The sequence below is a fragment of the Carcharhinus amblyrhynchos genome, chromosome 15, assembly GCF_965287045.1.
Source record: "Carcharhinus amblyrhynchos chromosome 15, sCarAmb.v2.hapA, whole genome shotgun sequence".
Classification (NCBI taxonomy): Eukaryota; Metazoa; Chordata; class Chondrichthyes; order Carcharhiniformes; family Carcharhinidae; genus Carcharhinus; species Carcharhinus amblyrhynchos.
This window is the reverse complement of record NC_137338.1, coordinates 73,269,898-73,414,076: the sequence shown is the minus strand read 5'-3', so window position 1 is coordinate 73,414,076 and position 144,179 is coordinate 73,269,898. Positions and strand designations below refer to the sequence as shown.

General features: G+C 43.2%; 1 protein-coding gene across 1 annotated transcript; it reads left to right on the top strand.

Annotated features, from left to right (window-relative positions):
• The first annotated feature begins 52,218 nt into the window (after positions 1 to 52,218).
• Positions 52,219 to 142,394, top strand: htr2aa (5-hydroxytryptamine (serotonin) receptor 2A, genome duplicate a). Its single transcript, XM_080203325.1, has 3 exons — positions 52,219 to 52,856; positions 96,554 to 96,754; positions 141,547 to 142,394. Exons 1-3 carry the CDS (start codon positions 52,457 to 52,459, stop codon positions 142,392 to 142,394), a joined length of 1,449 nt encoding a protein of 482 aa, XP_080059451.1. The 5' UTR covers positions 52,219 to 52,456.
• The last annotated feature ends 1,785 nt before the right edge of the window (positions 142,395 to 144,179 follow it).

Here is a 144,179-nt window from a genome sequence, read left to right as displayed (position 1 = left end):
TGTTAAGGGGAAGTCGTGTCTGACAAATTTACTGGAGTTCTATGAGGATGTGTCTAGGGCGGTGGATAGAGGAGAGCCGGTGGATGTGGTCTTTCTTGATTTTCAGAAGGCGTTTGACAAGGTACCTCACAAGAGGTTATTGCAGAAGGTCAGGGGACATGGAATTGGGGGTAGGGTGTTAGCGTGGATAGAGGACTGGTTGTCAAATAGGAGGCAGAGAGTGGGGGTCAATGGGTGCTATTCGGATTGGCGGTTGGTGACTAGTGGAGTGCCCCAGGGGTCGGTGCTGGGGCCTCAGCTATTTACCATTTATATAGATGACCTGGAGGAGGGAACCGAGTGTATGGTGTCGAAATTTGCTGATGACACCAAGATTGGTGGAACAGCAAATTGCGTGGAGGGTGTGGAGAGTCTGCAGAAGGATCTAGATAGGCTGGGCGAATGGGCAGGAACTGGCAAATGGAATTTAATGTTGGCAAGTGCGAGGTGGTCCACTTTGGTAGGAATAATGGTAGGAAGGATTATTACTTACGAGGCGAAAAACTGCAGCAGGCGACGGTGCAGAGGGACCTCGGGGTCCTTGTGCATGAGTCGCAAAAACCCAGCCTGCAGGTACAGCAGGTGGTCAGGAAGGCAAATGGGATGCTGACCTTCATAGCGAGGGGGATTGAATATAAAAGTAGGGAGGTCTTGCTGTGGTTGTATAGGGCATTGGTGAGGCCGCAGCTGGAGTACTGTGTGCAGTTTTGGGCGCCGTACTTACGCAAGGATATTTTGGCCTTGGAGGGAGTGCAGAGGAGGTTTACTAGGCTGATGCTGGAGTTGAGGGGGTTGAGCTATGAGGAGAGGCTGAATAAACTAGGCTTGTACTCATTAGAGTTTAGAAGAATGAGGGGAGATCTCATTGAGACGTACAAGATGATGAATGGGATGGATAGGATAGAGGTGGAGAGGCTCTTCCCGCTCAGAAAGGACGGTAGCACTAGAGGGCACAGCCTCAAGATAAAGGGGGGGCGGTTCAGAACGGAGTTGAGGAGGAACTTCTTCACTCAAAGGGTGGTGAATCTCTGGAATTCTCTGCCCGTTGAGGTGGTGGAGGCTGCCTCGCTAAATATTTTTAAGACGCGGGTTGATGGGTTTTTGATAAGAGAGGGGATTAAGGGTTATGGGAAGAGGGCAGGAATGTGGAACTGAGCCACGACAGATCAGCCATGATCTTATTGAATGGCGGGGCAGGCTCGAAGGGCCAGATGGCCTACTCCTGCTCCTATTTCTTATGTTCTTACGTTCTTAAGGTTTTGTATCCAGTCCTTCTCACATCCCACTTCTCTCTAATGGCACAATCTCTACTTTAGAAGATGCAGTTGGTGTTTGCATGGATCTCTTACATTCCTCACCGCTATACACACTACAAATCTATCATTTTTGCTTCTGCTTTAAAATAGTCAAGAACTGATACCTGGCCAGGAACAGAAGTGGAAGAGGCAGGTGGTGAAGAAACGCTGTCACTCACTATCACAGCCACCAGTTCAAATAATAACACTGCACATATTTCAGAGGATGTTTTAGAGGCAAGATTGGCACGCAGTGAGACAGCCGGTATGATTAACCCTGCAGTCAGGTCAGGGAACAAGGGAAGCACAGTTGCCATCCTCCTGGTAGATATGATTGTCCATTAACAAAGAAAATTACAACACAGGAACAGGCCCTTCGGCCCTCCAAGCCTGCACCGACAATGCTGTCCATCTGAACTAAAACCCCCTACCCTTCCGGAGCCATATTTATCTATTCCCATCCTATTCATGTATTTGTCCATATGCCCCTTAAAAGTCACTATCGTATCTTCTTCCACTACCTCCCAGGCACCCACCACCCCCTGGGGAAAAAACTTGCCTCGTACATCTCCTTTAAATCTTTCCTCTTGCACCTTAATCCTGTGCCCCCTGGTAGCTACTCTTCCACCCTGGGTAAAAGCTTCTGATTTTGTCCATGTCTCTCATAACCTTGTCAACTTCTATCAAGTCGCCCCTCAACCTCTGTCGTTCCAGCAAGAACAAACTAAGTTTCTTCAAGCTCTGCTCATAGGTAATGCCCTCCATACCAGGCAACATCCTGGTAATCTTGAGGGGAATTGCTTGATAGAGCAGACGCAGCACGGTTTCGTTAAAGGGAAGTCGTGTCTGACAAATTTACTGGAGTTCAATGAGGATGTGTCCAGGGCGGTGAATAGAGGAGAGCTGGTGGATGTGGTCTTTCTTGATTTTCAGAAGGCGTTTGACAAGGTACCACACAAGAGCTTATTGCAGAAGGTCGGGGGACATGGAGTTGGGGGTAGGGCGTTATTGTGATAGAGGATTGGCTGTCAAATAGGAGGCAGAGAGTGGGGGTCAATGGGTGCTATTCAGATTGGCGGATGGTGACTAGTGGAGTGCCCCAGGGGTCGGTGCTGGGGCCTCAGCTATTTAGCATTTATATAGATGATCTGGAGGAGGGAACCGAGTGTATGGTGTCGAAATTTGCTGATGACACCAAGATTGGGGGAATGGCAAATTGTGTGGAGGGTGTGGAGAGTCTACAGAAGGATCTAGATAGGTTGGGTGAATGGGCCAGGAACTGGCAAATGGAATTTAATGTTGGCAAGTGCGAGGTGGTCCACTTTGGTAGGAATAATGGTAGGAAGGATTATTACTTATGTGGCGAAAAACTGCAGCAGGCGACGGTGCAGAGGGACCTCGGGGTCCTTGTGCATGAGTCGCAAAAACCCAGCTTGCAGGCGCAGCAGGTGGTCAGGAAGGCTAATGGGATGCTGACCTTCATAGCGAGGGGGATTGAATATAAAAGTAGGGAGGTCTTGCTGCGGTTGTATAGGGCATTGGTGAGGCCGCAGCTGGAGTACTGTGTGCAGTTTTGGGCGCCGTACTTACGCAAGGATATTTTGGCCTTGGAGGGAGTGCAGAGGAGGTTTACTAGGCTGATGCTGGAGTTGAGGGGGTTGAGCTATGAGGAGAGGCTGAATAAGAACATAAGAACATAAGAACATAAGAAATAGGAGCAGGAGTAGGCCATCTAGCCCTTCGAGCCTGCCCCGCCATTCAATAAGATCATGGCTGATCTGTCGTGGCTCAGTTCCACTTTCCCGCCCTCTCCCCATAACCCTCAATCCCTTCTCTTATCAAAAACCCATCAACCCGCTTCTTAAAAATATTTAGCGAGGCAGCCTCCACCACTTCAACGGGCAGAGAATTCCAGAGATTCACCACCCTTTGAGTGAAGAAGTTCCTCCTCAACTCCGTTCTAAACTGCCTCCCCTTTATCTTGAGGCTGTGCCCCCTAGTCCTACTGTCTTTTTTGAGCGGGAAGAGTCTCTCCACCTCTATCCTATCCATCCCATTCATCATCTTATACGTCTCAATGAGATCTCCCCTCATTCTTCTAAACTCTAACGAGTACAAGCCTAGTTTATTCAGCCTCTCCTCATAGCTCAATCCCCTCAACTCCGGTATCAGCCTAGTAAACCTCCTCTGCACTCCCTCCAGGGCCAAAATATCCTTGCGCAGGTGCGGCGCCCAAAACTGCACACAGTACTCCAGCTGCGGCCTCACCAATGCCCTATACAGCTGCAGCAAGACCTCCCTACTTTTATATTCAATCCCCCTCGCTATGAAGGCCAGCATCCCATTCGCCTTTACTCATTAGAGTTTAGAAGAATGAGGGGAGATCTCATTGAGACGTATAAGATGATGAATGGGATGGATAGCATAGAGGTGGAGAGACTCTTCCCGCTCAAAAAAGACAGTAGGACTAGGGGGCACAGCCTCAAGATAAAGGGGGCGCGGTTTAGAACGGAGTTGAGGAGGAACTTCTTCAGTCAAAGGGTGGTGAATCTCTGGAATTCTCTGCCCGTTGAAGTGGTGGAGGCTACCTCGCTAAATATTTTTAAGACGCGGGTTGATGGGTTTTTGATAAGAGAGGGGATTAAGGGTTATGGGGAGAGGGCGGGAATGTGGAACTGAGCCACGACAGATCAGCCATGATCTTATTGAATGGCGGGGCAGGCTCGAGGGGCTAGATGGCCTACTCCTGCTCCTATTTCTTATGTTCTTATGTTCTATATCTTTTCTGTACCCTTTCCAAAGCCTCCACATCCTTCTAATAGTGTGGTGACCAGAATTGATTATTATATTCAAGTGGGACCTAACTAAGGTTCGAGAAAACTGCATCATGACTTGCCAGTTTTTAAACTCAATTCCCTGGCTGATGAAAGTAAGCATGCCATGTTCTTCCAGATGCTGTATGTCTTCTTCACTACATTCCCAACCTGCATTGCCACTTTCAGTGGCCTGTGTACCTATACACCCAGATCCCTCTGCCGATCAATACTGTTAAGGGTTCTACCATTTAATATATATTTCCCATCTGTATTAAACCCCAAAATGCATTACCTCACATTTCTGCTACTGAGGACTTTGATGAGCAGTGTATGAGGAGAGACTGGTGGACCTGCAGAGAGAAATGCCATGCATGGACAAAAAACCTGAGCTTGTTGTCAAGGAATATAAAAGAGTCCAGCATCAACCTTGCGCAAGGGTTTGCATAAAGTTTGGAGCCATTCTTTCCAACGTGGGAGTGGTGTCCAATTCGATGAGAACTTGTGAACCCAGCCATGATACAGCATCTCAAGCTTCTTTGCCGTTCAAGCAGAAACCAGATATTGTCAGAGTGCTGCAGGGAAGCTCAGAGTGAAGTTATGCAAGCTCAGTTTGTTACCATCATTTTACTGCTATGCATGACCAGACTGCTGCCACCATGGCTGCAGATTCTTAAAGTTTCCGAGCAATCTGTACTCTAGAAGGTTCATGGGATTACTTAGATGCCACCATATGGTGATGGTGTTCCCAGTGTCTGCTACCGTTGTTCTTCCAGTGGTCAGGAAGGCGAATGGGATGCTGGCCTTCATAGCGAGGGGGATTGAATATAAAAGTAGGGAGGTCTTGCTGCTGTATAGGGCATTGGTGAGGCCGCAGCTGGAGTACTGTGTGCAGTTTTGGGCGCCGCACCTGCGCAAGGATATTTTGGCCCTGGAGGGAGTGCAGAGGAGGTTTACTAGGCTGATACCGGAGCTGAGGGGATTGAGCTATGAGGAGAGGCTGAATAAACTAGGCTTGTACTCGTTAGAGTTTAGAAGAATGAGGGGAGATCTCATTGAGACGTATAAGATGATGAATGGGATGGATAGGATAGAGGTGGAGAGACTCTTCCCGCTCAAAAAAGACAGTAGGACTAGGGGGCACAGCCTCAAGATAAAGGGGAGGCGGTTTAGAACGGAGTTGAGGAGGAACTTCTTCACTCAAAGGGTGGTGAATCTCTGGAATTCTCTGCCCGTTGAAGTGGTGGAGGCTGCCTCGCTAAATATTTTTAAGAAGCGGGTTGATGGGTTTTTGATAAGAGAAGGGATTGAGGGTTATGGGGAGAGGGCGGGAAAGTGGAACTGAGCCACGACAGATCAGCCATGATCTTATTGAATGGCGGGGCAGGCTCGAAGGGCTAGATGGCCTACTCCTGCTCCTATTTCTTATGTTCTTATGTTCTTATGAATGAGTGAATGTTTGTGGATGGGGTTCCAATCAAGTGTGCCGCTTTGTCTTGGGTTTTGTGAAGCTCCTTGGGTGTTGGAGCTGCACTCATCCAGGCAAGTGGAGAGTATTCCATCACACTGCTGACTTGTAAATAGTTGTGATATGGAGATGCCGGCGTTAGACTGGGTTAGCACAGTAAGACGTCTCACACCACCAGGTTAAAGTCCAACAGGTTTATTTGATAGCACAAACTTTCAGAGTCTTCCTTCTTCTTCAGGTGAGTGAGGAGTTGTGTTCACAAACAGGGCATATACAGACAAAAACTCAATTCACAAGGTAATGGTTGGAATGTGAGTCTTTACAGGTAATCAAGTCTTAAAGGTACAGACAGTGTGAGTGGAGAGAGGGCCAAGCAAAGGTTAAAGAGATGTGAATTGTCTCCAGCCAGGACAGTAGTGAGATTTTGCAAGCCCAGGCAAGTCATTGGTGTTACAGATAGTGTGACATGAACCCAGGATCCCAGTCGAGGCCGTCCTCATGTGTGTGGAACTTGGCTATCAGTTTCTGCTCAGTGATTCTGTGTGTTGTGTGTTGTGAAGGCTGCCTTGGAGAACACTTATCCAAAGATCAGAGGCTGAATGCCCACGACTGCTCGAGTGTTCCCCGACTGAAAGGGAACACTCCTGCCTGGTGATTGTTGAGCAGTGTTCGTTCATCCATTGTTATAGCGTCTGTATGCTTCAGGACATCCTTTCCTGAAGTGTATCAGGTAGACCACGTTGGGCAAGTCACAAAAGCATGTACCGTGTACCTGGTGGATGGTGTTCTCAAGTGAGATAATGGCATCCATGTTGTTGATCTGGCACATCTTGCAGAGGTTGCTGTGGCATGGTTGTGTGGTGTTGTGGTCACTGTTCTGAAGGCTGGGTAGTTTGCTGTGGACAGTGATCTGTTTGAGGTTATGCGGTTGTTTGAAGGCAAGATTGGAGGTTGGGGATGCCTTGGCAAGATGTTTGTTTTCATTAATGATATGTTGAAGACTCTGGAGAAGATGTCCGCACTGGGGATGTACTGGACGATGAAAGGTACTCTGTCTGCCGTGTCCCATGTTTGTCTTCTGAGGAGGTCGGTGCAGTTTTTCGCTGTGGTGCGTTGGAATTATTGATCAACGAATTGAGCGCCATACCGTATTCTTATGAGGGTGTCTTTCAGCATCTGTAGGTGTCTGTTGTGATCCTCCTCATTTGAGCAGATCCTGTGTATACGAAGGACTTGTCTATAGGGGATGACTTCTTTAATGTGTTTAGAGTGGAAGCTGGAGAAGTGGAGCATCATGAGGTTATCCATGGGCTTGCGGTACAATGAAGTGCTAAGGTGACTGTCCAAGAATGCAACCAATTTCAGAGAGTAATCCATGTCGTCTGATAGTGGGATGGAACTTGTGATGCCATCATATAGTTGTTTCAATGATTGTTCACCTTGAGTCCAAAGGAAGAAAATGTCATCAGTGTATCTAGTGTATAGCATCGGTTGTCTTTACCTTTGTACATTGTTTGTACATTTAAGACTTGATTACCTGTAAAGACTTGCATTCCATCCATTATCTTGTAAATTTAGTTTGTATCTGTATATGCCCTGTTTGTGAATGTAACTCCTCATCCACGGAGCGAGACTCCGAAAGTTTGTACTACCAAATAAACCTTTTGAACTTTAACATGGTGTTGTGAGACTTCTTATTTTGAATAGTGGACAGGCTTTGGGGCGTCAGGAGGTGAGTTACTTGTGCAGAATACCTGGCCTCTGACCTGCTCTTGCAGTCACTGAATTTATAAGGCTAGTCCAGTTCAGTTTCTAGTCAGCTAGTCCCCAGGATAATGATAGTGGGGATTCAGTAATGGTAATGCCACTGAATGTCATGGGTAGCCAGGAGACATAAGTAATTTGGCGCTTACCCATTGAGCTATAAACCACTCTGCTGTCCTCAGGTCTGTTCCCTCTCAGCCACTTTCTTCTAAATGAATACTCTCTGCTCCTTATATGGTGTTAATTTGTTTATACTGGCAAGGTGCTGCCTTATGATGATGTACCAGTCTTGTCTTTGAACATAAAAAGCCAGTCTGATCCATTGAATTCGAACTTAATGTCTTTTATTTTGCTGTCAATGACTTGTACAATGTAGACTCTATGCCTGCGCTATTTTTACTAATTACCACAATGTCCTTGCTAACATCCTGTCTCAGAACAGAATTTTACATTCTTACTTTATAAATCTGTAGCTTAAAAGTATTATGGCCTATTTAGCAAATGGAAGAACAACACATTATATCTCTGTCTATCGGAATCTTTAGCCTATTTAAAATGAATGGATTAACATCTGTGTCAAAAGAGTGAAGGGAGGTTACAAAAGCATAAATCCACCAATATTGCCATCAGTTATTTTCAGACTTCATGTCCACATGCACTGCTAAAATGTAGTAATAGTGCTGCCTTATATTTTTGTTTATGTATAATTTATGCAATCTCTTGTCAGGACTTGACTGCTAGCTGAGGAGTCACAGTGGATGGTTACAATATCTAATGTTGGCTAGAGTGACTTACATTTTGATGCAGAGGACTGGCAAATGCATTGGATATCTGCAGATTGGGTTTGAAATTATTAGCCTTGTTGAGTCTGCAGTGTGGTGGCGGTAGTAAACATAACTCAGAACATTAGCTGTCGAGATCCTCATATATAGATAGTGCAAGAGGACTGGAGAGTGGCGAATGGTGTTCCTCTGTTCAAGAAAGGAAATAGGAATGACACTGGTAATTATAGGCCGGTTAGACTTACTTTGGTTGCTAAGTTAATGGAAAAGGTCCCGAGGGACAGGATTTATGACCCTTTGGAAAGATGCAGCTTAATCCAGGATAGTCAGCACGGATTCGTGAAGTTTAAGTCTTGCCTCACAAAATTGATTGAATTCTTTGAGGAGGTAACTAAGTGTGTAGGTGAAGGTAGAGGTTCCCCATGGTAGGCTCATGAAGAAAGTAAGGAGGTATAGGATAGAGGGTGACTGGCTATCTCATAGAAGACAGAGAGTGGTAATGGTGGTCTGCAGACTGGAGACCAGTTACCAGTGGTGTACCACAGGGATCAGTGCTGGATCCTCTGCTATTTGTGATTTTTATCAATGACTTAGAGGGCTGAAGGGTGGGTCAGTAAATTTGCTGATGACATCAAGATTGGTGGAATAGTGGATGAGGTGGAGGGCTGTTGTAGACTGCAAAGAGACATTGATAGGATGCGGAGCTGGACCGAAAAATGTCAGATGGAGTTTAACCCTGATAAGTGCGAGGTGATTCATTTTGGTAGGACAAATTTGAATGCGCATTGCAGGGTCAACGGCAGGGTTCTGAGGAATGTGGAGGAACAGAGAGATCTTAGGGTTCATATCCACAGATCTCTGAAGGTTGCCACTCAAGTGGGTAGAGCCATGAAGAAAGCCTATAGTGTGTTAGTATTTATTAACAGTTTAAGAGCCATGGGATTATGCTGCAACTGTACAGGACCTTGGTGAGACCATGTCTGGAATATTGTGTGCAGAGGAGATTTACCAGGACGCTGCCTGATTTGAAGGGTTGGTCTTAAGAGGAAAGGTTGAGGGAGCTAGGGCTTTTCACTTTAGAGTGGAGGAGGACGTGAGGAGACTTAGTAGAGGTTTATAAGATGATGAGGGGGTAGATAGAGTGAACGTTCAGAGACTATTTCTCGTGTGAATGTAGCTGTTACTAGGGGGGCATAACTATAAGGTTCATGGTGGAAGATACAGGAGGGATGTCCAAGGTAGGTCCTTTACCCAGAGTGGTTGAGGTGTGGAATGGACTGCCTGCTGTGACAGTGGATTGGGACAGTTTAGGAACTTTCAAGTGGTTATTGGATAGGCATATGGAGCACACTTGAATGAAAGGGAGTGGGATAGCTTGATCTTGGTTTTAGACAAAGCTTGGCACAACACTGAGGGCCAAAGGGCCTTTACTGTGCTGTACTGTTCTATGTCCAAAGGCTGCAAAAATGATGCAAAACCTACTTTACCCAGAACTGTAGTCTTCAGGCAATACATTTTTCCCTTTCCGCCTCAGATTTTATTATCGATTTCTCTGATTCAGCACCATGAGAAATTCTATGATTATGTTAATATGACTTATATTCTGTTTGTTTTTTTTTCTTTTGGCCAATTGACCACAATGCAGTAAAAGGAAGGCCTATTTCTAACTGTCTGAATCACAGCCTCTAAACCTTTTGTACTCTAAAACCATGTAAAAGTTTACATTTGGACAACTGGCAAATGTTTATGACAATGTATCACCATGTAGAAAATATAGATCAAGTATACAACAAGGTCAGACTAGGTTACAATGTGACTGTTCTGCTTGACTCCCAAATGCAAATCCATTCTCGACCCATGATACATACCCTCTTGCCAATTGGCTGTTTCCCATTGGACGATCTGTAGGATCCTTACCAATCATGTTGTCTTCAGGAAACGCTCCACCCCTTAAAGGGCCTTGCCACTACAACTGTCAAGCATTGAAAGAAAGAAAAATCAAGACTTGTGTTTTAATATCTTTTTTCATGCTCCCATAACTTTCTAGTTCATTCAAAATGCCAATATAATATGATTAAAGTGGCATAATTATTATGATGTAGGAATTGCAGCACAATTTGTATGCAGCAAGCTCCCACAAATTGCATTGAGACAATGACCTAATTAAAGTCATTACTTTAGATATGGTGATGAGGGTTTGTGGTTCAAATTTTAGTTGTATTTTACATTGACTGAGTTAGGAATTGTCAAAACTGCAGTGGGTACACTTTCTTCTGCCTGCATCAAAAGGTCACAAATCTTACAAAGATAGAAGAAGAGAATCTAGCATTTTTCTTCTGTAGTGTGCTGTCCACTTGCAATAGGTCTGCTGTTACCTGCCTAAGTCTAACTCTGTATAGACAATTTTACTAAGTGCAGATCCCTGCACCATAGACATATTGCTTAAGTAGTTAGGAAGGAGGTATATTAGCCAAGTACGAATGAATGCAGTGTAGTTAATAAACCTTCTGATATTTTGTCCATGAAACTCAACAATCAACTGCATTAGAGCACATTGAAAATTGAAGAAATGAAATGTATCTAAAGGGTAGCTCTACCTTCATCGCCCAAGCGCTCCCAAACGTAAGAGAACTTATCAGTTTTGAACTGATCATTCTGAACTGCACAGCAGACATGTTTTGAAACAAGGTATTAATGCTTAAATTTGGCAATGCTAAAATAGAAATTCAATCAAGCTACACCTATTTTTTGGGTAGGTAGATTGTGTGCTGAGGGCAGATGAAATATAATGCAGGAAAGTACGAAGTTATGCACGTTGGTAGAAAGAATAAAAAAGCTGAACATTATCTAAATGGAGAGAGACTGCAGAAAGTTGTAGCACAAAGGGGTTTGGGTGCACAAAAAAAACAAAAAGCTAGCATGTAAGTTCAGCAGGTAATTGGGAAGATGAATCCCTACAGTGCAGGAGGAGGCCATTTGGCCTTCCAAGTTTGCATCAAATTTCCAACAGAGCATCTTACCCAGGCTGTCCCCTCCATCCTACTCCATGCATTTATCATAGCTAACCACCTAAACTACACATCTTTGGACACTAAGGAACAATTTATCAGGGTCAATCCACCTAACCAACATAAGTTTGGACTGTGAGAGGAACCAGAGGAAACCCACGCAGACATGAAGAGGACATGCAATCTCCACACAGGCAATCACCAAATACCAGAATCAAACCTGGGTCCATGGTACTGTGAGGTGCAGTGCTTGCCACTGTGGTTAGCTTTTGTTTCAAAGGGAATGGAGTATAAAAATAAGGAATCCTTGCTGAAACTCTACAAGGCGCTATTGGACCACACCTGGAATACTATGAACAGTTTTGGTCTCCTTATCAAAGGAAAGAAATACTGGCATTGGAGCCAGTCCAGAGAAGGTTCACGATATTTGATCTCGGGTATGGAGGGATTTTCTTATGAGAAGAGGTTAAGTAGTTTGGGTCTGTACTCATTGAAAGAATGAGAGGTGACCTCGTTCAGACATATAGGATTCTCAGGGAGCTTGATAGGATAGATGCTGTTGTTTCCTCTTGTGGGAGAGTCTAGGTCCAGAGGGCGTAATCTCAGTAAGGGATCGCCCATTTAAAACAGAGATGAGAAGGATTTTTTCTCTGAGGGTAGTGAACTTGTGGAATTCTTTACTGCAGAGAGCTGTAGCTGGGTTGTTAGGTATATTCAAGACTGAGATAGATTTATAATAAGTAACGAAATCGAGGGTAATGGGGATAAGGTGGTAAAATAGAGTTGAGGATTATTGCATCAAATCAGTCACAATCTCATTGAAAGACAGAGAAGACATGATGAGCTGAATGGCCTACTTCTGCTCCTACATTTTGCGATCTTTTGGTCATCTCATCATAGATCTTCCCTCTTGTTCTTTTTATCCTATCTTCCCCTTTCATTTGTTCAAAACTTATTACATTTCTAACATATGGACATCTTGTGGTGCAGTGGGCAGTGTCCCCACCTCTGAGCCAGAAGCTCTGGGCTGAAGTCCTATCCCAGGACTCAATGGCCAAAGCATGTACTTTTAAAATGTGGCCAAATGGGTTGATTATCAAATATGCCAATAGCAGGCAATCTATTCTGGAGAAGTCTCCTGGTCAACCATGTTCAGGATGGGTTAACAGCAACCTTCCAGTGTTTTTGCATGTTAATTGTTTAATAATACCGCAATATATAAAGGGGTTACAGGTGGCACTGGGGGTTGGGATGTGTGTATGTGGAGTTGTAAAAGAGAATAAAGTGAGTTTGTGAAGAAGCTGGACTTGTACCATCTTTTATTACTGGACTGCAGCTGAGAGGCTTAATAAACCAGAGTCACTTGGTCATTGCATTACAACAGCCTGCCTAGTTAAAGAGCTCCATGCACAAGCTGTTGTCATGGGCTCCATAGCAAGTGTCTTCACTTCAAGGGACTTTATGAGAGAGACATTACTAACATTTCCCTGTTTTGATGAAAGGCCATTGACTTTAACTCTGTATCAGTCTCCCTGATCTGCAGAGTATTTCCAGCATTTATGTTATAGTGTTTGCTATTCATAAGGTCAAGCCAGGTAAGATTTACTTGGTGCATTGTGGACTCCATTTTGATGTGGAACTTGATGCTGTTACCCTGCTACTTTGGCATCAAGCCTAGAAATTTTATAGAATTGTAGGTTGTAAAATCAACAATGTTCCCTTCAGAGAGCCACACTCAAAGAGAAAGTGGAATTGAAAGATTGTTGCTGCAGTTATATTGTTCTATCACTTAACAACACTCCCTTAAAGCACCCCTCCATCAAGGAGTTCAGAGTGCTAAATCTGTCCATGGATGAAATCATGACACAAGCCTTCTTCACCTTTGTGTGGTCAAAGTAAGAGATTTTGTGCTGAGCTTTTGAGTAAAATGAACAATAGGGCTTCTGGAAAATAAAAAATGTGACCTTGTTCCTTGGTATCTTTTTTAATTCCCAACTTTCACTAACTTTCAGCGTTATATTTGTTAGTTTAGGTTCAGTGCTATTTCTGCTGATTCAGGCAGTAAATTTGAATTATTTCAACTAACGTTCAGATGCTGTCAGACCTGCTGATATTTTCCAGCATTTTCTGTTTTTGTTTCAGATTCCAGCATCCACAGATTTTTGCTTTTAACATTCAGTTGTTGCTAAGTTCAGACAATGTAACAGAATGTTGCAGTCTATCCAGTTAGATGTTGAATATGTCGTTATAGAAAGTAAAATTATAGTCACTAGTAGGCTTATATTAACACTGCAACTAAGTTACTGTGAAAATCCCCCAGTTGCCACACTCCGGCGCCTGTTCAGGTACGCTGAGGGAGAATTTAACATGGCCAATCCATCTAAATAACACTATGGGAGGAAACCGGATCACCCAGAGGAAACCCATGCAAACGCGGGGAGAACGTGCATACTCTGCACAGACAGTGACCCAAGCCAGGAATCGAACGTTGATCCCTGATGCTGTGGCAGCAATGCTAACCACTGTGCCACCCTGAAGCAATCTATAGTTACAAATTTTTTAAAAATCTATTGCTCCAAGAATTCCTGTCCTTTTTTTTAGGAAATTTCCTCCAGTTGGTAACACTTCATTTCTTAAACTGTAACTGAACATGGAAAACAGACACTGATTTCATTTTTTTGGTCACCGCATAAATGCTTACTGTGGCTGGAGATTGCATCACTTCCCAGTTATAGAAATAACCTGAAAGACTTGAATAATTGGAGCATGGGCTAGGTTACAGATTTAGTACTTTAACTCTTGACCTAGTCATACTATAAGACTGCACTGTAGGGTTCTATGATAAGAGTTTCAGAGATTCATAGACCTGGATCATATGCGGAGAGTGGGCTCCCTGTATTGCAGTGTAAATGATATGGAGATGCCAGCATTGGTCTGGGGTAAACATAGTAAGAAGCCTCATAATGCCAGGTTAAAGTCCAATAGGTTTATTTGGTAGCAAAACCCACTAGCTTTCGGAGCTTTGCTCCTTCATTAGGTAAGTGGGAATTCTGTTCATAAAAAGGCATATAAAGACACAAACTCAATTTACAAAATAATGGTTGGTAGCCACGGGCACCAAATTCGCACCTCAATATGCCAACATTTTCATGCACAGGTTCAAACAAGACGTCTTCACCGCATAGGACCTTCAACCAATGCTATACACTGGATACATCGATGACATTTTCTTTCTTTGGACTCGCGATGAACAATCACTGAAACAACTATATGATGACATCAACAAAGTTCATCCCACCATCAGACTCACCATGGGCTATTCTCAGGAATCAGTTGCATTCTTGGACACACGCATCTCCATCAAGGATGGTCACCTCAGCACTTCCGTGTACCACAAGCCCACGGATACCTCACGATGCCCACTTCTACAGCTTCCACCGTAAACATGTTAAAGAAGCCATTCCATACGGACAAGCCCTCCGTACACACAGAATCTGCTCAGATAAGGAGGATTGCAACAGACACCTCCAGACGCTGAAAGATACTTTTATAAGAACAGGATATGGCCCTTGACTCATTGATCGACAATTCCAGCGAAAAACTGCACCAACCTCCTCAGAAGACAAACACGGGACATGGCAGACAGAGTATCCTTTGTTGTCCAGTACTTCCCCGGAGTGGACAAGTTACAACATTTTCTCCAGAGCCTTGAACATGTCATCAATGAAGACAAACATCTCACCGAGCCCATCCCCACACACCCCCACTTCATGCCTTCAAACAACCGCACAACCTCATAGACCGTTGTCCATGGCAAATTACCCAGCCTTCAGGAGAACAGTGACCACATCACCACACAACCCTGCCACAACAATCTCTGCAAGACGTGCCAGATCATCGACACAGATGCCATCATCTCACGTGAAAACACCATCCACCAGGTACACGGTACATACTCTTGCAACTCAGCCGATGTTGTCTACCTGATTTGCTGCAGGAAAGGATGTCCCGAGGCATGGTATATTGGGGAGACCATGCAGATGCTATGACAGTGAGTGAGTGAACACCGCTCGACAATCACCAAGCAATGCTGTTCTCTTCCTGGTGGGGAACACTTCAGTGGTTACGGGCATTTGGTTTCTGATCTTCGGGTAAGCGTTCTCCAAGGCAACCTTCACGACACACGACAGCGCAGAGTCTCTGAGACTGATAGCCAAGTTCTCCACACATGAGAACAGCCCCAACTGGGATCTTGAGTTCACGTCACACTATCTGTAACCCCCATGACTTGCCTGGGCTTGCAAAATCTCATTACCTGTCCTGTCAGGCAGCAATACACATCTCTTTAGCCTGTGCTTAACGCTCTCTCCACTCACATTGTCTGTACCTTTAAGACTTGTACCTTTTAAAATCATTATTTTGTGAATTGAGTTTGTGTCTTTATATGCCCTGTTTGTGAACAGAACGCCCACTTACCTGATAGAGGAGCAGCACTCTGAAAGCTAGTGGCTTTTGCTGCCAAATAAACCTTTTGGACTTTAACCTGATGTTGTGAGACTTGTTACTCCAGTATAAATGCCAGAAGCAAACCTGCTCACATTTGGCTCGTTTGTCCCACATTAGCTCTACGACTGATGGCTCTTTTATTATTGAGGCAAGACCTCCACACCTCTGCAAGGCGAAGTCAGTATATCGCTGGCAGCTCTGCAGTAGCAGCAGTGCCACCAGTGGTCTCCACTGGTACTGCAGGACTACTAAGAGCAAGACCATCCATAGATGCCCCAGAAGCCATATTGAGTAAGGAGTGGGGGGTGGGGGGGGGGAAGTAGACACAAGGAAAGAAAACTGGGGGTTCTGCTTGGTTCTCAGAGTTGGGAAAGGCGCAGATATCTGGGAAAACCACCACCCCTCCAAGCTACTCACCATCTTGATTTGGAAATATATTGGTGTTCCTTCACTGTTGCTGGGTCAAAATCCTGGAGTTCCCTACACTGTGAGTGTGTCTACAACACATGGATTGCAGCAGTTCAAATAGGTCATGCATCACTACCTTCTCAAGGGCAATTAGGAATGAAGAATAAATGCTGTCCTAGCCAGGGACACCCACTTCCCATGAATGAATAGAAATAAGTATAAATATCTGTTCTCTGGTTACCAGATGTTATGACCCTTCTGGAGACTAATAACTTTTAAGAAGTGTCATGAATTTCCCAGAGATCTACACATTACATGACAAGATTTCCAGTTTTAAGAATTTTACTGTGACAAAGAAACTGAAATCAACATTGACTAAACATCAGTTAGTAAGTAACTAATAGACTAAACTGCAGGAAGATATTTCCTGGCAACTTAACCCACTTGAAAACCCCACACCATGTTTATACATTACACCACACTCACCATAGATCTGTAGTCTTGATTTTAAAATCCAAAGCTTCACCTGTCTCCAGGAGGATCTCTTCCCACTGCTTCATAGGGGTGAATGCTCCAGTGTCCTTTCAAACAAAGTCTCCTTCATTCAAACCTTTGAGCATAATCAATTAGACTTCCCATTGCCAGAACCCCTGTGGTGATTCTGTGGTCTTAAACTCTTCATGGTCCTTGTTTCCTGGTACATAGATTCAGCCCTCACCAGCCATCCACTTGCTGGTGAATCCAGAAACAGTCCTTTCCTTCTGCTTGACAGCAATGCCTGTTGTGAGTCCCTTTATCCAAAATCTCTGCTTGGCTCACTGCCTCTGAGAGCTTGTGAATGTGCAAGCAATAAGAACAGTTTCTTTCTCCTTCATGCTTGATCTCATGGAAATTCTGTAGTTATATTTTTGCAGAAAATGCTATTTTACATTGAACTGATTATTATAAGCAAAACTACTTGTGCCTATACAATACATATTATTGTAAAAACATATTGCAAGGTACTTAAATAATTGGTATTTTACTGTAGATGCTAAGGTCATTTTGTCCATTTTAGTTTATTCATCCAGAAACACCCAACTCCTCTCTCCCATACTCTTTTACTCTATAGTGGCTCCTCAAATGATTCCAAAGTTTTTTTTTAACCTTTACTGCACCATTTGGAAATAGTGTTGATCAGTTTGAATAATGAACAATTTTCTGATATCAGTCCTAAATTTGACTTTTATCTTTGAATCATATCTATAACTGGGAGAACCAGGCTTTTCTATACCGTTTGTATCATGTCCCAGTCTTAACTGTTCTATTTGAGTAGATTTGCTGCAGCCTTCACCTAAATATTAGTCACATGAGACCTACTCCCTTTGGCAGTCTGCTCACAGCTGTCATCTTTCATAAAAGCTCTTAGTTTCTAATCTAATTTTACAACTCATATTGGAATGTATCGTCTTCACTTGGGATATGTGTTTCTTGTCAAATATTTTCTGATATTTAAGGAATTCGGCCACATAGCAACTATTTTTCAGGTATTGCATGGTTTACTAAGGTTGGAAAATGGTACGCAGATAGGTTAGAAGGCCTACCTCAGTTCACTGGGTACCCTAGTTCTCACCTTTCACCTCCACACACTTCCTTCTATATCCAAACCCTATTAATGGATTTAGCTCAGCAGAAGTTGTTGATATAGTTGACAAGGGAACTATGAACTTTGTTTTGATAGTTTTATGAGCAGCTAAGGTGTAACTGTTTCATAGCAAGGGGGATTGAATGTAAAAGTAGGGAGGTCTTGCTGCGGCTATATAGGGCATTGGTGAGGCCGCAGCTGGAGTACTGTGTGCAGTTTTGGTCGCCGTACTTACGCAAGGATATTTTGGCCTTGGAGGGAGTGCAGAGGAGGTTTACGAGGCTGATACCGGAGTTGAGGGGGTTGAGCTATGAGGAGAGGCTGAATAAACTAGGCTTGTACTTGTTAGAGTTTAGAAGAATGAGGGGAGATCTCATTGAGACATATAAGATGATGAATGGGATGGATAGGATAGAGGTGGAGAGACTCTTCCCGCTCAGAAAGGACAGTAGGACTAGGGGGCACAGCCTCAAGATAAAGGGGAGGCGGTTTAGAACGGAGTTGAGGAGGAACTTCTTCACTCAAAGGGTGGTGAATCTCTGGAATTCTCTGCCCGTTGAGGTGGTGGAGGCTGCCTCGCTAAATATTTTTAAGACGCGGGTTGATGGGTTTTTGATAAGAGAGGGGATTAAGGGTTATGGGGAGAGGGCCGGAAAGTGGAACTGAGCCACAACAGATCAGCCATGATCTTATTGAATGGCGGGGCAGGCTCGAAGGGCTGGATGGCCTACTCCTGCTCCTATTTCTTATGTTCTTATGTAACGATTTTTTTAAAGATGTTTTTTGAAATATTGTTTATTTATAGTTTTATAAGCACCTTAGTGGAATTACCATTTTTCTAGTGAAGTTTGAATGTTTGCTTGAATATTATGAATTCCTAAAAGATTAAAGCTCTTTGAAATATTTTTGAATGGCCATTTTGTTTATTTTGACAGTTTCATGAGCAACTGAAAGTCTTCCCAATGCTATTATTGAGCTCATAAGTTCTATTCGTTCAGGGTACATAATCAGTAGGCATGGGAGTAATGAAGTGAGTATGGAGTGGGTAGGGGTGAGAGCGTGAAGAATGAGGGCCAGGATGCCTAACACTCATTTAAAGAGCTGGGCCAATGTCTCAGTGAATGGAAGTGATTCTTCTAACCTGCCAATTCTGGTATCCATCAGGTCTCATTCAGAAGGCAGCAACCCATCTGAAGCCCCTTCTTGCCACCCCATCATGAAAAGTGCATGATCAGCACTGTTGAACAGGAGGCAGTATCACAACATTAGGAAACGGCCCTACTCCCGATTCCGTCCTCAAGGTTGAATATCTAGGCCCAGTTCACAGCCTCGTACTCGCTTTGAGCAGTGCTCAACACTGGGGCCCTGGGATTGTGAAACTCACCATGAAATATGCCTATTGCACAAAGAATGGCTGGCTTTTCTGATTGCAAACAGGCACATTTTAATCAATCAGAAAGTATTCTACCAATATCCACTTTGAGCCTCAAGGAATACCTTTAGCTGATTTTGATCAGTATTTCTAACTGTGAACCATACCTGGGACCAGGCTCCAGTAATTACAGTTGTGAGCCATGGCTTTTTTAATGAACATATCATAATGTAGATTAATCGTCTCTTTAATTCACTTTATTTAAATTTCCACACATTTGCATACCGGGATGAATCATGGTCATTAGATCATCCAGCACTTACTTACAGAGAAATACAGTTAGGTAACACAGAGCAACAAAAATGGTATTAAAGTTTCAACAGAGGAGAGGACAGGATGGCAGATTTAAGGAACATTACTTGATATGAGCAGCCTTGGTGGAGGTGGTTGGATGACTTTGATATTTCTTGCCATTGAAATTTTAATCTTCAGATTTGAGATTGCAGTGAAATTGTTGGCAGGAGAGAATCAGATAAAGTGAATAGGTAGAAAATTCTGTGGATGTTTTAGTAGCTTTCCTGCTAGACACTTACTCCATCTGAAGATGGAGTTCTCATTCCCTATTAGTAAGATTGTTTCTATAACCACCTATAAATCCTCCAAGTTTTATTGCAGCTTGGTGAGACCACACTTGGAGTATTGTATGCAGCTTCGGTCTCCTTATTTAAAAAAGGATATACTTGCCATAGAGGAAGTGCAGGGAAGGTTCACCAGAATGATTCCTGAAGTGGCAGAATTGTCATATGAGGAAAGATTGGGTTGACTGTGTCTATATTTAGAAGAATGAGAGGAGATCTCATTGAAACATATAACATTTTGACAGGGCTGGACACACTCATTGCAGGGATGTTGTTTCAGTTGTCTGAGAGGTCTAGAACAAACGGTCACAATCGCAGGATACGGGATAGGCCATTTTGGATTGTGATGAGCAGAAACGTCTTCACTATGAGGATAATAAACCTGAGGAATTCTCTATCCCAAAAGGTTGTGGAAGCCAAGTACTGAATATATTTAAGAAGGAAATTGATTTCTAGATGCTAAAGGCGTTAAGGGGTATGGAGAGAAAGTGGGTGTATAGAGCTAAAATAGAGGGTCAACCATGATCATGTTGAATGGTAAAGTAGGCTCAAAGGGCCAAATTTTTCAATGTTTCTAACTCTGCATTTCTCCAATTCTGTCTTGTTTTAATTGCTCCACCCATAAATCCTTCCCTAAACTTGTAAAATACTCCTTAGATCCTTTTGGCCATCTACTCTAATATCTCTTATGTGACTCATGCCAGATTTTATTTGTTAATACTTTGGGCTTTGAAGCACCTTTTTACAATGTTAAATGTACAAATTGTTGTTGTGGGCAAGTGGCACCATACTCAACACCCGCAAAGAGAACTTCACAGACCAACATACTAAGACAATCTCTGCTTACCAAACACGTGTATTGTCTTTACTCTCATTAAATCCTTTTTAAAATGTTGAAGATTCAAGTGCTACATAATCTAGTTTAGTACTTCATTACGTTCCTGAGAGAGTCTGATCATTTGAATGAACAAATGAACCTATGAACATACGAATTAGGACCTGGAATAGGCTACTCAGCCCTTCAAGACTGCTCCACCATTCGGTAACATCATGGCAGATATGATTGTAATCTCAACCCTACGTTCTTGCCAACCACCAGTAACCTTCCAATGCTTTGTTAATCAAGAGTCTATCTACCTCTGCCTGAAAAGTACTCATAGACTCTGCCTCTACTGTCTTTTGAGGAAGAGTTCCAAAGACTCTTAACCTTCTAGAGGAAGAATTTCTCCTTATCTCTGTTTTAAATAGGTAACCCTGTATTTTTAACCTGTGACCCCTAGTCGTGGATTCTTCCACAAGAGGAAACACCCTCTGGAACTTATGGGCACAGTCTTACGCAAAACATTCTAAGTGCCATACAAATCAGAAAATGGGAGAGAATCATGCCGGGTTTTTTTTGCATGCTGTTGCAAGTCGCAATCTTGTGGCGCTTAGTGCAAAAAATGAGCCAGGATGCAATTCTTGCCTGAATGTGTCTCTGCTCAAATACAAACAAGCAGCTCCCAGGGAAGGTACAATTCCTCTTACTTGGTGTCCCAGATCATTTAGGCACCAGAGCCTGAGCTTGCTGGTGAAACCGACTGCTGAGCTCTTGAGGTGCCATTGCACAGCTGCCCTAATCTCCCAGTGTACTGGGAGATCTCCTGCCACCAACCACTAGTCCCCCCCCCCCCACCCCCACTACCACACCCTTCACCTGCCACTTGCTTCATGGCCTCCAACAAACATATCCATCTTCTTTTGTGCTGTGTCTGACTCCAACCAGTAGAAGGTTTTCTCTGATTTCAATTTTGCTGGAGTTTCAGGTGCCACACTTGGCCACATACTACCAGGATGTCAACTCTTGAATTCAGATCTTCTGTCAATGTTTGAACCAAGGCTGCTATGATATCTGGAGCTAAATGCCCAGGCAGAATCCAAACTGAACATCAGGCAGGTCTTGCTGAGTAAGGTGATGTTCAATGACACTGTAAACAACACCTTCCATCACTTTGCTGATAATCGAGAGTGGACTGATAGGGCAGTAATTGGCCAGATTGGATTTGTCCTGATTTTTGTGGACAGAACATACTGAATAGTTTTTCATATTGTCCGGTAAATACCTGTATTGCAACAGAGACATGTTCAGGCAAGAGAGCCTTTAACAGCCAATCTTTTGTCAATGCTGTGAGTGGCAGTAAAATGAAAACCTTTTGGATTAAGCTATAAGATTACTGAATGAATAGTCTTCAGAAAGCTCTTCTTGAAGTTTATGATTATCTTCAGCTATCAGTGACCAGAAGGAGGAATGTAATCAGGGAAAGGCTGCACACCTCAACAACAAATGAGCTATTAACTGTGTTGTATTGAAGTGGGGAGATCTGGGATGAACCAATTACAGAGCGCTTCGTATCGGAGGATAAAAGCGAATAAAGAGTCTCTGTAAATGTAATCAGTGATGAACAAGGAAAAAGATTCATGAAGCACAAACTGAATGATAGCAATTGATCGAGTAGAAAAAAGGAAGAATGAATGTGAATCATCTGGAAGGATGAGCATGCTGCTCATCAGTTCAACTCTTTGCTGAACTGGAGATTAACCCAATGGACTTAAAATGAAGTGCTTCATCATCAGAGCGCAGCAATTTTGATTTAAACATATCACCAGGATGGATCATGTTGGAGAGGATATGTTGATCTCGGAGTTTCAAATGTATGAACGAAATTCAAACACACCTATGTGTCTTTGTCCCCCAGTGAAGGCCTCTTGTGGGGCTTTCCATCTCCCTCCCAGCCTGTCGAAAGTCACTGGGTACTTCAAGAACTCTTAGCGGAGGTTTACTGACATTCACTTCTACACGTAACATTTACAAGAGTGAATTTAGAGTAAATAAAGAGCAATATTTCATGGTAAAGGGTATTTTAAATATATCACTAAATGTAAAACCTGTACAACATGTGGCTGCTTGATCAGTGTAGGCTGAAGAAATGACACAGATGGAGGAGCAGAATAATTAGAATTATGATATCTTTATCAGAGTTACTAATGATGTATTAAAAAGAATTAATTGCATTTATATTAAATGGAGGAGGTGAGAATTGATAATTAACAATATCAGGCTAGACTGAACAGACTAGGGTTCTTTTTTTCTAGAAATGAAAAGGGGTGACCTGGATATGGATTTTTAAGACTTTGGAAGGATTTAGTAGGGTGGAAGTAGATATGACATTTCTACTTATGGAAGTTCCATGGCTAATTCATCTAACCTAACATCTTTGGACTGTAGAAAGAAGCCGGAGGAAACCCACGCAGATGTGGGGAGAATGTGCAAACTCCAGACAGACAACAAGGCCAGTATCAATCCCAGGTCCCTCTGACTGTGAGGCAGCATGCTAACCACACTGCTGTCCTGTGCCATTCTACTAACTCTTACTTCTAGAGGATTTAAGGCATCACTGCTCCTGTTGTTCTACAACAAATTCAACTCCCTGTCCTATTCGAGAGTAGGAGTTGTGCTGACGATAGTGTTTTGGTCTGTCTGGAATGGTGGGCCATGGTTGTCTGTTGTAAATAATCCATTTCTTTTTCACAAATGTACATGAAGGCTTGATACCAGTGGAATAAAGGATTACCATCTTAGAACTTTCATGCAGTCCATGTGTTTAAATTGTACGTTATAAATTCAATAGGGGACTCATGAGAAACCTTATTACTCAGAGTAGTTAGAATTTAGAATGCAGACCACAAGGAACATTGCAGAAAACACCACTTCAGGGAAAATTAGATGGGCACATGGGAAAAGGAATAGAAGATTATGCTGGTACGGTTAGATAAAGTGGGGTGGGAGGAAATTCATGTGAAACATAAATGTTGCTTCTGTTTCTGTACTTTAGACGCAAAGCAACTCGATGTAACAGCATTCATATCCTCAGGACATGTCAAAACATTTCACAGAAAATTGTAATGTAGTCACTGCTATATTGTAGGATGAGATAATTTCTACACAGCAAGCTCCCATAAACTGCAAAAGGTAGCTACCAGATAAATTCCTGACAGAACTTTCCTTCGAATGGTACAATAGGATCTTTAAGCTCACCTGAGAGAGCAAATTCAATTTAACATTGCAGTATGGTGGTGAGTCGTTGCATTTCAAGCAGTTGACAACATGGGTTCACTTCCCATGTAGTTTGTTGATTTTTGTTTTATTGAAACACACAGGGCCTTGTTCAGCTTATCATTCAGCAAAGTGGTAAAACACATGAGGCGGAATTTTATGGCCTCATTCAAGTGAGATTGAAAATTCCAACCCAAAGTCAACGGATATTTGCATTGTCCGCCCCTTGCCTGTTCCGATTCCATGGCTGGTGGGACGATAGAATTCCGGTGACAGGGCGCAAAGCCAATTTTAAATATTTATGATATGGTTTACTCATTAGCGAGTCCCAGATGCTATCGTCCAGACTCACTTGCGTTAACCCCCTTGCTGGTCAAGTTGCTAAACGGCGAGAATCATAGCTGGTCTCTATCAGCAGAGATCAGATGTGATGGCCTTACCAGGGAGATCAGAGGCTACTGAAGCTCTGGGTGGTCAGGATCAGGGCCAGACAACCCCACTCTGACATGACAATCTTTGACATATTTGCTGCTTCTGTTTTTTCTGGGCCCTCTTCTGAACAGCTGAATTTTTTGCTTCTCTTCTAATGCCCTTCCAATGTAAACCTCCTGAGAATATGGCCAGCAGCAACTATCTGCCAGTTGTCAGTGTCAGTGTGTTCCATTTTCATATCTCACTTGCAGGTATCATGATAGCAGAGTTATGGGTTCCCAGGAGGTCATAACTCAATGGGCAATTGATCATATTGAAGGTCTTTCAGTATATGGCCGTCATCCAGTTATGGACATGGCCAAGCCAGCGCAGACATTGTTGGCTCAGCACTGAGTGAATGCTGATGGAATTAGCACTCTTCAAGATTTCTGAGTTAATGACCTCATCCTCCCAAGAGATGTCTGAGTCAGCAAAGGTGGAAATGGTTCAGCTTTTTCTCCTGCCTAACATATGTTGTCCAGGTTTCACCACTGCAGAAGAGTACATTGAGGATGCAGACTCAGCAAACTTACAGTTTGATGTTTTCAGTCAGATTGTTGTTGATTCACACAGTTGCTTGGCTTGGACATAACAAACAGCTGCAGCTTTTACAATGTTGATTTCAACATCAAGTGACAAATTGTTGGTGATTGTGAAACCCAGATATGTGAAGCTAGCAACCACAAGCATCACATAACCAATCATACGATGATATGGAAGTAGAACAATATCCTTGGCCTAACCATCTTCAGCTGCTTCAACTATAACCTCCCCTCCAACATAAGGAGCAGAATCTTGTAGAGGTCACAGGATTCTCGGCCTGGGGAATTGGCCCAAGCACCTTTTTGCTTCTCCTTTTGGGAAGGCCTCGCCACATCTTGTTCCAGGTAGGCACTTGACAAGCCAGTGACGGGCCTTCCCTTGGGATGAAGGATCCTTTTGAACAGCAGTGCCACTGGAGAAGCATGGCAATTGCTAGAATGACACTGACCTGCAGCCTAGGTTCATTACTGGATCCCAGGCCAGAGGTGAATGATGCCACTAGGGAATTTCTCTGAGAAATCGTCATAGAATCGTACAGTACAAAAACTGAAAGCTGCTGAAGGTTTTTTTTATTGAAATCTGGGCATTTAAATCACTACAGAGTATTACACCAGCGATCCCAAGCAGTGTTTTCTTCAGTTTTAAGTGCACAATTCTAACCACAATGCAATGGGTTTTTGTTCTCATGGCTCATAATTAAATATTGGGGCTTTGAGGCCAACATTTGTTACACCAGTTCCATGAATCATATAATTCAGAGCTAATTTGTCAGGTGAAGCCAGAAAATGGAGAACAGGCTTGTCGACTTTTGAAGGAAACAATGCAAGTTGATTTCTGGATGGATTGTTTCATCAGGATTTTATATTTATTTATTTAGCTTTAAATCAGGAGTTATAAAGAGCACGATTAAATCTTAGCACATTGGAATTTTGTTCTTGGATCTCAAGTCAATTGAAATTCCACAGGAATTTCACAGCCTTCTGTAATAAAATTGTAAAAACAGGAGACTTGGGAGGAAATCCAGGGAACTGGATTAACTAATATCCTTAAAGTGCACTTTACCTTTTGAAAGCAGAAATATATTTAACAGTCTTCCTTCTACAGCTGAAAAATAATTAATTAACTATATTTTATGTTTTTATTTTTCCCCTTCTGATACTTTCCTTTTGTTTTTTTGCACATTTGTCTATACTATGGACAAAAGATACATTAAAGTGGCCAAAGTGAATTAGTTGCAAACTCTCCAGTCATACAGAGAGGCAACTGAACTCCCAGACACCAGGCCAAAATAGAGAAATTGCTGAATCCCTAAACATAATCCAAGCTAGACGGGATCTTATTGAAGCATACAAAATCCTGACAGAGCCAGACAGACTAACAACAAAGAAAAGTACAGCATAGGACCAGGCCCTTCAGCCCTCCAAGCCCATGCTGATCATGATGCCCTAACTAAAAACCTTCTGCACTTACATGATCCGTATCCCTCTATTTCTTCCCTATTCATGTACCCATCCATATGCCTCTTAAATGTTGCTAATGTACCTGCTTCCAGCACATCCTCTGGCAGCATGTTCCAGGCACCCACCACTCTCTGCATGAAAAACTTCAAACAACATGTCTCCCTTAAATAATGATTGAAAAAACCAGCAATGTGACACAAAACATGGGTGTGTGTTTTCTGGATCCATTGTCTTGTCTTAGCCCGAAGTGGCGTTCAACAGAAATCCCACCTTTCTCCCCCGTCCAGAACCCGTGAAGTTATATTTTGCAGCCGAGATCCCTCAGGGCAGCTTTTGCCAGATCCTTGCAGTTTTGGTGTGTGGCCTTAGCTTGCAGGATGAGTACCTCTGCTCCCATCTCCAGGATTAGCTGAGAGAAGTCAGGATTGCGTGCCATCAGGTTACGGAACAGCATGCAGGCCTGCTTCTGGACATTCACCTCAGCTGTGTGTGTCTTCATCACTTGAAGTGCCATCAGTACTCCGCCACCCTCCATGATCACGCAACAGTTTTTAGATTTCCATAGGGCAAACGTCCCCAAGGCAGCACATCCTTGTTCACAGATCTTAAACTTTGCTCCTCTCACCCTGAACGTGTGCCCCCTTGTAATTGACATTTCCATGCTTGGAAAAAGTCTCTGACTAGCCTCTCATAATTTTGGACCTCTATCAGGTCTGCCCTCAGCCTTCATCTTTCCAGTAAAAACAATCCTAGTTTATTCAACCTGTCCTCATAGCCAACACTCTTGAGACCAGGCAGCATCCTGGCAAATTTTCATTGCACTCTCCCCAAAGCTTCTATGTCTTTCTGAAAATGTGGTGACAAAAACTGCACTCAAAATTCCAAATGCGGCTTAACCAAGATTTTATATAGTCGCAACATGATTTCTCAACCCTATACTCAGTACCCTGGCTGATGAAGGCAAGCATGTCATGTGCCTTCTTAATCACCTTGGCTACCTGTGTTGCCACTTTTAGGGAACTATGGACCTGCATGCCCAGATCCCTCTGTATGTTAATGTTCCCAAGGGTTCTGTCATTTCCAGTATAATTCATACCTCAATTTGATCCTCCAAAATGCATCACCTCACATTTATCCAGATTAAATTCTATCTGCCATTTCTGTGCCCAGTCCATCACTCGAACCAGCCTCCCGTCCATTGACTCTATCTACACTTCCTGCTGCCTCAGGAAAGCAGCTAGCATAATCAAGGACCACTGTCTTCCACCTCCTTCTGTCGGGAAAAAGGTACAAAAGTCTGAGATCACGTACCAACCAACTCAAGAACAGTTTATTCCCTGCTGCCATCAGACTTTTGAATGGACCTACCTTGCATTAAGTTGATCTTACTGTACACCCTAGCTATTACAATAATACTATATTCTGTTCTCGCTCCTTTCCTTCTCTATGAATGGTATGCTTTGTCTGCATAGTGCACAAGAAACAATACTTTTCACTTATACTAATCTATGTGACAATGATAAATCAAGTCAAAAAACTTGATTGATCAGACCATCCACATTTTCCTCCAGATCGTTTATATATCCTACAAGCAATAGAGGTTCCAGCACCAAACCCTGCAGAACACCACTAGCTACAGATCTCCATTCTGTAAAATACTGGACGCAGGGATGTTGTTTCCTCTGGCTGGGGAGTCTGGAACAAGAGTTCACAGTCTTGAGATATGGGATAGACCATTTAGGACTGAGATGAGGAGAAATTTCTTCATTCAGAGGATGGTGAGCCAGAGGCTGTGGAGGCCAAGTCACTGAATATAGTTAAAAAGGAAATAGATTCCTAGGCCAGAGTTTTCCAGTGGTTGATGCCCCACCACCACTGCCAGTGAGGACAAAGAATTTAACACTCAGCCAAATCTCATTCACTGCACAAACCAGAAAACACTGCCAGAAAAATTTTCCCCTAGACTCTGAAGGCATGGAGGAGTATAGGAAGAGAGCAGCAGTATGGCATTAAGATAGAGGATCAGCCATAATATTGGGTGGGATTGCTCATCCCAAAACCGTAAAATCCTGCCAGAAGTCAACAGACCTCGCCACGGCCCACCCCTCACCCACTCCAATTCCTGTGGGTTTCAGATGGTAAAATTCCAGCCATTGAATGGTGAAGTAAGCTCAAAGGGCCAAATGGCCTACTCCTAAGTTTCTATGTCGCATTTCACGTTAAAATAACAAACTAGGCTATTGCTGGCCCACTGTCTTCTGCTCGTAATTATAGAGTCTTTGACCTTTTTAATATTAAAGAAGCTAAGCTTACAGCTTGGTTCCAGCACTCATCAGCAAGCACCATCAAGAATGGCCTGGGGGAGGATCGTGTAAACTTTAATCACGGGTGATTGTGAGTATTAAGCAATAATCAGCAAGGTGTAAAGCATGGGCAGATTCATTATCACCAGTTTCTGCCTCTCAATACAAGTTACAATGCTTCCCTTTGTCAGTAGGCAGCATGAGACCATTCTAGTTTAAACGAAGATCCATCTGTTCTCTGCTTTAGGCGAGTGAAGTCCTAAATAAAAGGACATTTCATAGCCCAATGTCATATCAGTCAGATCAGGACACTGAACCTTCGAATCAAAACAGTGAAGTTTTGTTCTCTGGCTCAGGGTGAAATTTGATCACTTCCAACATTGTTTCTCTGAGCATATTAATTATGATTTTGCCCAAAGTATTAATTATGAACAGGTTAAGCTGTGCAGTATTTCAACAAACTGTCTTTCACCTCTGGCATTTGTGTCTAGCCCAGATGATGGGCTGACACTTTCTTCTCTCTGGGTGCTGAGATTGGGTTTTAGGACCTGAATTGCGGGGAATAGTATTTCAGTTTCTAGCAGACACTCGATAGCTGCAAAACCTCTTATTGGCAATGTCATTTAGTGAGCCTTTTAGAAGGACGTGTGAGATCTGAACAAGTCCCATTGCTACAATATGAATTAGAGTTGTGAATTCAGGAGTAGAGGTTTTAACCTTGAAGGTAGCAATTATTTAATTGCATGAAGAATCGGGATTAGGAAAGAAGTGGGGTCAGAGTAGCATGCAAGGGAAGGGTTGCATAAGTGGGATCATTTGCACAGAGTCTCATGAAGGAGAAATGGTCTTGTGGCCTGTCCTAAAGGAACTGGAGAGCAATTGAAAGACGGTCATAATCCCATGGTGGGACAAAATGGTCAGGGGTCTAGCACAATGCTTAACACTGCAGCCACATAGCGCCAGGCATCTGGGTTCGATTCTAGCATTGGGTGACTGTGTGTCTGTGTGGAGTTTGCACATTCTTCCAGTGTTTGTGTGGGTTTCCTCTGGTTACTCCAATTTGCTCCCACAGTCCAAAGATGTGTAGGTCAGGCAGATTAGCCATGGTAAATACACAGGGTTATGGGATAGGATGGGTGGGACAGGTAAAAGGGCAGGGAGGGGGGGCTTGGATAAGATGCGCTGTCAGAGAGTTGGTGCAGACTTGATGGGCTGAATGGCTCCTTTTGCATTGTAGTAATTCTATGGATTCTATGGTTGGGAGATTAAAGGCACTCTGAGGACTCTTTGCAACACACAGTTGAGTTGGGAAATTGAGGTGGTCCTGGGCTGTTGCAGGCTAAACTACAAGGCTTTGCTTGACAGGCTCCAAGGAGGGCAAAGCTCATGTACTGGATAAGGATCAGACACAAGGAGGTGTGTATGACATGGTCATAGTCTCCACTCGGGGGTGCAGGAGGTTTCTGACTTAGCACTAGGCTGCAGATGGGATGGTCATGGTTGGGAGAGGCATCTGGAGACTGCAAATGGGGAAACTGTAATAAAGAGAGGAACCCAAATCTCTCATGTGGCAGAAGGGTTACGTCTGTTTGTCACCTGGCATAAAGCCTCAAGATGGGGAGGGGTGAAGTCCCCATGAGATGTGGGGACATCCACAGTGACAGGAGTGCAGGAATGTCCTCCACAATGACAATGGGACTCAGGGTTACTGGGTATTGGGATATAGCAGGCAGTAATTGCCAGGCTTCCCAAATCCCAAAGTGAAGCTCGGACAAGGATAATAATTCACTGGAAAACTGGTTTCCCATCACCAGCATTCTTTATTGTGTACCAAGAAAGAGACAACTCCCTCGGCTCACAGCTAGGTAGTGCAACACCTCAGCATCTACAACATTCATCTGAGTGAAGAAACAGGTTTAAAAGCCTTCACTAAATGCTGCCTGCTCAATAAAGGAGCTCAAACTCCACAACACCCATGGGGAGATCTATCAACAATCTCCCCTGGCCTTTTTGGCCATCATAACAGCAAACTATCACAAAAATTTGTATTTTATTATGAGAAGGTATTTGCACTGAATTCAGACCACTTCTAGAGATTTCAAATATTAAATATGAACACATTTTAAAAAATGAAAAAAAAATTAAACACAGAAGATTGCATTTACACAGTTTGCAGCAGTTCTACTAATATTTCCTGAAAGATTTCTTCGATAAACTCTGAGTTAAACATCCCTTTTAGGCAACAGCCCTCCTGGATATTCTCTATAAAAACTCCATGAACATCTGCTTTTGCTGCTGTTATAAAGCAGAGGTTGATCCCCCTTGTGAGAACTAACACAGAAATGCCCAAAGAGGAGTACCTTACCTTATAATCTGTAAAAAGTGTGTGTGAAGTGGTGCGGCCTGCTCTTCACCAACTTCCAGTGGTTAAGTAAAAATAAATCCCTGACATTCGCTCTAAAATCAATACATAATTTATTTATCTAACAGTGAACAAATTATCTAAACTATTAACGAATCAAATAAATCCCTTCTAACTATTAACTATTCCCGAATAAAACAAGAATTTAATGGTAGGCTGTTCCAATAAATACAATTCCCACCACTGACAAAAATAGGATCTAAATTATAACCAGGTTTTGTGTCTTCCGGAATATTCTGGTCTTTTCCTATTGATTCTTCTGTCTGGAACTTCTTTCTTCTTTGGTACCTTTTTATTATCTAGGTAGTGTTTTCTCTAAGACATACACGAAGCTGTAAGAGCCACTGATTGTCTTTCTCTCTCTCTCTCGAGGTGGGGTGGGAAGGCCTGGGTAAAATGCACTGTCAGAAAATTATTTTATACTCGTGAAATCCCAGGAATGGAATTAAAATTAAATAACATACATTTTTATAATGAGTCAGCTAGATATCACACGAATATGAGGCTGACGAAAGAAGGTGATCACAGACTGGGAGCTTGGATCATTAATAAAATAAGGGCAGATAGATATATGTGAATGATGCATTTGAATGACAAGAGCATTGTCAGGAGCAACAAGTGTATTTACAAAGGTGCATGATGTAAACAGTGAGTGAATACGTGAACCAGCATTGAAATCAATGTTTCTTAATCTTTCTAACCGTATGCTATGTCTTGATGCATCTCTGACATCCACAGCAGAGGTAGAGGCAACCTGCTGAATGCTAAACCCTGTTGCCTTTGATGGCTTTGGAAGACATCCTCTGGAGAGCTGAGACCTGGAGGACTCTGGCCTGCTTTGGGTCTCCTGCTGTAAGGCAGATCACCCTCCTCAACCCATGCAGCTGAAGGTGAGGTGGATGAGGAGAGAGATAGAGGAAGGGAAGGACTAAAATGAGAAGGTAATAATTCATTTCTCCAACTTTTCTCTGACCTAATTTAAAGTCAATGGTTTATAGGATCATTTTGCTGAGGGAGGCTTCCTGACTGGTGAAACCACCCCTCGGTATTAAAGTCATATGTCCAAGCAATGCTCCCGTCTAGCATGGTTCCACACTGAGCCACTGCCCTGCATGATTGTCCCTTATACATTGCCGTGGCTTTGTCCTTTGAGAATGCATGTAATAACCTGTCATCTGGAAACTATACCGTTCTAGTATATATTCTTTGATACTGTTGGAGTTGGCAGTGCTGTTCCTTGACTGTGTGGTGGTGACATTAGGGTTCCTATATCAAATTGGGCCCTTTAATATCTGATTGACACAAGCACTCTGCATTAAGGATTGGTTGCATGAGGACCCTCTCTGTAATTGGAAGACGTTGCCTCCTGATGCCCTTTGTAGTTCCTGAACCCTTTTTTCTGTGTTCGCAAGTGACAAGGTTAGCTCAACCGCTTTTTTTAAGTCCAAATTATATTCTGCCAACAGATTCTTTTGGATGGTTAGGTAATTTAATGCCAAATACCAATCCATCCCACAACATTTCATTAAGAGACAGTCCAAATTGGCAATGTTCAACTATTTTCCATAGCCTTGCCAAGAACGCAGTGACCTGATTCCCCAGAAGTCCTCCTAGTCATGTTGAAGTGATATCTCTGAACAAAGAACAACCCAGCACGGGAAACAGGCCCTTCGGCCCAACAAGCCCACGCCACCGCATCCTCCTACACCTACCCTGCCCTGTGTGTATGTGAGTGGAACCCCTAACTTAGCCAGATAGTGTCAATTTGGTATACCAATCAGCCTAAGAGCACATCTTTGGGGTGTGGGAGGAAACCGGAGCGCCCGGAGGAAACCCACGCAACCACAGGGAGAATGCGCAAACTCCCACAGACACAGGCCCAAATCTATGTATCTGCACAGCTAGCAGTGCTAGTCACTGAGCTGTTGCGGCGCCCGTCTACTGGTCCAGGATCAAGCACATACACCGACACAAAGTACTAGGCCACTCCCGGAACCTCCATGAGCAGCCCACGCACAACCCACCGTGTGCATGCCCCTTGTTTGACAACAAGGTGGACCGACACCTGCGGAATAAAAAGACAAAAACGTTAACATGTAAGTTTACATTTCCGGTGTTGTCCCGAGGCTCTGACCCTATTTAATACCCTCTACTATAACCCTCCATCCTTGTTTCGCTCATGTGTCTATCTAAGTAAACCTTAAACAAGTCCAACGTGCCTGCCTCCACCACCCTACTTGGTAGCGCGTTCCATACCCCCACGACCCTCTGCATGAAGAACCTTCCTCTCATATCCAAATTATACTTCTCCCCCCTCACCCTTAGATCATGACCTCTCGTAATTGTCCCCAATCTAGGGAACAACCTACCACTATTGACTCTATCTATTCCCTTCAGTATTTTATATACCTCTATCATGTCCCCCCTTAATCTCCGTCTTTCCAAGGAGAAGAGTCCCAGTTTCTCCAACCTTTCCTCGTAACTCAGTCCTTCCATGCCAGGCAACATCCTGGTAAACCTCCTCTGCACTCTCTCCAGAGTCTCCACGTCCTTCTGGTAGTAAGGTGACCAGAACTGGACGCAGTACTCCAAATGCGGTCTAACCAACGTTCTGTACAACTGAAGCATTAGACGGCAGATCCTATACTCTATACCCCTTCCTATGAAGGCTAGCATTCCATCAGCTTTCCTCACAACCTTCTCTACTTGTGTCGCCACCTTCATAGACTTGTGAACCTGCACTCCCAGGTCCCTCTGTATTTCTATACTCCTAATCGGTCTACCTTTTATCACGTAGCTCCTCTCTGCATTATTCCTTCCAAAATGCATCACCTCGCATTTGTCAGGATTAAATTCCATCTGCCACCTATCTGCCCAATGTACCAACCTATCTATATCCTGCTGTATCACCTGACATTCCTCCTCGGTATCCGCCAATCCTGCCATCTTGGTGTCATCAGCAAACTTGCTGATCACACCACGTACGCTCTCTTCCAAGTCGTTTATATATACTACAAAGAGGAGAGGTCCCAGTACTGAGCCCTGCGGCACACCACTGGTCACTGGCCTCCAGCCCGAAAAGGTCCCCTCGACAACTAGCCTCTGTCTCCTATTTCCCAGCCAGTTTTCAATCCACCTAGCTACCTGTCCTTGTATCCCATGTGCCTTAACCTTTTCTACCAGTCTACCGTGAGGGACTTTGTCAAATGCCTTACTGAAATCCATATAGATGACATCAACAGCTCGCCCATCGTCAACCGTTTTTGTCACTTCCTCGAAGAATTCTACCAGATTCGTAAGGCAAGACCTCCCCCTAACAAAGCCATGTTGCGTATCCCTAATCAGATCGCAACGCTCCAAATGCTCATACATCCTACCCCTAAGAATTTTTTCCAATAATTTTCCTACCACCGATGTCAAACTCACTGGTCTATAATTACCAGGGTTATCCCTACGCCCTTTTTTAAACAGCGGTACAACATTAGCTACCCTCCAGTCTTCTGGGACCCCACCTGTGTCCAAAGAAGAGACAAAGATTTGCGTCAGAGGCCCAGCAATTTCATCTTTCACCTCCCTAAGCAGCCTGGGATAAATACCATCAGGCCCTGGAGCTTTATCCGTCTTTATGCTACCTAAAAGCCTTAGCACTTCCTCCCTCGTAATGGATATTTCCTGCCACTGATCTACAGCTCCCTCCAAGACACCACACGACACCAAACCCCTCTCCTTCGTGAATACCAACACAAAGTATTCATTCAGGATTTCCCCCATTCCCTCCGACTCAATATATAACTCCCCTTCTTTGTCCCTAAGAGGACCAATTTTCCCTCTAACCACTCTCTTGCTCCTAATATAGGAGTAAAATGCCTTTGGATTTTCCTTAATCCTATCAGCCAAAGCCATTTCATGCCCTCTCTTCGCCCTTCTAACTCCCCTTTTTAGCTCCCTCCTACTTTCTCTATATTCCTCCAGCGCACTCTCCGTACCCAGTTGTTTTGACCTAACATATGCCTCCCTCTTCTTCCTGACCAAGTCTTCGATACCCCCTGTAATCCACGGCTCTCTAATCCTACCTTTCCCATCCTTCCGCTTAACCGGCACATGCCTGTGGAGAATTAGCAGGGGCTTATGGTTGTAGTGGGTTTTTGTTGGGTCTACCAGCTTATTAAAAGTTTTTGAGTCAGCAGCATCTGGATAGATCAGATTTCTTAGGCCTTGCATGCTGTTAGCAAGATCACTTTCTGCTTTTTGTCTCCTTCAAATGTTGTTATCACGGAGGAAGTGATGCCTCTGCTCAGTGTTTGGGCCCAGTTTCCCCAATGGTGTCATAGGATTTGGGTTTCTTGGGGAGAGGCGTAGTGGCTTTTTCTTACCAGAGAGATTCTTGATGTTCAGATGTTGTCTGGAGGGAAAGATGGAGGAATTTTTCTCCTCGCCAGCAATATAGTAATTCAGCCAAACATCACCATCACCAGCGCCTTTCATTGTGAACCAAAGGAAAAGGCCACTTTCATGGTTTATTGTCAATTAGCCTTCACCTCAGCACTGTAAAGCCGGCCTGGGTAAAGATACAAGTTCAAGAACCCCTCAGATGGCTTCCCACTGTGCGAGCCTCCATTAGCTCAACAAGGCAACACTTACTCTATGGGTAGATCTACTGATAATCCCCTGTGACTTTCATGGTCGTCATAACACTTTTATTTCATTCTATTTTTATTTGTTTTACTCTGAACGTTTCCTCTTGTGCGTGAGTCCAGAATTAAGGAGCACTGTTTTAAAATTAGGGGTCACCCTTTTAGGACAGAGATGAAGAGAATTTCATTCTGTCAGAGGGTTATACAACTTTGGGACTTTCTGCCTCAGAAGCTGGTGGAAGCGGGCCATTGAATTTTTTAAGGCAGAGGTAGATAGATTCTTGTTAGGCAAGGGAATCAAAGATTATTGAGTTAGATGAAGATGCAGAACTCGAAACACAAGCCATCAGCCATGATCTTATTGCATGGTGGAACAGACTTGAGGAGCTGAATGGCCTACTTCTGCTCCTATTTCATATGTTTGGACACATGTCTTTTGTCTATTTTAGCAATTAAAGGACTAGAAGATCCACAAAACTTATATTCCTTGTGCCAGCTACATTTTCTAAATCATCAGCTCTCACCCCATGGGCTCCAACATATTACAGGACAAAAACCAAGCGTTAGTCGTACTTTATTGCTATACTGTTAAATAAGTGACAAATTTAAGACTCCAATAATTTTGAATATTCGAGTAATTTGAAATGGAGATGGTGCCACTGTATTTTAATTTCGGAAGTGTTGGAAGCTGACATGTTGCTGCAGTGTTAAAGATTGAGGATGAAACACTGTGCTGTGCCTCTTACATCCAAGAAGAAGGAACATATCCCTAATAAAGGTTCAAAGCAGATTTAAAGATCTTCTGTTTTACAAAGGTGGTGTGCTAAAAGTCTAAAGATTATAAAGCCAGGGAAATTTTCATGCATGTAAAAGCAACTTGAGGATCTTAAAGACACTAGTGGAGGAAGTTTGCCAATGTTGTGCCAATAATCTGAACCTTTTGGATTTAACTTGACAAAGGTAAGTAGATTTGAAGGAGGAAACCTATGGAAATCTACAGTCCGACGACCCCAGTCCCTTTCACTGCATCCACTCTTATGTCAATTTAGTGTGGATTTTAACTCCTAGGCAAAACTATTAGTAAAGGGTGAGTGTCTCCAAATTGGGGCTGACAGATTATAATGGCCAGGTGTCAATAATATCTCAATGGCCAGTCACCCTGCCTTAAATAGATACCAAACTTCCAGCTACTAGTCATAAGATAAGTCACTGTGTGGGGAACAGTGTGGGAGGGTTTGGCAGGGTACTGCGAGTGGGAAGAAGAGCAGAGATCAGATCTCTGGTCTCGTGACTAGGGTGAGCAATCCATTCAGCCAGCCATTAACAGCATGCTAGCACGGTGGTTAGCACTGCTGCTTCACAGCTCCAGGGACCTGAGTTCGTTTCCCAGCTTGGGTCACTGTCTGTGAGGAGTTTGCACATTCTCCTCGTGTCTGCGTGGGTTTCCTCCAGGTGCTCCGGTTTCCTCCCACAGTCCAAAATGTGGGTTAGGTTGATTGGCCACGCTAAAAATTGCCCGTAGTGTCCTGAGATGCTTAAGCTAGTGAGATTAGTGGGTAAATCTGGAGGGGTATGGGGCCTGGGTGGGATTGTGGTTGGTGCAGACTTGATGGGCTGAATGGCCTCTTTCTGTGCTGTAGGGATTCTGTGATAACTTTACATTATGTCTTGCCAGAGAGACAAGACCCTGATTGGTGTTGAATGGGAATTAAATTCACGAATCAGGGACATGCCACTGTCTGGTCTAATACTCACCATGGAAATGTTAATTGAAGCAGGGGAAAGAGCCACTTAATTTTAATTCCCATTCTATTGGAATTAAAATCCTTCTATTTTTCCTTCAGCTCTCTAACGTCAGTAGGCCATTCAAGTTATTGATCATTCTTTGGATATAATTTTGATTTTGTGCAATAATGTGAAACTAGAGATGGTCAGAGCAACAACCTGTTAAACACCTCTCCTCATTCCCAGTCCTGTTGGTAACATGCCAGGCAGCTCTTCCCTAGCATTGTGACTACTGGTAACTGTGTCAATTGCAAGGTGTCTCTGATTCCAATGGATAAGGCTGACCTCAACTAAATATCCCAAATCAGACTGGCTGACTAATGGAAACAAAATCAAATTGTACCATTTGGAAAATTTCATTTGCAGAAAGGCATTGTATCATTTTAAATGGACAGCTGAATTATTACAAAATCTTCACTGGTATTGCACTTAAAAGTATCTTGTGTTTTATCCCATGTACTCTATGCAGTCACAAACAATTTTAAGGTCAAAACTTAATTAAAATTCCGAGAACAATATTTGCTCGTGTTATCCCAACCAAAATCAAATGGTGCCTTTGCCAAGTAGAAATGTTTCTATAGCAGGTATGCATAATATTTTCCTCTGAAGCATTAGAGAGCATGTGTCGTTCACTTGAAGGGAACAATTATTATTTTTTGACACACTGAGGACTCAATTTGCTTTAGGTGCCAATAATGTTAGTTGAATTGAAAAGAAAATGTGGATAAACTTTGTGACAAAGCCTTGGCACGTGGAGGTGAAGTGCATCAAGGCACGTCATTATGCCGTCAGTACATGACGCAAACCTGATGAAAATGATAAAAGACATCTGCCCCCTGACACAAATATAAACTGCCTGAATGTCTTCAATCCTTTCACAGTAAAACCTGGTGTCAAGAGTTTCTGTTCTCATTCGAAGCTCCAACAAGATACGATTAAAAAATAAATATTTTTCAAGATGGTCAGAGCAACAACCTGTTAAACACCTCTGCCCCCTCACAGAAATATAAACTGCCTAGCAAAGTTGGCATTTATTACTGATCACCAGTTATCCTGAGAAGGTGGCAGTGGTCCATCTCCAATTCAGTGCCATGTTTGGCCACTTCCATGGGGAATTAAGAGGTTGAGGGAGGCTGAGATCCCATATAAGCCAAGCAAAGTAAAGATAGCAAGTTTCCTTACCTAAAAGACCTTGGCAAAAGATTTTCTGTTTCTGATGCCAGGTTTTGTTTCATTTTCAGTTTGTATTTAAACAGAATTCAAATTCTCAAACTGCTAAGATGCATTAACCTGCATTCTCTGGAATTATTAGTCCAGGTGTTTGGATTATAACTATTACAGTTACATTCCCCTATTGTTGCTGTTTAAATATTTTTGTTAATGAAGTAAGTATGCCCACAAACAGCAAGACCAATGTCCAGTCTTCTGCTGATAAGTGCCAAATCATTTTTTTTTATTCTTTCAAATGATGCAAGCACTGCTGACAAGACCAAAATTTGATGCCAATTCCTAATTGTCATTTAGAAGGTTATGGTGAGCTGCCTTATTGAACTACTGCAGTCCATGTGATGTAGGTACACCCAGAGTGGTGTTAAAAAGAGCATTCCAGGTTTTTGGCCTGGCAATAGTAAAGGAATAACAATATATTTCCAAGACAGGACAGTGTTAAGATTTGGTGGTGATCCTATGCATCTGCTACCACAGAGGTCATGGGTTTCAAAGGTGCTGTCAAGAGAAATTTATTGAGTTGCTGCTTTGCATCTTGTATTTAATACACTCTGCTGCCACTGTGCACTGGTGGTGGAGAGAGGGAGTGATTATTTAAGGTGGGTGGATGGTTCTATTTCAAGGCGGCTATTTTGTGCTGGGTGGTGTGGATTTTCCTGAATATTGTTGGAGCTGCGCTCGTCCAGGCAAGTGGGAAATAAAAGTATCACACTCTTCAATTGCACCTTGTAAATGGTGGACAGGCTTTGGGGAATTGGGAGGTGAGTTACCCACTGCAGATTTCCTAGCCTCTGACCTGCTTTTGTAATAACAGTATATATATGACCATTCCAGTTCAATTTCTGGTCAATGGTAATTGCAGAATGTTGAAAGTGGGGAATTCAGCAATGGTAATGCCATTGAATGTCAAGGGGAAATGGTTGGATTCTCTTGTTGGAGATGGTCATTGCCTGGCACTTCTGTGGTACAAATGTAACTTGCCACTTCTTGCCCAAATCTCAATATTGTCCAGGTCTTGCTGCATTTGGACATAAGACTGTTTCAGAATCTGAGGAGTTGCAACTGCTGCTGAACATTGTGCCATCATCAGCAAACAACACCGCTTTGGGTATTATGAAGAAGAGATGGTCATTGTTGAAACAGCTGAAAATGGTTGGACCTAGGACACTACCTGAGGAACTCCTGCAGTGATGTCCTGGAACTAAGATGATTGACCTCCAACAACTAAAACCATCTTCCGTTGTCCCAGCTCTGACTTCGCCAGATTCCCCTAATTCCCATCAAGTTCAATTTTACTAGTGCTCCTTAATGGCACACTCAGTCAAATGCTGTCATGATGTCAAGGACAGTCACTTTCATCTCACCTCTGGAGTTCAGCACTTGCGTCCATGTTTGAACCAAGGCGGTAATGAGGTCAGGGGCTGAGTGGCCTTAGGCTGTTGGAACACAAATTGAGCGTGGTGAGCAGGTTACTCCAAAGTAAGTGCTGCTTGATAGCACTGTTAATGACACCTTCCATCATTTTGCTGATAATTAAGAGTAGATTGATGAGGTGGTAATTGGTCAGATTGGATTTCTTTCTTGGGATCATGTGGAGTAAATCAAATTGGCCAAAGACTGGCATCTGCGATGCTGGAAACCTCCAGAGGAGTCCAAGGTGGATTTCTGCGAGTGCTTTAACCTTGTTTTTGCTCATACTATGGGGAAATTTGTGGAGTCTTTATCTGCTGTTAATTGTCCACCATCATTCACGATTGGATGTGGCAAGACTGCAGAGTTTAGATCTGATCCTTTGATTTTGTGATCATTTACCACATGCTATTTCCACTAGTTTGCATGCTGCTATTCTGCATCTAATTTCATCACATGGCATCTAATTTTTAGGTATGCCTGTTGCAGTTCCTGGCATGCTCTTCTAAACTCCTCAATGAACCAGGTTGGCCCCATGATAGTAATGGTAGAGTGGGGGGGTATTTGGCTATGAAGTTACATATTATGGTGGGATACAATTTTGCTGCTGCTAGTGGCCCTCATTACCTCATGAATGTCCAGATATGAGCTATTAGGTTTTTATGAATCTATCCCAATTAACATGGTGGTGATGCCACACAACACAATGAACAATATCCTTAGTGAGAATTTGGAACTCTATCTCAATAAGAACAGTACAATGGCCATTGCTACCAGTACTATAAAGGATAGGTGCATTTGTAACAAGTAGATTGATGAGGATGAGATTGAGTAGGATTTACTCTCTTGTTTGTTTCCTCTTTACGAGCCACAGAATTAGGCAGATATGTCCTTTAGGACTTGGTCAGTAGTGGTGCACTTGAACCAGTCTTGGTGATGGGCTTTGAAATCTCCCGTGTAGAGTGCATTCTGTGCTCTTCCAGATGGTATTCAACATGGAGGAGGACTGATTCGCCAGTTGATACGTGCTAATTAGCCGGAGGGTTCCTTGCCTGTGTTTGACCCAATGGCATGAGACTTCATGAGGTCCAGTGTCAGTGTTGAGGATGCCAAGGCTACTCCTTGCCAGCTGTATACAACTATGCTGCCATTTTTGCTGTTGGTAATGGATGTGTCCAGTACATTAGTTGTAAGGTATAATTTGGAATGACTTCTAAACCTTTTCAGAAGACAGCTTTGGAGTCAGATGTAGGCCAGACCAGATGAAGACTACATATTTTCTTTGATCCTTAAAGGACATGATTGAACCAGGTGGTTTATTACAACAGTCCGATTGTTTCATGATTTGATTTGATTTATTATTGTCACATGTATTAACATACAGTGAAAAGTATTGTTTCTTGCCACTATACAGACAAAGCATACCATTCACAGAGAAGGAAATGAGTGAGTGCAGAATGTAGTGTTACAGAATTAGCTAGGGTGTAGAGAAAGATCAACTTAATGCAAAGTAAGTCCATTCAAAAGTCTGACAGCAGCAGGGAAGAAGCTGTTCTTGAGTTGGTTGGTACACAACCTCAGACTTTTGTACCTTTTTCCTGACGGAAGAAGGTGAAAGAAAGAATGTCCAGGGTGCATGAGGTCCTTAATTATAATGGTCACCATTGGGTTTAATTCCAGATTTATTAATCAATTGAATTTAAATTCTATCAGCTGGTGCAGTGGAATTGAATCTGTGCATCTCTCCACCCCCACTCAGGCATTAACCTGGGTTTCTGGATTATTAGCCTGTAACACTATTGCTACACCACCATGCCAAATGTACTGGCTCATTGTTTCAATTTACATGCTCCCCTTCACACAACAGCATGTTCACCCAAGTATAAAAACTCTATTTATGTAGCCTATGGAATACGGTTCAAATAGCTACTTGGGATATGACATTTCTGCTAAAAACCACTTCGTTTTAGCCTTTAAAGTGACGAAATCTTATCTGCCTTTCCGTATCAATACCAAAAACTGTTCATTCTAACATCACTCCAATCCCAATCATTGAAAACTGTAAGGTAGAGACTCTATTTTGCAAAGGATCTAGTTGTTATTAAGTGCCCCTAATCTATAATTATGTTACTTCAAGCATGTCTTGTACAGGATGACTGCAGGAATGGTATGAGATTTATCACAGCAAGATGTGTGACAGCAATTGCTGGAGTTGCAGATAGTGATGAACATTATCAGAGTATACAGCAGGATATAGATAGGCTGGAAAATTGGGCAGAGAAATGGCAGATGGAACTTAATCCAGATAAATGTGAAGTGATGCATTTTGGTAGATCTAATGTAGGGGGAGCTATACAATAAATGGCAGAACCATCAGGAGTATAGACACACAGAGGGACCTGGGTGTACAAGTCCACAGTTCCTTAAAGCTGGCAGCACAGGTGGAGAGAGTGGTGAAGAAGGCATATGGCATGCTTGCCTTTACTGGACAGGGCATAGAGTATAAAAGTTGGCATGTGATGTTGCAGCTATATAGAACATTGGTTAGGCCGCATTTGGAATACTGCGTCCAGTTCTGGTCGCCACACTACCAGAAGGATGTGAAAGCTTTGGAGAGAGTACTGAAAAGGCTTACCAGACTGTTGCCTGGTATGGAGGGTCTTAGCTATGAGGAGAGATTGGGTAAACTGGGGTTGTTCTCCCTGGAAAGACGGAGGATGAGGGGCGACCTAATAGAAGTGTATAAAATTATGAAGGGCATAGATAGGGTGAACAGTGGGAAGCTTTCTCCCAGGTCGGAGGTGACGAACACAAGGGGTCACAAGTTCAAGGTGAGGGGGGCAAGGTTCAACACAGATGTCAGGGGGACATATTTTACACAGAGGGTGGTGGGGGCCTCAAATGCACTGCCAAGCAAGGTGGTTGAGGCAGACACACTAAGGTCATTTAAGACTTATCTAGATAGCCACATGAACAGACTGGAAATAGAGGATACAAACGAATGATCTAGTTGGGCGCATGAGCGGCGCAGGCTTGGAGGGCCGAAGGGCCTGTTCTGGTGCTGTATTATTCTTTGTTCAATAACAACTTCTAGTTTTGGCCCCAAGTTTCTAATTGTTGTGATGGCATTATACCTACAATATATAAAATGGTGATTGTAAATTAAGGTGCACTTTCAGAATTGGCTAAATGATCTTCTTGCTTTTACTTCCCTAGCCATGTGTTTGCACTGTTGGTCATTTTCTCTTCTTAACTCTTCACTAGTTTTGAATGTCACAATTGGGATTGGATTCAGATTTGGAAGGTTTTCTGAATTGAAGACTGACTTTCAAATGATATGTTACATTAATGTAAAAGGCCACATTGATAGTTAAACTCTTTCAAAAATATAATCCGAAGGATGTGAATGTCACTGATAAAGTGACTCTGTGGTTTGGTACAACCGATGGCCTGCTGTATTACAACAGACAACAGTTTAGCGTCGTTCAAGAGTCATCATTGAATCTGGGACAAGGATTCACCAAAACTAATACAAGCACAATAACACTAAAGAAGAAAATAATGACATTGTGGATCCCAGAAGTACATGGCCTTTATTTTAGGGTTTTAAAGGAAGTAGGTGAGAACGTTACAGCTGCTCTAACTATAATCTTCTAGCGTTCCCTCAAGTCAGGAACTGTTCCTTTTGTTTGTAAATTGTGCCTATCACTCTGCTATTTAAGAAAGGTGAGGGACAAAAACCAGGGAATTATAGACCAGTTAGCTGAACATCCATTTTGGGAGATTGCTGGTCTACAATTAAAGATAGAATTAGGGTTAAGGTTGACAATTTTCAGCTGCTCACAGAGAGCAAGTATGGATTTTTTATAAAGAGTAAAAGAAACTTTTGAAGGGTCACTAAAGTAGGGATCAGGAATATGGACATTAGTTATATAGACTTCCAGAAGACATTTGATAAAGTCCCTCATAAGAGAATCTCAGCTAAAGTTAAAGGTAATGGATATGAAAGAAAATTATTGACTTGGTTAACACATTAGTCAAATGGCCAGTGAAAGAGAATAGGGATAGTGGGAAGCTACTCGAATTGTGACTAGTGGTGTCCTACAAGAATCTGTGTTGACCTCAACTATTTACTATATTTATTAACAACTTAAATGATGGGATAGAAAACCACATAACTGATTTTGCCGATGACACAAAAGTAGGCAAAATGTAAGCATTGCGGGGAAGCAGAAAATTACTGAGAGCTGTCAACAGATGAACTGAATGGCCAAGTGTAGCACATTGATTTCAATTTAGGCAAATGAGAATAAAGGAATAAACTGAAAAGGAATTAACTGTATTTGTGTGCCCCAGATTTTAGAAGATGAAGGGGTGATTTGAACAAAGTTTTGGAAATATTAAGGGAACAGATAGCTTCTTACTATCCACACTATCTCCACTGGTTGTCCAGTTTAACATGGAACCTTAATCTAAAAAATAAAGGCGGACTTTTCAGAAGTGAAATTAGGAAACAGTTCTATGCTTCTGCATTTGATGTTAGACCAATTGTTAATTTTAAATCTGAGATTAATAAGTATTAAAGAACATGGAGTTAGGTCACAAGTCAGCCATGATTTAATTGAATGGTACAGAAAAGTCTTGGGAATCTAAATGGCCTACCCCTGGGACCATGAAGTCACACATAGATTCCCTCCAGCTGAGCACACAAGAATATTTGTCAAATACAATACATAGGCCACACACGGAAATCAAGGTATAATACACAGAATCAGCCACTGCCACCCACAACATTTTCCTCGTACTGTCACTAAACTATCACAACACTGTATCACAACTCACCCGGCCAACTCATGCTAACGGTGTCACATTTGCAGCCTCCACAAAGTAGGTACCATTTAGCAATAAAACCTTGCACACACCATCCCACCCCACAAATATCTTTACACACAAATTACAGGCCTTCATTTGACAGCTTCACAGCTTTATTAAAAGAAGAAAGTTTATTGTTTAACATTTGTGTCTTTGCTGCTTAATTTGCTAACACTACGTGAAAGATCTTGTAAACAGGATATAAACTGTGTGTACGTATGCTTGAATCTAAGGTTTGCATTCAGGTTTGGACACCAAGGGGAGGATTTTCAGCCCATATTCACCACCAAAGTGAAAGGCAACACAGGCAGGAAATCCGGATAGATCGCATTTCCCGATTTTTCCCACCCATCGCTGTTGACATCACAAGGTTCATGTCCACAAAAAGTGGGCATCTCATTTAAATGGATTTTCATTCATTTAAATATTACTAACAGCCTCCCCCCTCCCCACTAAATATTCTGATTTGACGTCACATCGGTGAGGTTCACAATAGGTTTGGCCAAAAAGAGAAACAGTTGAGGGGATGCCTCTGGGGGCATAGAGGTAATTATAGCCCCTGAGAAGAGAAGGACATACCTAGACAGTGCCCTGATTCTATCGCCAGGCACAGGTTGGCACTGCAAGTGCCATTTATGTGTAGTGGGCGGGGAGTTTATTTTTTGTTCTGATTGGAGTGCCCTTTAAAGATGGTGCCTGATCTCAGTGGAGTGGGTCTTGCTGGCCCTGAGCCCCTGCCCTACCAGAGAGCCGGCACAGTCTAAGAGACAGAAGATCTGAAGAGAAAACTGGTCTGTGTGTAGAATGCTTCAGTCTGACACAATGAAAAATTCAGGTCTGATTCCCCCAAAGCTGAATTGGCCTGATTGGTCATCTTCAGACACATCGCAACCAGCCTCAAAATGACTAATAGTGTTGAGGTCCTCATCGATGACGATGGACGAGCAACATGTGTATGAGTATATGTATTTATGTGTATTGTAGATCATAAACTGTGTTCTTGTATAATCATGGACTGTGTTTATGTATATGAGTTGATCATAGTTGGTGGTTATGTATATGAGTAAATCATGCCTGTGTTCATGTTCATGAATAGATCATAGACAGGGTTTATGCTTATGCTTGAGTTAATCATGGACTGTGTTTTATATATATGAGTAGATCATGACCTCTGGTTACATATTTGAGCAGGTCCTGGACAGATCCAAAATCCATAGCTTTTGGATATGAATAGATCATAGACTGATTTTCTGTAATTGAGTAGATTTTGGACTGTGGTTCCACTTATGAGTGGTCCATGAACCCAGTTTATGTTTTGAAGTAGATAATGGTATGTATTTTGTATGTGGAAGATCTTGGGACTGTCAGAATGTATATGAGTTAATCATGGCTTCTGTTTATATATATGAGTGGGCTATGGCCTATGGTTATGTATATGAGTTAACCATGGATTGTTTTTACATATATATAGATCATGGACTTTGGTTGATATATACGTAGATCGCAGACTGTGGTAATGTACATGAGTGGATCATGGGCTGTAGTTATGTATATGAATTAATCATGTTCTGTGTTTATTCTTCAGGGTAGATCACGGACTGTAATAAGTAGGTCATGAACTTTGTTTATGTGTTTGACTAGATCATGTACTGTGGTTACGTATAGCCGATTATAGACTGGGTTTATGGTTATGAATAGATCATAGCATTATGGATATGTATGTGTAGGACATGGTCTGTGATTATGCATATCCCAAATCACGGACTCTGTTTTATATACGTGTAGATTATGGATTTTGTTTTCATATATGAATAGATGGTGGACTGTCACTATGTATATGATCATATTAAGGATGGCTTATATGTATATGAGTAGATCATGGGCTATAGCTATGTATACAAGTAGATCAATGAATCTGGTATGTATAAAAGTAGCTCTTGCACTGAGTTTATGTGTGTGAGTAAATTATGGTCTCAGGTTTTGTATATCTTAGAGCATGCCTGTGGTTATTTATGAGATCATGAACTATGCTTATGCTTATGAGTAGATCATAGACTGCATTTATCAATGTAAGTAGATTATGGATGATGTTTCAGCTTATGAGTCGATTATGAATTATGATATTTTTAGTAGATCATGGATGGTGGTTATGTATATGTGTAGATCATGGTCTTTGTTTATGCTTCGGAGTAGAGTCATAGAGGATTACAGCATGGAAACAGGCCCTTTGGCTCAACTTGACCACACCTCCCTTTTTTAAACCCCTAAGCTAGTCCCAATTGCTTGCATTTGGCCCATATCCCTCTGTACCCATCTTACCCATGTAACTGTCTAACCGCTTTTTAAAAGACAAAATTGTAACCACCTCTACTACTACCTCTGGCAGCTTGTTCCAGATACTCACCACCCCTCTGAACTCTTTTTGTGTCTCTCCCCTCTCACCTTAAACTTATGCCCTCTAGTTTTAAACGCCCTACCTTTGGGAAAAGATATTGACTATCCAGTTGATCTATGTCCCTCATTATTTTATAGACTTCTATAAGATTATCCCTCAGCCTCCCACACTCCAAAGAAAAAAAATCCCAGGCTGTCCAGCCTCTCCTTATAGCTCAAACCATCAAGTACCGGTAGCATCCTATTAAATCTTTTCTGCACTCTTTCTAATTTAATAATTTCCTTTCTATATTAGGGTGACCAGAACCGTGTACAGTATTCCAAGTGTGACCTTACCAATGTCTTCTACAACTTCAACAAGACCTCACAACTCCTGTATTCAATATTCTGACTAAGCATGCTTAATGCCTTTTTCACCATTCTGTCCATCTGTAACTCCACTTTCAAGGAGCTATGAACCTGTACCCCTAGATTTCTTTGTTCTGTAACTCTCCCCAACGCCCTACGATAAACTGAGTAAGTCCTGTCCTGGTTCAAGCTACCAAAATGCATCACCTCACATTTATCTAAATTAAATTCCATCTGCCATTCGTCAGCCCACTGGCCCAATTGATCAAGATCCCATTGTAATCCGAGATAACTTTCTTCACTGTCCACTATGGTGTCATCTGCAAACTTACTAATCATGCCTCCTATATTCTCATTCAAATCATTAATACAAATGACAAATAACAGTGGACCCAGCACTGATCCCTGAGGCACACCGGTGGTCACAGGCCTCCAGTTTGAAAAACAACCTTCTACAATTACCCTGTTCTGTCACCTAGCCAATTTTGTATTTATTTAGCAACCTCACCCTGAATCCCATGAGATTTAACTTTATGCAACAACCTACCGTGCGGTACCTTGTCAAAGGCCTTGCTAAAGTCCATGTAGACAACATCAACTACACTACCCTCATCTACCTTCTTGGTTACCCCTTCAAAAAACTCCTTCAAAAAAATACACACTGCTTCAAAAAACTCAAAGTAGGTCATGAACTGTATTCCTTTTTGTGAGTAGATTGTGGAGTGTGTTTATGTTAATGAGTGGGTCATGAACTGTGCTTATATATATATATGAGTAGATCATGGAATATGTTTATGTATTACAGTAGATCACAGACTGTGGTTATATATGTGAGTAGATCATGGATTGCATTCTTTTACATGAATAGATCATGGAATGCGCATATGTATTTCATTAGATCATGGATTTTGGCTTTGTTTTTAATACGTCACGGACTGTTATGTGTATGAGTAGATCATGGACTGTGTTTATGTATATGAGTAGATCATGGACTGTGGTTTTTTATATGAGTTCATTGTGGACTGTTCATGTATTAGAGTACTTTATGCTCTGTGATTTTACGTATATTTGATTTGATTTATTATTGTCACATGTATTAGTATACAGCGAAAAATATTGTTTCTTGCGTCTATACATATAAAGCATAACGTACATAGAGAAGGAAAGGAGAGTCATGGTAGGGTGTAGGGAAAGATTAACTTAATACGAGGTAGGTCCATTCAAAAGTCTGATGGCAGCAGGAAAGAAGCTGTTCTTGAGTCAATTGTGTCCTCAAACTTTTTTATTTTTTTCCTGATGGAAGAAGGGAAGAATGAATGTCTGGGGTCCTTGATTATGCTGGCTGTTTTTCCGAGGCAGTGGGAAATATTGACAGAGTCAGTGGATGGGAGGCTGGTTTGTGTGATGGTCCTTCATGACCCTTTGCAGTTTCTTGTGATCTTGGACAGAGCAGGAGTCACACCAAGCTGCAGTACAACCGGAAAGAATGCTTTCTATGGTGCATCAGTAAAGGTTGGTGAGAGTCATGTACATGAGTAGATCATGGAGTGTATTCCTTTATAGTAGTTCGTGGACTTGTTTATGCTTATGAGTCGACCATGAGTAGTATTTATGTGCATGAGCAAATCATGAACTATAAGTTTGTATATAGAAGATCGTGAACTGTGGTTACACATGTGAGTAAATCATGGATTATGTTTATGCTTCTGAGTAGATCATGAACTGTGGTTTGATATATATATTAATCATGGGCTTTTGTTGTGTGTGAGCAGATCATGCATGGACTGTTTATGCTTATAAGTATATCATGGATGATGTTTATCAGTATGAATAATCATGGAGTGTGTTAATACATAAGAGTACATCATGGACTGTGGTTTTGCATATGAGTAGATCATGAATTGTGTTTATGAATTTGAGTAAAAGGTGTTTCTGCTTAGAAGCAGTCATGGGCAGTGGTCATGTACATGAGTTAATCATGGACAGTGGTCATGTATATGAATTAATCAAGGATGGTGGTCTTGTAAGTGTGTAGATCATGCATTGTAGTTATGTACATGAATAGATCATGCATTGTAGTTATGTATATGAGTAGATCATGGATTATAGATATGTATATGGGTAGATCATGCATTGTAGTTATGTATATGAGTAGACCATGGACTTTGTTTATGGTTTGGAGTAGATTATGGATTTTAGTGATTTAATTGCATGGATCAGGAACTGTTTTTGTGCATATGAGTAACTCATGGAATGTATTTAAATATATGAGCAGATCATGGACTGTTGGGTATGTGTAAGAGTAAATTGTGAACTGTGTTCATGTATTAGAGCAGTTCATGCTCTGGTTTTATGTATCTGAGTAGATCATGAAATGTGTTTATGTATATGATTAGATCATGGTATTTGTTTTTTATAGTACATGGATATGAGTAGATCATGGACTGTGTTTATGAATGTGAGTAGAGCATGGTCTGTGTTTTTTGGATACGAGTGGAACATGAACTGTAGTTATGTATGTGAATAGAACATAGTCTGTGTTAGTTTATATGAGTCGATCGTGGACTGTGGTTATGTATATGAATAGATTATAGACTGTGGTTTATATATATGAGTAAATCAAGGACTATGTTTATGAGTAGATTTTAGACTATTTCTCTACACCAGCTAATCATGGACTGTGTTTATGAATATGAGTTCATCATGAACTGTAGTCATGCTCATGGATAGACCATGAGCTGTGTTAAGTATATAAGTAGATCATGGATTGTGAATGTGTATTTCTGTCGGTCAAGCACTGTGGTTGTGTATACAGTTGATCATGAACTATTTATTTAAATGAGTTGGTCCTATGCAGTGGTTACGCACCTCAGTAAATCATGGATTCTATTTATGCTTATAAATAGTTCATGGACTATATACAAAAGTGAGTATATGATGCACTATCTTTATTTGTATGGTTAGATCAAGGACAGTAAAAAGTCTGACAACACCAGGTTTTAGTCCAACCTATTTATTTGATAATATACTCACAAGCTTTATCAAATAAATAGGTTGGACTAAAACCTGGTGTTGTCAGACTTTTTACTGTGTTTACGCCAGTCCAACGCCGGCATACCCACATCATGACTACTATCTAGATCAAGGACTACAGTTATGTCTAGAGTAGAACATTGGCTGTATATGAGTCGATCATGGACTTGTGTTTATGTATATTGTTAATCACGGACTGTTTAGGCTTACGATTAGATCACAGACTGTGTTTACGTATTTAAGTTCATCATAGACTGTGGTAATGCTTTAATTTTGTGAGTTGATCATGGACTATATTTATAGATATTTGTATATATGTCTATATGAATAGGTCATGGGCTGTAATTTTGTACATGGTTAGATCATGAGCTTTGTTTATATACATAACTTTTATGTATATGAGTAGATTTTTCACTATGTTTATGTCCTTGAGTTAATCAGGTACTATATTTATGAACTTAGGTAGATCGTAGATGTGTTTATCTATGTGTTTGAGTAGATCTTGAACTATATGAGTCCATATGTGTCGATAATTTGACTGTGATTATCTGTACGGGTAGATCTTGGACAGTATTTATGTGCATGTGTTAATCATGAACTGCATTTACTGGGCAGATGATAAACTGTTTACATATGAGAGTAAATTATGGATTGTTTATAAGCATGCATAAGTCACAAATAGTGTGAAACTACATGCATGTATGTACTTGTTCCTTGACTATGATTTAATTTTACAAATTAATCCAAATCGGTTAAACTTGGATACATTTGTATTAAGCATCTCCATTGCCTTCTTTCATCAGTTGTACAGTCAATTATCTTTCTAACATGAATGTAGATGTTAAGTCAAAGTATTCATTGTGGAGTTTGTATGATAATTACAAATTGAGTGATAATATTATCTTCCAGGCATTAAATGAAGTGTTCTGTGTGGAAATTAATCTTTTTGATTAATGTGCATGAGTGTAATGACATCATCTCAGGTAGTTAAAAGCATTGCTCATATCCTATTTATCCTTTCAGTGTCTGATAGAGGAACACTGCAGACGGGTGCTGGTAGAAAAGCTAATGAAAGTGCTTTGCTGGAAGTCCCATACTTAGTGGTACAGCCCACCCACACTGAGCAGTCATTGCTGATTCCCTGCCAATGGGAGGTGAGAACAACTGACAGAAAGACAGCGAGCAAATGCACTGGAGGATGAATGAAAATACACAGACTACAGACTGATCTTCCTAACTGACAAACAAGCACGTCCACTCTGCAAGCCTTACTGCTGGGAAACTATCCATCTGAAGCCAGAGGAAAATAATCTTAGCTTTCAAAGGTATAACATTAGCAGCATTTTTTAATGAAGAATGAATAACAAGTCGGAGGTTAAGGACTGCTTTTACATGTGCCGTTTCAATCTGGGGTAAAGACTATTTTTCTTTGATCACGATGAAAGCATCTTCATTTTTAAAAGAAAACTGTCTTTGGAAGAAGTTACTGAAAGGAACCAGCAATGAACACACACAAGTGTGAATCATTGGGATGGTTCAATTGCTGCAGTTTCGTCCTGGAGTATGTGTTTTCTAGGAATGGGAACAGGACCAGAGTGAATGTGGTCTTTTAATGCTGTTCGAGAGAGACTAGGTGATTGAAAGCTTTCAGCACTTCTGTTCATTGCATTGGGTGCCAGGACCCACGTTCCTTACAACTACAATGGCGACATATTTCAAATGTGATCGATTTTGCTGATGTGTCATGAAAGCAGAGTTTCAGAGAATGAGTTCTTTAACCGAAGTAGAGAACTCTCTCAATTTGACCACGTACTCCTCTGCAGCTTTGTTGCTGAACCTCAGTGCATTCAGCAGCAGAACCCCGACAGGATTCACGAACAGATCTGTCTCTTGTAACCTTACCCTCGCCCCAGAAGCCTTACTGAACGAAGCCTGTAGTGACAGAAAGGGGAAAAACTGGCCAGCTCTGCTTATTATCATCATAATAATCTTAACAATTGGTGGAAACATTCTTGTTATCATGGCAGTGTCACTGGAGAAAAAACTGCAGAATGCCACCAACTACTTCCTAATGTCTCTAGCAATAGCAGACATGCTGGTTGGGATCCTTGTTATGCCGGTTTCACTGATCACTGTTCTGTATGGTAAGTAAGTACAGCATTTTTCTTAGACAACAAAAAAAATGTTAACTCTTAACGTGTTTCTTTTACATAATCCACTCTCCGTTTCCCCCTACCCTCTGTTGTGTGCAAAGCGAGTGAATTACTGCTGAATAAAGCAAATGTAGTCCTGGCAATTATGTGGATGAACTGATTAGAACAGTGTTCTGATTTGTCATGAGTAGCCAGCTCAGCTTTAATACATACCCATTATCTTTCTTAAATGTTAGATTTTGTTGCTTGCAGAGAAATGCAGAATGTGCAGGTACTCTCAGGTCACATATTTCCTGACTATTTCCTGATTCCCTCACTCTGCAGTATAAATATCTCCCTCTTTCTATGCCTTTTAGCTTTGACAAAGGGTCGTCTGGACTCAAAACGTCAGCTCTTTACTCTCCGTACAGATGCTGCCAGACCTACTGAGATTTTCCAGCATTTTCTCTTTTGGTTTCAGATTCCAACATCCGCAGTAATTTGCTTTTATCAAGTACTTTGTGAAATCAAAATAGAAATGCAGATCTCAACAGATGAGTCACTGGCTTTTTTACAGATTTTATATTAAGTTGCTTTGGCCAAACCTGAACAGTCTTCTGCATAGTTTTAATTGTGCACTACAAAAAAAAAGCACAAGGTGAACGGATGACATATTGAATATGGCATATAAAGCACATGTTTAGTTGAAAACTCATTGAGTGTCCAGCAGTACCTGTTAGTCTCCTAGTGCCACTGGGGTAGGTATTTTCAATATTATCCAAGCCATATGATAGGACACACAGCAATATTATCCTAACATTGTGCAATTTGACCACTGGGTTTTCCCAAATTGCTGAAAATACTTTCTGAAACCTTTATTATTCTTCATCCTTTCTTTGCAACAATTGAAAAGTTTAATGTACAAAATCAGGATTTAAATAAAGTTTAGGAAAACATAAAGGGTTCACAATAACGTAACTAAATTTATCAATTGATTTGCCTTTGCGGTTTTCACTGCCTCACTTGAAGTTTCATTTGAACTCTTCAACTTCTCCCAACAGCCTGGGCTTAGACCTCAAATCATGGGGTTTAGAATTGGATGAGTTGGAAATCGGCAGAGAGATCGCAATACAGAATTAACCTGCAACTGGTCTGTTAACTACAGGCCAGTCATTTTTTTCCTCAGTGGGGGGTAAGATTTAAAAAACAAAATTACTGATCATTTGGACAAATTTGGATTCATTAAGAAAAGCCAGTGTGATTTGTTAAAGACAACTTATCACAGGGTTTTTGTACAAAACGTTGTTTGGAGCTCATCCTTTTCAAGGTGGAAGCTGGGGTGATCTCCATGTAACCACCTGTGAAGCTGACTGTGATGAAGACCTGATGGCCATTGGTGGCCAGTACTTTTGTGCTCAACACAGGGGGAGATGGTGATGTAGTGTTAATGTCACTGGTTGATATTCCAAGTTAATGCTTTGGGGGTATGAGTTCAAATCCCACCAGGGCAGCTGGTGGAATTTGAATTCAGTTAATTAATCAGTAATAGTCACTGTGACAACTCTCATCTATTGTTGTGGAAAGTCCATCTGATTCATTAATGTCCTTTAGGAATGGAAATCTGCCATTCTTTCTCAGTCTAACCTACATGTGACTCCAGGCCCAAAGTAATGTGGTTGACTCTTAACTGCCTTGTGAAATGACCCAGCAAGCCATTGAGCCCAAGGGCAATTAGATAGAGGCAGTAAAAGCTGGCCTTGCTAGTAACACCCACATCCCATGAAAGAATGAACTAAATTAAGATCTTAATTTTGAAATTCTCATCCATGTTTTCAAATCATTTAATGGCATCACCACTTCCTATCTCTCGAACCTCCTCCATGCCTCAACCCTTCAGTGGATTTATACAATCCTCCGATTTTGACCTCTCTCGCTTCCCCGATTATAAATCGTTCTGCAATTGGTGGCTGTGCCTTCAGCTGTCAAGTTCCTAAGCTCTGGAATTCCCTGCTTTCACTTTCCCAACTTTCTACTTCTCCCTCCTCCAAGATGTTGCTTAAAACCAATCTTCATCTTCTGCTGCAATAACTGCTTTAGCTTGGAGTCAAATTTTGTTTCTTGATGCTCCCTTAGAGCACTTTGGGAGGTTATATTACATTCAAGGCACTATATAAATGCCATTTGATGTTATTGTTGATCATTGGCAAATCTTGAAATGCTTTAATATGCTTTTTCCTTTGTTAGTTTTTGCAGAAATATTTATGTATAGAATCATATTGTTAGTGCTCACAAAAGCAGATTAATTTTAAATATTGGCACAAAGAGTGCTGCATAGAGTAAAAAGATGAACTTTAATAGTCCAAACTGATGGGATCAGAGCACAAGTAGTAATTAACATGTCTGAAACATTCTCCAATTCCATACAATGGAGTTGGACAAAGGTGGGGTGTAGGCAACACAGTGTCAACCAATTTAATGAGATTTGCAGCCTCTTCTTGAACCAGCTTTCAAGTTTAAAAGTGGCCAGCAAGGTTTTCCAGGTCTATTGGAAACTGCACAGCTAAAGGGAGATGAGGACTTCTGCAGTGCTACTTGCGGCTCAAGGGAAGAAATGCTTCACCTCGCAGCCTCCCAAATTCCTTCTCATCAGAACTCCGGCTCTTGATGCCCCTACTAGGATTGGGGATCAGTCCTACCAGTTCCTGCAACCTGTAATGGAGCCCCCATGTCCTATTGGAAGCCAGGCCTGTCAATCAGGCAGACTTTCGGAGGGAGAACCCGTCAAAGCCAAAGGATGCCCACCATGGAGTTAAAACTTATTTGCATGGATTTTCGGGTTTCCTATCCAAAGCTCTACCCCCCACAGCAAGCCTCCCTGCACTTAGTAAGCTACCATTGTTAATATCCCAGTCTAGGTTTCACATGTAGTACTTACACCGCAGTAACAACCCAACAGGTCTCCACTAGTGTTTATGCTCCACTCGAGCCTTCTCCTAATCTTCATAATTCAGTCAATCAGTTATCCTTCTGTTCCTTTCTCTCTCATGTGTTTATTTAGCTTCCCTTTAATTGTATCTATGCCTGTTGCTCAACTACACCAGGTGGTTCTAAGTTCCACATTTTAACCACCCTTTGGATAAAGATGTTTTCCTGAATTCCCTATTTGATTAATTAGTGAGTATCTTTACAGAAAAACAGAATCATAGAGTTGTTACAGTGCAGAAGAAGGCTATTCAATTTATTGTGCCTGCTGCAGTTCTCCAGACGAGCCATTCTCCTTCTTCTCCCTGTAACCCTGAACATTCTTCCTTTACAGATAATAATCTAAGTTTCTCTTGGATACCTCGATTGAACCTCCCTCCACAACACTGCCAAACAGTGCAATCCGGACCTTAGCCCCTCACTGAATAAAATTGTTTTTCCTCATTGCATATTTGCTCCTCTTGCCAATTACTTTAAATCTGTGCCCTTTCATTCTAGAACCTTTCATGATTGGGATTTTCCCCCTATCTACTTGGTCCCTTGTGATTTTGAACACCTCTATCAAATCTCCTCTCAACCATCTTCACTCCAAGGAAAACAGTCCCAACTTCTCTAATCAATTTTCACAATAATTCTCTGGAACCATTCCCATAAATCTTTTCTGCCCTTTCTCTAATGTCTCCGTATCCTTCCTGAAGTGTGTCATCCAGAACTAGGTACAATATTCCAGCTGAGGTTGAACTAGTGTCTTATACCAGTTCAACATCTGAAGAGTCATACAAACCAAAACCTTAACTCTATTTCTCTCTATAGATGCTGCCAGACCTGCTGAGGTTTTCCAGCATTTCCTGTTTTTATTTGAGATTTCCAGCATCTGCAATATTTTGCTTTTATCCAACATAACCTCCTTGCTCTTGTATTCCATGGTCCTCTATGTATCTTTTGTAAGACATCTATCTTATATTTATGACTCCAATTCTGGTCTTCCTCACAAGTAGAAACATCTTCTTTACATTGAGTCTATTGAATCTTTTAATGATTATAATGACTTCTGTCAATTGATTTCTCAGATTTGTTTTACTCGAGAAGAGGGAGAGAGCCTGTTTAATCTTTTTGATGAGGATAATACCTCAGTTCTGGTATTATCCTACTAGGTCCTTTTTGCAGTGTCATGGTGTAGTTTTTATAATATGGAGACCAAAACTGTTTGCAGTTTACCAAATGTGACGGTTCCCTTCACATTTAACATAGTCTCTCTGCTTTTTAATTCTATTCCTTTAGAAGTGAACCCAGGGCTTTGGTGATATTTTTATGGCCTTATTAATCAGTAGTTGATTATCCATACCTCCTAATCCCTTTCTTTCTCCACCCAATCCTATTTAGACACTTAGTCTTAAACATTTGTCTGCCCCTTTTATTTTTGGACACAGTGGTTATGATTCAGGACCTGCCCATGCCAGTTCTGTTGGAATTAGCAGGATAGTAACATTGGGCCAAGCATCTCCCACACAACTGGCTTCTCTTCACACCACTAGCTGTCTCTGCGCTCAGTGACGTGGCTATGGTGTATGGTCTTCTTAAAGGTAGCCTGTCCCTCTTAAATGAAAGCTACACTGCGTTAGAATTTGAAATATGGAAAAGGCCAAGAGACAGAAAAGTTATTAGGGTGATGGATGGGCACTGGAGGCATTAACAGTGAAGGTGGACAGGAGAAGGGATTCCACAGGAAGGTCTAGAAGTTCTCAAGGGGCACGTCCATAAGGGAGTGAGAGCAGGTGGTCGGGGAAGTCAATTCTTTGAGACAGGACTTGAGGACCTGGCAGCAATGACACAAGAAGCTTGATGACATGATGTGGATGGTAACGTCAGTTAATGCATCTTCACATGATGGGCTGGATTTTCATGGAGTCAGGGAGAGTCCATGGAGTTGTATGAGGGCTGGGATCAGATTCCAGGATTCCCGATCCCATTCCTGGTGCTGCAGTGTTCAGTCCAGGTTAAGGATGTGGGCTGGTGTGAGTTGACAGCCTGCATCCAGCACTCCTTGCCTCCATTTAGGGATAACCATGTTCTAGCCCTCTGCATTTTTGTGGTGTTGGGCCAGCTTTTAATGAATTCATATTCACAGTACCTCAGAGGTGTCCTGAACCAAAATCTGGATGAAAGAACATTTCAAAAGGTAAATTCAAAAGGTCTTATCTATGCTCTCCATGTCAAACTATGCCTCTCCACCCGTACTACCATGGCCCTTTATGTCCTCCCTACCAAGTCATGACCCCCATCTACCTCCATGGCCCCTTATACACTCCATGCCAATCTCTGAGTGCTTCCATGTCCATTCACATCCTATATATTAAGCACAGAACGATTGGACATTATTTTGACAGTAGGATGTGTGCAAAATACTTTAAAAAGAGCAATCATTCATTTGTAACTTTCCATTTTCTTAAGAAAAGCTCTTTCCACTGCAGTCCTATAAAAGTGTCAATCATCCAGACCCTTTAAATTATCAGTAGCTGAAACTATAAGCACTTGTAACCTCTTTATTCTATGTAAATGTTCTGCAAATGGATAAAATAGATAAGAGAGCCAGAGCTGTCAATCAAACAATGTTTCCATGGGATGCAGCTATTTCAACACTAATGGATGTCTGGGCTCTCAGCCAAGAATACATAATGAAGCTTTTGCTGAGTCTTAACAATTATAATTGGTAGATAGAAAATCATGGGTTGAGGATTCACAGTTTGCTGATGTGTCATCATATGTAATCTAGAAATGCACAGTTTATTCCACCATTAATTAGTTTTCTGAATCTAATGATCTACAATAAACATAAACCTACAAGAACATTCAAAGGGTCGCCATTTGTGTTAAAAGTCTTAAACCTAAAAAGAGATCTTTCTTAACTGAATTACAATGTCAGAGATTGTGATTTTATCATAAGCTCCCATTCTAAATGGGACAAAGGAACTGATAACGGATAAAGCACACAGGAAGTGTATAGATACAAAAATGTTTTTCAATTGAATTACTTTTTGTGTCATTTAGTAAAGTTTACTTGAAGGCTACAGCCTCAGCCACATGCCTGGGCTATAGGAGCCCATTCACTCCATTGTGTCTGTGCCAGCTCTTTGAAAGAGCAACACAATTAGTCTCCTCTTTCCTCCATGGCCCTACAATTATTTTTCTTTTCAAGTATTTACCTGATTCCATTTTGAATGTTATTGTTGACTCTGCTTCCAGTAACCTTTTCAAGCAGTGCATTCCAGATCATAATAACTTGCTGCATGAAATTCTCCTTGAACCCTTCTGGTTCTTTAGCTATTATCTCAAATCCCATTCCTGTGGTTATTAACCTCCTGCCAATGGAAACTGTTTCTCCCTATCTATCTGATTGAAAATTTAGAAGATCTGAATTAAGTCTTCTCTGTTCTAAAGAGAACAATCCAAGCTAGTTCAGTCTCCCCACATAACTGAAGGCCCTCGTCCTGAGTACCATTCTAGGAAATTTTCTCTGCATATTCTCCAAATATTTGACATCCTTCTTAAAGGATAGTGCCCAGAACTGAGGTCAACCAGTAATTGAAATGATTTGACATAACCTCCTAGCTTTTGTACTCAAAGGCCTTAATTATCATACCAAGGATTCTATATTTTTCTGGCAAAATAATCAACTTGTTCTGTCACCTTCAAGGACCCCTAGGTCTCTCTATACCTGTACCCATTTCAATTGCACAGAATCATTGAATTATTGTATTAGAGAAGCAGGTCATTCAGCCCTCCATATCTGTGTCAACTCTTTGAATGAGTAATTCACCGAGTGCAATTCACCCACAGATATCATATTGTTGAATTTTAATTGCCTCTCCTTGTTGTTCCTTTCAAAATGCATCTCTTCACATTTCACTGCATTAAATCTCAAATGTCATGCGCTACCCATTTTATTAGTCAATAAGAACATAAGAACATAAGAAATAGGAGCAGGAGTAGGCCATCCAGCCCTTCGAGCCTGCCCCGCCATTCAATAAGATCATTGGCTGATCTGTCGCTGCTCAGTTCCACTTTCCCGCCCTCTCCCCATAACCCTTAATCCCCTCTCCTATCAAAAACCCATCAACCCGCGTCTTAAAAATATTTAGCGAGGCAGCCTCCACCACTTCAACGGGCAGAGAATTCCAGAGATTCACCACCCTTTGAGTGAAGAAGTTCCTCCTCAACTTCGTTCTAAACCGCCCCCCTTTTATCTTGAGGCTGTGCCCCCTAGTCCTACTGTCTGTTTTGAGCGAGAAGAGTCTCTCCACCTCTATCCTATCCATCCCATTCATCATCTTATACGTCTCAATGAGATCTCCCCTCATTCTTCTAAACTCTAACGAGTACAAGCCCAGTTTATTCAGCATCTCCTCATAGCTCAACCCCCTCAACTCCGGTATCAGCCTAGTAAACCTCCTCTGCACTCCCTCCAAGGCCAAAATATCTTTGCGCAGGTGCGGCGCCCAAAACTGCACACAGTACTCCAGCTGCGGCCTCACCAATGCCCTATACAGCTGCAGCAAGACCTCCCTACTTTTATATTCAATCCCCCTCGCTATGAAGGCCAGCATCCCATTCGCCTTCCTGACCACCTGCTGCACCTGCAAGCTGGGTTTTTGCGACTCATGCACAAGGACCCCGAGGTCCCTCTGCACTGTCGCCTGCTGCAGTTTTTCGCCCCGTAAGTAATAGTCCTTCCTACCATTCTTCCTACCAAAGTGGACCACCTCACACTTGCCAACATTAAATTCCATTTGCCATTTCCTGGCCCATTCGCCTAGCCTATCTAGATCCTTCTGCAGACTCTCCACACCCTCCGCACAATTTGCCGTTCCCCCAATCTTGGTGTCATCAGCAAATTTCGACACTCTACACTCGGTTCCCTCCTCCAGATCATCTATATAAATGGTAAAAAGCTGAGGCCCCAGCACCGACCCCTGGGGCACTCCACTAGTCACCATCCGCCAATCCGAATAGCACCCGTTGACCCCCACTCTCTGCCTCCTATTTGACAACCAATCCTCTATCCACGCTAACGCCCTACCCCCAATTCCATGTCCCTCGACCTTCTGCAATAACTTCTTCTGAGGCACTTTGTCAAACGCCTTCTGAAAATCTAGAAAGACCACATCCACTGGCTCTCCTCTATCCAGCGCCCTAATCACATCCTCATAGAACTCCAGTAAATTTGTCAGACACGACTTCCCTTTAATGAAACCGTGCTGCATCTGCTCTATCAAGCAATTCCCTTCAAGATGCCTTGCAATTTCCTCCTTAATGACAGATTCTAACATTTTACCTATCACAGACATTAAACTAACCGGCCTATAATTCCCCGCCTTTTGCCTGGCACCCTTCTTAAACAACGGCGTAACATTAGCCGTTTTCCAATCATCCGGCACTTCCCCGGAATCCAGCGACGTTTGGAAAATAACCACCAAGGCATCCACTATCACCTCCGCCATTTCTTTCAGAACCCTCGGATGCATTCCATCCGGTCCTGGGGACTTGTCCACAATCAGCCCCTCCAGTCTGTCGAGCACCGCCTCTCTAGTAACAGTAATGTCATTAAGACCCTCCAGTCCTACCACCTTTCCATCGCTAACACCCGGCAAATTATTCACGTCCTCCTCCATGAAGACAGAAACAAAAAAGTTATTCAATACCTTAGCCATATCCCCATCCCCTACCACTAGGTCCCCTTTCTCATCCTCTAAAGGACCAACATTCACCCTAGCCAGCCTCTTCCTTTTTATATATTTATAAAAACTCTTGCTATCCTTTTTTATATTAAGCGCTAGCCCAGCTTCATAGTTTCTCCTACCCTTCTTTATCAACTTCTTTGTCAATCTTTGTTGACATTTAAACCTCTCCCAATCCTCTTCTCGCCCACTACTCTTAGCTACTCTAAATTCCTCCGCTTTTAGTTTTTAATAATTTGGGTATTATTCAATGACCTCCTGTAATCTGTTACTGTCCTCATTGTTTACTGCATTTACAAGTTTTGTATTATCTATAACCTTTGAAATTTGGCCTTTATACCCAAGTCCAGATGATTCATATTCATCAACGAGGACAACAGTTTGACACTAAGGGCTGGGGAACCCTACGGTGTATATATGCTTCCTTCCTGCCTGAGAAACAACTATTCATCGCTACTCACTGCTTTCTATCCTTTAGTCAGATTTGTGCCCATGCACAGACTTTAACTTTCATGTTAATCCCATGAGCCTGAATTTTGCTAACAATTCCATTATGTACACTTCACTATATTTTTGTCCCTGACAATTCTGTGAGCTGAATTTAGATTGTACATGCTTAGATTGCACAATGTACGTAAAGGCTGCATCTGTATCATTCAGCAGACTCCTCTGATGGAATAGTTTACTTTCTCAAACTGTTTGTTTATTAGCATTTCTGTGAGAAATTTTGAAACAAAAAACACAAATTTCACATGTTTTACTGAGATAGTTTATCTAAATTGCTTTTTCAATCTATATGTGTGTGCATGCACACAAAGGGAAAATAATTGAACACTTTTATGTAGCTTTAGTTAGTTGTTGTTTATTTAATTGTATAGCTAAGCTAGAGAAGAGTCAGGGAAATGGATGAGAAACATAAGTTAGAGAGGTGGAAATAGAGATGAGTAGGAGAACAATGGATTTATTTCTATAATATCACTTCAATATTTATAAAGAATTGACTTGTAAAGTCATTTGCACTTGGCTGTTAAAGTAAATCTACTTGCTCACATCCATGAGACAGATCCTAATTTCTAACACCTATGAGTCAGGGGGAATAGAAGACAGAAAGAAAGACAAAAGTGGAGGGAAAAACAGACAGGCAGTTTATTCCTGTAGCTAATTGTGCTTTTCTGGGAAGGGAAAATTTAACTTCGAAAGAAAAAAAAGGTGAAGCATTGAGTACAACATCCTCCACCACTCTTCTGTCATCTAGTTGTTTGGGACTAATTTTCAAAATGACAGAGGGAGTCTCCCGCCTAGCTCCAAATCCAGAAGTCTCATTCTAGAACCAGCACCCACCATTATCGCCAGGGGTGGAAGGAAGGACGCAGGTCAAATTTTACACATCCGTGGTTCATGAAGGCAGCTGCACACGTTAAAGTGAAGTTATCTTCAAACAGATCCAAGTTTCATTTGTGGGATTCCCAAAAGACAACTTGTGGGCTTTATACTTTACAAATCTGGAGAGGCAGAGTACCCTTTTGGATGGGTCCAGTGACACTTGTTGGTCAAGTGCCATTTGGGAATTTTAAAAGTAAACATGAATTTGCATTAGGATGGATAATTAGAACTGTCAATGCATTAGAATTATCAAGCTATCATGGGAGCTGCCAAGGAATTTTAATCTCCTGTTCTTTAATTAGTTAATAAAAAGCTGTCTGCAATTTTTAAAAATTGCTTGCTATTTTTAAAAATATCAAGTGTTTAGGAAGGGGTATCAAGTGTTTAGGAAGGATAGGCAAGAGGAAAAAGGGGGGGGCGTAGCTCTGCTGATTAAGGATAGCATCAGGGTGGTAGCAAGGGATGATATTGGAGCCAAGGAGCAGAAAGTGGAATCGTTGTGGGTGGAGATTAGGAACAGCAAAGGGAGGAAGATGCTGGTGGGTGTCGTCTATAGGCCCCCAAATAATGATCTGGAGGTGGGGCGGGCTGTTAACGCGCAAATAAGTGCGGCGTGCAGGAATGGGATGGCCGTAATTATGGGGGATTTCAATCTACATATTGATTGGTCGACCCATGTTGGACGCGGTGGGCTCGAGGAGGAGTTCTTGGAATGCTGCCGGGATAGTTTCCTTGAACAGTGTGTGTTGGAGCCGACGAGGGAGTGAGCTATCTTGGATCTGGTGTTATGTAATGAGGTGGGCAGAATTAGGGACCTTGCGGTGAAGGATCCTCTTGGGGAGAGTGATCATTGTATGGTGGAGTTTCTGGTGCAGATGGAGGAGGAGAAAGTAGGTTCCCAGACACGCGTCCTTTGTTTGAACAGAGGGGAGTACGGTAGGATGAGAGAAGAATTGGCGAATGTGGACTGGGGGAGCGCGTTGGAAGGTAGGTCTGCTGAGGAGCAGTGGAGGATCTTTAAGGAGATCTTTCTTGGTGCTCAGCAGAAATTTATTCCGATGGTCAAAAAGGACCGTAGGAGGAGAGGTAATAAGCCGTGGATAACGAAGGAGGTGAAGGAAAGTGTTAAATTAAAAGCGGAGGCGTTTAGAGTAGCTAAGAGTAGTGGGCGAGAAGAGGATTGGGAGAGGTTTAAATGTCAACAAAGATTGACAAAGAATTTGATAAAGAAGGGTAGGAGAAACTATGAAGCTGGCCTAGCGCTTAATATAAAAAAGGATAGCAAGAGTTTTTATAAACATATAAAAAGGAAGAGGCTGGCTAGGGTGAATGTTGGACCCTTAGAGGATGAGAAGAGGGACTTAGTGGTAGGGGATGGGGAAATGGCTAAGGTCTTGAATAACTTTTTTGTTTCGGTCTTCACGGAGGAGGACGTGAATAATTTGCCGGGTGTTAGCGATGGCAAGGTGGTAGGACTGGAGGGTCTCAATGACATTATTGTTACTAGAGAGGCAGTGCTCGACAGACTGGAGGGGCTGATTGTGGACAAGTCCCAAGGACTGGATGGAATGCATCCGAGGGTTCTGAAAGAAATGGCGGAGGTGATAGTGGATGCCTTGGTGGTTATTTTCCAGACGTCGCTGGATTCCGGGGAAGTGCTGGAAGATTGGAAAGCGGCTAATGTTACGCCGTTGTTTAAGAAGGGTGCCAGGCAAAAGGCAGGGAATTATAGGCCGGTTAGTTTAACGTCTGTTGTAGGTAAAATGTTAGAATCCGTCATCAAGGAGGAAATAGCGAGGCATCTTGAGGGGAATTGCTTGATAGAGCAGACGCAGCACGGTTTTATTAAGGGGAAGTCGTGTCTGACAAATTTACTGGAGTTCTATGAGGATGTGTCTAGGGCGGTGGATAGAGGAGAGCCGGTGGATGTGGTCTTTCTTGATTTTCAGAAGGCGTTTGACAAGGTACCTCACAAGAGGTTATTGCAGAAGGTCGAGGGACATGGAGTTGGGGGTAGGGTGTTAGCGTGGATAGACGACTGGTTGTCAAATAGGAGGCAGAGAGTGGGAGTCAATGGGTGCTATTCGGATTGGCGGATGGTGACTAGTGGAGTGCCCCAGGGGTCGGTGCTGGGGCCTCAGCTATTTACCATTTATATAGATGACCTGGAGGAGGGAACCGAGTGTATGGTGTCGAAATTTGCTGATGACACCAAGATTGGTGGAACGGCAAATTGTGCGGAGGGTGTGGAGAGTCTGCAGAAGGATCTAGATAGGCTGGGCGAAAGGGCCAGGAACTGGCAAATGGAATTTAATGTTGGCAAGTGCGAGGTGGTCCACTTTGGTAGGAATAATGGTAGGAAGGACTATTACTTTAATGGTGAAAAACTGCAGCAGGCGATGGTGCAGAGGGATCTCGGGGTCCTTGTGCATGAGTCGCAAAAACCCAGCTTGCAGGTGCAGCAGGTGATCAGGAAGGCTAATGGGATGCTGGCCTTCATAGCGAGGGGGATTGAATATAAAAGTAAGGAGGTCTTGCTGCGGCTGTATAGGGCATTGGTGAGGCCGCAGCTAGAGTACTGTGTACAGTTTTGGGCGCGTACTTATGCAAGGATATTTTGGCCTTGGAGGGAGTGCAGAGGAGGTTTACTAGGCTGATGCCGGAGTTGAGGGGGTTGAACTATGAGGAAAGGCTGAATAAACTAGGCTTGTACTCGTTAGAGTTTAGAAGAATGAGGGGAGATCTCATTGAGACATATAAGATGATGAATGGGATGGATAGGATAGAGGTGGAGAGACTCTTCCCGCTCAGAAAGGACAGTAGGACTCGGGGGCACAGCCTCAAGATAAAGAGGGGGCGGTTTAGAACGGAGTTGAGGAGGAACTTCTTCACTCAAAGGGTGGTGAATTTCTGGAATTCTCTGCCCGTTGAAGTGGTGGAGGCTGCCTCGCTAAATATTTTTAAGATGCGGGTTGATGGGTTTTTGGTAAGAGAGGGGATTAAGGGTTATGGGGAGAGGGCGGGAATGTGGAACTGAGCCACGACAGATCAGCCATGATCTTATTGAATGGCGGGGCAGGCTTGAAGGGCTAGATGGCCTACTCCTGCTCCTATTTCTTATGTTCTTATTTCACTCTGATAATCCTTTGTCATTATAGGATTTGGGCTGCATGGCTAATTCCACAGTCTGTCATTATTACAGCAGAATTCCATCACTGTTTAGTTGACACTTTCATATGATTATGAAGTATGTGGGGCTATGGATACAAGTGTGTGTTTTTATAAGGTATTAAGCACTTGAGGAATGTAACTGTAGTGAATGGGATTTTCTGAACTAGATTTGTTTTTATAAATAGGAAAATCCTCAATGGACATCTAGAACTTTTATAACTTTATTTTATCTCGCATGGGGTCCTGAGATCTATCCATGGTGGATACTGGGTGAGTTAGCATGGAGGATATGAAAGAGTGGCGGCTGGGGGTCATGGGTTGGCATGAGTTGGCAGTCAGATGGTGTAGAGATCATAGGGTGATTACATTGGTATGGATGGCATGAGGGAACATAGACGGTGGGTTGAGGGGGTTAGGTTGGCATGAAGTGTAAGAGAGGCCATGGGAAGGTAGGTGAAGTTCCATGGATTGACATGGATGGGACATGGGGAATGTATGGGGGCTTGAGGGATGAGGACTGGAGGGCAGATCTTTTTTTATCAGCTGCAACAAAGTACAGTATCATCCAGATAGTCTTTTCACACAGCCCATCTCCATATCCAGAAACTCCTGTAGCTGCCTTCAAACTCTTTCCAGGCATGGACGTACTGACTTCCATTAACACCAACCACATTTGCATCCCAGATCAAAAATTCAACTATCCAAAGCAATTTCTCCTCAGTCCAGTTTGCAGAGCCAGGAATTTTCCTGACTCTGCACTCCCCACTTGGGAACAAATATTAGGCCCTAGTTTAGCTACCAGTCATTTTCAGAGTCTCTTTCCACTTTCAAACCATTGCCACTGGTGTTCCCCAAGGATTTATCCTTGCCCCCCACCCCCCATTCCTCTTCGATATTGCTGCTCCTTTGAAAAGACAACATTATGTTCTACACTGACAACACCTAGTGAGGACCTGGGGTCTTGGGCCTTGAGATTTGAGGAAACAACATCAATCCCTCAGCAATGAGAGGCATCCTTCCTACCCCCCATACTATGCAGGCATGAGATTTATCTGACCCAACCATGCACTCAGGCCTCTTTCCCTCTTAGAATCCTCCCCTTTTGGTCCCCTTCCTCCACTTAGATGCCTCTCCCCTCTCAGGCTTCCTCCCCCCCTTAAATCTCCTACTCGGGTTCCTTTTCTCTTCAGACCCCCCACTGAAGCCCCTTCAGGCCATACTATTTAGTAGTGCCAACTGTGCACTGCCCCTTGGCACCCTGGCACTAATGGCCTGGCACCTTGGGTCCTGTGGGGGATCAAGGAGGTAGGTCTAGTGGCCATTTTTCCCTCTGCCGCTGCTGCCATTTTTCCCTCTGCCGCTGCTTCTTGACAGAGAGGAGATGTCAATTTCCCCTGGGGGAGGGGGTGGGGGGTTCCAGACTGCCCAACTCTGCACTCAGCCCAATGTATGCACACAGCTTTAAGGTTTCTGAGGCTTCCCAGCAAGCTAAAGTCATAGAAACGCTTTCGATTGCACTTGAGGCTTTGATCAGTAACGTTCAATGTGCAGTGCCTCATAAAAGTTTCAGCTGTCAGGTCAAGGAATTTCTATCATCCTGTGTTTATTTTGATTTCCATTCACAGTTGACCGAACTCAAGTACCCCATTGATCCGGTCCACAATGTTGGCAGAGTCTAAGCCTGATTGATAGCTTAAAGTTTCATAGCATTTTGCTAACCGCTTCTGCTGTTTGAGGACTTCAGTGAGGTCTGCTCTCACTTGCAGCTTCTGACAGGGAGAAAGGAAGGTCTCTGCTGCAGAACATAGTGCTGCAATGATTTAAAATTAGGGAAGCATGGAGGTTAAAGTGACCTGGCCACTTCAGAATTTGCCCAGATGACAGGCAGGAGTGGCAAAATTGATTACAGAACTGCTTGAAATCACCATGCAAGGAAGATCTTCAGATCTTCCCAGGTTACAACACCCCAATCCCAGCGGAGAGTGATGAGGTCAACCCTTTGCACCCAGCTTGCACCCACCCAACCCCCAGGACCCATAAGGGACTATTCTTTTGTAGCCTGGCAGCAGCAGAAGGGCAAATGGCCACTGGACCTATCTCCGTGAGCCTGCATGGAACCCAAGGTGTCAATGCAAGGGTGCCAGGGGGCAATGAACTGTTGGCACTGCCAAGGTGCTTGGCCTGAAGGGAGTCTGAGTGGGTGGACTGAGGGTGAAGGGTCTTGATTGGGGGATTGGTGAAGTGGGCACAGAGATCGGGTCGCCATTTAAAAATGACAGCCTGTTCTTGGAACAGTGGGGCTGGCCTGCGGATTGTCCAATATAAATAAATTAGTGTCTATCAGGTGGCCTTCTCCCACCTGATAGACACTGCTAACAAGTGGGCACTTAATAGAAACATTGAAACTAGAAGCAAGAGGAGGCCATTCAGCCCATTGGGCCTGCTCTGCCATTATTTTTGATCATAGTTGATCATCAAATTCTCCCAAAACTGCTGAATTGACAGGAAAACTGTCCTAAATCCCAACTGTTTTCTCAGTTCAGCTTCTGACCCGAATTTCCGCACTTTGTGCACTGAAGATGTCCCTGTCGTAAATTTCATTTAAAAATCCAGGGCGTGGGGCCTATTTGCGCTGGAGTTTGACAGTTCTGGAAATCTGTGCATGCGCAGTGGTCCTGATCGGTCAGACTCCCCATTTGCTGACCAGCCCGATCGCTGGCCAGCCTGGGACCAGCCCCACCAGCTACTCCCATGGCACAATCGTGGCCTCCACAGCAATTCCCTGCCCCGCAGCACCCCTATGATAAGCCCACCCCCTCCCTCCCCAGCAGTGATGATCTTCTCACCCCAGCAGGCCCTCCCCCTCCTGCTGACCCCCCACACCCCAGGTTCAAACCCCATGCCCCTTCCGGAGGCAGGGCCCCCCACCCCATAGATCCACTCCCACAGCCCACCCCAATGGCTGTCCTCCCTCCATCCCAGACTGATCTTGTCTGCAGAGTGGCAGATGAACCCCCCACTCCCATTGATCACCCCTAGGCCCTGCCCACAGTAGACCCTGCCCCCTTGGCACTGCCTGATGCCCAGTGGGCAGTGCCAAGGTACCCCCTGAGCACAGGCACTTTGCCAATTGGACAGTGCCAGGGGGCCCACGCCTAGGGGGCATCACCTCTCATCACTCAACCCCCTGGAGGACCCCAGTTGCCCCCCTTCACTCCAGCGGTGTCTCCTGATAGTTCCCTGAACATGGGGAGCTACTCTAAAGCTTGCTGAAATGAAGTACTCCTGGCGGGGTGGGAGATTCAATTGGGACCTGAAAGTTCCTGATAATTAGATTGTAAATATATTTAAAGCATATTAAAAACATTTACCTGTCTCCCCGCCAGTTCCAGCATGGTCTGACCGGCGACTGTTTGCCGGCTCTGAGAGATGCGCATGCGTTCCCAGTGCATGCGCAAATCCTGGTATAAGGCCAGCGATACGCATCTCCCACCCCGACCCACCAGGAAAGTTGCAGGTCATGATGGAAGAATTGTGGCCTACGTCTCTGTAATGGCGACTAAATTATACTCATTCATGATGGTCTGTGTTATCAACTCATGGCGATGTATGTTTAAGGTAGTATACAGTTGCGCAGATCATGAAAGGGCGCAGTGTTAGTTCCAAAAGTAGTTTAAAAGGCATATGGGATCTTGGGCTTTATAAATAGAGGCACAGAGTACAAAGGAAGGGAGTCGATGAACTCTTATATCTCACAAAAACTGATTTAAGGCATAAGAACCATTAGCAAATCACAGAAATGTTTTTCACAGTGTGTGGCTGCGATCCAGAATTCACCTGAGTGTCTGGAGGGAAATCACGGCTTCTTCAGGGACTTGCATGAGCAGCTTAATAGAAATAAATTGCTTTGTTACAGGCAAAGGCCAGGGGAAAGGGATTAACTGAGTTGTTATTGCAGAAAGCTGGCACAGGCATGACATGCCGGGTGGCCTGCTCCTGTGCATTGTATGATTCCACTTGATGACTGGTGGCCATCTGCTGAGACTTTAAGATCTGGAATCTTCTCCTTTAACCTCTCTGCCTCTCTACCTCTCATTGGTCATTTAAGGTATTCCTTAAAACCTATTTCTTTGGCCAAACTTTTGGCCAAGTGCCCTAAGGTCTCCTTATGTATTTCAGTATTTTTTTTTATGACTCTCCTGTGTTGGGTATTTGGAGGTTTTCCTACATTGAAGCTTCTCTATCAATGGAATTGCTGTTTTAACATTCAACTGTTGTCTTAGTATAAAATGGCAGATTCTTTGCCCATGATACACTGAGGCCAAATTCTGTTATTAGAAAACAATGGATAGACAGTGTTTCTGGTAACCCCACTAATTTCAGAGATCAGCAATGTAAGATTAAAGGAGAATTCTGCAGTCAGGATGTGTATAATGCAATTCACCTATTTCAAAAGATCAATGAGCTTTTTTTGAATGGGATGGATAGGATAGAGGTGGAGAGACTCTTCCCGCTCAAAAAAGACAGTAGGACTAGGGGGCACAGCCTCAAGATAAAGGGGAGGTGGTTTAGAACGGAGTTGAGGAGGAACTTCTTCACTCAAAGGGTGGTGAATCTCTGGAATTCTCTGCCTGTTGAAGTGGTGGAGGCTGCCTCGCTAAATATTTTTAAGAAGCTGGTTGATGGGTTCTTGATAAGAGAGGGGATTAAGGGTTATGGGGAGAGGGCGGGAAAGTGGAACTGAGCCACGACAGATCAGCCATGATCTTATTGAATGGCGGGGCAGGCTCGAAGGGCTAGATGGCCTACTCCTGCTCCTATTTCTTATGTTCTTATGTTCTTTTTATAACACCGGACACAATGGACCAGATTTTACCAATCGGAGGCTAAGGGCTGGATCCGGACGTAAAACGGATCCAAGCCTGGAATCCCCGTTCCAGCACACCCATATGTTTTTTGCCGGTTCCTGTCCGGTCTGCACAGTGGGTGGGGCTTCAAAAAAAATCAGAAACAGCACGCCCGGGTGCAAGAAACAAAACAGAGAGATGGGGGGGGGGGGGCGCGGAATGAGCCACGATTGGAGCCCCTGGGAGGCATCCCATTCCACCCCTCATCAGACTCCCCTTGGGAGGCAGCCCCACCAAACCTCCCCCCCCCCCCCAGCACACCCCCAACCTACCTCGATTGCCACTCTCCCCCCAACCATCCTTCTGACCTGCAGTCATTGATGCGGAGATGCCAACATTGGACTGGGGTGACAACAGTAAGAAATCTCACAAAACCAGGTTAATGTCCTGTTGGAGTGGTGTTGTGGGACTTAACTCATTGGAGAGCCTGCAGCACCTTCCTGGCCTTCCGCTGGCATCTGCCAGAGGAGGGGGGTGAACTCAGATGGTTCTCTGGTTGGGGGGGTATTGTAGAGATTATCCCAAGTCCATCCTCCTGCTCCCCCCCCCCCCCCCCCGCCCCTGTCCTCCACCCCCTCCTCCCAACCAGAGATCCATCTGAGCCCATCCCCCTCTTTCGGCAGACGCCAGCAGAAGGCCAGGAAGTTGCTGCAGGCTCTCCAACAAGTGCAGTAAGAAGTCTCACAACTCCAGGATAAACTCCAACAGGACCTTAACCTGGTGTTGTGAGACTTCTTACTGTGTTCACCCCTGTCCAACACCAGCATCTCCACATCAATGAGTGCAGGTCAGAAGGATGGTGGAGGGACAGCAGCAATCGAGGTAGGTTGGGGGTGTTCTCTGCCGAGGGGGGGGGTGTGCAGAGCCTGCCGGGGGGAGGGGGTTCTGCCAAGGGTGGGGGGGGTCTGCCTCCCAGGGGGTTTCCGATCATCGGGGGGCGGGGGGGCATCTGCCTCCCAGGGGTTTCAGATTGCAGAGGGGCAGGTCTGCTGGAGTAGTTAGCGGAGGGATCTGCGAAGGGTGTTTGAGGAGGATGGGCTTCAGATGTTCTTTGGCAGATTAGGAATCCGCTTCGGATTTTTATTCTGCAGGTTGGTAACAGCGCAGATCCAGAACGGATCTGAAGACGGTAAAGTGGGGTTTGGCGGTAGAGTTGGGCACGTGGTTCATTAACTTGACTTAAACGCACGCTAATACATTTAAATTGTCGGGCCGTCCGATTGGGGTGCAGACTGGATCCACGCCCAAATCGGGTGTTGGTAAAGGCGCGATCTGCTCGGTTTCAGGTGCAGATCGCGTTGCAGGCCTGACGTCTGAATTTACCGCAATTTTGGGTGTGAATTTTTGGTAAAATTGGGCCCAACATCTTCTGGCAAGCATAGAACGTAGGAAAACTACTGCACAAACAGGCCACAAGTTGCGCCGATCATATCCCTACCTACTAGGCTTACCTATAACCCTCAATTCTATTGAGGGTTATAGGTAAGCCTGAGCTTCATGCCACGCAACAGTGTTTAAATGTTAAGAGACTTCATGTTAGCAAGAATTTTACAGCTCAGAGCCCTTTACTGTTTAATAGTCCCTCTGCCTTGCTATTTAATGCAGAAAATTTGAATTGCTTTTCTCCAGCTGAAACACAACGGGCTGCATCTTCCATTGGGCTCAGGAAAGCACCATTTTGTGCATGTTCATAGCTGGTAAACTGCACACCTGACTCGTGTTAGTTCACATGCCATTTTTTAAAATCTTTTCACACCAGGGTGTTTAAATCAGTAATAGTATATGGTGGAGGAATAGTACTGCAGCTTGTCTTTTACCTTCAGCAAGTTTATTCATCATAGAGCTCAGTAGAGTTACAAACTCTTTATTATTACCCCAACTGTTCCAGCTGTGCCCATTTCTTTTTCTTTCGGAGGCTGAGTCAATGATCATCACCTGTATTTAACAATGCAGTTAGCTTAAACATGTCATTGCCAAAGCATGCAATTGGTGATGCATTGACACATGGTCGGGTTTACAGTGTGGTTTGTAAGCTGCAAACCAGTGTGTGAGGAGTGTACGTGTGGAGCTGGATTGGTTAGAAGGTCCAATTCTCCAACACAGCACCCCAGCTCCGAAGACTATTTTTTAAAATATCCCTAAATTTCATATCCGCATCAATGTCAGCTCATGTCTCCTCTGATTACCCAGGCTGCCCTATGCCCTCATGTATCCTCCATGCCCTGTCAGATTCCCTGTGAAACCTCTATGCTCTGACTTGATGTCCATGCTCCTCAGATCACCCATGTAGCCTCTGCTGCACTATGTCCTGAGATTTCATGCAATGTCAATGGAAAATATTTTACATTCTCTGCATAGAAGGAAGATGAATCTTACCATCTAATAAAAGCCTGCATATAATTAAGCTGAAAGAAAGAAAATGCATTGTGTCATGTGGATAATGTTCCTTGTAATACTTATAAGCTTATTGGCTTGTGTGAACAATCCAAAATATGAAATCAAAGGCATAGCACTTTAATACAACCTCTTAAAACTGTCATGCATTCTCGAATGAATGAAACACCTACTCTGCTGAAATTTATTAGCACTTGAATCTCAGCTGAGCAATAAAAATGATCACCATTGTCCAAATGATAGACTGGTCTCTGAGAAGGAAAGAACAGCAGGTACAAAGCAGAGTGTCCGTCAATCAATGTATTGGAGTAAGTTAGATTTTTTCAAGTGTCAGTATCAGATTTTTTATATCAGCTGGAACTATGTAAATCATAGTGGAAAAGATGATGGTACAGTTTGATATGACATTTTACAACACTTTCCACTGCATCATGTTTATTTTTCCATTGGAAAACTACTGTGATGCGTGAGAACAAATACATGAAGCTGGTCAATGTAAGGGTCGGTTTATCTTTAGAGGTCAGATCCCTATGAATGACTGCATTGAAAACACAACTGGGTTCGATTCCCGGCTTGGGTCACTGACTGTGTGGAGTTTGCACATTCCTCTCGTGTCTGCTCCAGTTTCCTCCCACAGTCCAGAGATGTGCAGGTTAGGTTGATTGACCATGCTAAAATTGCCCTCAGTGTCCTGAGATGCGTAGGTTAGAGGGATTAGTGGGTAAATATGGAGGGATATGGGGGTATGGCCTGGGTGGGATTGTGGTCAGTGCAGACTCAATGAACCGAATGGCCTCTTTCTAAGTTTAAGTCATTCTAAGCCATTATCTGCTTTTGATTGCTTTGAACTACATTACAATACAGCACCTAATAGTGACATTTGAAAGTATGAAAATATTCAGAATGTTACCAACTCTTCATTTTCTTCACAAATCATCTGGCGTGCTTTTATTCCCTCACCAACAGACCAAAACCTTCATTGTCCATTTAAAATGAGGTGCCCGACCTCACTGGGAGTGGGTGTATGTTTTGCACTCTCGGCACTCCTGAGTCACAAAAAGGTCAGAGTGCAATCGCAGATTGTTTGGGAACACAGAGGGAAATTGTATTTGCTCCAAAACTGAAATGAAGTGTGCCACTTGCGCTCTGATACACTCCTTCGAAACCTGAATTTAGCTTCAACATGACTGGTACCCATTACAAATAGGAATTCAGAATGAATTAATTGACAGGAAATGCACGCAGATATACTATAAAAATTTTAATATGTTATAGATATGCCTGTGATTTGACAATGGGATTAGGAAAAAAAGAAAATATGCTTGTATGGTAAAACATTTAATTGTTACTTTGTTTGTGGTTCATTTATTGATGTTTGTCGGATGAGATTGAATAAGGAAGCTTTTGTGTTGAATGAAATTTCCGATTCATCATAAAAACACTGGGGGCTAAATGGTCCTCACTGAAAGTGTCAGCAAAGTTATAACTATACGAAACTGAGTTGATATCAATTTCTGAAATCATTACTGTGAATTGTGCTGATATGTCCCAACCAGGGAAGTGAGATTCATCTGCACTGAAGAACCTGAGTGGTGTCAGTTGTGGATCAGAAGACATGTTTTTTACTGGTCTCAGTGCTAGTATTTTGTTTGTGTTTAATGTTATATGAGAAAGCCTATGCGTAATATCTGTTAGGAAAACATTGGCGAGCATAAGCAAAAGTAGAGTTAGGAATGGCAGAACAAGCCTGAGGGAAAATTTTTAAAAAAGACATGCATTTATACAACATTTTTCACAACCAGTGGACATTTCAAAGCCAATGAAGTATTTTTGTAGTGTAGTGACTATTGTAGTTGAGAAAATGCTACAGCTAATCTGTAGACAGCGAACCCCCCCCCCAAAGAGCAATGTGTAATGACTGAGCAGTCTGATTTTTGTAATGTTGCTTGAAAGACTTATTGTTCAAGACTGTTCTTCTTCAGAAAGTTCTTCGGCATGTTCCCTATCTATATTATACAACTGTTTCTGTATGTCTCGCTTTATTTAGCATTAGGACCAATAGAAAACATGGTTTCTGAGGCACCCCTGACACCACTCAGGATGCTTCAGTGCAGATGAGTCTCATTTATCTGGGTAAAACCCACCATAACCCAGTGGGGCCTCAGTTTGACATCTCATCGGAAAGAAGCATCTCCAATAGTGCAGCACATCCTCATTGGATATTAGCATAGATTTTAGAGAGGCTAAGTGGTTCTTCTTCTTCCTAACCATCCTATTTTCCTAATATTTTACTTGTAAGATCTTTGTTCAGAGACCACATGTAAACGTCAGCTTCTCCCTGAACCTGTGTTAACTTTTGAGAGTTAAGCCTATAAGGATGTTGTTCAATTGGAACAGCATTTCCGACATCTACATCATGCATAACTAGTTTGGTACTCCTCAGCCTATTCCCACGTATTTCTCCATGTGATATTAATAACCATTTCAGATCATTTGGATTTTACTCCAGAAGGTAACTCAATAATTTATTTCAATTTCTAATAATTTCCTTATTATCCAATTTAATTGCGGAATGCCAAATTCAGAATCATCTGGATTTGGTTCTTCACTCTGAATTGTGACCATTAGCACATTCTCTTCCTGCTTTCCTTCCCTGTCAAAATACCATTTGAGCATATTCACATAACACACTCTGAATTTTCTTTCTATCTGGTACTCTTATCAAATAATTTACCATACTCTATTTCCTTTCAATTTGACACGGCCCACTAAACCTTGCTTTTGAAGGTTCACCTACCACTGGTAGTAATACTCAAACTTTATCCCCATTAGCAAACTTACAAATTTTTGTTTTCTTATCCACTTCCTGTTTCACCACAAGCTGTGCCACTTTTAAAGGTGGCCTAGCCAACTAATCAACTTTGTTCAATCTTTCCCTAAAATTTGATACATAGTCTAATAATGTAGTCTCAGGATGCTGACTCACCAATTTCTCCTTAATTAATTTAGGTGATCGTCTTATCTCATGACCAAAAAGTGGATGGAATTTAGTTGATTTATTAGGTGCAACCTAATTGCAAAAAGCACAAATGAAATTCCTTTATCCCAATCTTTGGGATAATCTTGATAATTAGCCCTCAACATGGTCTTTAAAGTTTGATGCCACCGCTCTAACACTCCCTGCAATTCTGGATGGTATGCAGTTGATTTAAATTGTTTTACTCCCAAGCGGTCCGTAACCACCTTGATTAACTTTGATGTAAAATTTGATCCTTGATCTGATTATATTCCTCTACAATCTTTTTAACTGTAATATTGCTAATAGAATGGACTCTGGAAATCTTGTGGACATATCCATTATGGTCAATAGATTTGATTCCCACTTTCCTTTTTAGAGAGTGGTCCTATGCAATCAATTAAAACCCCTGGGAAGTTGACTGTTTGAGGGTAGATTATTGCCCACCTCTCCTCCACTGCGTCCAGCAGACAGCCCAGCTCTGCATCACTGAACCATGGGATGATCCTTTTTGGTGCCATGTCCTTGGCGTGACTGCCTGTGTGTCCATCCTTAGCACATAAACGGAGCTCTCCCTTGTTAAGGGAATTCAGCTGCAGACAGTTTGGGCAAGTCATGGGCCTATTAGTTCCGGCGAGGATATTGGAAAAGATTGGAACTCTTGAGGGGTGATGATCAGGGAGGACGAAAGGGGGGAACGTTTAAGGGGTAGTGATCAGAGAGGGGGAAAGAGGTGATAGAGGATGGTGTTATGGGAAATTCTTTTAGGTGGCCTGATTAATTTAAAGACTACATCTTTTCATTTAACATTTCACTTCACAAAAGGCAAAAAAAGTTTATTCAGTTCAATCAAATTAAAATGTTGACATGTTAGAATCAAAAACATTACAAATTAACAATATTCAGACAAACATACAATTAAGACAGGACAAATGTCAATTTGGCCAAAATGGGAGATTAATGGTTCCATCTACCCAGCTAATACGCTAGCAGGCTTTCACAGAGGATCTCAGATTTCATGCCAAAGAGCAGAATTGGTTATAGTTTTCGTCATCAGATTAATTAGCCAATCACTTAATTAAAAGCAATTTCATTCATTCACTGTCCTGTGAATCTGACAATGGCATGTCCTTGAATCATATTTTGACACCTTCAAATATTTATCTGTCATTTGTCTGTCCGTTTTACAGAAAATCTCTCCCAAAAATGGCTTCTTGTGATTCAGCATTTCTCTAACTAGTTTAAACTAGCTTTAATATCAAAAGACATCTTTATCTTTTGGTATTATCACATGGCCTGGGTAATTTACTTTGTTGCATAATTTGTGCCTGACTTGTGCTGATATCTTTCATGAATACATCTTGCATTTTGCTGGCATGTTACAAACCATTTCTTAGAGACATTATTAAGATGTTACTTAAATGTTTTGTATTCTTCTCAAATCACATATTAAAACATTAGCTGCCAATTAACCTCATGTTGGGTATTTAGAATTAATCAGAATTTTCAACTACAGATGTGGTGAAGGGGGAAATCTGCAGGTGTGGTGATCGGGGAAGGGGGTTGAAGGGGGGAACTCTGTAGGGTTCGCGATTGAGAAGGGGGTGAAGGGGGAATCTCTGCAAGGATGGTGATCGGGGAGGGGGTGAAAAGGGAGCTTTGCAGAGTTTGCGATCGGCAGGGGGGTGGAGTACGATGTCTGTGGGGAGGGGGGTGGAGGGGAAATGCAATTGGGGATTGGGAGGGGTAATGTGTGGGGTGACAATGTCCGTGGGGGTGGGGCAGGAAATGTCTGTGGGGGAGTGGGTAGATCTCCCAGTATACTGTGAGATCGGAATGCCTGCATAATGGTGACCCAGGAGCTCAGCAGCTTCACTGGCCAGCTTAGGCTCAACCCACCCACTTCCTGGCGAGGATTACATGATAGCTCCTATTCTGCACAGAATCTTTACCTCACTGAAAAAGTCAGGGGAAAAATCTTATGTTTTCTCACCCATTCGACACTTAGAATTTTGGGGGGAAAATTCTGCCCCTAAACGTCCCTTAAATATGCTGCTAAGGAGTCCAACTATAATCTTGGAACTTTTTTAGGAAACTTATTGGTATTGAATGGCCCTAAAGGAACCACTAGAGACCTCCATTTACAAATGTGACAGACAACTGCAGGTCTCACTAAAATGAAACCCAGTGCCCAGTTTTGGATGAACTTGGGCCTCCAGGTTTAGACATCAATTGTAACCCCACATTATACTGTGCCACCATGGGGCAGCATGGTGACATAGTGGTTAGCACTGCTGCCTCATAGTGCCAGGGACCCAGGGTTCGATTCCCGGCTCAGGACACTGTGCGGAGTCTGCATGTTCTCACCATGCTCGCATGGGTTCCTTCAGGTGCTCTTGTTTCCTCCCACAATCTGAAAGATGTGCTGGTTAGGTGCATTGGCCATGCTAAATTTCCCTCAATGTACCCAAACAGGCCCCAGTATGGCAACTATGGGATTTTCACAGTAACTTCACTGCTGTGTTAATGTATGACTGCTTGTGACATTAATAAATAAATTTTAAAACCACAATCGATTAACACAATAGACAATATCAGTGAAAAACACACCAAAATTAGTTAACAATCTGACTGAGAGTGAGCATGGTAGGAATGCATTTGATATTCAGTTTAAGAGGAAAAGGGGAGTCACAAACCATTAAATTCAAATGGATGAGAAATAACTTGACAGCAGTAGAATGGACTGAGCTGTTGATGAACAAACCTATGGACAAAATGAGAAGCACAATGAAAAACCAGTGCACATCCCAAAAAAGAAAGGCTCCACTTAGCTGCTTAAATAACTGTCGTCAACAGAATCAAGCTGAAAGAAATGCAGGAAGAAAGAGGAATTCTAGAGGACTAAAAGAGCAATAGAAACAACCATAAGGTACAAAGAAAGTAACAAGGTGAAAAAGAATGTGATAAATCTGTGAGGGATATTAAATACCACAGTAGAAGTTTTTATAAATGTGGTAAGCACGAGTGGCAAGGAGGGATGTTGGCATATCAAATCAAGTACAGATGAGACTATAATGTCTAATAAGAATATGACAAACTTATTCATTTCTTCAATTAATAATTTGCATCTTTTTCACAGTGAAGGAAGAGAACAAAATGTCAGCAGTAGAATGGAACTTGAAAATAAGTTGGGGTAGAGGAAAAAGAGGCTTAATAAATGTTTAAAAGTGATATTGGAAAAAATAATGAGACTTAAGATTGACAAATCTTCAGGATCCAATGGTTTCCACTCCAGAATATTAAAAGAAATACATAAGGAAATTGCAGATGCATTAATCTCTAAATTTGAAAATTGTGTATGTCCCACCATTATTTAAGAAGGAAGGAAGGCAGAGAGTAAAACTGGGTAACTAAAGACCTGTCAGTTAAAATCAATTGTGAGGACGTTAGTAAAAGCTACAAATATCCATATGTAGGGACCTGCCCTCTGCAGCCAAAAGGAATATGTCCAGACATTGCACCATTTTTTGAATACACAAAAGAATGGGGGACAATAGCTCCCTGTGCGTTCACCATGGCAACATCTTGACCAATCAGTGCCAGGTTGTCAACTAATCAGCACCACTTTTCTCAAGAATACAAATTGTTGCCCCCTTTGCAATCTGATATTCTTGCAGCTGCCCTGATGAGTGCAAGATGAAAAAGTTTGACAACATGTCTCTTTTTTCAGCAATACACAAGATCTGTACTACCAAGTGACAACTTTTATGGTTTTAATTTTCATTGCATCATTTTCTTCAGTGTTTGGATTTTAATAAACCAAACACTTATTCATAGAATTGGAGGCCATCTCTTAAAAGAGGATTGTCTTCAATTTACTTGCTCCATGGTTATCTTTCAACTTAAGGTCCTTGAGGCACTGCTTCAAAGTTTTTCTTCTGCATCTTTTTAGTCAACTCAATTAGCTTCCCTAAACAATTAGATGTAACTCCATTTGGTTCCGCTCTTTGTGCATGTCATAGTTAATGGTGTGAGTAAGAGATGATCAAACTAAAACTTGGGAATGTATTCAACAGTGAAATTGGGAGCATTCAAAACACGCATTTGTGCAAAGGGGCCTTGGCAGAGGTCTTCTTCTTGTTGGTGTACTAACGTGTTGTGTTGTGAATTGTCCAGTTCCAACCTCATCAGAACTGGCATTTAATTGAGTTTCATTCCCCAGAGGGAGGGAGCTAACATTGTTAATCACGTTGGGCTGCTCTTTTGCATCTCCTTAAAGTTGATGCAGACAGAGAACTGTGAATATGGTTCACCTGGACTTTTTGTTGAGGAAATTGTATCTATTGTGAAAGGAAATAAAAAGAAGGAAAATAATCATTTAGAAGTAATTACACTTTTGTCTTAGTTAGATTTCTGACACTTTGGACCTATGACTATTCTTCCACACAAGAAGTCAGCATGGAGGTGCACCGAGTAATTGGAAGACAAATGGAATGCTGGCCATTATTGCAAAGGGAGATCAAATATAAGCGTAGGGAAGTCTTGCTACAAACGTAGAGGACACTGGTGAGGCTTCACCCAGGAAACTGTGTACAGCTTTGTTTTCCTTACTGAAAGAAAGATGTCCTGGCATTGGAAGCAATCCAGGGAAGGTTCACTGGGCTGATTCCTGGGATGAAGGGGCTGTCTTATGAGGAAAGGTTGAGCAGGTTGGGTCTGTACTTATTGAAGTTTAGAAGAATGAGAGATGATCTTACTGACATTAGATTCTGAGGGGACTTGACAGGATAGATGCTGAGAGAATGTTTTCTCTCCTGGAGGAGATAGATTTTAAAGATAAAGGGGTTTCCCCATTTCATACAGGAATGAGGAGGAATTTCTTCTCCCAGAGGATTATTAGTCTTTGGAATACTCTTCCCAGAGAGCAGTAGAGGCTGGGTCTTTAAATATATTCAAGTTGGAGATTTTTGATTGACAAGGGAGTCAAGGTTTATCAGAAGTAGCAGGAAAGTGGAATTGAGGCTGCAATCAGATCAGCTACAATCTTATTGAATGGCAAAGTTGGCTCAAGGGGCCTCGTGGCATACTCCTGCTTCTATTCCTTATGATCTTATGAAAAGGCATTTAACAGTTTCAGGACTTAATATATTTGAGCAGAGATGGGGATGGTGAGAAAATAGGGTTTTGTTTAGGACAGGGTGCATTCTAGTGCTTATTGTAGCTGTTTGATTTAACGCAATCCACTGAGATCATTAAACTGGTTGTCAAGGGGGATTTGCACTGCCTATCATCTGTTTTCCTGCCAAATTGTGCAGTGGTTGTCTGCCTCGAGCCTAATCTCAGAAGGTCCACACATTGCCAGAACCACTAGCATGGCTGCAACAGGCCAAAGTATGTTTCTGAAGTATTCCTTGGGGAGAGAGGAGGTGTTTCTTCGGCCCCACAAGAAATTGTTGAATCTCCCCATGCCACATCCATTCTCTTTCCCCTGACTAGCATCAGATCTATGAATAGCCCCCCATCCAGCACTCATGAAACTATTTTCTTGGGGTCACCAGCTGAATGCAGCACCTGCCCAGTTGCCACTGACACCTTGGCTTCAGATTGGAGACTGATTTTAAAATATGAACATGAAATCACAGGAGGTTAAACAGGCCATATTTAACACTGACCACATTGGACTTGCCTCGGCTGAACCTACCCTGATCATTGTTCAGATTACAATTCAATGCTGATTGACAAGTATGAGAAGGGAGGTGGTCAGTGCAGGACTGAGGGTATTGTATCTAAATGCACGCAGTATACGGGGCAAGGTAAATGAGCTTGTTGCGCACATTGAAATTGATAAGTACGATATTGTGGGCATCACAGAGACATGGCTGCAAGGGGATCAGGGCTGGGATCTAAATATCCATATAGATATGTGTCTATTGGAAGGACAGGCAGATGGGCAAAGGAGGCAGGGTTGCATTGTTAGTAAGGAATGAAGTTAAATCGATAGCGAGAAGTGATATAGGATCAGGAAGCATAGAATCTCTGTGGGTAGAGTTGAGGAATTGCAAAGGTAAAAAGACCCTGATGGGAGTTATGTACAGGCCCTCTAGCAATGGTCAGGATGTGGGGCAGAAAATAAATCAGGAGATAGAAAAGGCATATAAAAAAGGCAATATTACAATAATCATGCAGCCTTCAATATGCAGGTAAACTGGGAAAATCAGGTAGGTAGTGGATCCTAAGAAAATGAATTTGTGGAATGTCTAAGAGATGGTTTTTTAGAGCAGCTTGTGACAGAGCCTACTAGGGTACAGGCAGTTCTGAATTTGGTGATATGCAATGAGGCAGACTTGATTAGGGAACTTAAGGTGAAGGAACCCTTAGGGTGCAGTGACCGCAGTATAATAGAATTTACCTTGCAGTTTGAGAGGGAGAAACTGGAATCAGATGTAACAGTATTACAATTAAATAAAGATAACTACAAATACATGAGGGAGGAACTGGCCAGAGAGGGAAGATAGTGGAACAGCAATGGCAGGATTTTTTGAGAGTTTTTTGGGAAGCACAACAGAAATTCATCCCAAGGAGGAGGAAACATGCTAACGGGAGGACGAGGCATCCATAGCTGATGAGGGAAGTCAAGGATAGCATAAAAGCAAAAGAAAAAGCAAACAAAGAGGCAAGGATTACATAAGAACATAAGAAATAGGAACAGGAGTAGGCCATCTAGCCCTTCGAGCCTGCCCCGCCATTCAATAAGATCATGGCTGATCTGTCGCTGCTCAGTTCCACTTTCCCGCTTTCTCCCCATAACCCTTAATCCCCTCTCTTATCAAAAACCCATCAACCCGCGTCTTAAAAATATTTAGCGAGGCAGCCTCCACCACTTCAATGGGCAGAGAATTCCAGAGATTCACCACCCCTTGAGTGAAGAAGTTCCTCCTCAACTCCGTTCTAAACCGCCCCCCTTTTATCTTGAGGCTGTGCCCCCTAGTCCTACTGTCTTTTTTGAGCGGGAAGAGTCTCTCCACCTCTATCCTATCCATCCCATTCATCATCTTATACGTCTCAATGAGATCTCCCCTCATTCTTCTAAACCCTAACGAGTACAAGCCAGAGGATTGAGAAGCCTTAAAAGCAAGCAGAGGACAACTGAAAAAAGCAATAAGGGGGGAGAAGATGAAATATGAGTATAAGCTAGCTAGTAATATAAAAGAAGATAGGAAGAGTTTTTTTCAATATATGAAAGGTAAGAGAGAGACAAAAATAGCCATTGGACCACTGGAAAATGAGGCTGGAGAAGTAATAATAGGAAACAAAGCAATGGCAGAGCAACTGAATATTACTTTGCATCAGTTTTCACAGTGGGTGACACCAGTGGGATGCCAGAGCTCCAGGAGAGTCAGGGGGCACAGATGAGTGTAGTGGCCATCACTAAGGAGAAGGTTCTGGGGAAACTGAACGTGGATAAATCACTTGGACTGGATGGACTACAACCAGGGTTCTTAAACAGATAACTGAGGAAATTGTGGAGGCATGGGTGGTGATCTTTCAGGAAACACTGGAGGCAGGGATGGTGCCAGGGGGCTGGAAAGTAGTGAATGTAACACCGCTGTTTAAGAAGGGAGGGAGGCAGCAGACGGGAAATTATAGGCCGATTAGCCTGACTTCGGTCATTGACAAGATTTTAGAGTCCATTATTAAAGATGAGATCGCAGAGTACTTGGAAGTGCATGATGCCATAGGGCTGAGTCAGCATGGCTTTGTCAAGGGAAGGTCATGTCTGACAAATCTGTTAGAGCTCTTTGAGGAGGCAACGAGGAAATTGGGTAAAGGAGACCCAGTGGATGTAATTTATTTTGATTTCCAGAAGGTCTTTGACAAGGTGCTGCATATGGGACTGTTAAATAAGTTAACTGCCCATGGTGTTAAGAGTAAGATCCTGACGTGGATAGAGGATTGGCTGACTGGCAGAAGGCAGAGAATGGGGATAAATGGGTCTTTTTCAGGGTGGAAGCTGGTGACTAGTGGTGTGCCTCAGGGGTCAGTGCTGGGACCACAACTTTTCACAATATACATTAACAATTTGGAGGAAGGAACTGAAGGCACTTTTGCTCAGTTTGCAGATAATACAAAAATATGTAAAGCGGCAGGTAATATTGAGGAAGCAGGGGCTACAGAAGGACTTGGACAAGTTAGGAGAGTGAGCAAAGAAGTGGCGGGTGGAATACAATGTGGAAAAGTGTAAGGTTATGCACTTTGGAAGGAGGAATGGAGGCGTAGACTATTTTCTAAATGGGAAAATGCTTAGGAAATGAGAAACACAAAGGGATTTGGGAGTTATTGTTCAAGATTCTCTTCAGGTTAATGTGCAGCTTCAGTCGGCAGTTGGGAAGGCAAAAGCAATGTTAGCATTCATGTTGAGAAGGCAAGAATACAAGAGCAGGGATGTACTTCTGAGGCTATATAAGGCTCTGGTCAGACCCCATTTGGAGGATTGTGAGCAGTTCTGGGCCCCATATCTAAAGAAGGATGTGTTGGCCTTGGAAAGGATCCAGAGGAGGTTCCAAGAATGATCCATGAAATGAAGAGCTTGTCATGTGAGGAACGGTTGAGGACTCTGGGTCTGTACTCGTTGGCGTTTAGAAGGATGGGGAGGGGATCTTATTAAAACTTACAGGCCTGGATAGAATGGACGTGGAGAGGATGTTTCCACCAGCAGAAAAATCTAGAAACGGAGGGCCCAACCTCAGGCTAAAGGGATGATCCTTTAAAACAAACATGAAGAGGAATTTCTTCAGCCAGAGAGTGGTGAGTCTGTGGAACTCTTTGCTGCAGAAGGCTGTGGAGGCCAGGTCATTGAGTGTCTTTAAGACAGAGATAGATAGGTTCTTGATTAATGAGGGGATCAGGGGTTATGGGAAAAAGGAAGGAGAATGGGAATGAGAAAAATATCAGCCATGATTGAATGGCGGAGCAGACTCGATGGGCCGAGAGGCCTAATTCTGCTCCTATGTCTTATGGTCTTATGAAGCATTAGTATTTTTCCTTCATTAGCTCCCTCCTCTGTAGGAGACATGCTGTAAATAGTAAAATAATGACAGAACAAACAAGACTAAATTTTCCTAACAACTACAGCAATAATTTCAACAACATTCTTAAAGCAACAATAGTTTCTAACCCACAATATCAGCTGAGCCTTTGCTCAGGGTGAAAGAGGCAGTAGGGAGTTTACAATCTGGGAGTGTGTATTTGAAGACTTACAGATTCCTTTCAGACACTGTTCTGTGTATACCCCATGATGGTTCTGCAGAAAAAAGTCAAGATAAACATGTAAATGTTTATTTACATAACATTTATGTATGTTGGGGGGGGGGCACGGCGCGGCAAAGGAACAGCCAGCACCACATAAGCTGCTTTCATTCCGTCATACAGATTACAACATAGGACAGAGGCCATTCAGCCCAGTGCATCTGTCCCAGTGCTGGCTCTATGAACAGAGCTGCTGGGAACAATTTTCAACTTCCCATTGCCCAATTCTTTTCTGAAAGAACAGATGACAGTTAGAAATCAGGCTCACCTGATACAGATTTCAAATGAGTCTACAAGGTCCCTCAGTGGACTCAACTAGCAGGGGACTGCTTTCATGAGCAGAATCTTGAGGCCCCGATGGGAGCAATTAAATGCAAAAGTTGGGGGCATATCCGTTTGCCAGCAGCATCCTGCTCTAGATCATTTTACCACAGGCAGGTAGCCAGTTAAAGCTCTTTAAAGCCTTATTATCAGAAGTTGACTGCAGTTTCCCAGGTAAATTGGGAATTGGTGCTCCAGACAGGATTTAAGGCTTTCCCTGAGGCCTTCCCTGGTCACAGCTATGCTTGGAGGCTCTCTCTCTCTCTCTCTCTCTCTCTTTTACCTGAACTGCATATACTGCTTTTTCAGTGCTACACAGCCTCAAACTTTGAGAGCCCTCTCATCAATTTGATAGTAAGCCCATCTTCAGGCCACTAATAGGCAACTTCAGAAGAAACCACTTTCGAGTGCCTGTTTTCCCATACAGGTGTGGGGTTGTGACCTCCATTTGACCCTAACATTGGGCTCCTGAGCCAAAAGGCAAAATTCTGGCCATTGTTTAAATTGGGATCCTTTGCTAATTGAGGGACCCAGTTTTCAAAATACAAGCAGAAATAGGTAGAGCAATTTATATTCATCAGTTCTTTTCCCTTTCTATCTTTTCTGATTATATGTTCTGCGATAATTCTCCTTTATCTCCTTGAAGTGCACCCCTTAACATCCCCCAAAGCTGACGATTTCTGTCTGTTTTTCCATTTCATCATGCCGATTCCTCGCCTCTTGTGCCCCTGAATACCCATCCTACTTTCTGCTTTTCAATCTGAGTCATACCTATTGCACAGTTACTTTCCTTGTACTGCAATGAAGAGCCAGCAGAATCAGAATATCCAGCCAGATCAATGATGATCTAAGTGCTTCCATTTTAACATTAATAAGAAGTTGATATACATGAGTCTCTTTTCAAACTTTAAGTAAGCTATAAATAAAATGTGGAACGTTCTGAAACAGAACTTCAGATCATTTTGGAACCCAGCATTGCTCCTCAGACTGTAGTTGAAGTGCTCCAAATTCACAAGTTCCAGGTCGCTGAATCACAGAATTATTGCAGCTCAGATGGAAGCCATTCAGCCCATCGTGACTGCACCAACTCTCCAAATAGCACTTCAATGAGTGCCATTCTCCTGCCTTCTCCCTGTAAAACTGCACATTGTTTCTTCAAAAGTCATTTAATGCTCTCTAGAATGTTTTGATTGAATCTGCCTTCGCCACACTTCCAGGCAGTACATTCCAAACACTAAGGGGGTGATTCTCTCAAAAAAGTTCTAAGTGCTGAATTCTTGGGAAAGCTGGGGTAAATCATTTTTTTTGTGGGATTTCAGACTCGAATCTCCCACAATCGTGAATGTCATTAAAACCTCGGGGGCAGCTTATTGATGCCACACTTTGACAGTACCGGAACTCTGCACATGCGCAGTGATCCCAAACTGTCAGCCTGCAGTTTGCTGGCCTGCCTACGACCCCTGCAGTGCTGTACCCCCAGCCCCTCTGTGGCCTCCCACCCATTTTTGGGCAAGCCCTGACCTTCCCCCTGTCCCAAGCCACCCCAATCTCCAGCCCTCTCACCACCACCACCCCCCCCACCCCCACCGCCCCCCCCCCCCCCCCCCCACAGCAGTGACAATCCCCTTGCATGGGAGACAGGTTCCTCCCCAGCAGACCACACCCCCCCTCACCTGTCCAACCTGGTTGTTGGCGTCGCTCCTGCACAAGAAAGATCCCCATGCAGAATGAAAATGGGACCTCCCACTCCCACTAATTGGCCCCTGAGTCCTGCTCCCTAACCTCCGCCCCCTTGGCAGTGCCCAATACCCATGGGGCAGTGCCAAGGTGCCCTGGGCACTGGCACTCTGCGCCTTGGGCAGTGCCAGGGGCACAGGCTGGCACTGTCAAGGTGAACATAATAAGAAGTCTCACAACACCAGGTTAAAGTCCAACAGGTTTATTTGGTAGTAAATGCAACTAGCTTTCGGAGCTCTGCTCCTTCGTCAGGTGAGTGGGGAGTTCTGATCACAAAACAGGGCATATAAAAGCACACACTCAGTTTATAGAATACCGATTAGAATGTGAGTCTTTACAGCCAATCAAGTCTTAGAGGTACAGACAGTGTGAGTGGAGATAGCATTAAGCACAGGTTAAAGGGATGTGTATTGTCTCCAGACAGTACTGTAAGTGAGATTTTGCAAGCCCTGCCAAGTCATGGGGGTTACAGATAGTGTGACATGAACCCAAGATCCCGGTTGACGCCGTCCTCGTGTGTGCAGAACTTGGCTATTAGTCTCTGCTCAGCAACTCTGCGCTGTCGTGTGTCGTGAAGGCCACCTTGGAAAACACTTACCCGAAGATCAGAGGCTGAATGCCCGTGACTGCTGAAGTGTTCACCAACAGGAAGAGAACAGTGTTGCCTGGTGATTGTCGAGCGGTGTTCATTCATCCGTTGTCGTAGTATCTGCATGGTCTCCCCAGTGTACCATGCTTCAGGACATCCTTTCCTGCAGCGTGTCAGATAGACAGCGTTAGCCAAGTTGCAAGAGTATGTACCATGCATTTGGTGGATGGTGTTCTCATGTGAGGCGATGGCATCCGTTCGATGATCCAGCACATCTTGCAGAGGTTGCTGTGGCAGGGTTGTGTGGTGTTATGGTCACTGTTCTCCTGAAGGCTGGGTAGTTTGCTGCGGACAATGGTCTGTTTGAGGTTGTGCGGTTGTTTGAAGGCAAGAAGTGGGGGTGTAGAGATGGCCTTGGCAAGATGTTCATCTTCATCAATGACATGTTGAAGACTCCAGAAAAGATATCATAGCTTCTCCGCTCCGGGGAAGTACTGGACGACGAAGGGTACCCTGTCCACCGTGTCCCATGTTTGTCTTCTGAGGAGGTCGGTGCGGTTTTTCACTTTGGCACGTTGGAACTGTCGATCGATGTGTCGAGCGCCGTATCCTGTTCTTATGAGGACATCTTTCAGAGGTGTCTGTTGCGATTGACCTCATCTGAGCAGATCCTGTGTATACAGAGAGCTTGTCCGTAGGCGATGGCTTCTTTAATGGAGAAGTGAAGCATCGTGAGATTATCCGTGGGCTTGGGGTACAGTGAGGTGCTGAGGTGACCATCCTTAATGGAGATGCATGTGTCCAAGAATGCAACCGATTTTGGAGAGTAGTCCATGGTGAGTCTGATGGTGGGATGGAACTTGTTGATGTTATCATTTAGTTGTTTCACTGATTGTTCAAAGGAAGAAAATGTCATTGATGTATCTAGTGTATAGCATTGGTTGAAGGTCCTGTGCAGTAAAGAAGTCGTTCGAACCTGAGCATGAAGATGTTGGCATATCGAGGTACGAATTTGGTCCCCATGGCTGTTGTGTGTGCCTGGATGAAGAACTGGTTGTTGAAGATGAAGACATTATGGTCCAGGATGAAGCATCTGGAAACTGGCAGTTGTCAGTGTTGAGTACTGAGGCAGTTGCAGCAATGCCATTGTCGCGGGGGTGCTGGTGTAGAGTGCCGAGGCATCCACTGGGACAAGGAGTGCTCTTGGTTCAACTGCTCTATGTGTGCTGAGTTTCTGTAGGAAGTCTGCAGTGTCACGACAAAAGCTGGGGGTTCTTTGTATGATGGCTTTCAGGATGCCCTCGATGTAGCCGGAGAGGTTCTCGCACAGGGTCCCATTGCCTGATACGATGGAACAGCAGGGTATGTTTGCCTTGCGTATCTTCGGGAGGCAGTAGAGATCTCCAATGCGGGGAGTACATGGGATGAGAGCACGGAGGGTGCTCTGAAGGTCCGGATCTAAGGTCTTGATAAGAGTGTTGAGTTGATGGTTGTGTTCTTTGGTCGGATCTGCAGGTAACTGTCTGTAGTGTTCCTCGTTGTTCAGTTGTCGGTACACTTCTTTGCAGTAATCCATTCTGTTCAGTATGACGATGGCCCCTCCTTAGTCTGCTGGTTTGATGACAAAGTTGCGGTTGATCTTGAGAGTGCGGATGGCGTTGCGTTGTGCTTGGGTGATGTTCAGGGCTGTCTTGTGAGTGCGGTTGATGAATCTAGTGTTGACGCACCTCCTGATGTCTTGGGCATACATGTCAAGTCGAGGGCAGCGGCCTTCTGGAGGACTCCAATTGGACTCTTTCCTCTTCGGTTGCTGTACAGTGGATCTCCTCTGTCGGCTGTTCCGGTTCATTGCCTGTCTCATTATATTCGCTGTTGGCCTCTTGGGGTTTGTGGAAGAACTCTGCAGCCTCATTTGCCTGGTGAATTCCTCTGTGTCTGCTGCGAGACTGATGGGTCCATTTTGGGGGTGGGCCAGAAATTGAGCCCTCGGCTGAGAATTTCAATTTCATCTGGTTGAAGTGTGTAGTCTGACAAGTTGACAATGGACTTCCCTGTTGTGGTACTGTTTTCTACTTTGGTGCTGGGGGAGGCTTGGTTGCTGCTGGTGGTAATGTTGAGTTTCTCAAGTTTCCTGTTCTTGGTGTGCATGTAGATGGCATAGTTCCTTTGTCTTGTCTGCTTGGCAGAGTTTCGCAGCTGGTCTGCGTCCTGAGCACAAGTTGAGAATATGGATTTTGTCTTGGTTTTCAGGATGCAGCGTTTGCTGCACAGCTGGTGTATGAGGTGGTTGAGGAGTATAAGAGAGGTGCAATAACAAAGTCTCTGCACCTCTGCACATTGCACATTGCAAAGTCTCTGTAGCTCTGCACATTGTCTGCATCATTAAGACTTGATTAGCTGTAAAGACTTGCATTCTAATCGGTATTCTGTAAATTCTTTATATGGTTAATACGTTTAACCTATGCTTAATGCTATCTCCACTCACATTGTCTGCACCTTTAAGACTTGATTAGCTGTAAAGTCTTGCATTCTAATCAATGTTTTGTAAACTGAGTGTGTGCCTTTATATGCCCCTTTTGTGATCAGAACTCCCCACTCACCTGACGATGGAGCAGCGCTCCGAAAGCTAGTGGCTTTTGCTACCAAATAAACCTGTTGGACTTCAACTTGGTGTTGTGAGGCTTCTTACTGTGTTTACCCCAGTCCAACATCAGCATCTCCACATCATGATGTCAGGTGCCCAGGGGCATCATCCCCCTGCCACTTGACCCATTGGGAGCCACGATTGCTCCCCCTTCACTCCAGTGGGGTCTCCTGTTAGTTCCCCGAAAGTGGGGAGCGACTCTAAACCCTGCTGGAATGGCACTGATGCTATCGGGCCCAGAAAATACAGCCCCAGGCCTTGATAATGACATTTAAATTACGTTCAAATAAGATTAAAATAACTTGCCTGCTGTTCTTGCTGGTTTCCAACGTGGTCCCAACCATGCTGAACATCCATCGCTAGGAGATTCGCATGCATTGGGAATGTGTGTGTGAATCCCATGATTTGGCACATATGCAATTCTCCCGGCTTGGCGTGCTAAAAAATTAGCGCGATGGGATGGGAGAATCGCCCCCAAAATGTCCATTCTTTTCTCATGTTGCAATTACTTCTGCTCTCAATTACTTCAAAATCGATGCCCTTTCATTCTTAATCCTTTCACAAGTGGCAACTGTTTCTCCCTATCTACTCTGTCCAGACCCTTTGTGATTTTGAATACCTCTATCTCCCCTCAGCCTTCTTTTCCCCAAGGGAAACAGTCCCAAATTCCCCAATCTATCCTCAACTGAAGTTCCTCATCCCCAGAATCATTCTCGTGAATCTTTTCTGTACTGTCTCCAATTTCTTCATATAAGAACATAAGAACATAAGAAATAGGAGCAGGAGTAGGCCATCTAGCCCTTCGAGCCTGCCCCGCCATTCAATAAGATCATGGCTGATCTGTCGTGGCTCAGTTCCACTTTCCCGCCCTCTCCCCATAACCCTTAATCCCCTCTCTTATCAAGAACCCATCAACCCGCTTCTTAAAAATATTTAGCGAGGCAGCCTCCACCACTTCAACGGGCAGAGAATTCCAGAGATTCACCACCCTTTGAGTGAAGAAGTTCCTCCTCAACTCCGTTCTAAACCGCCTCCCCTTTATCTTGAGGCTGTGCCCCCTAGTCCTACTGTCTTTTTTGAGCGGGAAGAGTCTCTCCACCTCTATCCTATCCATCCCATTCATCATCTTATACGTCTCAATGAGATCTCCCCTCATTCTTCTAAACTCTAACGAGTACAAGCCTAGTTTATTCAGCCTCTCCTCATAGCTCAATCCCCTCAACTCCGGTATCAGCCTAGTAAACCTCCTCTGCACTCCCTCCAGGGCCAAAATATCCTTTTGGGCGCCGCAGGTACTCCAGCTGCGGCCTCACCAATGCCCTATACAGCTGCAGCAAGACCTCCCTACTTTTATATTCAATCCCCCTCGCTATGAAGGCCAGCATCCCATTCGCCTTCCTGACCACCTGCTGCACCTGCAAGCTGGGTTTTTGCGATTCATGCACAAGGACCCCGAGGTCCCTCTGCACCGTCGCCTGCTGCAGTTTTTCGCCACGTAAGTAATAGTCCTTCCTACCATTCTTCCTACCAAAGTGGACCACCTCACACTTGCCAACATTAAATTCCATTTGCCATTTCCTGGCCCATTCGCCCAGCCTATCTAGATCCTTCTGCAGACTCTCCACACCCTCCGCACAATTTGCCTTTCCCCCAATCTTGGTGTCATCAGCAAATTTCGACACCCTGCACTCGGTTCCCTCCTCCAGATCATCTATATAAATGGTAAATAGCTGAGGCCCCAGCACCGACCCCTGGGGCACCCCACTAGTCACCAACCGCCAATCCGAATAGCACCCATTGACCCCCACTCTCTGCCTCCTATTTGACAACCAATCCTCTATCCACGCTAACACCCTACCCCCAGCTCCATGTCCCCTGACCTTCTGCAATAACCTCTTGTGAGGTACCTTGTCAAACGCCTTCTGAAAATCCAGAAAGACCACATCCACCGGCTCTCCTCTATCCACTGCCCTAGACACATCCTCATAGAACTCCAGTAAATTTGTCAGACACGACTTCCCTTTAATGAAACCGTGTTGCGTCCGCCCTATCAAGCAATTCCCTTCAAGATGCCTCGCTATTTCCTCCTTAATGACGGATTCTAACATTATCCTTCCTAAAATGTGGTGCCCAGAATTGTATGCAATACTCCTGCTGATGCCTAACTACTGTTTTATTCTTTGGAAGTTTTTCAGTCCTTTGTGGAGTTTTACTTGGACCAGGCGTACTTGGTCACCACAGTTCTTCCTTCTGACAGGGCATGTGTGGCCAGCCCTCCAGGTAGCAGCAGGTACACATGGGTCTGCATTTGTAATGGGCCATGTGGGAAACCTCACTCGCATTGCACTCAAAAATATCATTCACAATGGAGTTCATGATGCTCATGGCCTGGGAGAAGATTCCTGATGTTGGAGTGATCCTGCTTTATCACTTTGTAGATGGTGTAATTCTCTGTCCTTGATTTTTGCTGCTTCTTCCCATCCTTTGCTATTGCTTTACTCAGAGCCTTCTTTGTGCCCTGCATAGCAACTACTTTTTTAATCTCTTCAGCCATCTTCAATCTCAATTTCAGATAAAGAAACACCATTTACTATATTTAATTTAACCAATCTCTCATTGGTAACAGTACACAGCCTGCTTCAAAAGAAAGTCAAAGTTGCTTTATTTCTTTAAAATAATATTGAGCATAATTGGCCTGCAAATCCTTCTAAAAAGGTGGAAGATAAGGCCAGTTTCTCTAACCATCAGCTAATTACCAAACCATTACAATGAAAGCAAAAAAAAATCAAACAACAAATACTGAAAACTTCAAATGAAAATTAAGAACACGTAGAAATAAACAGAAGACCTGGAGGCACCAGAAAAAAAACATTTTAGGCAGAAGGAATTAATGTAAATCAAGACTTTAGTCCAAAGACTAGGCTGACATTTCACTGAAGCATGCAGGCCATGCTGCACTGACATTTGGATGAGATGTTAATCCGGGGTCCTGCTTGTCCTCTCAGGTGGATGTGAAATATCCTATGGATTCCCCCATATCCCTGCCCCCAGTACCCTAGCCAATATTTATCCCACGACCATTTTTACTAAAACAGAGTAGCCGGTCATCTACTTTATTGTGGGATCTTGGTGTGGGCAATTTCGAATAACATAAGAACGTAAAGATTAGGAACAGGAGTAAGCCATCTGGCCCCTCAAGCCTGCTCCGCCATTCAATGAAATCATGGCTGATCTTTTTGTGAACTCAGCTCCACTTATCATAACCCTTAATTCCTTTACTGTTCAAAAATTTATCTATCCTTGCCTTAAAAACATTCAATGAGGTAGCCTCAACTGCTTCACTGCATAGGGAATTCCATAGATTCACAACTCTTTGTGTGAAGAACTTCCTCATCAACTCAGTCCTAAATCTGCTTCCCGTTATTTTGAGTTCTAGTTTCACCTGCCAGTGGAAACAACTTCCCTGCTTCTATCTTACCTATTCCCTTCATAATCTTATATGTTTCTATAAAATCTTCCTTCATTCTTCTGAATTCCAATGAGAATAGCCCCAGTCTACTTAATCGTTACTCATAAGCCAACCCTCTCAACTCCGGAATCAACCTAGTGAATCTCCTCTGCATCCCCTCCAATGCCCGTATATCCTTTCTCAAGTAAGGAGACTAAAACTGTACACAGTTCTCCAGGTGTGGCCTCACCAGCTGCATCATGCTGCATCATGACCTTGCTGTTTTTAAACTCCATCCCTCTAGCAATAAAGGACAAAATTCCATTTGCCTTCTTAACCTGCTACACCTGCAAACGAATTCCTTGTGATTCTTGCACAGGGACATCCATAAGAACAGAGTGATGACAGTGTGGAATGAGGCCACTCAATCCATTGTGTCAATGTTTTCTCCCTGCAAGGCTCCCTTTCCCTGAAGCCCTGCGAATTTTTCCTATTGGATGATTATCCAATTCTTCTTTGAAAGCCATGATTGAGTCAACCTCAACCACATTCTCAGGCAGTGCATTCCAGCTTCTCATCAGTCAACTGTGTGAAAAAAGATTTTCCTCATATTGCCTTTGGTTCTTTTGTCATATGCATCTCAATTCAATGTTCTCTAGTTCCCAGTTCTTTCACCAATGGCAGAGGATTCTCCGTATCTATTCTATCTAGACCTCTCATTAGTTTGAACAAATCACTTCTCAAATTTCTCTTCTCTAAGGAGAATGGCCTCAACTTCTTCCATCTGTCCTCATAAGAGAAGTTCCTCATCTCTGACACTACTTTTGTAAATCTTTTCTGCACCTTCTCTTATACCTTCACATCTTTTCAAAGGTCTGGCACCCAGAACTGGACGTAATACTCCAGATGAGGAAAAGCCAATGTTTCATAAAGATTCACCAAAACTGTTCTGCCTTCTTGTGAGTTGCAAACTGAACTCCCAACTGATATACAACTTTGCCTAGGAGTGTGAGTGCAGAGGTGGTTAATAAGGCCCAGCTCAGTTCTCAGTGACTGTTGCACAACACCTAACACTTCTAAAGACCCTCTGAACCTCACCCATCCTACCTTGCACTCTCACATCTAATACCCTGTGCCCTCTCTATGCACCCCCATGTATCCTACATAGCCATTCATCAGTATCCACTATGTAGAGTCATCAAATTCTAATATCTATGGAAAATATTTTATATCCCTTGGGAGGAAAATAAACTTCTTACCATCTTATAAAAGTTTCCATCAAATATATTATCATTGACGCTTTGATTAAAAAGTATTCTGCCTTGTGAAAAAAGCTTTGTGATACTTGCTGTTACTCTGCTAATAGTCTGTCTGAACAGAAACTACATCAAAGACACAATCAGATATTACAACCTCTTCAAACTATGATTTATTCTCAGAAGAATAGAGCATCTGCTGTACTAAAACTTGTTTATACTTCGAGCTCAGCCAAACATTCATAATGACCACAGTTGTCCCAAACTATTTTCTGAGATGTAAAGAACAGAAGGTGCTCATTCTCTCTTCGCCCCGCGCTTTTGCCTCCCTCCCTGTCCTTTCTGAAACATCTGAAACCCGGCACCTGAAGTATCCAGTCCAAGTGACTAATAAGCCAGAATTGTCAGTCCATTTAAATCACAGTGCAAAACATGACAGCATAGTCTGACAGGACATTTGTAACATTTTTCATTGCATTATGATACTTCCTTCATAGTTTTTATATACAATAGTATCTACAAATCATAGAAACAAAATGTGCTTTGCTGTGGCCTAAGGCTCTGGTGATACGGTTGCACTACATCCCAGATATGACAAGAGGCAAAGTTTCCTTTTCGTTTTGAAGATTTCTTGATATATTTTGTTGAACCCAAGGTTGTGCTCTGGACCCAGGTCTTGTTTTTTTTATCACTTTTGAACTTAAATAGCATAAATATTTGTTTCAAATGATTTAAAGCTTGGAAGTATTTAAAAGCAAAAATAAATCAAAGATTCAGTTAGACATCAATCATTCACTGACCTACTTGCTCTTTTATTTAGGATATATCTGGCCGTTACCTGCCAAACTCTGTCCCATATGGATTTATTTTGATGTGCTGTTTTCAACTGCATCCATCATGCATTTGTGCGCAATATCATTGGATCGGTACATTGCGATCCGGAATCCTATCCATCACAGTCGCTGCAACTCAAGAACGAAAGCATTCATGAAAATAATTGCTGTTTGGACAATATCTGTTGGTAAGTGCACAATATGTCATTACCCAGAGCAAGATTATGATTCTGTCTTTTTTGTCTCCTCTTCGCCCCCTCCTCTTTCCTGAATAATGAAATCTCCGATGTGGAATAATTATAGCCTCTAATTTTTTTAAAATTGTGACAGTGGTTAATAAGCAGCCTGATGATAATATGAGGCTAACTATGCCTTTGAGAATGGTAATCAGTTTGATATTGGTGTATTGCAGAGACAGATATAAACAGAGGCTTATTTTAAGATGGGACATTATATAATATTCAAAGTTAAACCAGTACTGGAAAATAGTGGGAGCTAAATGGAAAGGAAGAAACTCGTCAACATTTTGCCATAAAGGATGATTTGTCCCAAAGGATTAGTACGTAACCCATTCATCTCTGTCACCTGCTTTGATGTTCAGCCCAGTCGGAGGGATGAAATTCTCTGCTGTTCTGGTAAACGAATAAAAGTGTTTTTGCATTTATGCAGCACTTTCCACACCATTCCAAAGCACTTTGCAGCCAATCAAGTACCTTTTTTAATGATAGTCATTGTTCTAATGTAGGAAACACAGCAACCAATTTACACAGAGCAAACACCCACAAATGGCAGATGAATCTACTTTAGAAATGTTGGGTGAGGGCTGAATGAAGGGATCTTTCCTGCTGTTCTTCAAAAAGTGCCATGGAACCTTTTAGGTCTTCCTGAGACAACAGCCAAGGCCTCAGTTTAATGTCCCATCAAAAAATCATCACCTCTGACTGGGCAGCACTCTCTCATTCTATATCCAAGCCTCGATTCTCTGCCCTAGAGTGAGACTTAAGTCCACAAATTTATAGCTCGAGTAGAATTTAATGTGGCCCCTGTCCACTCCAGCTGCCGGCAGGAGACAGGGTGGGCGTTTAAATTTCCCAGAAAGGTTCCCACCCTCCCCAACCTATCTGCAGCTTTATGCTGGGGCAGACCCCATGCCCCAAAGAAGACCCTCAAATGTCCAATTATTGAGCCCCGGTGAGAGGAGTTTCTGGTATGATGGAAATCCAAAAATAAATTGCATTCAGGTCTGGAGGGAGGGGGAGTAGTGGGTACATCTCCATCAGCAACCCCTTAACCTTGGGTATCCCCCTTCCTTAAGCTCCGCTAATTATGGGATCTTCCTCCCCCACAGCCTCTCCATTGACACCAGCAATCCCTCTCTATCCACCCCACAGGCCCATCTCCAGCCAATTAATGCTCTTTGGAGTATGCAGAAGCTGTGGGTCAGGATGGCAGGCAGGGAAGTTGCCCCATCCTAAATCTCCTGACCAAGGCTAAGAGTGTTATCAATTGAGCAACAGCTACACCTATCGGGGCAGTGTCAAAGATGAAAGGACACCATACAAACCTCAACAGTCCTTTTTGACAGCACTCCTACCTTCGCTTCCAGCTGAAAGCATCAAGGACCAACTAGATTCCTCCGAGATCGGGACCTGCCTCTTGATTAAATTGCTATTCCCATCACTGCAAAAGGTACACCCTTTGAGTGGTACTGCAGCTGATCTGGCCATCTCAGTGTTAATACTGAGAGAAAAGCATTCTTTTTATCAGCAACTATGTCAAAGAATATTTAACCATCAAAAATTTGGTATTCCACTGGTGATAATACGTTAAGAAGATTATTAGATAAGCTTTCATGCTTTAGTTGTTTTTCCTTATTGGGAATTTAAGTGCAGAATGTTAGACTACAAATTTTCACCATCTCGTCTAACAGGAAGTGTGCAGGAAGCAAAGCAAGTACATTCGTTTCCAATCTTGAATTCCTGATATGAGTCTTAGTGTTCAAAGGCTCTGCATCATAAACACTAACTGATAAAATATCACACCATTTCATCAATGTGATAGACAATTATATAGCGTGTTTAACATAGTGACAAGTCACAAGGTGCTTCACAGAAACAGAATCAGACAAAAATTGACACTGTGCCAAAAAAGGCATGAATAGTGTAGAAGCTTGGCAAAATATGTAACTTCTTAGGAGAGAGAGGTGGTGAAAGGGAAGAAGCTTAGGGAGTACATTACAGAACCCAATTCCTAGACAGCTGAAAGAACGGCCATCAATGTTGGGAGCAAGAATTGAAAAGTGTGCACAGGCAGGTAGAGTTGGAGATACGCATAGTTCCCTGAGGAATGCAGGACTGGAGGGCTGTATGTGGATAAGGAGGGCAAGGTTAGATAAGGAGGCATTTGAACATGAGACTGAGAATTTTAAAATAGAATGTCGATGGACTGGGAACAAATTTCAGTCAGTGGGCACAGGGCTAATCCATGAACAAGAATTCATCCAGGATATGCACAGTACATAAGATTTGGATAAGCTCCAGTTTTGGAATGTGGAAGATGGGAAGCTAGTCAGGAAAACACTGGAATAGTCAAATCTAAATTAACAAAGCCATGGTTAAAGATTTCATCAGCAGGTAGCTGAGGAAGAGGTAGACATGAGCAATATTGGAGAAAAGGTGGTAGGCAGTCTTCATGATGGAGAGGACATCAGGTCAGAACAACAGCTCAAAATCAAATACGACACCGAGTTGCAAATAGTCTGGTTCAGTCTGACCACATAGGCCGTCGGATTGATGGCAAAAGAATTTGTGATGAGGCTGAGACCAATTACTTTAATCTTTCCAGTCTTTCATTTAAGTAAATTTTGTCTCATCCCAGTCTGGATGTCAAACAAGCAGAGTGATAATATGGAAGTGTCGAGAGTATGGTAATGAGGTAGAACTGGTGTTGTCAGTGTCCATATGGAAAGTAGGATTTTAGGAAACACTACCCATGAAGATCTCTGTAACCCAACCCTATTATGATATTTCAGCCATATCTTTTGATCTTGGCTGAAGCATCGAAGAGTTAGTTCATCCTCTCTAGGGGAAGATCACTGAGCACAAGAAGTGGAAGATAGTAGAACAACTCCCTTTTCAAGACAATACCTGATGTATTCAGGGAAAGTTTTAAAGGTCCAAGTCTTTCACTTGGTGAGTAAGTTAGTGAATGGGTGAGTGGAAGGGTGGGTAAGTGAGTTTGTAGTTGTGTCGGGTGGTCAGGGAGTAGTTGAAAAGTTGGGGAATTAGATGAAGGGTAGTTGGCTACTTTGGAAAGTTAGTCAGCTTGTTGGGGGCGAGTGATCAGGCGGTGTCAGTTACAGTGCTTAGTGGAGTTACACTGGATAACCACTGTAACATTTCCAGGGTAAGTATGCAGATGAATCCTGCATATCTGACCGAGTCACTCCCCCTGAGTTCAAGGTTGGAGGTTTTCATAGGGTGTCCATCAGAAGTTGAAACTATTCAAGCAATTTGCACATATGTGTATGTGCATCAGGACTTGCAGGCTCCTGATACACATCTCCCAACATTTGTCCCATCTCTGACTTTCCAGAGGGCAGAAGATTTGGACCATTGTCATTTAGTAACAAAATAACTCAGTTGATAGCACTCATACTCTTGATGTTAGATGATTGTGGGCTCAAATTACACAAACTGGCTTGAGAACAGAAATCAAGGCTGACACCCCAGTGCAGTATTGAGGGAATGCTGCATGTTGGATGGAGATGCTGGGTGCGATCTTATGAAAAAAATTTGAAGTGCTGAATGAACAAGAAAACAGGAGACAATCACACTGTTGTTTAGGCAAGCCACGAGTCACAATCTTATGGTATTTAATGCAAAAAAAGTTCCAGATGTGATTCCCACCAGTAGAGAGGGGGGGGGTGGCAATCACCACCTCCTTGCAGAGCTCCACTTCCCCTGCCAATCATCACCCTTGCAGAACACCCCCCTTGCCTATCCACCTTTCAGAGCTCCTTCCCCTCATGCAGAGTTTCCCCCTTGCCTCCTCCCATCATAGCTCCACCCCCACATAGGCCCCATCCCCTTGGCACTACCCCGGCACAATTATGGTGCCAGGAGGACATTGTCAGGGTGCTAGATGGGCAATGCCAGTGTGGCACTGCCCCATGAGAACCGCTGTGCCCCTGACCACCAAGGAGGTTCAGTGGCCTCCGATCCAACTGGTGGAGACCAGCTGTGATTCTTGCGGGTGGGAAGCTCGACTGGTAAGATGACTAATGCAAGTGAGCTCGGATGATAGCATCTACAACTCAGCAATGACATGCAAAAGCATGTCACAAACATTTAAATCAGCTTCACACCCTTTAGGATCTTGCCGACAGAACAGGGATGGTAAGATTGGGAGAGATGAGAAACCAGGCACAAACCCAGTTTTTTGTCTCTCATCCAGTCTTACCACTGAATGATGAATGGGCTGAGGTTATCAGATCACACCTGCTGTCTTTCAGTTGTGCTATTAACTCAAGACTCTGTCTGTCCTGGATGTGAAATATCCCATGGTACCATTTGGAAAAGGAGCAGGGAACTTATCCTTGATGTGCTTGTCAATATTTGTCTTTCAATAAGCATCTGGTCATTATCATATTACTATTTTTGGGAGTTTGGTGGGCACAAATTGGCTACCATGTTTCATACATTACAACAGTGACTGCATTTAAGAAGTATGTCATTGCCTGCAAAAGCATTTTGGAACAAAAAGGCACTATAAAAGTGAAAGTCTTCCTTCTCTATAACTGAAAAAGGCCACAGCTGCCACTGTTGAGCTGTATTTATTCAATACGTTACGGTAAATGAACAGTGCAGGAAAACAGGGAAAATCACAGAATAAATGTAATCAGACATTCAGAGAATGAAAAGAGCCAGATGCAGAGAAGTTTGAATGGAGAAATATGTATCTGTATTGACCTTTTAACTGGGATTATATCATATAGAGATGGGCAGGAAATGGAACGTTTTACAGTATAAGATTATAAATAGGCATTCTATAAATTAGCAATTGATGATATTTAAATGACACCGTACAATTATACATGATACGAATTGAGTTAGTCTAGGTGTCAGCGTAGTGAGACATGGAAAATGTTGGGAGGAGGTTGGATATTAAACAGGTGAGACCAAAAGAGGCTGGATGTTGAATTTGCCACTTGGTAAACAGCTGTGTTGGATAGGGAGATGGACAATATGGATGTCCTGAAACATACACTCAATTAACTCGAGTGAACTGTGCTGTGGAATCTATGTTATCAATAGAGAGCTTCATCCACCAGCGGGAATTATGTGCATGATCGTCCATTAGGTATATGAGCCATATTATTATATGATAATTATGATAAGATTATTATATTAGCAATATGATAATATGGCTCATCATACGTGGGATTGACTACCAAGAGCCAAACAAAGCATTTAGTACAGGATATCAACCCAGAGGATTCACACAGTCTTTCTGTACCTAGAGGATCCACACAGTCTCTCCATCCAGAGGATCCACACAATCACTGCACCCAGAGGAGCCACACAGCCTCTCTGTCCAGGGGACCCACACAGTCTCTCCGTCCAGAGGATCCACACAGGCTCTCCACACAGGCTGTCCGTCCAGAGGATCCACACAGGCTCTCCGTCCAGAGGATCCACACAGGCTGTCCGTCCAGAGGATCCACACAGGCTGTCCGTCCAGAGGATCCACACAGGCTCTCCATCCAGAGGATCCACACAGGCTGTCCGTCCAGAGGATCTACACAGGCTCTCCGTCCAGAGGATCCACACAGGCTGTCCGTCCAGAGGATCCACACAGGCTGTCTGTCCAGAGGATCCACACAGGCTGGCCGTCCAGAGGATCCACACAGGCTCTCCGTCCAGGGGATCCACACAGGCTCTCCGTCCAGGGGATCCACACAGGCTCTCCGTCCAGAGGATCCACACAGGCTGTCCGTCCAGAGGATCCACACAGGCTGGCCGTCCAGAGGATCCACACAGGCTCTCCGTCCAGGGGATCCACACAGGCTCTCCGTCCAGAGGATCCACACAGGCTCTCCGTCCAGAGGACCCACACAGTCTTCTGAATCACTATCTCTGTGGCAACTTGGTACACGCAGCCTGTTCCCAGGTAGAAATATAAATTAATTACCCTCTAAGTATAATAAACTCTGAACTTGTTTCAATTGTGTTTACTTTAGGGCTCCTTAACAGTTTCTCAGTCAGATGCCCCTATTTTCTATAGTTACAACTTCAGTCCCTAAAATTAAAAGTTATGTCCTAAAACTCATAAACCATAAATTAGAGTTTTGTACCTGTACATTTAGCCACTTCTTGATACTATGTGGAATGAATCAAACTGTCAGAAGACAGTGATACTGGGACCTCAGGAGGAAGCCAAGATGGATCATCCACTTGGCACTTCTGACTAAAGATAATTGAAATGCTTCAGCCTTGACTTTTGCATGGGTGTGCTGCACTCCCCCATCAGTAAAGTTGGGGATGTTCATGAAGGCATCTTCTACCATTAGTTGTTTATTTGGCCACCACCGTTCATGAGTGGATGTAGAAGGACTGCACAGCTGATCCATAGGTTGTGGGATTGTTTATCTATGTCTATAACCATCCATCTGATTTATATGCTACAGGCAGTATAAGAATGCACCCCTGGCATCCTTTAATCCTCTCACCAAAACCCTTACCGTATTTTCTCTTCTCACACACCCAAAAACTGCTATTTGGTCAGGCAGTGAATAACAGCAAAAGCTGGAAAATCAGGCAGATGTAATGATGAAGATACACCATCACTCACTTCCACACCTGTAGCCAACACCTCAGATATTGCCACTGCACATGATTTAGAGGATAACTCAGAAGCTGTAAATGTAATGAAACACCAGGTGTAAGTGGGCTGTCAAACGGGCAGGGAATAAGAGTTGCATAAATACCAGCTAGGCAGAGGGTGAGTTTATGTACAAGTTCTCCAGTGGAAGGTTCAGATAAGTGTTTCAATGAGGCCTACAGAAAAGGCTGCTGGAAGAGTCTAGCAATAATTTGGTACAGGATTTGCACAGATTTTGGAGCCCTTCCTTTTCAGCACAGAAAAAGTGGTCAATTCAATGAGCACACTTTCAAACCCCACCATGATTCGGTGTCTGATGGCTGATTCCTTAGCTTCCATGTCAGCACATGGAAGCCCTCACCAATATCTGAGACAAAACTCTGATGATAGTTAAGGAGGTTTTGTTTGTTGCTATGGCAGCTGGCACCCACTCAAGTACAGCTTGGTGCCAAGTTCAGACTGTTGCCATCATGTCTCCGAGTACTAGTTCAAAGCAGCTTGCAGAGTGTTGCAGCTGTCCAGCAACCTGTTGTCCAACAAAGTATGCTGATTGCTGAGGCATTCTCCCCACCTCCCAGAGGAGTGGCAGTGGCTTCTGTGAAACACCAACCTACTGTCCTGTCTCAGGGTGGCAGCATTCGGCCTCTCCCACAGCTCTGCCCCAGAGCAGTCTTTGAGACAGAAGATGGAGGAGCATTAACTGGTCAACTGAACATTTTTTTCAAATGGAAAGAATAACTTGCATTTATATTGTGTCTCTTTTCAGGAGGTGTCAAGGCTCTCTACGGCCAGTGACTTATATTTAGAAATGCAGTCACTGTCCTAATGCTGGGAAACATGGCATTGAATTATCTGCCACAAAGTCACACCAACAGCAATTAAATAAAGACCAGAAGAACAATCACTTCAGGATAGTGGTTGAGGAAGGATGTGGCTGACTAGTAAATAGAGCAGCAGATCACAGCAAACACAAATCACTCTTCCATACTCAAAAACAAATGTTCTGCACTCTAAATAATAAGGCACCCTGAATTGAGCAACAAAGGAAATAACAACTCATAGCAAGCTGAAGGTTAAGATGTGTTTACACCATTCTGAATTCTGTCTTTTCAATTGTTTTAAGAGCCCTGCACAGACTTCATGTATAATCCTGAATGATTGCATGATACACTTGTCCCACTTCAAACTTCTGCTTCTTTCCTTCAGGTGCATCAAGTCTCCTTGTCCTCTTGCTGTGATCTACTCTGTGCTGCTTCTTATGCACAAACATCCATGGACGTCTTGCGATTGGAATATTGCACAATGGATTCTCAATTATTCTGCCAATTTACTCTAAGCCAGGCAGTAAATCATCCCAGAGGGATGTAGATATCGGGCCTGTTTCTTTTAGAGTGATCAGTTATTTTATTTCTGACTTGGTTGCCTCTTTCTTGAGGTCTGAAGTGTGGAGCTTTCTTGAAGTATGAGGCTTTCATGCATGTATCATCAGCCAAATCCACACCTTCTAGCAGCCAACCTTACCTTCTGTCTTCACCCTTGAAAAGTGAGAAATGTTTAATGGCATCAAGAAATGAGCATCCCTTGGAAAAGAGCAGCAATTGGCATAATGTTTGGTCAATGATTGCAAACCATCTGGTAGAAAATGAATCTGTTAACAAAAGGAATGATATGAATAGTAAACTGAATGCGTTCATTGGCATTTTACACCCTGACAATGTGTCCAATGATGACAAGATTGATGATCCTGCGTTAACTGAAAAGCTCCTACATTACTGTTCCTGTAAGATATGTCCTCTGCTTTGCTCAGCACTTGAACTCTGCTGGAGCATTTTGAAAGTGCTTTGATACAGGCCTTAGGAAAAGTTGCAGGGTCGGTGTATGTTAGCCTTTGCGTGTGATAGTGACCATGGTACTTTGTGATGAGGAGCATGGCAATTACTTGAGTCAACCTACAGCCCCAAAACAGATGATCACATTGCTGTTGTTAGACCTTGCTGTGTGTACATTGGCTGCTGTATTTTCTACACTACGATGTGGAGATGCTGGCATTGGACTGGGGTAAACACAGTAAGAAGTCTCACAAAACCAGGTCACAGTCCAACAGGTTTATTTGGTAGCACAAGCCACTAGCTTTCGGAGCGCTGCTCCTTCATCAGATAAGTGGGAGTTCTGTTCACAAACAGGGCACATAAAGACTGAGAGATAAAAATACTTCACAAATCAGAACTGAACCCAGGAATTTCCTACTCTATAAAAGGTAGCACATAGGCGAGTGGTGTACATTGAGCCATGGCATAAATAAGTTCTGGAATGTGGTATCAGTTGGTAGTTTAGGTTACATCAATGTCAGAATGGTTGTCATTGGAGACTGAGAAAATAATTTTAGCAAACAATAATAGCTCACGCAAACACAATAGACCACACTGAATTGCAAAATAGCAGCGAGAATAAACAGCAAGAAGGCACAATCGCAAGGTCTGATCCTTCCTGTTGTTGCAACATTCAAAATGACCCACAATTATCTTACGCAGACAAATAGCAGGATCAGATGGGCCATTTTTTTCTGGATTAATTTATATTTTTTCAGATTTTGCAGATACATTATGCACGAGGGTCAATCTTTAATCCAACTTACTTTCACCAAATTGCTTTATAACTACTGTACAACTGTACAGAGCAGCAGGGTGGCATCGTGGTTAGCACTGCTGCCTCACAGTTCCAGGAGCCTGGGCTGAATCCCAGCCTTGGGTCACTTGCTGTGCAGAGTCTGCACGTTCTCCCAGTGTCTGCGTGGGTTTCCTCCAGGTGCTCTGGTTTCCTCCCACAGTCTGAAAGACGTGCTCAGTTGTGTACATTGGCCATGCTAAATTCTCCCTCAGTGTACCCGAAACAGGCGCCGGAGTGTGGCGACTAGGGGATTTTCACAGTAACTTCATTGCAGTGTTAATGTAAGCCTACTTGCGACATAAATAATAAATGAACTGTAAAACTTTATTCATCACTTCAACTGTTTTTAACAAGTGTGCTGTATTGTTGATGTTTTGTTTTGATGAGATGTTAAACCGACTTGCCATTTATCTTCTCCAATGGGCAAAAAAAGATTCCTTGGCACTATATTGATAAAGAACAAGGAAGATACCCCAGTACCCAATTGGCCCATGTTTATTCCTCATCCAACACCTAAAAATTATTGCTGTTTGTGGTACCTTTTGGCATTTAAGTAACTACCATTTTTCCTACTTTACAATGGTGATTACATTTCAAAAAAAGTACTTAAGTTGGCTATTGGGACATTCATAAAAGGAGCAAAACATTTTTTTTCTCTTTTGCCTGGAACACTAACCCGTCTTTGCCCTTTTAAAATGCTAATAGCAATTTTCCTATTTCCAGCGCTATACTAACTCAGCCAAGGCCAGTTTCCCGTCATCAGAAACCCCTTTTGGAAGCCAAAAGAAGAGCTGCACCTGTGGCTTACAGCAAGCAAGTCTGTACCTGGGACATAGAACGATGTCCAACAGGTTTTAACCTCCACTTCCCATTGGATGAGCTCCTGCTTGCTTATTAAGGGAGTTCATTCTCCCTGAAGCCAATGGGGAAATCTATTAACAATCACCTATGTCCTTGTTGGCCATCGTAACAAGTAATTTCTGAAATGTGCATGCTGATTAAGAGCTTTTCAAACAAGGATTAATCACTTCACAGACTACAACTTTATCTCCCGCCTGGGCACCAATTCACAACAGTTCCAATAGAGTTTAGGAGCGTGTAATTTTCCATGTGGGCCCAAGCAGATACCATGCTGCCTTCTTCTCTGCTAGCAGTCTTTGTGCATCATAGGAGGCTAATAGTGGGGTGGGAAAATAGCATGTCCAGGTTATTTTCTCTGTTTAAAAACAGAGTTCCCATCAATGGGAAGCTGCACTGATGGAGTGAAGAAGGCTGTTAGATAAATACTGCAAAAAACGCAGGTTGAAGGCAGATGTTGCAACATGCCAGGGAAAGGACTCTAGGATCCAGTGATGCCATCCTGGAGGCACTGGCAACATAAGTGAAGGCCAGGAGAGAGGTGGAGAGCACAAACAAGTTCTGCTGAAGTGACTCTGATGAGAACTTTTTCAGGCGTTCTGTCAGAAAAAGATGATGATGACCGGTACGTTGCATATCTTCATTCATTGGCAAGGTGCATGGAGAATCTGACTCCAACATGGCAGAGGGCATCATACTAATCTTGTACCCCTTGCTTTCTACTATATATGCGTCTGGCATCTCCCTGGCAGTACTGCCACACTGACCTATGATGGAGCACCAGGTGAGTACTATCTCTGCTCTCACTGCAACACAGACAGAGGCCTCCTGATGCCTTAGTGCTGAGGCACAAGCTGAAGCACAGGTTATGAGATCCTGGGTTGCTGCCATCAAAGCACAGACTGCCGTCCTGAAAAGCATGGAGTGAGCTGCAGTCTAACAATCTGTGCAAAGAATTCCTGAGATGTCGACACTGGGAGTGAAAATGGCTCTGCTGGGAGTACAAACGTACTTCTCTCTCTCCGTAGTTGACAGTATTTGTGCTTCCACCACTGCCATTCCACCTGGACACTTGATTTGCCTCTCAACCAGCTGCTCCAGCCTGTTGCCATCTATGCTGAGATGGTGCAGTCCAAAGCTGAGCATTCTGGGCCAGAGCGGCTCCAGGACATCTTGCAGGACTGTCTGCATTCTCACCCACCAGAGTCAGCAGCCTTCCACCCACAGTGCTGCAGCCACTGGGTCAACATTATGTAAGAACACTCGGACAAACAAAAGTAAATGTAAGACCGGTACTAGGGAGTGCACAAGGGTGATAGTTCTATCTTTCTTCTGTGTATTATTGATGTTTTGCTGGATAAATTTGTTGTGTGAAGATTATGCGGTTTTATCGATTTTGATTTATTTTTGTCACATGTTGGTATACAGTGAAAAGTATCATTTCTTGTGCACTATACAAACAAAGCATACTGTTCATAGAGAAGGAGATGAGAGAGTGCAGAATGTAGTGTTACAGTCATAGCTAGGGTATAGGCAGAGATCAACTTAATGCGAGGTAGGTCTATTCAAAAATCTGATGGCATTAGGGGAGAAGCTGTTCTTGACTCAGTTAGTACGTGACCTCAGGTCTTTATATCTTTTTCCTGACCGAAGAAAGTGGAAGAGAGAATGTCCGTGGTGAGTGGGGGCCTTAATTATCCTGGCAGCTTTTCTGAGTGGTAATCGCAAAGGGGCCTTTGCGTCCGGGAGTCTGATCTAAGATTGGGGGTTGGATAGGCACATGTAGGGGTGAACAAGTCATTTTTAACAGAGGTGAAGCCTAACTATGGGCTCCCTTTTGCTTTTTGCACGAGATGGATGTAATCTCCCTTCTATTCCTTCAGAAATGGTTCCTTGAACCCAGGAAGCAGTGGTTGAGCCCTCAGAATGACTAAGTTGTGAAAGATGCAGCACAATACCACAAAAATATGAACATGTTATCTGGTGTATACCGTAGAGCTGCTCCTCAGTAATTGAGACGATGAAACCATTGGGGAGGCTGAACGCTGCTCCATGGCGTTGTGGCACTCATTGAAGGTTCTCTGATGGGATGGTGCAAGGGAGAAGTGTCATCGGTCACATATAGAGGTATCCATGGAGGCCTGAAGATGGTCGATTATGCAGACTGGTGCATGATCAATGCATCGTGGGTGCTCAAAGATAATAGCGTTCACCAACATGGTGCGGTTGCACATCAAGTAAATGTTCAGAAAGTGGTAGTCTTTGTAGTTCCTGTATCACTCCCAGTTGATGTGAGAAAGCTGCAGGAACACATACACACATACACAAGCAGCAGAAAGCCTGCTATCCTAGACAATCTGTATGCCCTTCATTTTGTTGTTCCCTCATTAGAGAGAAGGGGATGAAGTCCCTTCACCTCACACTATATCTCTGTGACCTCCATGATTCATCTATGAATAGTGAATGAGAGAGCTTTCTGATGTCAGCTGCTTCTCAAATGTCAGAATGATGCTGACTTTCACTGGGCCACTGAAAGGCCTTCCTCACCCTGCATTGAGATTTCAGGTTGGTTTTAATGAGGTAACACAACCTCTTTGGTGAATCATGGCCTCCTCAGTGCTGCTTTTGACTCGAGACAAGGGAGGATTGATATTCCTGAAACCCCCTTTGTGGTTAGGGCCTTCTATGAAGTGGTCGTCTCCTCCCTCCTCACAGCTTCCCCTTTCTACCTCTTCCTTTCCATGTCCTGGTCATGTTGCAGACCAAAGGGTCATGAGTAGGGCACTGGTCTTTCCTCCCTTACTACTTGTCTACAGCAAATATCTCAAATTAGCTCCACCAACTCAGCACAGTGCTTCCATGAGTTTAACTTTAGCAAAAGAAAGTCATAAACACTCATCTCCAGCTTGTTGAATGGCCTCTTTAAATAGTCCTAGAAAAAGGCCCATCTCGCTTCAGAAGGCTTGTTGCTTGAAGAGTGATTAATGAAGAGGCTATCTGCAAAGACATTGACCCAATTTGAGATCTTGCTGTTGTTACATTAGCCAGATCGACTGATAATGTGATGAAGGCACTAATTCACACCCTTTCAGTGTACACTGAAGATTCGCCTGTACACATCCCTCATTGAAACACTGACATTTTTATGGTACAGAAGGAGACATTCAGCCTCTGGATGGGAAAGAACTATCCATCCTAATCCCTCATTCTAATATTAGTTAGTAGCCCTGATGTTATGATATTTGAGATGTATATCCAAGTATTTTAAAATATAATAAAAGCTTTTTCAGGCAGTGAGCTTCAGACCCCCACCACCTTCAGGTGAAAGAAATTGGTCCTTAACTCCCCTCAAATGGTTCTACCAATTACTTTAAATATATGTCCACATTGACTTCTCTGTTAATGGATAAGTCCTTCCCCTCCAAACCCCACATCATTTTATACACCTCAATTAAAATCCCTCTTCAGCCCCCTTCATTCCAAAGAAAACAATGCCAGCCTATCCAATCTTTCATGATTAAGATTTTCCATTCCTGGCATTATCACAGGAAACATAGTGGAGGACATGCCCCTGTCTACATCAGTGGGGATAAAGTGGAAATGGTCGAGAGCTTCAAATTTTAAGGTGTCCAGATCACCAAAACCTGTCCTGGTCTCTCCACACTGATACTTTGGTTAAGAAAGCCCACCAACGCCTCTACTTTCTCAGGAGATTAAGGAAATTTGGCATTTCCGCTTCGACTCTCACCAACATTTTACAGGTGCACCATAGAAAGCATCCTTTCTGGTTATATCACAGCTTGGTATGGCACCTGCTGTGCCCAAGTCCACAAGAAACTACAAAGGATTGTGAACAAAGCCCAGTTCTGGAATTCTCTGCCATCACATAAACCAGCCTCCCATTCATTGACTCTGTCTCCATTTCCCACTGTCTCAGAAAAGCAGCCAGCATAATCAAGGAGGCCACACACCCCAGACATTTTCTTTTCCAGCTTCTTCATTGGGTAAAAGGTACAAAAATCTGAGGTCACATACCAACTGACTGAAGAGCAGTTTCTTTCCTCCTGCCATCAGACTTTTGAATGGACTTACCTCGCATTAAGTTGATCTTTTTCTACACCCTAGCTATACTGTAACACTACATTCTGCATCCTCTCCTTCTCAATGGACAGCATGCTTTGTCTATATAGCGTGCAAGAAACAATACTTTTCACTGTACAACTAATACATGTAACAATAAATCAAATCAGATCATCCTGGTGAATCTCCTTTGTGGTAATGTTGCACAATCTGTGCAGGAAGCAGTCAGCAGTGCATCATGCACTTCTGAATCATCAGACAACCTCCAGTGGTAAATTGCACAGTCTGGAGGATTAGAGCATCCCTAGTGTAAGGGTGCAGGTTAACAACTTCGTGTTTTTTGTAATCTAGTTGGAATCATGTTAAAGGCTGAGAATGAATCTGGAAGCTGGAAAGTCATAGAACCCTACAGTGCAGAAAGAGACCGTTCGGCCCATCAGGTCTGCACCAACCACAATCCCACCCAAGCCCTACCCCCATATCCCTACATCTTTTACCCACTAATCCCTCCAGCCTATGCATCTCAGGACACTAAGGGGCAATTTTTTTTAGCATGGCCAATCAACCTAACCCGCACATCTTTGGACTGTGGGAGGAAACTGGAGCACCTGGAAGAAACCCCACACAGACATGAGGAGAATGTGCAAACTCCACACAGACAGTGACCCAAGCCAGGAATCAAACCCAAGTCCCTGGAGCTGTGAAGCAGCAGTGCTAACCACAGTGCTACCGTGCTGCCCCAAAATGTTGGGGGTCATCTATAGAAAGGCTTGACAATTGCAGCTTGTTGAGAATGAGCATACTGATACAATCTGAACTAATGTACTATGTTGGAACCCTTATTTAAAAAAGGATAGAGTAACATTGGAAACAGTCCAAAGGAGTTTAGCCAAGCTAATTTCTGGGAAAGGAGGGTTGTCCAATCAAGAGAAGCTAAATAGGTTGGGTCTGTATTCCTTGAAGTTTAGAAGAGTGAGGGGTGACCTATTCAAACATATAAGATACTCAGGGGGCTTGATAGGGTAGATGGTGGGATGTTTTCACGAGTGGGAGAGTCTCAAACAAGAGGACACTGCTACAGGTAATGGGCTGTTCATTTAAAATTGAGAAGTGTAGAAATTTCTTCTCACAGAGGGTGGGGAATCACTGGAATTCTCTGCCCCAAAGGGTAGTGGAGTAATCAATGGAAGTATTCAAAGTGGAGGTGGATAAATATTTGATAGATCAAGGCATATGGGGAAATGGTACAGAAAAGGAGTTGAGGCCGGCACAGATCAGCCATGAATGGCAGCGCAGACTGGAAGAGCCACTTCTGCTTCCATTTCATGTGCTGTGTTCTTGATGAAAACAATTGCAATAATCATGTCACCTGGAAAGTGGCCATGCTGTCACAGAATGATATAAATGTTTCAGCATAATAAGCATGAAAGGTTTATCTGGAACAATTTCTGAAATGGCTGTTAGCAACTCTCTTTAAAAAGCACTCCTTTGACATTTCAGTTTTCTCCATTGCCATATCCCCAAACTACCATTTCAATCTAAGGTTTTCAACCTGTGATTATCACTTGGTGATATGCTCTCCACTTTTTGCTTCAATTCAGTTTTCAATCTGCTCACAGTACTGAGATTACCCCTCCTCACCATCCCTGATCAAAGTCATACTGTAAATCATGGCATGTAAGTCAACTCCTGTGTATAAGACATCTCTATTATTTCATCCCAAAAGTCATTATTTTTGCATATGCTCAGTATGTGATCATGAATCCCCTTTTCAGCCATGACATGCTATACATGCATTAGTGATCAGCCTCAATTGCCACATGCATATTTTACTTGCCGGTACTTTATATCTGGGCACAAGCCATCAAGCAGGCATTTCACATTGTGTTGTGAAATTGCATGGGGGTTTAAGACACGCCTACACAGGGTAGATCTAAGCAAGATCCAAGCGTAATGAAGATGGCGGCCACTCACATTCAAGTCAGCAGAGCACTTTTATACTTGGCATATAAGTTGTGTGCCCCTCTTCTCCAGATTTCTGGACAGATTTTCTCAAGGTTTCAAAGGTTGAGTTACCATTACCATTAGTCACTTCACTGCCTTCTTTGCCTGGACCAGCACCATGCTGCTGCATTCAATGTTTGTAAACTATGATGCCAACACAGTTTTTGCAGGGCCCAATCTTAGGCCAAGATTTTCTGGCACCCACACTAGGGGGCAGCATCACAAGCGTGATAGTTAAAAGTCAGTGGCTCTCCAAATTTTCCCATTCTGGTGTTGGGGCCAGAAAATCCCAGCCTTAGTCTTTATTATTCCTGTCAGATAAAGCATTGTACTGTGCACTAACAAAGAAAATGCATCTCGGCATCTCCTCCTCCGTGCTAACACCCTCAGCTCCACCAGATCCCAGCGTAATCCTCACCATTCATCTGTTACCCCTATTTAACATTCTCTGTGAATGGCATTTAATTCTAATTTCTACTGCTGTCATCAGCTATATTATACTTTCTGCCCATTTGTCTGAATCGAGTCTGGGATGACTCATAATTTCCTCTAGCTCATAATTGGTGAAATCAATGTCTTTGTCATTGGCTCCCACCTTTGTATCATTGGCCTGAACTGCATTGATGGCTCAATTTAGACTGAATCCTTAGCATCCCAGTTCAACCCTGGACAAAGGGTTTTAACCTCACATCTTATTTGATTTCCTCTCCCGCGCACCCATCCTTTGCCCCATATTAGTGGCTGAGGCATTAATTACCTGCATTCTATTCTCTGGACTTCAGTCCTCAACCTTCTGCCTCTGTCTCTATGTCTCTTTTCTTCTTTAGAAGCTTTCTTTAAACACATCTCTTAATAAACGTCTAAGTCAGGACTTTTAAGCTCTTCCTGGTTTGGTGTCCATTTTACTTATGCCTTTTTGTGAAGCATCTTGGGATGTTCTTTATATATCAAATGCCGCATAAATATTGTTCAGTTTCTCTTGAAGTGTCCTTAGAATGTGCAGAGATACTACACAAATGCTTTTACAACTACGATAAAACACAAACTGGTTAGAAGCAAAAGGAAACTATCCTGAGAGAAATGGGAAGGTTGTGGAGGGAATAAGAAAAAGTGTTTTAAATGCTAATTGAAACGAATGGAGATTAAAAAATATGCAATAGCAAGGTTGAAACAATTATCAGGGAGAATTGTGAGATCTGGGAAAATGAATATATCCTCATTTGGAGCTGTTCATTGCCAAAAAGCAACAGACCATTAATATTTCTGACAGTTGCATATTAACAGATCAGAAGTTGGAAGCTAATAGGTTCAGAAAGAAACATCATTCCTCATTGTAGTGAGGAACACTTTGATTTATAAAATGTTTCCCTATATATTTTTTCTTAATTTAGTGAGTACATGTCATTAAATTACTATCAAGTGCAGTGAGTATCTTTAATTATTAAATGCAACCAATTATGCTGAGGTTCTGAAAATTAATCCTGCAGATTTGGTGATTATTTTAATTAATTATTAAATGTGCTTAGCTATAACGCAGAGTGCTCCAAAGAATAAAGATCGAAGTGATCCAGGCATCATGCCAGAATTTATCTGTTTTGAAGAAAATCTGCCTTGGGTCTGAGTCTATTTGTAAAATCCCTGAGGCAAGCCCTTTAAATAATATTCTCAAAGTAATCATTATGTTTTCTGAACTTTCTGACACCCGTTTTAACTTCTCCAGCAACCCCTTTTTCTGTCTTCCTACTCTTTCACTGAACAAATCATTAGGAATTGATGCTCTGGATTTAATTCATTGAATTACCTTGAATCTGCAGCACAGAGCTGAGCTATTTGGCCCAATTATTTGTCTGTGCTGGGGTTTATGTGCCACGATGTGGATATGCCGGCGTTGGACTGGGGTAAACACAGTAAAAAGTCTGACAACACCAGGTTTAAGTCCAACCAATTTATTTGGTTAAATAAATTTTAAATAAATAATTTAATAATTATTTGGTTAAATAAATCAGTTGGACTTAAACCTGGTGTTGTCAGACCTTTTACTGTGTTTGTGTGCCACACCAGTTTCCTCCCATCAGAATTCAATCTAACCACTTTAGTCTTCTTCGATTATATATCTATGTAACTTCCCTTTAAATGCGTTTTTGCTATGTATTTCAACAAATCCACAGGTGGCATTTTCTGGCTGCTCTCGCCCCAAGGCTGGAAAATCCCACCTGAGGTCAACAGACCTTTGCGTGGTTCGTGGTGGGCGGGATGGAAAAATTCCAGCCCATGTCCCATTTTCTAATTTAATCACAAGATACTTAGGATGTCCAACACCATTCAGTCCATCATGTTTCATTCATGCAGCATAACCTCTTCCCGTTGATGCCTCTGGTTGTTTCATAAACGATTCCAGAGTTTTCACTTCCTACCTTCGGCCTGAAGTTCATTGTTGGCCACTCTCCATTTGAAGGAGTGTTATAGATTTATGTAGTTTAAGATTGTTTTAAGAGCTAATCATGTGATTTAATGGTCATTATGCTGTTAAAACTGGTTACAATAAGTGACTGGGCTAACCTCCAACATACCTAGCATGAAACCAGATGGTTCAGTTCATATTTATGGTGATTTTCAAAAAACATAAATCCAGTGTTATGTTCTGACCAATGTCCACTTCCTTTAATTGAAGCAAAATTGATCCTTCACAAGTATTGTTAGAAATAAATATAGCCGCTGAACCTCAACCATTGTTTAGCATCATTACTCATGAAAGTCTTTTTTGTTTTAAAAGATTGCCTTTTGGAATAATGTCTGCACGTGCCCTATTCCAAAGATTGATGGGTCAGATTTTAAGTAGTTCTTCTAGTGTATATTACTTGGATGATATCCTAATTACAGGGTCCTTTGAACAAGAGCACTTGAATAATTTAGAAGCAACATTGCGTACCACAAGAAGAAAGCATGACTTTCTCCAGACATCAGTCCAGCATTTAGGTCACATTATTGATAGTACAGGCTACTTAAAGCACCTAAAAAAAAGACACTGTTTTAGAAGCACTGCACCTGATGAATGTGATGCAATTGAGTCCTTTCTAGGTTTAGTAAATTATTATCAGATGTCAAAGATGCTTTGCAGAAGTCTGAAGTATTGGTTCATTTTAATCTGAAGTTGCCATTAGTGGTTGCTTCGGACGTTTCACCTTATGGAGTGGAGGCAGTAGTTTCATATATTATGCCTTCATGAGAAGAACAACCAATAGCTTTTGCTTCGCATGCTCTCACTATGCTCAGCTAGAAAAAGAAATATGGAGTATATTTTCTCGTGTACAAAGGTTTCATCATTATGTATATGGTTTTCATTTCACATTATTGACTGATCATTGATTATAACTACTATTTTTGGGCTGTAAGAAGGCAAAGCTTCATTAGCTGCTAACCAGTTGTAAAAATGGTCACTAATTTTACCTGCACACTTTTATGATATAAAGTATTGTCAGTCAGAATTCCATGTTAGTGCTGATGCATTATCATGCTTACCATTACCTATTAAGCAGATGCCACTAATTTTGCTAATATTCTTTATTTTTCATGAGTAGATAATTTGTCTGTTACAGCTTCTCAAGTTCAAAGACATACCAGAAATTATCCCATGATGGGGAAGGTGATGGATATGGTTTTGAAAGGAATGATGGCTAGAATGCGTAGTCTGAAACCATAAGCTTGAGTTGATTGTCTAAGGTGGGTGTCGATTGTGGGGAGTCTAAGTGATCATTCCCCCTAGTTTGTGTGGAAGAGTTCTTGATGAACGACACAAAGGACATCCTTCTATAGTCCAGAGGAAGAAATTAGCATGTAGTTATTTGTGGTGGCCCGGTGTGGATGTTCATATTAAAGAAAAAGAGGGACTGTGTCAATCCTGTGTACGAATAGGAAACACATCTTTTTTCTTTATATCCTTGGGAATGGCGTAAAATGCCATGACAATAATTACATGTAGATTTTGCTAGTCTTTTTGAGGGTTATATGTTCTTCGTCATAATTGATGCACACACAATGTGGATTGAACCAGAAGTTGTTATCATGAGATCTACTACATCTGAATAAACCATTGCAAAACTTGACATAAGTTTTACAAGATTCAGTAAACCAAACAGATTGCTGGTGTTAATGGTTCACAGTTTACTTCACAAGAGTTTGAGGATTATCTCAAAGTAAATGGTATTCAAGATATAAAATCCACACCTTATCAACCAATGGATTAGCTGAAAGGTTCGTACAAGCTATGAAACATTCTTTAAAAGCTTCAAAGCGGCAAAGCTCATTATCACGTCATGTGAGTAGCTTTTTGGCATCTTATAGAAATACTACTTACGTGACTATCCAAATTTCACCTGCACCACTACTCTTTATGACAACTACGTTTGATTTGTTATTATCTCCGGAAACTTCAGAGATAGTAGAGCGTCTACAACAATCTCAAGTTGCTAGATGAGAAATGAGAGCAAAAAAATACTAATTTCGAAAAGATCAAGTGTTAGTGTGTAATTATGCCCCTAGTGAGAAATGGGTACCAGCCATAATTTTAACAAAAATTTCTTACACGGTTCAAACCAGAGATGAACTAGTTTGGCAACGCTGTGCTGACCAATTGTTGTCATCTTGAAATGATTTCTCAGAATCATCTCCAGAAATACAAACTTCTTTAATCCCTACTGCTATGAATGCTACAGCAGTAGATTTAGTTGAATCTCAGTTGTCTGATGATTGTGTCTTTGCTACTATACCATGTGAGAATGATGCTGAAATAGTTCCAAGAGAAGAAGTGTCTTCTGAAGTTCCAAATCATACTTATAAGGTCAAGGACAGTCACATTTCAGAACATTGTATACAACCAATGAGGAATGGATGTTGTCCTAATCAACGTTCTTGTTGACTTGTAAAATTATTAATGTTGCATAGTACTATGTCTAGAACATTATTAAGTATTATTGATCCTATGTACAACATTGCAGTGATTTATTGACATGACCACAGAAGTAAAGAGGAAACAATGTTAAATATTTGAATGGTTGCAGATTACTTTTAGAGCTAATCACATGATCTAATGGTGATGTCATAAGGGAGTTGCAGTTATTGCTGTTTTGCTTTCAGTTTGTGCAGGCAAGACCTCCTGGAATAAATCTGTTGTTGTTACTTTGAATCTATATGTACAAACCATATCTTTTCTTTTTGGTTAAAACCCATAACTCCTAACACAGTTAAGACATTACAGGGAGAAGCTCCTGATTTCAGTGCTAAAGTTACCTTTAAGTAGATTGAACCTCTGTCCTCTTGTCATGTTTGTCACCATTTACTGTAGCATGTTCCATAAAATTATTTTCCATACCATTTACTTTTTTTTATTCTTACATGCGGTACGGGTGGCTGAGCCAGCACTTATTGCCCCATCACTAATTGCCCTTGGATTGAGTGGCTTGCAAGACCATTTCAGAGGGTATTTAAGAGTCAAACACATTGCTGTGGGTCTGGAGCCACATGTAGGCAAGTCCAGGTGAGGATAGGCGGTTTCCTTCCCTAAAGGACATGAATGAATCAAGCGTGAATGAAATTGTTGATCATCAGTCTCCTAATTATTAAATTCAGAATTCACCATCTGCCATGGTGGGATTCAGATCAGGTCCCCAGAACAATACAGTGGATTACTAGTCCAGTGACAATACCACTACATCACCACCTCCCCTGGCTTGGACATCTCTTTGAAGTCAGCTCTCAAACACCTCCTTTTCAGATGAAGAGTTGTGAAGTGGAGCCATATAGCATAGAATTACAGAATTTTTCGAAAGATATTCAGCCATCTAAGAACTCAGTGAAGTCCGCTTCTAAAAATTTGGCAACATGGCTGGTTATGAAAGACTGGCAGCATGTAGAGGAACAATGTCATCTGATGGATTGGCATGTAACACCGATATGAAATTGCCACCAGCTTTTTGGAAGGTGCTAGTCAACCGGCTATCCTGTAGTTGCATCACTCACCATAACACCACACTAAATGCCTATGAAATCCCCCAGCACAGACTTATTTAGGAGGATTCACTGCAGTCTTTGTGGTTAAATTGCTAGATTATTACTTCCAGCTACTTCCAGGCTTGTTTTTACAGAGTTCAAAGCCTGTTGAAAGTTTCATTAGCCTGCGGGGAAAGTTTGGGCACCATTGGCACCATTGTCACTGAACGCTCCTTCAAAAATTATCTGCTCTAGACATGAGTGGCCTAGGAGGATAGCCACCCAGAACAGAGCCTGCTGGGTAGGATGGGGTCATGTCAGGATGGAAAGGAGGGGGAATTCATGTGGTCAGTTGTGAGTTGGTCGATTGACGGCTAATTGCGGATGGTTTGCTTGGGGGGGGGTGGTCAGTTGTGGATGATTCAGTCAAGGGAAGTTGGTTGTTTGGGAGGGGGGTTGGTTAGAGGATTCGGTAGGTCTTGGGTGAAGGGGGCAGATATTTTAGGGGTTCAGTCAGGGAGTGGCAGTGTTGGTCAGTTGTGGAGGGTGGGTTATTTGAGGATTAGTTAGTGAGGGTATCAGCTGTTCAGGGAGAGGGTCCTGTCAGGGCATTGTACTATAGTTACCCGGAAGTTACAATTCTTCTAACATTTTCTGGGTAATTATTCTGGTCCAACAGTGAGAACCATCCAAAGTTTGCGATTTAAATCATACTTCTGGGTGGGTTCCAATTCCGGGCAGTTGCCCAACAGAAGTTTGAACTTTCGATCATTTGCCATAAATTCTTTTCTGAGGACTTTGAGAGCAGGGGCTGTCGGGATTTGGGGTTCTCCCAGTCTGATGCCCGGAGGCCCAGAGGTTACGGGAAAATGTTTCTGGCTGTCAAGGTAATGTTTTTCTCAACCTTTACACCTTGACCTCTTTGCAACAGGGAAGACTAGAATCATCTCCCAACTTCCTCAGAGTGTATCAGAGAAGTTACACTAGGGGGAACACAAACATCTCCTTCACTATGGAGAGACAGAAGCAGAAGAGTGCAAATATTTTTCATACATGGCAGGCTGCAAGGTCCCATGGACTGCGTGTATATTGTGCTGAATACTCTCAGGAGAGCACTGCAATTCTTATCAATCAAAAAGGATTCTACATCCTCAATCTGGAACTGGGCTCTGACCACACAACCCACCATGTAGGTCTGTGCCTGGTAACCTGGCACCAATCATACCCCTTCATTCTCCAGAAGCCTTTTGTACCGTGCATGCCAGCCAGCCCTCTGAGTTATGGCCTGGTTATTGGCTAATATGAGTTTTCTCCTCTTGACATGGTTCATGATGAACCGTGTATATCTTCACAGCACAATTTCAGTGAGAGAATTATGGTGGCCATGAGGAGTTTCAAATCATAATCATTATAATCAGGATCAAATTTTTTGCGTTCCCACTACCAGGAGCATTCTGGAGAAGTTACACAGTACAATCCTGAGCAAATATCCAGACTGACAATTGCTGTATGCTCCACAGCCTTGTCATCGTGAGAGAACACTCCTTCCCTTCACTCACCAGCAAACAAACCAAGGAGAAAGAGAGGCAGCAAGGCAGGCAGCCACTTTCTCCAGGGTTTATCATGCTGCCTTCACACAATGAAGGGACTTGGGTTAAATGGACAGCACAATCTCTGTGACCATTTCCTCATGCTGCAAAATTTATTCCCTAATATGCCTTTAGTTTGTTCTCATAATTCAGACTTTCAGTCTTGAGAGTTTTCTCTGCATTGTCTCTGACACTTGGATATCTCTGTTACATCTCAGCAACCAGAACTGGACACAGATTCACCACACACTCTTACCATTCTGTACAATTTGTTCATACCTTCATGTGACTTGTAGTCCACAGTTTCCATCGTGTATTTCAACACTTTATTGAACTAGTTCATCAGCATATTGTAAATTGATTCTAATTCAAACTCCCTAGCTATTTTAACAATGTTTAAAAAAACGTGTGCGTTGCCCATTTTCCCCTTTCTGTGTGTTGTACACTTGACTGTATTAAATTCTATCTGCCCAAAAGCCATTCCAAAGATTTTATTTAGCCCATCCTGTAACCTCTGGATTACCTCCTGTGATACCATGACCTCTCCAAGTTTTGGATCATCGGGAAGTTTGGCCAATCAGCATGATATACTGAACCATCTGGAAGGTACATTGTTTATGGAAATGCATATGGAGGACATTCTGCCATGAACTTGAACACAAGCAGCTGGAACATTAAAAAGAAATGATCTCGGAGAGATTTTTCATATGACATTCAAATTGCACTACTTCAGTAAACAGATGGCAGGGGCAATTACTGCTGCAATCTGGATAAATTAGAATCAGATTCTCCTGAAGCGAATAGTTATGGCCATGGAACAACTGAAACCTCCGGACACATTCTGAAGGCTTGAGCGTATCATCTAGGCTGGAACTTTAGGAGTGCTGCGGTGTTGGTGATGGTTGTGGGGAAGGGGTCTCTTTCTGATGACACTGAGGTCCCGCATGCATTCTCAGGGTGCATACCAAAGATGGGATTATTTTGAAGAAGGGCAGGAGAGTTCAGTCTGGTATCCAGTCAATAAATGCTTAAAGGCAAAAGCTCTAGGTAGGGATTGCATTAATCTGAGTTAGTAACTGGGCAGCACAGTGGCACAGTGGTTAGTACTACTGTTTCTCAGCGCCAGGGACCCGGGTTCAATTCCCAGCTTGGGTCACTGTCTGTGTGGAGTTTGTACATTATCCCTGTGTCTGCATGGGTTTCCTCCAGGTGCTCCGGTTTCCTCCCGCAGTCCAAAAATGCGTGGGTTAGGTGGATTGGTCATGCTAAATTGCTCCTTAGTGTCAGGGGGACCAGCTAGGGTAAATTACATGGGGTTATGGAGGTAGAATCTGGGGGGAGTTGTGGTTGGTGCAGACTCAATGGGCTGAAAGGCATCCTTCTGCACTGTAGGATTCTATGACAAAGACCATGCCAGCACAGAGACCAACAAACTTCAATGTGCACAGGTGGGAAACAAGACCCAAACAAACTCGAGGCCCATCATGGATCCAGGTCCAAGGTACAAGGCAGAAGGAAAACACCAGAAACTGATAGGAGATCTTGTTCAGGAGGACATAGCTTTGCATTCTAGGAAAACATTTGGCCTCAGTGTTAAATATATGGCCTTTTGGTGTGTTGTTCTTTGAGTAGATGCTTCAAAGTCAAGGTGAAATCTGAGCTTTGTGTGAAATTAAAATTCTGGGTGGCTGAGACACCCAGTTCACAGTTTCAAAGGTCACTGACGTTTCATCCTATGGACATGCACTAGAAACAAAGGGGCTGAAATTCCTCAAGGTGTCACTGCAACCTCACCCTGTGCAGTTCTGGCTGAAACTTGAAAGGACAGTGGGAGGGTCTACCTCTTTTATATGGAGCTGGCAACCTCAAGTGTCCCTTTGGTGCTTTGCGCAACCTGGAAGTCTATCACCTCCTCTTCACTTGGTAACAGAAGGTTCCCAAACCACAGATCCTAGCCACATTCTGTTCAGAAGAAGAAAGTTAGCATTCTAAAAGCTGCTTCATTATCCAGGCCTGACAGCTGGGAATTTCAAGTTAACTCCTTTGTTTGCTTTGCAACTTGATAATTCCCAGCAGAAACAGCCTGAAGAAAGGCTCCAACTAGTTGCCCACTAGAGTTGCAGCTAAAGACGAGCAGAATATATGAACATAAAAACATATGTAATACATATTGTAATACAGGATCTCACCGGCTCACCACGCTGGGTGATCAGGCGAGATAAAGCGAGAGGCGAAAAATTGGGTTTAGATCTGGTTTCTCACCTTTCGTGATCTTGCCAGCTCCATTTTGCTGGCAAAATCGGCTTCATGGATTTAAATGTTAATGACATGTTTTACATGTCATTGGTGGAGCCTAGTGAAAATGGAGCCTGACAGGAGAGGCAGGGGTGGGAGACACAGAGAGGGACAATGCCAAGGTGGGGAGGATAGGGAGGAACCTGCAGAAAGGTTGGGGCAGTTCGCTGGGATGGTGATCAGGGGGGTGGGGGCAGTGATTGGGGGATGGGACGACGATCAAGAGGTGGGGGTGATGATCAGGGGAGTGATCAATCGACTAAGGCAGTGATCCACAGGGGCAGTGATTCAGTTGTGGTCAATCAGCCTTGGCAGCAAATGAGGTTTGGGGAGTGAGGGAGGGGGCGGGGGTTGCAATGTGCCTGCGCAATGGCGCCCCTAGAGCTCCGCAGCTGGATTTCCAAGTAGGCTGAGAGTGCCGTAAACTCATGTAGCTTAGCTCACTGAAAAAAACAGCGAGAAATCCTACCATTTTCTCGCCCGTTCTACACTTAGAAATTTTTTGAGAAACTCCAGGCATGAAATAGGAGAGAAGTAGGCAATCCAGCCCTCAAGCCTGCTCCGACATTAAATAAGATCATGGTTGATCTGTTTGTGTTGGGTTTCACATTCCCATCTATCCTCAGTAACCCAGACAGAATTTGGACTTAATTAAATAGACAGATTAAGCATCAGGTGCAGCAATATGGAATAAACGAAAACTTCCCAGAAGCCACGAGTGAGGAATAAGGTAGAGATTTATTAGGACTTTTATTATATTGTAATATAATCTTCTAAACCAGTAACTTAATTGATGCATGAGGTGCTTAATCCAAATTTATAACAAAATAGCAATAAACAGTCAAGTAAAAACCAAACATTAGGACAAAATGGAATACTTTCCAGATAAGATTTTAGTCACAGTTTTTTTTAAATTTTAACACAATGGTCATATTAAAAGCCTGGAAGAGAGTAATTAATTTTATCATTTATTAGGGGTCAGAGGTCTGCAATTAGGATTTATAAGCCTAGTTGTATTACAATCTCTGAATGAAATATTGGGATCTTTTATAAGACAGGTGTCTAAGAACTGAGAGCAATGGTGTTGGCCCCAGTAATGACAGAGGTATGTTGAGATCAGGGTTGTGGAGTGGGGTTTGTTGTACAATATAAGGTGTGAAATCTAGAAGTTTAAAGGTGCTGATCTATGCTATTGAAGCCACCTCATTAGGATTTTACTTCCTGTTTGGTGCTGAATGTGCAGCTGTGAACTCAGTGCGAACCCATATGATGTGATCTCAGCTGGAGTACTTAAAGACCCAATCCAAAAGTTGGCATTTGGAAGAAATTAAAACCCATGGGCAACAAATGCTGGGCCAGGCAGTAACACCCATGTCCAGCGAAAAATATATTTTTATAAAGCTTGATAACACTAAGATACATAGTCATGTTACTGGTATTTAACAAAGGCATCTGGATCAATTAATTGGATGATCTAATGACAAGTGAGTGTTTTTTATGCAGCTAAATGTAAGGTGGTGTACGATGGAACAAAAGAACATCAAATATGTAGAATTAAGGGAGAAGTGTGAAAGAAGGATTTGCATTTTAGCACTGGTCATTGAGTCATTGACTGGAGGAATGTAAACTGCTCACAGCATTGTTAGTTGAATACTAGATTGTTCTTCAAGGGTATTTGACAACAACATGAAACTCGTTAATCTAACTTTGTGGTGATCAGTTATGAGAGTACATTTGGAACATGGTGCAATTCAGCGCCTTCTTACCCTTAACAGCCTGATCAATCACTATGGTTCGATGACCTCAAAGTATGATACTGAACTCCCCAAGGCAGCAAGAGCCAGATTCAATGGACGGTGTAGTGCTCACCAATCTTGAAGATGAGGAGAAAGAACTGTGTCTTTAAGCTGGAAAGAAGAAACGTAACCATCTCTGACCAATGTTGTCAGCTTTCTTTGCTTCAAATGATCCTTAAGTGACATTGATCCTGACCCTTTCCCTGCTCTATTTACTGGGAAGGTCCAGCATTCAGTAGGCGCTGCACTCTACCAACATACCAGTGGGTCCTAACAACATCATAAGGACTAATTTTGCATGGCGAAATGAGGATTCACCCCTGTCCTCATGGGACTGCTGGCACTTTCTAAATTAAGACACCATGAAAAATCCTAGCAGATGGGCAACAGATGAGTTCATAGTGAGAAAACATTTATCATATACCTCCCCTAATGGGGAGGCAGTGGGATTATCACTGGACTAATTATCCAGAGACCTAGGGTAATGCTTTGGGACTCAGGTTCTAATCCCACCATGCCAGATGGCAAAATTTGAATCCGATAAAAATCTAGAGTTAATATTCCCATTGAAACCACCCACGTCACCAGGAAACCTGCAACCAGCAGTGCACCACCAGTGGGATGATTGAATCCCATTGGCATGAATGGTCAGATAATTGTGACCAATGTAGTTGACCCTTAAGTACCTTCTGAATTGGCATAGCAAGCCACTCAGTTCAAGGGCAATAGGGATGGGCAACAATGGCCTGGCCAGTGATGCCCACATCCCATGAATGAACAAAAAGCAATTACTATTTTCGTGTCATTACCCTAATGTTTACAATGAATGGTACAATCAGGGCATTTTGTAGCAAAAAATAAAATATACTAGAAAATCTCAGCAGGTCTGGCAGCATCTATGGAGAGATAATAAAGCCAATATTCTGAGCCTAGATGACCCATAGTGTTCTGCTTGCGGTGGCTGGGGGAGAGAAACAGTAAGGTTATCCATCCTGGGCCCTTCATTCCCTCCCAATAACCAATTTTCCTATGAGTTTGGACAGTGGCAGCCTAACACCATCCCCAGTGCCACATGCCACCTCAACAGGTTGCCTACCATTGACATATCCTCGCCATATCGAGCATGGAGAGCATACAGGTGGCTGTGTGGAGGATTGCCATTGGGAACCCTTGGAGCATAGACATGATTGCATTCACCTGAATGTCTGGCATAGTGACTTCCAAGAATGGCTAGCAGTTCAGACAGACAGGAGAGGAACAGCCTCGTGACTAGCATGGGATGGGTTCCCATCAAAGGCAGCACTGCTGACTGACTCCATACAGTCTGAGGGGCTGTGTTAACACCTCCAGAGCCCCCTTGATTTGGAGCAGCAGCTGACAGAGCTGCTGCTTGTTACTGTTAGTGGGACTTGAGTGCAATGTCCACAAAAAAACCACAGGGTCTGAACAGCAGACTGCTGGCGGGCAACCAGAGCAATATTCGTGAGGTTGGGATTTGACCTCATATGAAACTGTTTGGGGTCAGTCAGCAGCCAGGGTGAAAAGTGCACAACAGGAGCCCTGAACCAGTGGTGACCCCAACCTGAGGACCCCCAGACCAGCATGATCCCCCCCCTGCAAACACATGCATCCATGCAAGCCCCCACCCTATCCTGCAACAAGGCAGCACACTCCAGGAATTGGTGCTCAGTGGTACTCACCTCCTTGTTCCCCTTAGTTACTGCTGCACCTGCCCTAGACTGTTACAGAGCATCTGTGATTCACACCGGAGAGGTAGGAACCATCCTAGAGCGGGGAAACGGCCTTGCTGAACTCACTAAATATATAGAAATCCATTCAAATGCATGTTAATGGGCTTTGCACCCATTTTGCGCCAGGAAAGACATGCACAAATCTGATTTTTAGCATCGCACGCTATTTTCCAGCCCCACTGATCTTCAACCATGCAGCAGGGTGGAAAGATTGTGAACTAGGTCTTTCTTGTTATGGTGTAAAAACCTCTATCTCTCATGGCTATTCTTTTGGAATGCAGTTTCCTTCATACTAAATTGAACATAATTTGAGACGGTAATAATTTTTACACTGAATTCAGACCTTTAACTTTTCAAGAATATTAACTTTTCATCCTGACTAATATACGCACCAACACATTTCTTAATCTTCCCAGTTGCTAGATTATTCAAATACCAGAGCTTGAATGAGGGCTTATCTTTCCTTGAATAACTTTATGACTCACCGGAATTAGTTGACAATCTCATAGATCTGATCTCGCTTTTGAGTTTAATAGAAAAATTAAATTCCATTTAATTCAACGCCAATTTGAGCTCTTCAAACATGACATCAGTGATTGGTCAAAGGGCAGATCAAAATACCAGAAACTGAGAGGCTCACCTGAGCAGGTTTGCTGAAGCAATCACAGCTGAGATGGGCTGATAAGTGGAATGGCTAACACTCGCAAACTAAAGCAATTCTTCTGTGATAAATTTGTGTCCGATGTGGGCTCTCATGGTGCTTAGAGGAAGTTTTGATATTGACTCTCGAGCTCACCCAGTAGCTGTGCACCTGGCACAATAAATAAAAACTGTGTGACCTCCTTTGGAAACAAGTGCATATCAGAAGCAAAGAGGAAGCACAAGGAGAGGAAGCCCTGAGTTAGCAACACATCCAAAACTCAATCATCTGCAGTATCTTGTCCTCTTTGCAGTAGAACTTTGCAGTCACCTACTTACACACTGGAATCCTAACAAACATCCCAGATAGTCATCACCTCAAAATATGAGTAAGATTGATCAAAACAAAAGTTGAAATTTAAACCCAATTTCCCATTGAGAAATGGAGTTGGAAGATGAATCTGGATGACGTAATCTGAGATAACATTACTCTTATTTGCTTAATGATCATGTATCAGCATCAAAATAATTAGTGCAGATACTGATTGTAATTACAACAAAAAAGCAGCAGTTCAACATAAAGGAAAATACTTGATATTCTGCACTTAGTCGATCAATATCTTGCATCCATTACATCAGAGCTTTCATTGTTGCAGCAAACCAATGCAAATCACTGCCATAAGCTGTGAAAAAAAGTATGTTCCAGAGCTTGAATGGCTGAAAATACAGCCACCTATAATGGGATAAAATGATTGGGATAGAAGCAAGTAGACTTCTCAGAGGTCTGGAGGATATAGAGGGCATTTTGAACTGAAAGAATCAGGATTTCAAAATAGATACATTGGTGACTGGGAACCAAACAAGAAACATTGGGAGAATCAGTGAACGTGACTTGATGTAAGTTAGGATATTAGCAATAAACCTTTGGATGAGCTGAAGATGATAACTTTGGACAGGTAATTATGGCTTATTTAGGACTGAGTGTATAGCAAACAGGCTGATAATTCAGAAGCAGTAGAGGCGAGGTGAAGAAAGGTGGTGGAGTGGCAGACCTTTGTATCCTCAGTATTATTGTGGAAGCAGGTTCCACAACCATAATTTTATGGTCATGCCCTGGCATGTCTTCCCCTAGCAGATGTTGGGGGCCATCTAAATTGCCATTTACTTTGAAAAGAAAGAGCACCATGGTCACATTCACAAAGTGTCAGCTCTCACTCGGACCGTGGCAGGACTGGAAACCTGGGAAAATTTGGGAAAGTCAGGCATGGGCTAGCACATGCATAGACTTTAGAGAGGGAAGGGAGCTTACTGATGGGGCAGTCTTTTCAAAGAGAGGGAACCATTTAACATGGAGCCAGAGAAGGAAATTGGTTGGTCAGTACTTTACTGGAATGGGGCAAGAGAAAAAGAAATGGATCTCATGGGCCAAGATGGCCTTGAAGAGTGCATGAGGGGAAACAGGAGAGAAGTGAGAGAAAACTGTGGGTGCAGGGTTAGGGCAGGGTTACACAAGGAGAAGTTTGTTCATTGGCTGAGGAAATGGAAGGAAGGAGGAAGGTAGATCTCGGTGTTAGCGCTAAAGGTCCAGGCCAGATGGCACCTCAGTTGTAAAAATGGCTGGAATGGTTTCTGAGGTGTTTGTAACAGAAGTTCAAAACTTCCACTGTTGGATGATATTTTGATGCTTAAAGAAAATCACAGAAGCTCATTATTTGTTGGTAAAGAATTTGCTGTCACAGATCCAATTAGACTTGCACCCAGCCAAATGATGTGATTCAGCTAATCTGCTTTTCTGACTGAATGCACTTGCCGTATGCATGAGTTTGAATGTAAGTATTCCAAAAGTTCGTTATGCCAAATAAACCTGTTAGACTTTAACCTGGTGTTGTGAGACTTCTTACTGTGCCCATCCCAGTCCAACACCAGCACTTCCACATCAAGTCAGGAGTGTGATGGAATATTCTGTACTTGCCAGGATGGGTGCAGCTCCAACAAACAACACTGAAGAACTTGACACCATCCAAGACAAAGCAACCTGCTTGGAGGGCAACCCAACCACAAACATTCACTCCCTCCACCACAGATGCACAGTGGCAGCAGTTTACCATTTACAAGATGCGCTACAGCAGTTCACTAAGCCTAATTTCACATCAACTTCCAAATTCCCAACCTTCACACCCAGAAGGCCAAGGACAGCAGATAGGTAGGAATACCACCACCTGGAAGTTTCCCTCAAGTCACTCACGATCCTGACTTGAAAATATCTTGCTGTTCCTTCACTGTCCAGGATCAAAATCCTGGCACTCTCTCTGTATCAGTGCTTTGGATATACCTACACCACACAGACTGCCACAGTTCAAGAAAGCGACTCACCACCACCTTCTTGAGGGTAATTAAGGATGTGCAATAAATGCTGGCCTAGCCAGCGACATCCACATCATATGAACAAATAAAAATAAAACTGCACATCCCTCAGAGGCATGTATGGAGTCAGGATCAATGTATTCTACATTACTGAGCGGAAGTGGCTGCTGTCAGCTCAGTGGGAAAGGATAGTTTAGGTGCCAGCTCCCTGGAAGATGAGGCTGTACATACTTTCAAGGGGTGGTCTGCAGGAGAATGCTGATGAAATGGACACCAACACTTGGTGCATTGACAGATCTGTCAGACAGTCTCCTGTTACTGTCAAGGTTTGTCGGGGAGTCCAGCTCCAACGTGGCAGAAAGTATCATGCAGAGCTTGGAGCCTATATCCGTCCGTCAGTGGACGGCTGTGAAACTGACATGTTTTTGGTGACCAAACCCTGTGTCCAGATTTCCCAAACTTCAGCTTTGTATTTCAACATAGTTGGTCTGAGTCAAAAGCACACAATCAATCAGCACAGACATTCATATTATCTGTGCAGACAAAATTCCTGAAAGTAACATCAATTCAGCCAGAAACTGCTGTTTGACATCCTGACATCAATACTCCTGAGTCTCATGAAGCATGTATGCAATCCCGCACCCAGCCCAGTGGCCTGTCTACATCAAAACTAGCCAGAGGTGAAGCTATGCCATTGGCTTGCTTTGGACCTTCCGTATTACCAGCACCAACAATACCACAGGGGCCAGTTTTGTGACATCAGTCTCATTGTGACCCTGTTTATTGTAGCAGTGATCACCCATAACTTTCAACATGTTCCAAAAATTTTATTGCATTAAAATTTGTAAAGTACCACCTCATCACTAAGTCGTCATGAACTGAATCTGCAGCAGGTCCAGGCTACATTTCAGGTACTGAGGTTCTTACCACTAAGAGAGGCAAGGTTCATTCCATTGAGGCAAACTTCTACAGCTAATAATTTAAAAGAGATCGAGGGTAGAATGTTCCATTCACTGAGCAGTTAGATGAGAATATTTGAGAAATGGGGTGCAGTGATGTCGGGAGGGTGCTCTTCATTTATTCTACATCAAGGGCAGGATAAAAGGGGAAAAAGATGTATGTAAGATTAGTTTTACTGTGAGTTGTTTGCTGTTGGATTATGGATCGTTCCTGGCATTTTTTGATTATTTTGGATAATTCTCGGATTGCTAAACATTTGCAGAGGCTTTCAGTGCAGAAAGCTGTCCAAGCATCTGGACAAACCTGGGGATTGTGTACTCAGCTGGAGGACCTCCTCATAAGAGGAGGAAAAGATCAGAAGGGAGGAGAGGTCAGTTGGCTGCAGGTACCATCCCAGAGTCTGCCCTTTGGACCAAGATGCACAGCCAGAAGGAGTGGAAGGCCAGCAGGAATTGGAGGGGAGGTGGGTCTGGAGAAGGCACCAATGCCTAGCAGATAGAGTGTATAGGTAGCAATCATGCTACCTGAAAGTATCAGAGTGTCAAATAAGGCTCTACCTCCCCAGGGACACTTCTATCTGCAATATGGTCAGGTAGGTGGCCACCTTATGCCAGTGGTTCTGAGTGGCCCTTAAATTTTATGCCTCAGGCTCATTCCCTGGGGTCAATGGGAGGTCTCTATGGAGTCTCAAAATTTTTTGCCCACAGCTGCATTGTTGGTTATATTTGCACTTCTGGAAGGTCAAAACCTTCATTCGCTTTAGGACAGATAAGACTAGCCAGACAGAGTGAACCAGAGGATTTGCTGCAATTGCAATGTTTCCTCGAATTAAGGGAGTTATTGACTGCACACATGTATCCATCAAGGCATCAGTGGGGGAGCCAGGTTTTTTTGTCAATAGAAAGAGCTTCCACTCTTCAAACATTCAGGTTGTGTGACCACAAGAGTAAGATACTGCAGATTTATGCCAAGTATCCAAGAAGCTGCCATGATGCCTTCATCCTTTGTTACTCCCAGTTTGTAAGGCTGTTCATTGCACCAGCACAGTTTGATGACTGGTTATTGGGGGACAAAGTTCTGCTAAGGACCCAAGGACTCCAGCCGAGGATCGCCACAACCGCAGTCAAGCCTCCACAAAGGACAATAACCAAGAGGACAAGAGGCCTGCTCAAGATGAGGTTTCATTGACCACTCAGAGGGATTACTGCAATATCCTCTAGGAGTCTGCTGCGACCTACACAATCTGGCTCTCTCAAAAGGGCATCCACTGAAGGATGAAGACGATGCTGTTCCAGAGATTGCAGAGGACAATTCCAGTGCTGAAGAGGAACCCGAACAATCCTAGGGTGATAAACAAGATCCCGAATTGAGGATGCTTATGGGAGGCAGGGAGAGTTGGGAGGCCTTGACTCACAGTTCTTTTGGTTAGGAGTCAAGATATAGAAAGGGAAAAGCGGCTTTACTGACCAGTGCTGATGAGGTACTCCTGTTGCCCTGTACTTATGTCCCTACCTCTGGAATAAACTTTGCAGCCCTATGATATGTATAAGCCCCAATTGATCAGGAGAGTCCAGCGCTGTAGCTGGGCATGCCTCAGTTGTCATGGTCTCTTCAGATACGATGGTCATTGACAGAGGGGCAGAGAAGCTGCTGCCATTGACAGGACTGCACTGAGAGGAGCTACTTGATGCATGGAGTTGGAGTCATCTACCAACACAAGGTTTGTTTGAACCTCCCTGATCATCTGAGATGGATAGGAATGGGATGCCAGAAGAGTTATGAGGTGCCTCAACTGTCTTTCACTTTGGTTGTGACCTGCTGAAGTCATGGCAAATACGTGGTCCCCCAGGTTTGAAGGCAATTCCAGAAAGCCCGATTGAGATTCTGAAGCTCCCTCTGTATGAGAATGGTCATTCTCTATCTAGGAGACTATGCAGTCAGAACTCTGGGCCAGCACAGTGCTCACGGTGTGCATGGACTCTTCCAACACTGAGACCTTGGCATGCTGACCTGCAGTGCTCTCTGCCAGATCTGCATGTGCTCCCTGCTGGACATCCAACATCTGTGTCTGATGGATGACTCTGGAGGCTCATAGCTGCCTCATCTGCTTTGAAATGCATATGTCCAGCATTGAGCCTGTGTCTGCACCGATGTATCGTACAGAGGGAGGATGTGGTATAGGTGCATTTTGCTGCAGGAACTCCGATGTCAAGGGAGTGGCCTTGGGGTCCTTCTAGGGTCTCCAAACTCCGATTGGATGTGGCCCACTGCGGGCCAGATGTGGCCCGCAGGCCATAATTTGGAGACCCATGGTCTTGAGGATGGTCTATCTGAAGAAGGAAGAAATAACATCAGTCTTGAACAGCATTACGAACTCAGAGTGCATGTAGTCTGTTTGCTTTTCAGAATGGACGTTTGACTGAGCAACGACATCTGAATGGGCAAGCAACGGGGACGAGTGGATTTCACATATTAGTCTTGCTGCCCTATATCTCTCATACCCTCTCCCAATCACTTCCTTGTCCACTAGGTTCTTCTCCTCCGCTGAGGCCTGTGCCCCTCCGTGACCAGTGGACCTGGCTCCACATTCACACACCATCTCAAGGATTTGCTTCTCCTGTTGACTTAAGAGAAGAAGATTTGGGACGCCATCACCCTTCTATCCTTGCTCTTGCACATTGTATCTGCTCTTCTCCTGTAAGGACAAAATTGCTTTCATGCATGGTTACAACTGGACACACCCTGGCAGAACACTGAAGATAGTTAAACCTCTTCTTCCTCTGCATCAAGGTCCTTCGCACTGCATTATGTCTGCTGGCTTGACCTGGTATCTCCATCCATGCTTTCCTTGCTAAGTATGATGACTTCTTCTTTCCATCTCCAAGCACCGGTATCTCTCATTGGGCATCGGTGAGGCAGACTGACTCCAGTTGTTCCCCTCCCACTAGGCATGGGCTGTGGGTGTGAATGACATAATGCAGTCACAATGTCAGCACAAGAAATGACAATAGTCAAACCCCTGGAATTTCGCAGCAGCTTCCTGGGTCTGTTGCATATCAATCATCAGCCTTTAGAGAGCTCCATTTAAAGCTCCCACCCACACTAACATTTATTGCAGCACCCAACCAGACAATGCATTTCCACCTCCAGGAGATAGTGCCAAGTGTAGCAGAACCAGTGAAAGCCTGCAATTAGTAATTGGGAGGCTAATGAGGGAGATGCAGTGGACTCAGCTGGGATTTTCCCAACATCAGAGCAGCTTCCTGCCATGTGCCGATCCTGGTAGGCAAGGGACGTGCAGCCTTCCTGGGTACCCTCGAGCCATGGGCAGGAAAGGTCACACCATCGGCCTGAATGATTCCTATGAAGGGGGTTACCCCTGCCAGCTTTGGTCCTCATTAAATTTGAATTTGTTGCATGTTCCCAGAGACACCTCCATTTTGAGGCATCATCACATTCTACTTACTTCCTGAGACATGTCCATCTTGTCAAAATGCAGGCTGCTGGCACTGCAATGCTGGAGACATTCTGATTGGGCCTGAAATCTCAGGAACCTGAGATTACCATCCTTAATTGGATGGTTTACATGGAGATGGCCAATTAGAAGGCCATTTGCCAAACAACAATCAGGGATGAAACACGCATTTGTCCGGATTTTCAAAGATGTAAGATTTTGTGCAATGAGTTTTAGCCTTGCTCTCTTTCCCATCATTTAAAAACAATCTCTAGACCTTTTTACATCCTTGCTGCAGGTCTGAAACCCAAGCAATCCAGGTCTTATTCTGTTCACTGAAAAGAATTTGATGTTTTTGCCAGGCCCAATTTTTCAAAACGAGTTATCCAAACTTCCTTTAATATATTTCAAAACAGAACAGGATGCTTTCAGGAGCATATTTTTCCTCAAACAGCAGAGACCTTAGGCATCTCTAAATAATCTTTTTCCCAATGCGAGGGAGCTGTGAACAATCAAATTTATTTTATTTGGCAAACACTCGGTGTTTACCTCCGAGGATGTTGCACGGTAAAATTGCATAGCGGCTTGGGGGATTTTTAACCTCAGCCAATTACTTAATGATGTTGATGATTTTGCAAAAAATGTGGCAGGAGCTAGGTACCCCCCCCCCCGGATTTTCATATTGACTGAGTCTTATGTTGCAAAGCTCAGCATCGGCTGCAGAGTCACACACCCATATTGAGAGAATTACCCCTTTTGCATTGGTGGACCCGATTTTACCATTGCGTTGTGCTCATTTTTGGGCACGAAAACTTGGTAATATCAGGCATGAGGTGAGTGGTGTGATCCATGCCCGCCCCTGCACCGATTCACCGGGGGTTGCAAAGGCCTGAAAATGGCCGCAATCAGCCATTTAAATACATTTGCTTGCATTAGTGCATGGCCCATCCATAGAAGTCTGATTCAGGCGCTCCAGTTAGTGAGGAGATAGGTGCTTAGCGTCCAACAGCTCCCTGCCTCAAATTGGTGGGAAGTAGAGTGGGGCGGGGGGGGGGAGGGTGTCAACTGCCACTTTCCCTGAGATCAGTGGGGAGCAACAGGGGTCCAGTGCCACTCTGCCTGAGATCAGTGGGGGGGAAGGAAGGTCTGCTGCCACTCTGCCTGAGAGCAGTGTTGGGGGAAGAGGGGGTCCGCTGCCACTCTGCCTGAGATCAGTGGGGGAGAAGGGGGAGGGTGGATCACTCTGCCTGAGATCGGTGGGGGGGAAGGGAGAGGGTGCATCACTCTGCCTGCGATCAGTGGGGGAGGGGCCTGCGATCTGTCTGGGTAGTGGGGCCTGCGATCTGTCTAGGTAGTGCGGTAATGGGGGAGATAAGTGAGTCAGTAATATGGGGGCAGAGCAATGTCTGTGGGGACTGGGGAAGGCATCATCCAGTCTGGGAAGGATGTGGCAGGGGAGCAACATTCTGTCACTTTTTTTCTGCGCATGCACAGTTGGAAGCCCTGATCAGAGCTCTGGGGTTTCGGACATGTTAACCCTGCCCACAGGCTTCTGCAGCACCATTCGGAATTGCTGATTTTTTTAAGGCAGACTGCATACGAGGGTGCCTGAGAAAGGGTCTAAAAGTCAAATCTGAAACACTCCCAGTTTCAAGTCCACCCAGCATTTCGAATCAAAATGATAAAATAGGGCCTGGTGACTCTTAAAGCAACAATACACTTTGAGAAAAACATTTTAATACAGGTTATATTAATGTAGGTTGTAAGGCAGCACAGTGGTTACACTGCTGCCTCATAGTACCAGGGACCTGGATCTGATTCTGGCCTTGGGTGACTGTCTCTGTGGAATTTATATGTTCTCCCCATGTCTGCATGAGTTTCCTCCGGGTGCTCTGGTTTTCTCCCATCGTCCAGAAGTATGCAGGTTAGGTGGATTGGCCATGCTAAATTGCTCCTTCATGTCCAAAGATGTGTAAATTAGTTGGATTAGCCATGGGGTTTAGAGGATGGGGGAGGGGGCGGGGGCAGGGGACTCTCCAACAGAACAACATAATCAGACACTATCCCAGTGTCCCCACATATATGATCTCCCTACCCTTCATATCCTCAGACAATTTAGCATAACCTCAGTAAGGATTTATGGTCGTTAACTATAAAAAAAGAGTCAACCATAGAAGTATTGATGGAATTTCTTCACACCAAATACAACGGCCAACCCTTCTCAATCTGAGAATATCATTGCTCTACACCTGAAAAGATCCTGGAGGCATTCGTGATGGGCTTCTCTATCCTGTCTTTCCAGCAATGTGACAGTGTTTCATCAACTCTGTATGGACAGCATCAAAGGTCAAAACAAGTTCTTTCTTTGGTTGAAATGGCCCAGTATGTAGGATGACAGTAACTGACTTTTGACCTTAGAGAAACCTCTGCCTGCAAAACTCCCCAAGACCTTCTGTGATATTTTGTGGTAGGGCATGCAAGGGAGCCAGCATGGAAGCCAAACTCGGGATAAATTTTCCATAATAATTGACTAACTCAAGGAAGGATTTTAGCTCTGTGGTGTTCCTTCCTTGGGGTTAGTAGCTCCTTGATGCCTTTACTTCATCCCCTACTGGATGTAACCCCTTGCCATCCACTCAGTAGCCTAAATAGATTAGTTCAGCCATCTGGAAAACATATTCCTCCCTCTTCAAATGGTCTCCTGCCCTGGAAAATCATTGCAGGACCTATTGTAGGTTGCCAGATGTTCCTGTTCTGAAGCTCCAGCGACTAAGGGCTTATGTAAGGGTACTGCGACCCTCAGTAGCTCTTGAGTGTCCCTGATAGCTCTTTGGAAGATGACACACACTGATGAGACCCTGAAAGGCAAATAGGTACGCTCATAGAATCGTAGAATATGTGTTGATTGTCACATATTTCCGAGAGGATTAGTCCGGTCGGGGAAAGTTTAGCCACTTGTTGACTTGGCTTAAAAATCTACAATTGGGGCATGGATTACCTATTGAGTTTGGAGACCCACCATTAATTTAAAGCCCTATCTACACCCCTAGTTATATGATTCGCCAGGACCCTGGCCCCAGCACGATTCAGATGAAGACCGTCCCATCAGAACAGGTCCCCTCTTCCCCAATACTGGTGCCAATGTCACATGAATTCAAACCCATTCCTCCCACACCAATCTTTGAGTCATGCATTTACCCCCTTAATCTTATTGACCCAGTGCCAATTAGCTCGTGGCTCAGGTAGTGAAGTTGTCCACTTTGGTAGGAATAATGGTAGGAAGGACTATTACTTACATGGCGAAAAACTGCAGCATGCAACGGTGCAGAGGGACCTTGGGGTCCTTGTACATGAGTCGCAAAAACCTAGCCTACAGGTGCAGCAGGTGGTCAGGAAGGCGAATGGGATGCTGGCCTTCATAGCGAGGGGGATTGAATATAAAAGTAGGGAGGTCTTGCTGCAACTGTACAGGGCACTGGTGAGGCCGCAGCTGGAGTACTGTGTGCAGTTTTGGTCGCTGCACTTGCACAAGGATATTTCGGCCTTGGAGAAAGTGCAGAGGAGGTTTACTAGGCTGATACCGGAGTTGAGGGGGTTGAACTATGAGGAGAGGCTGAATAAACTAGGCTTGTACTCGTTAGAGTTTAGAAGAATGAGGAGAGATCTCATGGAGACATATAAGATGATGAATGGGATGGATAGGATAGAGGTGGAGAGGCTCTTCCCGCTCAGAAAGGACAGTAGGACTAGAGGGCACAGCCTCAAGATAAAGGGGGGGCGGTTTAGAACAGAGTTGAGGAGGAACTTCTTCACTCAAAGGGTGGTGAATCTCTGGAATTCTCTGCCCATTGAAATGGTGAAGGCTGCCTCGCTAAATATATTTAAGACGCGGGTGGATGGGTTTTTGATAGGCAAGGGGATTAAGGGTTATGGGGAGAGGGCGGGAATGTGGAACTGAGACACGACAGATCAGCCATGATCTTATTGAATGGCGAGGCAGGCTCAAAGGGCTAGATGGCCTACTCCTGCTCCTATTTCTTATGTTCTTACGTTCTTAGTAGTCCAGAGGTTATTACCTTTTTGGTTCTGTTTTTAAATTTAGCTCCTAGCTGTTCATGCTCCCTTATCAGAACCTTTATTTCTGTTTCACATATGTCATTGGTACCTACGTAGACCATGACAACTGGGTCTTTACCCTCCCACTCCAAGTTCCCCTGCAGCCCAGATGAGATATCCCAAACCTGAGCACCAGGCAGGCAACACAACCTTCGGGATTCTTGATCCTGGTCACAGAGAACACTGTCAATGCCCCTAACTACCATCACCAATTCTAGATTCACCATCTAGACCTTCTAGATGGTTGCAGTATTAGGTTTGGAAGGTGCTGTTAAAGGAATTTTGGTGAGTTATCTTGTAGATGGTGCACATTGTTGTCATTATGCATTGTTGGTGGAGTTAGTGAATGTTTGTGGGTGGGGTGCCCATCAAGCAGTCTGCTTTGTCCTGGATGGTGTCAAGCTTCTTGACTGTTTATGGAGCTGCACTCATCCTGTCAACTGGTGAGTATTGCATCACACTCCTGACTTGTGCCTTTTAGACGGTGGATAATCTTTGGGGAGTCACGAGGTGAGTTGCTTGCCATAGATTCCTAACCTCTAACCTCTCTTGTAGTCACATTACTTATGAGGTTAGTCCAGTTCAGGTTTTGGTCGCGTGTAACCCCAGGATGTTGACTGTAGAGGATTTGATGATGGTAATGCCATTGAATGCCAGGGGGCAATGGTTAGATTCTCTTATGTTGGAGGTGGTCATTGCCTGGCATTTGAGTGGAGCAAATGTTATTTGCCACTTGTCAGCCTTTGTCTGGATATTGTCCAGATCTTGCTGCATTTGGACCTGGGCTGCTTCAGTATCTGATGTATTGTGAATGGTGTTGAACACTGTGCAATCATCAGCAAACATCTCCACTTCTGAGCTTATGGTGGAGCGAAGGTCAACGATGAAGCAGTTGAAGTTGCCACACAATCACAACCATCTTCCTGTGTATGATTTCAACCAGCAAAAAATGTTTCCCTTGATTCTTTTTGACTCCAGTTTTGCTAGGGCTTCTTGATGTCATACTCATTCAAATGCTACCTTGTTGGCAAGCGTTGCGACTTTTACCCCAAGTCTAGAGTTCAGCTTTTTTTGTCATAGAGAAAGCGAAGCAGAGGTTCACCAGACTAATTTCTGGGATAGTGGAGCTCTCCTGTGAGGAGAGATTGAGGAGATTGGACTCTTGAGTTTATTAGAATGAGAAGTGATTTCATTGAAATTTATAAAATGATTAAGGGATTATACAGAGATGCAGAAAGGATGTCCCCCTGGCTGGGTAGTCTAGAACCAAATGACAGTCTCAGAATAAGAGGCAAGCCATTTAGGACTGAAATGAGAAGGAATTTCTTTGGGTAGTAATTCTCTACCTCAGAGGACTGTGGATGTCATTGAGCATGTTCAAGACTGAGATCGATAGATTTCTAGGTACAAATGACATCAGAGATTGTGCAGGAAAATAGCATTCAGATCAATGATCCAAAGATGATTAACTGAATGGTGGAGCAGGTTCAAGGGGCTGAACGGTCAACTTCTCCTATGTTTCTATACTTAAGATCACATAGTGAACGGTCAAACTTCTGGTAATCATATCTTAAAGCATCTGACCAAGCTGGCCTAGCCAAAGCATTGGTTCACATTTCATCATTTTTATGCCTTTCCAAAGTGTGCAGAATTTTTTATTTGGAGGATTGTATTGTCCTATCAAAATCCATCTTAAAATTACTATTGTCCAATGAGATGACTAATTCTTTGTTCAAAACAGAATAATAGACACTCATTGACAATGAGCATATATTTAAAACTTCCTCCAGTAATTGTCCATCCCTCATACCTGTTGGTAGATTTTTTCAGTCCTTCTTTCCAGCATACACATGCATGCATTTTATCAATAAGACAACTCAAGCTGTTTAAGTATCTAACGTTTTCTAGATCTTCTACATTTCAAAGAAGCAAACTCTTGGCATTTTCAATCAATGCCAGTTTGTCTCTTTCTCTTGCAGCCTGCACAACAAATGACAAAATGAATTAGCATTTTTAAAACACATAAATCCCTTACCTTCCTGTTCTCACCCTGCTACCCTGGATGAGTAATATAGCGGGTCTGGAAATCTGAATGGGAGGCCAAAAATGGGAATCATGACAAATCTTCCCAAGCCATTTTTTATGACATTATCAGCCTTGCTCTGTTCCCCGTTGCGAGGCTGATTACAATATTTATTGCCTAACTTAAATCCATTTAGCGAACCTGGGATGCAATCGTAACTCGGATTTCCGACTTTGCCACTGAAGGTTCCCACCAGCGGGGATCACAGATGTCCCCAGCAATCGGGACATGACATGATGGCCTTGCTGGTGGAACTGGAAGTCATTGAGGCCCCACCAGGAGGTTGGGGGTAGGGGGCAATGCCTCTTGGGCAGTGCCAGCCTGGCAGGCTAGACTTCCACTGGGCACACTGGCATCCTGGCACTGCCAATCTGGCACAATGGCAATGCCCAACAGGCACCAGGCAGTGCCAGGGGCAGGGCCTCGGTGGGGTGGGGGGGGGAGGGAAGGAAGGACTCAGCATCAAGAGGTGGGGGATGATGTGGGGCCAGGATCAGCTACCAGAGACCAGGGCCTGTGATCAGAGGCCATGGCCAGCAGAGCTCAGGGCTCACGATTGTGGGCTGAGGTTGGCCATCAGAGCTCATGGTCAGCTATCAGGAGGCTGGTGATCTGGGATAAGGTATAAGAGCCAGTGATCCTGGGGTTTGGGGGAGGGGTGGTTCAGAACTGCCAACGTTCCGGGTGGGGGGCATGGTTTTGGCACAGTGATGTCCGGAGGGCTGTGGGGGGGCAGGGGACGTGATCGGGGGCTGCAGTGGGGGCAGGGTGGTGGGTGTTGGAGAAGTTTATGCACATATACACACAGATCCCTCTGCTCCTGCACATCCTTATTTTGTATCCCTAACCTTCCCTTTTGCTCCACCTGACCCTCTCCTCTTCATCAGCAGCGTAAAGTCCGGCGCCTTTCCACCTCTCTTCAGTTCTGATGAAGGGTTGTATTGGACATGATATATTAACTCTGTTTCTCTCCACAGATGCTGCCAGACTTGCTTAGTTTTTCCAGAACTTCATGTTTTCATTTCAGAATATAAATTACTGACAGGCTTTGATATGTTCCCCCAGGCTTGATTATGTCCACCAATAGATCAATACCTTGATCTTGAAAGCAGTTGTAATATTTTTGGTTGACTCAATCATACTTTTATTTGAAATTTGTGGTTGAGATTTGCAGACATTATTCAATGATGAAATATTGAAGGTGATGCTGTAAGCTTGCTGTGTGCAAATAAATTGTTATATTTCTAAATTACAACAGTGACTGCACTTCAAAGGCACCTAATTGGCTATAAAGTGTATTGAGACATCCTGACAGGTGCTCTATAAATTAAAGTATTTATTTCATACATTTGAAAATGGTTCAGATAAACTCAACTGGGTTAGAATCTGTTAACCTGTGTTTACCATTTTGCTGCTGGGCATCCTTAACTTATTTTTTTTTTCAAATTATCTTCAAGGTATTTCAATGCCAATCCCTGTTTTTGGACTCCAAGATGCTTCCAAAGTTTTTAAGGATGACAGTTGTTCCCTCACAGATGACCATTTTGTCCTGGTGGGTTCCTTCGTGGCATTCTTCATCCCCCTCACAATAATGGTGGCCAGCTACTTCTTGACAATCCGAGTACTACAGCACGAAGCTACTTTGTGCTTGGATGTATTTAAACCCAAGCCCAAATGGACAAACTTTCGGATGTTTCTTCAGAAGGGGCCTCTGTCAGCCAACTCATCAGACAAAGCAGCAATGTTAAAACCATTTGACGTTAAAGGGACACCTCCTCAGATATCATCCTTAAATAAAGAGCTGGGAACTTCAGGAAGACGGTCAGTGCAATCAATTAGCAATGAACAGAAGGCTTCCAAGGTTCTTGGGATTGTGTTTTTCCTTTTTGTTGTGATGTGGTGTCCATTCTTTGTAACCAATGTAATGTCTGTAATCTGCACAAAGGTGTGTGATGAACAGCTCATTGAAGAACTCCTCAGCATATTTGTCTGGGTAGGGTATCTCTCTTCTGGTATTAACCCACTTGTGTACACTCTTTTCAACAAGACCTATCGATCAGCCTTTTCACGGTACATTCACTGTCAATACAAGAATGAGAAAAAGCCCACTCAGCAAATTCTAGTCAGCACGGTACCTACTCTGGCATCCAGCAAGGACAAACTCCAGCTGTCCAGTACGGAAAGTTTGAAAACCAGCACAGAAATGAAGATCAGGATATATTCCGTCGAATCTCTGAAAGAAACCCATCAGGAGACATCAAGGACTGAAACAGTTTATATCACTGAAAAGGTCAGCTATGTTTGAGTGCAGATCTTATATGAAATAGTACAAGTCTTCTTTGGGATAGTTAATGAAACAGAAGGTAATATGACACATGCATCTTCAGGTACTGTTCTATTGGAATGTTGGCTACCCACCATATCCCAAGACATGATTGTGCCTACTACCTTTAATGTTATACAAAGCGGAGCACATGAAACTTGGCACAGTTGGATTTTCCAGTTCAGATTATGGGAAAGAATCAAAAGTAAATACATTTGACTGGATTGGTTATTGCATTGCAACCCATTGCAATTGTTTTAAGTTATTTTCAAATAACCATGCAATCAGAAAGTTTAGTAAATTACATTGGATATACAGCACAGAAACAGGACATTCGGCCAGCCATTACATGAGGTATTTATGCTCTATTCGACCTCCTCCCTTCATTCCTCATCTAAACCTACCATTGTAATCCTCTATTCCCTTCTCCCTCATCTGTTTGTCTAGCTTTCCCTGAAATGCTCTTTCCCTAATACTTTTGTTTCACCACTCCCTTGGTAGTGAGTTCCACATCTTAACACTCTTCAGCTAGCTGTTTCTTCTGAATTCCCTATTGGATTTCTTGGTCCTATCTAGTCAGCCTCTAGTTATGCTGTTCCCTACAAGACTGAAAAATAGGAGCAGCAGCTGGCCATTTGGCTCCTAGGCTGTTCAGTACGATTGTGACTGATCTGATTGTGGCCTCAACGCCACTCTCCTGCCTGCCCCCATAATTCTTGACCCCTTTCTACCTCAAAAATCTGTCTTACCTCACAAGTAAGAAGTCTCACAACACCAGGTTAAAGTCCAACAGGTTTATTTGGTAGCAAAAGCCACTAGCTTTCAGAGCGCTGGCTGCCCCTTCATCAGGTGAGTGGGAGTTCTAATCACAAACAGGGCATATAAAGACACAAACTCAATTTACAGAATAATGATTGGAATGTGATTCTTTACAGCTAATCAAGTCTTAAAGGTACAGACAATGTGAGTGGAGAGAGCGTCAAGCACAGGTTAAAGAGATATGTACTGTAATGTTAAAATGGCGGCGTGGGCTCGTTGGGCTGAAGGGCCCGTTTCCCGGGCTGTTTTTGTTCTTTGTTCTTTGTATTGTCTCCAGAAAGGACAGTTAGTGAGATTTTGCAAATCCAGGCAAGTCGTGGGGATTACAGATTGTATGACATCAACCCAAGATCCCAGCTGCAGCTGTCCTCATGTGTGCGGAACTTGGCTATCAGTCCCTGCTCAGCGACTCCGCACTGTCGTGTGTCGTGAAGGCCACCTTGGAAAACATTTACCCGAAGATCAGAGGCCGAATGCCTGTGACCGCTGAAGTGTTCCCCAACAGGAAGAGAACAGTCTTGCCTGGTGATTGTCGAGCGGTGTTCATTCATCCATTGGCGTAGTGTCTGCTTGGTCTCCCCAATGTACCATGCCTCAGGACACCCTTTCCTGCAGCATATCAGGTAGACAACATTGGCCGAATTGCAAGAATATGTACCTGGTGGGTGGTGCTCGCACGTGAGATGATGGCATCTGTGTCGATGATCCGGCACGTCTTGCAGAGGTTGCTGTGGCAGGGTTGCGTGGTGTCATGATCACTGTTCTCCTGAAGGCTGGGTAGTTTGCTGTGGACAATAGTCTGTTTGAGGCTGTGCAGTTGTTTGTTTAAAATCTCACTAACTGTCCTGTCTGGAGACAATACACATCTCTTTAACCTGTGCTTAACGTTCTCTCCACTCACATTGCCAGTACCTTTAAGACTTGATTAGCTGTAAAGAATCGTATTCC

Bases quoted from the DNA above. Each gene is read 5' to 3' on its own strand.
- htr2aa (XM_080203325.1), top strand. From the start codon at position 52,457: ATGAAAGCAGAGTTTCAGAGAATGAGTTCTTTAACCGAAGTAGAGAAC. The intron at 52,857-96,553 runs GTAAGTAAGTAC...TCTTTTATTTAG, and splicing joins ACTGATCACTGTTCTGTATG to GATATATCTGGCCGTTACCT. The intron at 96,755-141,546 runs GTAAGTGCACAA...ATTATCTTCAAG, and splicing joins TGTTTGGACAATATCTGTTG to GTATTTCAATGCCAATCCCT.